This window comes from Gorilla gorilla, chromosome 2 (assembly GCF_029281585.2).
Source record: "Gorilla gorilla gorilla isolate KB3781 chromosome 2, NHGRI_mGorGor1-v2.1_pri, whole genome shotgun sequence".
Classification (NCBI taxonomy): domain Eukaryota; kingdom Metazoa; phylum Chordata; class Mammalia; order Primates; family Hominidae; genus Gorilla; species Gorilla gorilla.
Genome location: NC_086017.1, coordinates 150,730,406 through 150,874,584, shown reverse-complemented (window position 1 = coordinate 150,874,584; position 144,179 = coordinate 150,730,406). Strand labels below are relative to the sequence as shown.

The 144,179-nt window shown below is 42.0% G+C and overlaps 1 protein-coding gene and 1 long non-coding RNA gene across 9 annotated transcripts; one reads left to right on the top strand and one right to left on the bottom strand.

The window, feature by feature from the left end:
* The first annotated feature begins 23,017 nt into the window (after positions 1–23,017).
* NMNAT3 (nicotinamide nucleotide adenylyltransferase 3) lies at positions 23,018–141,302 on the top strand. 8 transcript variants are annotated; one of them, XM_055383453.2, is made up of 7 exons: positions 23,065–23,370; positions 73,536–73,684; positions 122,242–122,425; positions 127,782–127,864; positions 129,229–129,355; positions 136,983–137,097; positions 140,090–141,302. In XM_055383453.2, exons 2-7 carry the CDS (start codon positions 73,576–73,578, stop codon positions 140,102–140,104), a joined length of 633 nt encoding a protein of 210 aa, XP_055239428.1. In that variant the 5' UTR covers positions 23,065–23,370; positions 73,536–73,575; the 3' UTR covers positions 140,105–141,302. The 8 variants fall into 8 exon arrangements, with proteins under 8 accessions (XP_018879070.2, XP_055239428.1, XP_055239430.1 ...); XM_055383455.2 differs by lacking the exon at positions 136,983–137,097 and having other exon boundaries at positions 23,067–23,370; XM_019023529.4 differs by lacking the exons at positions 129,229–129,355; positions 136,983–137,097 and adding an exon at positions 118,041–118,322 and having other exon boundaries at positions 23,069–23,370.
* On the bottom strand, positions 117,599–118,080 carry LOC134758099 (uncharacterized). Its single transcript, XR_010132940.1, has 2 exons — positions 118,002–118,080; positions 117,599–117,894 (listed from the first exon to the last, which is right to left on the bottom strand). It is a non-coding gene; the product is annotated as an uncharacterized lncRNA (long non-coding RNA).
* Positions 141,303–144,179: the final 2,877 nt, after the last annotated feature.

Below are 144,179 nucleotides of genomic sequence, written 5' to 3'. Positions count from 1 at the left end.
AAGAAGTCTTGATTCCCACTAATTTTTAACAATTCTCTCTCTCTCCCTCTTCTCTCTCTTCTGAAAGTTTTTTGGATCTTTGCTTTATCTCTGGTACTCTGGCCTTGGTGTAGCACATTTTTCATGTGCTAAGCATGTGGCAGGCTCTTTCTATCTGAAACTCAAGTCCTTCAGTTCTGGGAAATATACTTTTATTATCTCTTTGATAATTTCCTCCCACCAATCTTCTGTTCTCTCTTTCTGAAGCTCCTATTAGTTAAGTTTAGGCCTCATATATTCAATCTGTAATTTATTTTCTTTCTTTCTTTTTTGTCATTTTGTTCCTTTTTCTGCTTTTTTATTCTCTGTTCTGGAATGATTCTACATGAGGGTGATAAGCCAGGTAGTCAGCATTCTTGTGGGGGCTGAGCAAAGGAGAGGCATTGGGCTCTCCCCAGTCAATTGTGGACTTTGAGTTGACCCCTGTGTTTTCAACACCATCCCCCAGAACCCCCTCTGTCCTGGGTTAATATCCTCAGTTCAGGCCTCACTGATAGAGTTTCTTTGGAGTCATCTCCCATGACCAGCCAAAGAAGAGGAGGACTTCAGTCTACCTGCTCCTTGTACAGACTTGCATTCTATCTGTCTGTCTGAGTCTTACCCTTGCCTCCCCACTCCTGGAATTTTGGCTCTGGGCGTGAAGCAGTTAAGTTCTCACTGCATCTCTGCTTCAGATAATGCATTCCAGCCATCTCCTTAACCTGCATCCCACCTTCCCCAAAGTATGGATCTATTACCCACTGTCATATTTGCTCCTATTCTCTTTGTCTTTGCAGATTTACATAATTTTTATTTCTTTTTTCTGCTATTTTATTGATCTATCAGGAGAGAGTAGAAATAAATGCATGTGTGCAAGTCACCCTGTTTAACTCAAAGTCTCTATTTTTATTTCTTCTTTTGTTTAAAAGAAATGCAATTTTATGCTGTCTCATACCAAACAGCTGTGATTGGATTTTAACAATTTAGAATGCCATTTTTTTCTTGACAGTTCTAACACATTTTCAAGAGCCTTAAAAAAATTCTCTTCTGGGAATTTCAAGAACCGATATATTCAACTCCCTCCCATCCTCAAACCCCCACCTCCCCAATAAAACCAGAAACCCAGATAATCCACTTAGGATTCAATCAACAAGGATTTGATGGGAATCAACTGCATTATTACTACATCATTAAATTGGTCACACAGGCCTCTGCAAGATCTACCTGTGGGGGTGAAAGTGAGGTTCTGAACCCTGCTGTGCTCACTTCTCTAACTGGACAATGCAGGGAGGAAGTGGGCCATCAGTCCTCAGAAAGATTTTGAAAGAGTGAAATGAGATGATAAATCTGAAAGCTCTTGGAAAATAAAAGGGCTATATAAATGCACAGTGTCATTACCAGACCTAGGGCAGCTCAGACAAATCCAGCCCTAACTCGTTGTAACATTATTGGGCAAGTACATTACAATAATCTATCGTGGAGATAGAAATATCCCTGGACATGACAAATGCTTGGAAGTGTCTATGAAGAAATGTAACATTCATTAAGGAAATTAAAGCCCAGGACATCCAAGGTTGACTCAGGAAGAGATCTTCCCCAACCCCCTCTTCCTCTGCCATGGGGATCACAGAGGACATGTATGAAGATACTGGCATTTCCAAATGGAGGGAGTCTGGGTCCCTGAGTCACCAGCAGAGGCCCTTGCTGAACCATATCAGACTTTATTTAAGTGAAAACAAAATCCTTGTTGAGCTAAGCTACTGGGATTTAAGACTTGTTTTGTTACCACAATATAGCCCAGCCTGCCCTAACTAAGAAGGGCTGCTGCCTACACACCGGTGATGAGGGAAGGAGAGGATCACTTGGATGCTAAGGGCCTTCCCTCATGCCTGGAGGTGGAGCTGAAACCAGAAAGATCTCTGTCTTAGTCTGTTTGTGTTTCTATAAAGGAATATCTGAGGCTAGATAATTTATGTATTTTTAAAAAGAAGTTTATTTGGCTCATGGTTCTGCAGACTGCACAAGAAGCATGGCACCAGCATCTGCTCCCAGCTAGGGACTAGAGCTACTTCCACTCATGTCAGAAGGGGAAGGGGACCAGGTGTGTCACATGGCAAGAGAGGAAACAAGAGAGTGGGGAAGAGTTGCCAGGATCTTTTCAACAATCGGATCTTGCAGGAACTAATACAGTTAGCACTCACACATTACCAAGAGGAGAATAGCACCAAGTTGGTTATGAGCTTTCTGCCCCCACAACCCAAACACCCCCGACCAGGCCCTACCTTCAACATTGGGGATCAAACTTCAACATAAGATTTGAAGGGGAAAAAATACTCAAACTATATCAGGCCCCCTGGATTAGGCTTCATTAAAAATTCTGGAGTAAATAAACAAGAAGTGGCAAGATTGGAAGCAATTCACCTCAAAGGACATTACTTCTTCAGGGGGCTGCCACCGGGTGCCATCTTCTGTTTCCTGATCTTCCCCCTGTGACAGGTCCCACAGCGCCATCTCACAGGCCTACTATGGAACCTATCTTCGTGGAGGGACTTTTCTGCCTCCGTTTCTTGGGGGAGGGGGAACCAACATTAGCCATGGCCTCCCTGACCAAAGAGACCCTGCCCCTGCCCAGAGGTGTGAGGTCTCCCTTTCATATCTTTCCTCCTTTCAAGGCTTTTTTTGGAAGACTCAGCCTTCAGCCTTCAGTTTCTGCCACAAGGACAGGTGCAGAAAGGGTGGCCTTGTCTTACCAACCTGCCTAATTTATGTTGAAACACAAATGATCCTCAGTCCTGACTAAAGTCATAGCTTTGAAAAACAGAAGTCCCTTGGACATCACATATTTCAGTAGATCTTAATCTTTTTTGAGTCACATAACCCTGTGAGGATCCAATGAAATCAGAAAAACACAAATATACACACTTTAACGAAACATTAAATGTGATTTTTTTCTGGTAGTGCCAGGATTATCACTAACCCCAACCTCGGGAGAAATGAGTCATCATGTATCCCACATTCTATGGTGAGCCCAAGGCAGTTAGAGCCAGACATTCACACCCCACCCCAAGGCTTGGATGAAATGGCAGAGCCAGGCCTGCCATCTCCAGCCATGGGCCACACTGTCCTTTACCAGTCTGTTTAACAAGGGTAAAGGGGACTCTCCCAAGGAGAAGGGATGTTGGTGGAGAAGAAGATCACACTCCTCTGCCAGAGTCAGATGCAGGAGGCTCCAGTAGATGAACTTACAGGGATTGAGGGAGCCTGCAAGAGGAGAGTGCTGGCATCACATACCCATAGGTGACTTGGCAAGCTTAGCACTCATAGGCCCTCTAATATGGATGCTGGATGGAGTGAAGGCTGGTAATGCATTTTGGGGAAAGTTTGATATGTGTTCCTTGTTATTTGGGGTATATGTCTATACAGAGGCTGAGGCCTGCTTCTCTCCTAGAAATTTCTGAAGGTAGGAGACTGGCAGCAGCCCACATCAGCAGTGTCATCAGGAACATGGTGTAGAGAGCCCCCACCACTATCACCAACATGTGTGACTCACACCTAGTACAAGAAAGGACCCTCTTCCATGTCATGGCCCCCAGAAAAGGAGTTATGAATTTAGACTATGGGATAGAATGAAGAGTCTTGGCTGTCTGTTTATGGGTAAGTCCCCAGTTAAGGGAAAGTTGAACACCGACCCCAAAGCCCACGTACATCATTGATGTGGGGATTGCCATATCAGCCACCAGCCAGAGTTAAGACTGCCCCAAAACTCAGGGAGGCCAGCAGCCCCTGCCTCCGTTCCACTAACCAGTTCTCAGATGTGATGAAAGACTTCTGCTGTCTCTTTTTCTTCTCTTTGCTCTCAACCTTGAAGGACCCAGACCAAAGGGATAAAGGGGAGCAGGTGTCTGAAAGACATATCCCAGACCCCCAACTCTGTGGTGCCAGGCAAGGGAACAAATTATAACTACCTTGCTCCTACAAGTTCCTAGAGTCATGGATAAAATCTTCACTGGAGGAGGAGAGGAGAGGAGAGGAGATCCAAATTGAGCTTCGGATTGAAACTTTGAACTGGACTCAATTTCTGATAACTGAAAGTGACAGAAAAGTGATGGATTCTGCCAAAGATGTTGCTAAGGACTGAAAAGAGTCAACATACATAGTTAAAGGCAATGATTAGAGAAAATGAAATCATCTCATGCTTATAACCCAACTGAATTAAGACTATTCAATAAATCACATATGCACCCAAAATTTGGCATCTGATTTCAATATGTTCATGTACCACCAAAGATTTTTTTAAATAATTATTTTATTTTTCATTCAACCCATCCATTTTGTAGATTAGTGTAACCAGAGTAGAGGTAGTTTACCCAAAGACACATAGCTAGTAGCCGAACTTAGAGCAATTCACACCCATTGACTTCTGCAGGGTCAGTGGAAGCACCTGTGCCTATCATTGTCCTTAATCATCCCACTGGGCCTGCAAGGGTAGTGCTTCAAATCCAAACCACTGAATAGTTTTTTCTGTCCCCAGATACTCTGAGGCAATCTGAAGGCAAGCCTGCATTAAAAAGAATACCATCTCTTAGCTGGTGCTTTGCATACATTTGAGACTTTGAGACCAAGAATACAGGATAGGAAGACAAGCTGCATGATGCACTGCTTTGCTTAGAGCCCTGTGATTTCAGGACACGCGCATGCATATTTATACATAAGTTAAATAAAGGCCAAAACAAATCAAAAATAAAAAGATTGTTGGATGGTCTGCCACTTTGGACAATTCACCTAGATTTATTCCCTCCATAATTGCTGACTACTGCATTTTAAGAGTTAATGGCCCCAAGGCCTAATTAAGGGAAGAAATGAAACAGAATCTGAATAATGAACAGATTCTCATGCCCACATATAAGAAAATATGTGTGTTTCCAAGTTTACCTTAAATACCACTGAATTGTTTTATTTTTAAAAATTATAAGCCAACCTTTCTTTCCTGTTAGAAATTGTGCAAACATGGCACATCTTCAGCATGCCTTGCTAACCACAGATTCTATTATGTGTTTAATAATTGACTATTCAATAGAGCATTGATGCATTTTTGTCTGGAACTAATTCACCTTTGTCTGTGCTTCAGCATGAATGTTCAGTGAATCACAGATAGGATCGTAGAAGCGCTTCAAGTGCTGGCTGCCTGACACAGATCCACATCCTTAGGATTATTCATGTCAGGCCTGGGTTCAGAAACGTTCTAGCATGCTAAAACCACCTGAAACTGTGATTTATGAAAGTCAGAGAGTGCAAGAATACACCTTTTCCCTTCTAATGAAAACTAACAAATCACAGTCTGCAGGACACTTAAACCAGCAAAGAAATTGTAGGCTACAAAATTAACAAAAATGAACACCCTTACAGCCTATTAAGGCCATGGAGCTACCCAGCTGGAAATCAGGCTGAAGTGTGTTGACGGGGAAGCAGGTATTAGCAAATGCATATGTCTTGACTTCTCCGTAGTAAAAGGAAAATCCCTATTCCCTCCTGAAGAGTTTTCACCTTGCCTTTATGGGTTTAGATTTATGGATTTGAGCAGCACCCCAAACAGCACAAATGGTGCATAATTTTATGATGAACTGGGCACACCTTCCTGCAGGGCACTCTCCTGGGAAGGATGAGCTCTGTGCCTGAGCTCAGAGGCTGAACAGGGTTGGTGTGACATGAGCACCACAGACCTTAAAGGGGGTGGGGAAGAACTTATTCCAAAGCTGTTCTTATCCATTGCAATTATCTTGGTTATTTTTATATCAGAAACAGAAGACTTGGCGTGGACCTTGGCAGGGACTCCCGGGTACTGGCTGGAGGAAAAGGGCCCTCCAGCAGAAAGCCTGGTTGCTTGGGTCTCTGCCCAGCCATGAAATAGTAGTATTCCAGAATGGGGGAAAAGGGAGTAATGAAGTCACAGGAGAAATATCTATTTTGGTCTTTTACAGAAGCTGGGGCATATGATTTGACAGCTAGTATATTGTTTCATTAAAATTTCCATGCACTTCAAAATTCCAGCTACAAAGTTAGATGTCTAGATCACCTTCTTGTTGTACCTTGAGTTAGTCAGTGGAATTTCCATTGCTTGGGGATGTGGGATCTATTATTTTGATTTAGTGGATGTCCTAAAGGAATGAATGACTAAATTCATGTGTTCCATTAAAGGACTCTACTCCTCTGTTAGATGCAGGAGAGAAAAAAAAAATGCCTGACTTTCTCTGCCATCATCATTGCTTTGACTAGTTTCATTTGGTTGACTTGAATGCAGACATGCAAATTAGCATGTGCCCAAGGAGCAGGGGCTGAGGATTGCCTGTGCTTTCTGAGGCAGCCAGAGGGTGTGATTTAAGCTGCAGTTATAATCGAATCTGCACCTGGGCCAAGATTGGAGAGGTTGGCCTGCTGATCAATTCTATTTTTCACCAATCAGCAAAGTTGTTAAAATACCCTCAAAACCACTGCCCAAGCCTCAAGACCTCTTGAATGAACAGGAGCTAGCTGCTGTTTTTAACTTTATTATCCTTCAGAATAGTCAAGCTGGAGAATTAACAGCCAATAGTTTTAGCTATATCAATAACTTAAACTTATATAGCAGTTACTAAAATATAGGCTTTGTTCTAAGTATATTCTAAGTATTAACTGATTTATTCACAATTATATTATATAAGGTAATTATCTCAAAATTACAGATATGGAAGCTGATGCACAAAGAGGTTAAGTACCTTGCTCAAATTCACACAGCCAGTGGTAGAGCTGGATTTGGAACACAGGCTATCTGGTGCCATAGTCTATGTACTAAATCACCATGCTACTTTCTTGCATAGAGTAGAAATGCAACATGCTGTTGAATCATTAATAATGTAAAAGGTTTTGACCTTTTTTGCCATTAATTCTTTCATTCAGTCTCTAGTGTGTACACAGCATTATGATAAACCATAAAGGAATAATGAAATATAAAGATGGAGCACAATCTTTCCTTCCACAATCCAAATAGAAAGATAAGGAGTGTGCAATGGTGAAGAGCAAAGGCTTGGGGCAGAGGGATTGCCAGCTGTGCCTCTTGGCAGCTGTGTCAACTTGGCAGTTTAACTTGCTTCTCAGAGCCTCAGTTTGACCATGTGTAAAACTGAGATATTAAGCTCTGGCTTGAGGCATTCCACTCCCTTGCAGGAAGGTTGTGTTCACGTAGGCCTACACTGAACGGTCACCGTTAGAAAGTACTTGAGGTGGGATGATGGATGGCCAAGGTCTGGGGCAGCAAACATGGCCTGGTATAGGTGATCAGCTGGAGATACTGTGCTAATGTTAAGTTTTTAAAGAAGGTGTAGCAGGGCCACCAAGTGTAACCTCACAGAGGACAAGGGACACCAGACACATGGACTGTGATGTGAATAGCACTACCTGGAGTTATGCAACATGGTGACCCTAGGATGGGAGAGAAAAGCATGCCTGGAAAGGCTGAGGAGGGAAGATGTACAGAAAGGAGAAACAGGGGCAGCTACTGAGGGAATTTTTTAAAGGAGTTATTTAGAAAAGTGTAATAAATGTGATGTAACTTCCCCTTCCATCTCTCTTTCTTTTTTTTTTTCTTTTTTTTTTTCTTTTTTTTAAGACAGGGTCTTCCTCTGTCACCCAGGCTGAAGTGCAGTGGCACAATCACAGCTCACCACAGCCTCAGTCTCCTGAGCTCATGCAATTCTCCCACCTCAGCCTCCTAGTAGCTGGGAACACAGGTGCATGTACCACATCTGGCTAATTTTTTAAAAAATTTTGGAGAGACAGGGTCTTGCCATGTTGCCCAGACTGGTCTTGAACTTCTAGGCTCAAGCAATCTTCCTCGCCTCATGGCTGAGGCGAGCGCCTCAACCATGTGCCACATGCACCACATTGGCTGATGGTAGTGACTGCCTTCAGGCTGCACAAACACAGAGAGCTCCCCTTAAACCTCACACACCAACAGAGAGGTTAGAACCTGGAGACCACTGGGACACTATGGGTTCTATGGCTCCAGCTACATTATGAACTTCAAAGGGTTTGGCAATAGATAATTCTCCCAGAGAGGAAAGGCTTACCAGCTAGTCATGAGCCTGCCTAGTGTACCATCCCACAGCTCTCCACTCCCCACATCTGGGAGAATCAGGTACTATTTGCTGAGTGCCCAGATGAGCCAGACACTGTCTTGGAGATTTTGGTGTCTGGGAAGATTACGTTAGAAACCAGTCTGCCTATTGCCCTCTAAATGTCCTCTTTCCATCTGTACCCAGAGAAAATGGTTGGTAACCTTGGCCAGATGTGTTGGGGCATGCTCTGTCTCTTCAGAGGGACCCCTTCTTACACTCTAGGTAGCATGATGGTGTAATTAAACCCTATGAGGTGGGAGTTAGAATGACCATTTGACATAGATAAGGAAACCGAGTCTCTCTACATGAGAAACTTGCTCACATTACCCAGCTGCTAAATGGAAGCATTGGGATTTGAGGCCACCAGACACATGATGGGCCTGTCTGACTCAATTCTTCTCCTGCAGCCTGGCTAGAATGCTGCCCTCCAGCCTCACCTTTCCCATGCTTGCTCTCCTGTACTGCCACCCCACCTCCACTCATGCCAAAGACTTGCATCCCCCATGTATCCCTGGGCCGTTTCCGAGGCTCTTCTAAGTCCCCCCTCCAACACTCCTAAAAGCTCAGCTGAGATGCCATTTCTTCTGGAACACTTCCCTGGACACCCCACCACCACCCCCAAGGCTGAGCTCCCATGAGCTCCCATAGTGCCTGTGCTTCCCTTTATCATGGCTAATCAGTGAGTGTCATTGTCCTTTACTTCTCTGTACCCCTTGAGACTAAGCCAGGTGAGATTCATTCTCTAGCTCAGTGCCTAGACCAGGACCTAGCTCATCAGGGACTCAATAACTATTTGTGGAAATGAAAGAAAGGAGGGATGAAAAGAGAAAAGAAAGAGAGGAAGTTAGGGAGGGAGAGGAGGAGGAAAGAAAGGGGGAGACCTGACCCCCAAGGAACATCATACACTCCCCTTCCTATCCTAGCTAGTCTGACTTTCCCCCACCACTACCACCTGACCCTCATATCTGACAAAGACAGTGACTTCTCTATCTCCAGATCAGGGCACAGATTCCCAGGCTGGGGCAGTAAATTGACACTGCAGTCAATTTTTAGTCTTCCTGAAGGGCACGATTTGTTGGCTGGTGATCTGCAGTGAATTTTTAATCACAGATCAGCTACTCCCCATCCCCTTGTCCCTGACAGGTCTTGGTACTGTGTGCTGATGGAACACAGACTCTGTTTGACTAAGGTCTGCAGTGGAACTAATCAGGAAGGGAGGATTGCTGCTTAAGCCTCTGCACTGGCTGCTGAAGCCTCATGCAAACATTTTCATATAGTAACTGTCCCCTCAGTGCGGGGGACAGTTCGGAGTTGAAAGCATTAAGAGGTGTAGGGATAATTTGCTCACACCAGGTTACAGAGGCCTCATGGCCACTACTACTAGGAGAGGCATGGAAGCTGGTGATACAAAGTCTGGTTGGGGGCAAATGTGGACCTAAGACTTCCCAAGTTATAAAGACTTTCCTGTTTGTGACCTCAATAAATCCTCACAACAGACACACAGGAGGTGATATCATAAAAGTTTTTTGTTTGCTTGTTTTTTTAGTGAATGCTTATAACATGCCAGGTACTTTACACAATTGCTTTACAAACGCTACCTCTTTTATGTCCATGGAATTTAAGAGATAGTTTCTCTTATTTCACAGATGGTATGTTAAGTTCCTTGCCTAAAGTCACACAAGATGTGTGATGAAAGTTCTGGAGCATAGATTCAGGTCTACCTCCTGACAAAGGCCATGCATTTGACCAGGCTGACAAGCAATATGCCCATTTCACAGATGAAAAATTAGTACATGGTAAATTCAAGACAGAATTTGAGCAAAGGTGCAGAGAAATGAGTGTAGGCTCTGAAATGAGACAGAATGAAATTGAAGTCTTGGCTCAGCTACTTAGAAGATATGTGGCCTTGGGCAACGTGCTGAGCCTCCGTTTCCTCAAGTGTAAAACAGGAATAACAGCAGCTGTCTTTCAAGATTGTTTGCTGCAAAACCTCTCAACATGCTGCCTCGAAAAAATCAAAATATTCTTACATTGCCCATCTTCTAGATTTCTGGAGCCATCAGTCTTTAGAAGCCAATGAGTCATTCTTGGCTCAGGTTCTCCCTATGTTAAATGTTCATTCATTAAAGGTCACAGGGTAAAAGAAATAATTACTGTTGCTGAGCTCTGACCACGTTTCAGGCACTGCACTAGGCACTTCATGTGCTTGACAGTGGCCTACAAAGTTGGGATTTTTATGCATTTTACAGGTGAGGAAACTGAGGCACAGAGAGGTGAGGTGATGGTCTCGGGTCTGGTCTGGAGCAGAGCCCAGGTTTTTGGTCCCAAATTCTTTGCTGCCCATCCCACTTGTGATTTTCCATAGCAGTCAGTCACCTCCCAGAAAACAGCCCTTCCTTATTCAGAGCACCTGCTCTTTCATCAGGAGGCAAGGCCAAGTCTCACCTGTACAAGTTTGGCCAATTTTAGACAGCACAGCTCTACTAGGCAAATAACTTAATTATTTGGCCTTTTATGTTTTACTTTTCACCAGAATACAATGCATTCATCATGTAGGTAAGAGTTTTTTCCATCTGTTTGCAAATAATATTATTTAGCCTTCTTTGTACTAAAGGGAATGTACTTAGGAGTAAAAAAGAAAGAGGAAAAAGAAAAAGAAAGGAGGAAATTACAGTGAATTATAGACCTAGGGGACATAATTACAGAAATACTGCAGGTTCTGCATTAGCTGAAAAATTGCAGCCATTTCATTGTGGGAGTAAAGCTATTTTCTTTTATTTTAAAGTGGATCCTTCACCTTCCAAAGGGCTAATTATGGTACTGCCTACATGTTGTGCTCATAGGTTCCAATTTCATCTTTTCATTAACCACAATGGCAAATAACTAAATTGTGCCTGCACTCTGGACGTATCTTCGTGATGGCTCTCCTAACTGACAGGAGGAACACAGCAATCACTTGTCGCATGACTCAGTCCATGTTTTCCATAATTGAGCCCACCGAAGACCTTGTCAGAGGACCCTCCTTCAGCTCAGCCAAAAAAAATTTATAAAACAATGCAGGTGGGCAGCAGGAACAGGGAGGTCTGGGGATGGGGAGGCAGAGGGAGGGCAATTCAACGGCTGTTAAAAGATAAAAGCCCTAAACTGATGTTTATGGAGAGTCTTTAATGACATGGAGAATGTTTGAAATATAATACTTAGAAGAAAAAGCAAGATATACAATGTGTGGACAGCATGATTTCAACTGTGTTACACATACATATATACACACACATATATTATGGCATTTTATATTTAATCTATATGTATCAATTAACAGATGTCCTTAATATCCCAATATAATAACTCAACCCCTAACCTCACAGAAAGGCAGAAATCCAAAGCATCCTCCTTGATATTTCAAGGACACCCTGAGAAAAGGAGATTTCCTTTTTCCAGGGGCAGCCTCTCTCCTCTTATTCCAGCCCCTCCTCTTGGCTCAGCTGTCAATCCCCTTGAGAGATCTCAGCACCAACCTTTTGTGCCCTGCTCTTCTCTCTAAGCCACTTAATCCCTCTCAGGACAAGGACCTGTCTCCTGCATTCCCCATGGCAGCAACAACATGAGGCTGTTTTGTGAAACAGCCTTTGTCCTAAAATGTTGAGGACAATAAGGTGGAGGCTGCAGCACATGGCAAGAAAACACTGGGAACCAAAAATCCGGCTTCTGTCTCTGAAGTTGATTGAACGTGATGGGCCCAGGCAAGATTTGCCTGGCACATCGTTCATAAGGAAGCAGGTTAGTTCTGGTGCTCAGAGTTTCCTGTTCTGCCGTGTGTGTGTGTGTGTGTGTGTGTGTGTTGTGTGTGTGTGTTGTGTGTATGTGTGTGTGTCTGTGTGTGAGTGCATGCATGCACATGAGCACATATGCACATTCCTGTTTATCTCTGCCATTGGAGTGTCCCTCTCTGTGTCCCTTCCTCTCCATCCCTCTCTGTCTTTATCTCTGCCAGCTCCCCTCTCTCTATATCCCTCACTTTCTCCGTTTGTGTAACTCTATTTTAGACAATCTCTTAGGCTTCCCAACATGTTCATATATTTTCTTTTCCAATTTCTAGGATCTCAACAATGGAACTTTCCTTCTGTGCTGTCAACAAAGGACTAAAAAACTTCTGTGTGATTTGATACAGACAATTTAGAAAACTTTTGTTTCAAAGTTTCCCATCCAGACTAGCCAAGGAGAGCAAGGGAGGGGAGCTAATAAGCCCATTAAGGTGTCTTCCCAAACAAATGTTTTCCTTGTCCTTCTGCCCAAATGCAGAAACAGCTGCAGCTTTAAAAAATAGCATACTTTTATCTTTTGAAGGAAATATGCAAAAGTTTTAGCACTGGTTGTCTTTGGGTGGCAAGAAATTGTTTAGTGTTATTTATTTCTTCCTATTTTTCTGAATTTTCCAAATTGTCCACAGCAAGCATGACTACTTTATCATAATAAAATCTCCAACGTATTATGCACCTGCTAGATCTCTGACTTAATCTTCACAATAGCCCTAATAGGGAGATATTAATATGCCCATTTAGAAGTTCAGAAAGGTTAGGCAATTTACTCAAGGTCACACAAGCAGAGGTGGAAATCAAACCAGACCTTAGGCCCTGAGCCACTAAATAATGCTGCTTGTGGAGATGCCCGTCCTCTACTTCATCTGCAGGTGCAGAGCCTTGCACATACATGAAAGCTCACAAGATCATCTGAATTTCCTCACCTGACTCCTCATTGTAAATGTAAGGGCTTCAGTACATTATGATTCAAAACATTAGCTTTCCCTGGGAGGGGATACTACTTTCTCACCCCACTGACATCAGACTTGGCCCTGTGACCTGTGTTGGCAGAGGGACTATACATGCTTAGCTTATTGAACCTAAAAGTGGCATATGACTTGCTTATAAAACATAGAGGAAAACGACATGTCACTTCTGCACAAAAGTGGTAGGAGCAAGCCATAGTTTTCCATGTCCCTTTCTTCCCTCTGCCATAAGGCAATGTCTCCAAGAAGATCAGTGTATAAATAGGGAGTGAGCAAAGTAACAGTTGGCCCATGATAGAAATGTGGCCTGGCAAGAAATAGACCTTCATTTTTCTAAGCCATTGAGATGTGGAGGTTGCTTGTTACCACAGTGTAACTTAACCTAAGGTGACTGACTCAATATATGTAAAAATTCAAATGTATAAGCAGTTACTAATACACTTCATACTTCCTCTTCTTGGAAGAAAAAAAATAGGAAAGTGTTGACCAAGCATTCGAGTGAAATTTCACTTGTCCTTTCTGAAAATGATCTTGGGAAAATTATCTCCTCCTCTAGGGTGTATTTCAGCAGCATGCTCTGTTGATGGGGCAGGCTGTCAGAATCAGTCCCAGTCATGGGCTCTGGAGCTGCCCAAGGAAAGGCAGGCCAATTAATGCATGGATCTAAGTCATTACAGGACCACATGGAAGGAAGCATTCAGCCTGCTCTTCTCCTCTCAAGGGCCACTGAGTTCTAACCAACTGCAGCCACAACTGGAGGCTTGAGGCTCAGGTGCCATCTGGGCAAAGCATGAAGCAATAAAGACTGACAGAAGGAATGCTTGGGGGGAATGCAGCCAATTACCACCTTTTGTTCTGAGATCCAGAGAGACACACAGCCTTCACAGGCAATCTGGGCTTTCCGTGCCATTAGCAAAGCTGCCTTCAAGAGAAGAATGGCAACTTAACCAAAAAACTTCGGGATGAGACTAGAAGAGTAGCTGTCATCACTAAGGAACATGCAGAAAAGAAAGCAGTGCTTTTGCCACTGAATGAAGCAGTCAAGTGATTTTTCAAGGAATCCCTGGGGGGTAGACATGATCATCTAGTCCCTAAATGACTCAACTTGTTGCTTTGTTGCCGAAGTGTCTTTATTCAATTTGTTCTTTTCTCATGATTCTTGCATTCTTTCATTCTTTCCTTCACTCATTCTATAATTCATCCATTCCCTCACTCGTCCAGCCAGTGAGTACCCTGAGCACAGCACTGGTCCAGACATCACAGTACAGAGAGTGCAGGCAAGTGCACAGGGCAGGGCCCGGTGGGTGGAGGAAGGAGACAGAGCCAGGGTTCGCAGCTCAGTCTTTGTTACTAGGTACAAGAACTCAGTGATGAAGCCTTCATGTCTGGCTATTATTTTAGATTCTGGAATATGGACAAAACCTGTTCCTCACTATAGATATCACCCTAAACTGCCCCACTGTGTTAGAAAGTTTGGCACAGAGCTGTGAAACATGTGCAGGGGACCTAGGGCACCCCATGGGCTCCTGTCAACAACTACTGGTTGGTAGAAGGCATGGCTGACAGGGAGATGTACTGCTCAAATCTGCCTTCAGAAAGGACTTGCTTCCCGGGTGTGAGGAGTGCAGTTTTCTGACAGTCATCAGCTGTTAGCTTCTCCAGGGTCTGCCTCAAGTTTTCAAGCCAAGGCCATTCTGTTCTTTGGCCAGCTAGTGACAAAGCGAAGTGAAGGCACAGAAGCCCAGCCATTCCTGCTCAATACAGGACTCCTCTCATGGGTCTGCATCATAGTCTGACATCTCTTCTGTGCAATGCTGCTTCTGCCTTTTTTCTTTTACAGGTGTTTGTCCTTGTAAACCCTTTGCACCTTTAACTCCATCTCAGCAGCTGCTTCCTGAAGAAACAAACAGGCACGGAACACAGGAGGAAAAGTGGGAAGAAGGAAAGAAGGAATGGGCTCCTCTCATGCCAGGAGCTCTGAAGTTTGAGAGTGGGTAATGTTTCTTGCCAGCTCCTTCTCCGAAGGCAGATCAAAGTTACGGGATCTAACTTTGCCTAAGAAGTCCTGTCATCTCTTTGTAAAGTTACCATCTGAGGCAGGACAGCACCAGTTAGGAGACACTAGGTTAGTAGGAAAGATCAGGATATGGCCCTGTGGCCCTACTAGACCAGTTGGGCAGACTGAATGTGGCCACACAATTCTGGCTGTGAGCATTAGAGACAAATATGAAAGGGCCAGTGAGACCATAGAGGACCATTGCAGATCAGGGCCTTGCTGAGGCAGTAAAGATCAACATGGTTTTGCCACAGGAACATAGAGTAGGGAAGGCTGCAAGGAGGAGCAGGTGATATTTGATGTGAGCTTTGATGGGCAAGCTCCCGGGGTACACAGTTACAAACCAGGACTCACAGCCTGCTCAGTACATGTGTATTTAGAAAGCTGAGCATGCATCAAGGTATCACGAAGACTTCTTTGGACACAGCAACAGAAACTGACTCTGGCTAATGTAAAAGAAAAGAAGATTTGCAGGAAGGCCACTGGGGAGCTGAAGAACCAGGCAGGGGAGCAGAGAGAAACCTGGAAGCTCTGGTGCCCTGTGTGGCAGGAGCTCTTTTTCAACAATTCCACCAGGGCACCACTGTGAAAATGGATGAACACCACCATTTTTAGTGTCAGAGTTTATTTGTTCATGATTCAATTTCTAAGGAGAGATACAGTGTTCTCCCATTAGCTTGGCAGGGTCTGATGTTTTGATTAACAGTCCTGACAAGAAAGTATGCACACTCCAAGAGAACCAGGAGAATGTGAGGTCATAGAGATAAGGGAGGAGAGGTTTCTATGAAGGCAATAGCCAATATCATCCAATGCGACCAACAGGTCCAGTAAAATGGGGACAAATATTTACCTATAGGAATTAGCAATCAGAAAAAGTGGTTTCAGTGTGGAGGTAAAAACAGAAGCTAGATGCTCTGGGTTGAAGATTAAAGACGAGGGAAAGTGCGGGAAGACCATTCCTTTGAGAAATCTGAATAAGAAGAGAAGGCAAGAGATTTGCTGTCAGAGATGTCATTAGATAAAGGGAAGAGTCTTTGAGGATACGGGAGACTTGGCCCTCATATAAGCTAAGAGAAGAGAGCACAGAAGAGGAGAACGTAAAGATACAGAAGAGAATGGCAATAACAGACAAGTCACAGAGGCCAGAGGAAGGGCCTAGGCAAGGACCTCCTTTGCACTCTGTCTTTGATGTAGTGTGCTCATTGCAGTTCAGAATATATTATACCTCACACTTTCTTGCTCTCTTGTTGCTTGAGTATGATTTTAATCTCTATGATGATTAATTTTATGTGTCAACTTGACTGGGCTAAGGGATGCCCAGATAGCTGGTAAAACATTATTTCTGGGTGCATATGTGAGGGTGTTTCTGGAAAAGACTATCATTTGAATCAGTAGACTGAATAAAGAAATCACCCTCGTGAATGTGGGTGAGTATCCTCTAATCTACTGAGGGCTGGAACAGACCAAAAATCCAGAGAAAGGGCAAATTATCTCTCTTCTTGAGCTGGGACATCCATCTTCTCCTGCCCTCAGACATCAGAGTTTCTGATTCTTGGACCTTTAGAAACTTACACTAGCATCTCTCCTGCCTGACCCAGTTTTCAAGCCTTCAGCTTCAAACCTGAAGTTACACCATCAGCTGCCCTGGTTTTCAGGTCTTTGGACTCAGACTGAATTACACCATGGGCTTTCCTGGCTCTCCAGCTTGCAGATGGCAGATGTGGGATTTCTTAGCCTCCATAATTATGTGAGCCAATTCCCTTAATAAATGTCCTCATCTATCTATCTATCTATCATCTATCTATCTATCCATCCTATTGGTTCTGTTTCCCTGAGGAACCCTGACTAATATAACCTCAATTCAACCATAAGCTCCTTGAAGGCAGGAACCATGTCTTTGTAAGCAGAACAGGAATGGTGCTGCATAGGAGATTGAGAGACCAGAATCCTAGGACTAATTTGTATTATCAGATTGTGCTAGGCTGAAAGTTACTGATAACTACAGTGGTGTGGCCAGATAGGTTTTTTAATTTTCTTATAAAATAAGAAGGCTGGAAGTAGGCAGTTCAGAGCTGGTACAGCAGCTCCACGGTGTATTTAACATGTCAGACTCCTATTCATTCATTCAGCCATCTTTAGTAGGTGGCTTTGGAGTTCACGCTGGGAGTTCACTTCTAAGATTCATAATGGCTCCTTGGCCTCTGGGCTTATACCCACATTCTAAGCCAAAAGGAAAAAGGAGGAGAGGGACAGAAATCTTGCAAAGCAAAATCTTCCTACTAATCCCAGGTGGACTCCTGTTTGCTTCTTGTGGCCATCTCTAGCTGCACAGGAGTCTACCGCTCTAAACTGAATTGGGGCTTCATTGTACTCTAGCTTCTCTGCATACCTGCCTTCCTCCTAACAGCATTCTTTGGGTTTCCTTTTGGGAAATTGCCCCTCTCCACTATGAGAGTCTTAGTAGGAGAGTAAATTCAGATGCTTTCCTTTCAACTTCTGCAGTTGAAGGAGTTTGCCAACACCTTTCCCAGGACAAGGAGGAGAGTGTATACTAATGTTGGCCAATCTGAGGGCCTCTCCCAAGACTTTGGCTAGTGTGCAAGTGAAACAAGGGCATAGAAAGTGTCTAGAGTTTAATCATCTATCTCTGCAGCAGCTTCCTGACCAGACCATTTCTACTAAGAGATTATTCCCAGGGTTTTCACTTTCTAGCTTTTCAGAGCTGCTTTCTCCCTATCCCTTTCGAAGCCTGGATCTCCAAACTTTCTGTAAGTTCTGAAGGCCCAATCCTGCCAATAAACTCCCATCTACTGGGTCACAGAGACTGTTTCAATTGCTTCTAACAAAAAAGTCCTGACTAATACTCCAAACCCACCACTGGTCAGGCGTGATCGCGAGAAAATCCTCTAACCTCTCTGGGTACTCTCTACTGATCACAAAAGGATGGGTTATTCCTAAAGTGTTTTCCATTATGACTGTGACCACCTCCAGAAGGCCCTCTTTGTACCAAGTAGGCCCAAATGGACATCAAAGCCTGGATTAGGGTTTTAGCAATAGGGGTAAAATATAAAAGCTCCATTAGGAACGGCAGCTGACAGCACTGGGATGCTGCTACTGGAGCACTCCTTGGACAATTAACCCAGGTAAGCACCAACCAAAACCCACTCCACTGCTTTTGGCACCAGAGTGCAATGTTTTCATTAGCAAACAGGCACTATTTAGTGTCTTCTTGCCATAATTATAAAGGTCCACTTATAATTCTGTGCTTTCAACTGTTCTTGATTATAAGACTTCTTAATTGTGCCACCATAAAACATGTTTTCAGGGGGAATCTGTTTTCCACTTTAAAGTCTCTCCTGCAGCAATGTATTTGCCTTACAAAACTTCAGAATAAAGGGTAGAGGCTTCTGTAAATTCATAGTCTGTACCTTCAAGGAAAAATTACTTTGTTAGAATAGCAAAGTGGCCCCAGTTTGGCCTTATTTTCTAGCAAAAACTCATTGCTTAGCTTCATTTAATAATCCATGGAACATTTCTATTAACTTCAGTGTGTGAATTGTGTGACTGCAGAATGGGTAAAAAAAAAAAAGTGAGAATCAGGAATACAAAATATGCAGAAAATGAAAATAAGTTAGATGTTAAATATTTGATCAAGGCCTTTATTTTCAGGTAACCAGTTGCCATCTTGGGGTCTCAAATGCCAACAGAAGCCACAGAATACTATTCTGAATTATTAAAGTGACTAGGAGAAACTTGTTTCTTTTTACTACTTTTAAATGAGTATGTAGCCTCTCAAGCTAACCTTTGCTTAAACATTTAACGTAGACATTGGGTGAAATATAAAAAAGCAAAAGTTCTCAGTCTAATACTCAACCTGTAATTATAAATCAGATTACATAATACAGCTCGGCCATTTCATTTTATTTTTCTGTGTTCCAACAATTTTTTTCAGTTTGAGAGGAACCTAACCTAGATTAGTTGAAAGTCTGCATTCTAGAATATTTTTATCTGTATGTGTACTGAATATATTTTTCATTTGCTCAATTCAATGCATTCATTCATTCAACAGATATTTATTGAATATCAGGTGCTAGGCACTGTTGTGGGTGTGAGGACATATCAGGGAACAAAATGTATAAAGATTCAGCCACTCTTGGGCCCTACACTTCTGCGAGGGAGACAGATAATGAGCAAAATATCCTCCAATGATAGGTAGTAAGTACTACAAAAGGGGTTGTATGGTAGTATTTTTGTTTGTTAAGTGGAGCTGTCTATTAGAAAGCTAATGAATTGGGAAAGTTACCCTAAGAGTGGGCGGTGTGTTATTTAGGTCAACGAGGACAGCAGCACCATGGTTCTAGGTGCAAATAGGCCCAGTGTGTCCAAGGAACAGCAACAGAGTCAAGGAAACCAGAGATGAGGATGGCTGACAGCTGGAGCACTTGTCAGGGCAGATCCTTGAGGGCCTTGCACACCAGGGGGAGGACTTGAGATTTTACCCTAATTGTGGTGGAAGCCACTGGAAACTTTTGAGCAGAGGGGTGTTATAAACTGATTCATGATTTAAAAGGATAATTTTAGCTCAATAGTAAGTGTAGCCATGAAGCCAAATTGACAAAGTGAAGGTTTTCTAGTGAGGACCTGCTTTGATGCTTGTATAAGAAAGATCTGGCATGAGCACTATCTGTTCACTGTTTGTAAGAAAACACCTGGCCGGGCACGGTGGCTCATGCCTGTAATCCCAGCACTTTAGGAGGCCAAGGCGGGTGGATCACCTGAGGTCAGGACCAGCCTGGCCAACATGGTGAAACCTTGTCTCTTCTAAAAATACAAACATTACCTAGGCGTGGTGGCGAGCGCTTGTAATCCCAGCTACTTGGGAAGCTGAGGCAGGAAAATCACTTGAACCTGAGAGGCGGAGGTTGCAGTGAGCCAAGATCACGCCACTGCCCTACAGCCTGGGCTACAAAAGTGAAATTTCATCTCAAAGAAAAGAAAAGAAAATGCCCATCTGCTGAAGTAGTTGCAGTGACTGAAAAGTTTGCCCTCTTTGGTCATTTGAAAAGGCCACCAGTCTCCCTTTTACATTTTACTTTTACCCACCCAAAGCTTGCTTTTCCTCAGCGACAGGTCAGAAGTCAAGGTTAGAATAGGTTCATCCAAATACAGAGGCTGCCCCAGTCTACGGCCTCATCACAATCCATCCACAAGCAAGCTTTCCAGAACAGCCTCAGATCCATCCCAGGACTGTGACTCTCAGCCATCTGCACATTGCTTACTGCCCAAAGAGTTCCTCCTGAAACTTCATCAGCACACCGTTAAGTGATAGAAGGAAACTGCAGAATAGTATTATATTATAGCCAGATCTCATTTTAGTAATGACATTTTTATGCCTAGAAATAATGTTTTAAATGTTCAAAAATATGAGCTCAGTGGTCACTTCCAGCTTTTTTCCCTGTAGAGACCTGTCTCCTGCAGCCTCGGGTGGGATGATTCCAAGGCATGCTCTTCACACAGTTTTCTAGGATTTTCCCCTAGGATTAAGCCCTAAACATCTATTATAGTAGCTGGCTTAATCTTTTATTGAGCTCCCCTTTTCTTCCCTGTATTGCTTCTTCATTACTCTGCTGGTGTTCCATGTACCTCTCAAATAACTACTTGCATTAATTCTTACCTCAGGATCTGGTTCTGAGGGACTCAAGCTGAGACATCCTCTATGTAAAATCTTCTTCCTTCCTGAGGTGGCATTAGGTGGCCACCTTCCTTGAGCCATAATGGCAGATAGGATCCAGGAGAAATGAAACTTACCAATAAAGGAGAGATCTGAAAATATTATTCCCATTATACCCATAATCCAGCAGTCTTTTTGTGAGCTTAAGCAAGTACAAGACTTGCATTTATGTATTCTTCCTTCTAAAAAATTAGGAGGTAGTTGCCTCTCCAAAATGGATGTCTCAGCCATTGCGTCTTCACCGCTTAGGTTAGGTAAAGCTTGGCTATTATATGAGGTTCTTACCTTCCAGCAAAAGGGGACGCTACTTTTTTAAAAAAATATTTTTATTTCCATAGGTTATTAGGGAACCGGTGGTATTTGGTTACATGAGTAAGTTCCTTAGTGGTGATTTGTAAGATTTTGGTGTATGCATCACCCGAGCAGTATACATTGAACCCAATTTGTAGTCTTTTATCTCTCACTCCCTTCCCATTCTTCCCCTCTGAGTCCCCAAAGTCCACTGTGTCGTTCTTATGTCTTTGCATCCTCATAGCATAGCTCCCACTTATGAGACTATACCATGTTTGGTTTTCCATTCCTGAGTTACTTCACTTAGAATAACACTCTCCAATCTCATCCAGTTGCTGTGAATGCCATTAATTCATTCCTTTTTTCTTGCCTAGGAAACCAGGCTTCCTCCTAGACCAAGCTTTAGTCTTCACTACCTCAGGCAAAGAAAGCTTCCCTTGCATGAGGAAGTCATTGCCCAGCCTCTTCTCTGCTCTCTGTGTGCAGTTTCTCCCTCCCTGGCCTAGGGCCCTGACTCAGAATGACTCTTCAGCCCACGATTTTAATCGAAGGCCTCTAATCAACCTGTGGTACTACATGCTACACAAGATTCTCAGAAATCCCTAAGCTTTCTCATGAGCCTCCCACCCTGCTGGGAAACAAGCTGACTTATCAATTAAAGAATATCCAAAGATGTTAAGCCACTTAATCCTCCCCAAAACTCAGTGCGGTAGGGGTTGTTACCTCCCATTATACGAAAGGAAAGTGAGGCTTGGGAAGTAAAGAGACTTGTCCAAGATCACCTTCTGGAGCCACATTTTACACCACAGGTAAGAGAAAAGGGATCCGAGAGGGCACGGACACTGTGTCTTCAGACTGAGTGGGGAAGTACCATTTACCTGGGTACTTATTGGGTGCAAGTTGCATGCCCCCGGTGCTAATACACAAGGGACAAATTTATGGGCCTCCTAAAACTGTGGACAGTGCACCCGTCCAGCCAACTTCATGGGTGCACCGTGAGGCTCTGGTGATGCGGACAGGCTTATAAAACACTCTCCATACTAAGATGAGGTTGTGTTCCTGTGTCTAGGAAACGCTGGAAATTAAGTGTACAGCAATCAAAAAACCTTGACATCATCCTTGATGTCTCTCTTTTTCGCACACTCAAATTCACTCCATTAGGAAACTGTATTGGCAGAATCTAGTGAATCTTGTCCTTCAAGGCCTCTCTCTGCAAGGCTCCCATGAGCCCTGGGGGCTTATGGAGAGTTCTGGGTGGGCAGAGGAAGCCAGACTGCATTAGGGAAGCAAATTTGGGACCTAAATTTCCTAAGAAGGTTTTAGGGGATAGGGACCCCAATCTCTAAGACCCCAGGATTCTGTTAAGATTTATTTTCTCATTCCAAATACATGTTCACTGGCAAGCCCTAATTCTGTCTTCTCTTTCTTAAGTATCCCTCCCTTCCTTCTCCCCACACAACTGTGTATGCTTCAGGCCCCAGAAATCCTTCCCTGCTTTGAGGTCTGGCGTTTACCAGGGCAGGGCTTGAGAATAGAGGTGTAAATTTGTCAGAAGGAAACAGGGGCCGCGCAGTAAGAGAGTAGATCCTCATACAACATGGCAGAAAGTCAATGGATAAATCAAGAAAATCTCTATGTAAGTTTCTTTTTTTTATTTTTTTATTTTTTTATTTTTATTTTTTTTTTTGCGACAAGCGGGTGACCACTAGAAGAAATTAACGGAGGAATTGTTAAAAAGAGCTGTGATGGGAGGGAGAAGTGGCCTGTTGCTTTCATTATAAGCAAATCTAGATAATTTTATTTCCTAATAAGTAAGTGGGCGTTACTTTCATGTATTTTTTTAAAAGAAAATTAAATAAAAATACAAAACAAACAGAATACAAAACAGGAAAATAAAAAAGCAAACACGCACGCAACACAAAAGAGCCTTGGCGGTTGGGAGCCAGCGGGCCGGGGCGGGGGCGGGGGCGGGGGCGGAGAGAGGGCGGGGCTTAGGGACCCTGGGCGGGGCCAGGGCCGGATCTCCTTAGGGCCCGCCCCAGCGAGGGGGCGGGGCGCAGATCTGTTTCCCTCAGACTCCATCTGCCCGGAGCCGCTAAGGGAGCGCAAGGTCAAGTTCGCCTTGGCCCCGCCTCCAGCTCAGGTACTAGGGGGTCTAGACCCGAGGCTGCCCGGGCCGGAGGCAGCCTTGAGTCCCGAGACCAAACGTCGTTTCCCTCTCGGACCTCGGGCGCCGGGCCGCGCGCTGACCGACAGCCCCTGCTAGGCCCAGCAGGTCCCCTAGTCCCCCGCAGTCCCCCGAGACTCGCCGAGCGCCGTTGCTGAGCCCTGCAAATAGCAGGTAAGCGCAGCGTGGGCCCCTCGTCAGCCCACTAGGACCTGGATCGCGGCTGAATGCCCGGGCCCACGTGACTCCTGGCCCCCAACTGAGTCCTGGGAGTCCCCGCTGGGGCGACAGGTGGCGGCGGAGTGCGGAGCCATCCGGGGTGGCGCGAACCGGGGGGACAGCTCCGCGCTGCCTCTGCGCGCCGGCGGTTCTCGCTGCAGCGTGTCAACCTAACCCCCAGCTCCCCTTTGGCTATGACCAGAGTCCCGGAGACGTGGGTTCGGATCCCACCTTTAGCACTAGTGCACTCAAAGGTTAAAAATATAAGCACAGTGTCTAACAAATACTTAACGTGTTCTACTCAGTATCCGCTGCTGGGCTAAGTGCTGGGGTTACAGTGGCAGGCCAAAAAATGTGGCGCCCTCCCCCGTGCAGCTCACAGTCCAGTGGGGGGAGACCGACAGCAAATGGATATCTATGCAAACAAGTGTGAACGTTAAAACTGTGGTCAGAGCTATGAAGATTGAAATTCTAGGGTGCTGGAGAGATTTTATCAGGGCCCCCAGCTACAAAGGCTGCTGGAACTAAAACTTTAGAGAATTCCCGGGCGGGGAACAACAGAGCAAACTCATTTTGTTGGGAGAGAATGTGGCTTGAGGAAAGGAGGGTTGGTGGGGCTGGCCTGCAGAGAGCTGGGGTGAAAGCAAGTTCCTTAACCTTAACTTTCTCCTCTGTAAAATGGAATTGTTCTACCCATTGAGGATGGAAACGGTGAATGTAAATGACTTAGCACTGCGTGATGGGTGCTGGATGTTACTCTGCACTAAACATCCAAGGCTTGATGTTGTTCTGGACTAAACACAGTGTGCCTGCCTCTCAGCAAAGTCACTTCCCCTCTCCTTGAGTCCTGTTTCTTCCTCTATCAAATAAGTGGTTCTGAGTAGAATCTCTCAAACAGCCTGTTCTCTAAAATGATGACTGGTTTAGTTGTTCATTCTTGAAACATTTAACTGGCACCCAATTTACCCTGGCTCTGAGGATTCAGAGAGAAATCAGACAGGGGCCCTGCCCTCCTGGAGCCCATGTCGGGTGGGCCAGGTGAAATAAAGTGACAGTTCCACCCTGGCACAACCCAGAGAAAGGGTTCTTACCCACTGGCCTTGCAGGGGAAAGCTTCTCTGTTTTTCTCAGAAAGCCACCCAGGAGCCCCTGAAGGTATGGTTCACACAGCTCCACTGAGCATCAGTTACTTCCTGAATTTCATTGGTGGTTCTCAGCTTTTGGTGTCACCTCCTAAAACTGGACAGAAGACTTCCCAGAAGCAGCAACTATGCTGGGACCTTGCTAAGGACGTGTCAGACCTTGAGACCCCATGGATTTGGGAGAGCATTTTAGGTTTCAGGAAACATCTGTCAGCTGCTCACTGTATTTTATTGGCTCAAATGATCCCAATTTCTTATTTGGCTCTGTTCACAACATTGTTGTAGACAAAGAAAGTGCTCCATGAAAACTAACTGAGAGGCCCAGAGAGTGGGGGAACCCAGATGAGGCAGGAGTCTGGCACCATTTGTGGTGAGTGGTAAAAAAGAACAGGTAAGATGTTAACAGAGGGTGTTGGAGGGAAGAGGAGAGAGAGCAGCCATTGTGCAGCCTCTCTTTTCCCCTCTCAGACCACTGCAGGATGCCAGCCCATGAGAAGGGAAGCTCCAGGCTTGGTGGTCACAGACCTGGCACTTCTCAGCTCTGTGACTGACCCTGGGCAGCTCACTCACCATGTGAGTCGTGAGGATTGTTCAGGCTTAGCAGGTGCTTAGCGTATCGTTGGCCCTGAAGAAATATTAACTCCCACCCTCTCCTTCTCCTGAATGAACTAAAATATACATAGTTGTAGTGTCTACCTCAGAAGGTTATTATGGGGATTTAATGAGGACCTAAATACATAGAGCAGTGCCTGACATGTGGGAGGATACTACTACTATAACTATTGATATCGTTCCTTAGTCTGGACAAAAATTGATGAAACAAGACAGGGCAGAGGCGGGAGAGGGATAGGAGTGGAGGCAGTATGAGGAATTGTGCAGGGTGATTAGTCAGGGGGTTAGATTATCTGTTGCAGTGGTTTTGCCATAAAGCAAGAGCCTGGCAGCAGAGAGGGGTGTTCTGCATGATAAAGGGCCTCCTGGGCAGCTGCACTGTCAGAAAGCCCCAGAAAGCCCCAGTGTCTTTGTAGACTCAGGCCAAAGAAAGTGTTGCAAAAGTTGGAGAAAACTAGGGTTGAAAAGGGTCTAAAATGGTCTTTTTGATGATGTGTCTGTAACTGATGGCTGAGTGGGGGTTCCCTGCAGGGGGCTGCCACTGCACCTTGCAGACCCTTGCCATCCATTTGAGCATGGTAACTGCCTGAGACTGTTCTGGCTCTTTGACCTGGGAGCTATGGAGTCTAATTTTGCAAACTTCGCACCCAGCAGAGTACCAGGCCAAAAAGGCATGCATCAGTAATGAACAAATAAATGAACATAAACCCAAGAGGCAGATTTTTCTTGGTATATGTGCACGTGTGTGTGTGTGTGTATGTTTAAAAGGAATACGAAGGTAAGGAAAGATGACTAATGTATTTAAGCATTTGCTGAGGGCCAAATATTTTCATGTATGTCGCAGCTTAGTGGTGAACACCATAGTCTTGTAGTCAGATAAAATTGCTCGTGTGACTTTCCCATGTATCACCAAAGTGCTCTAAACCTGTTTTTGCATCTGTAAAATGAGAATCACTGTAGCTAATTCATAGGGCTGTTAGGAGCATTAAGCAAGATAAGCATATGAAGCACTGACCTCAGTGTACAACATGTAGTATGGTAAGTGCCCTGTCAATAATGGCTGCCTTATTATTATATTTATTAATCTTCCCGATGATCTCCACAGTGGTAAGGAAACTGAAGGCCCTAGGCACAGAAGGGTGGCATGGATTCTGAACTGAGTCCCATCTGGAAGCAAAGGCACTCTGCAGACACTAACCAGACAGCTTGTGTGAAATGAAATCAACTTTATGTGCATTTCATTCATTACTTAAAGCACTTGACTAAGTGAAATTTTAAAAAGAAAAAAACCTGCAAAATTATAATTTATGTGCCTTTCAAGTTCAGGTATTTTATCATCTCGATAAATCTTCCATACATCTATGTTAAACCACTTTGAGCTGTCAAAGCTCTTAAATAAAGTGGCTCGTCCTCACCAGTGTCTGTCTTTGCTCGTTTATCATGGTTCCCCAGTAAAGATGGACAGATCCCATTTTGCGGGGCAGGCCTCAGGATGGCAGTTCCTGCCCCATTGGTTTAGCTGTGCAGTTCTGCATGATGGTATTTAACAAACCACAGTGGACTCATGATTCCTTCATCACTGTGTCTCCCACATACACATAGACCCATGTGCCACTCTAGGAATTAGGAATAGAAAGGCAATCTATTGCTAGAGAGAATCTGAGAAATCAGCTCCAGGGAAACCTAAGATTCTCTGTAATAGGTTTTGGATGGAAGTGCCTGGGATGAGGGTGACCATGCGTCTGGAAGTCAGCACTGTCTGCTCTTTCCACGCAGGAGTGCTATGTCTGGGCTGCCTTCCTGCCCAGTGAAGGCCTGGTCTTCATCCCTGTGCCTCTCTGCTGTCCCTGCCTCTGGCGAGAGCTGCCCCTAAATCCAGAATCCCTGGGGCAGCGGCAGAGGCACACTCTGTTGCAGGGAAGCCTTCCTGAATCCCTCCTCAGCCTTCCCATAGTACCAGTGGGTGCCTGTCGGCATGCCCTTCTCTGGCCACGCTGAATTACCTCCTCTGCTGGGCTGTGAGCACTTCCACAGCTTTGGACCAAGTGTTCCCTGTACTTAGCACCATGCCTGGCACGTTGTTTCTCTCTCTCTCTCTCTCTCTCTCTCTCTCTATTCCTTCCTTCCTTTCTTTCTTCTACACATACTTCAGGCAGTGTCCTGGGGATTCAAACAGTGAGTCAAAATGACACAGTCCTGACCCTCATGGAGTCCGCACACATCATGAGACAGATTTAACAATAGAATTAAGCACATAAACACACACATAGCAACACATTTTAAACTGGCTTAATTCTCCTGAAAGAGGAGGCTGGTGTGTCAGGGCCGCATGTGGAAGGGAGAAAGACAGAGAAATATAGTCAGTATCACTATAGACAGAGGGGCCCAAAGTGTTGGAGGGAGGCTTATGTTCCTTTCCTCATATACACCCTTGAAGACCGCTGGATGATATTTTTCTATAAATCCTGGTAAGCAGTGGTGTATGCTGCCAAGATCATCCTATTGAGAATGTATACTTTTAAAAACAACTGTGCTTCCGCTTCCAAATGGGAGAATAATGCTGTGATCCAATTCACTTACCCCTTTATAGTTTCCAGAGGTCCTCCTCGGATGTTGTCTGGTTGGGTGCTCCAGTTCTCAGCGTCATACATCTCATCTTGGGTAGCAGCAGCAAACAGGGATCCAGCTCACCTGAGGGTAAATCTAGTGGTGTGGGCACTGGAGCTTTTTCCCTTCTGAGTGACAGAGTCCACCTGAGAGCCTATTTGTTTCCTCCTTCTCTGATACTCTTGGGCACACCAGGCTGAGTCTCCAGCATAGATTTTATCATGTTGTGGCTAGTGGTCTGCTGTCTGAGAGGAAAGAAGGGCACTGCTGACTGCTGTTGTCCGGAAAGCTGGGCCCACCCATCTGTGTGCAGCTGTGGCACGGTGAGCTGGCAGTGATCCTACCCATGCAGAGCCATGCCATGCCAGCACAGTCCTTCGTGAGGAACCAGCAGTTCTCCAGAAGGGCACCATGCCTGCCTTCAAAACCCATTCATTTCCACTGAGAACAGGGAGAAAGTCATACTAAAGGCCTGTTCAAAATAAGATGTGATCCAGGAAACATTCTCTGTCCATACTTGAATATTATTAGAGAGTTACTTTGGCCAGAGCTGTTGACAAAATACATCTCCAATCCCTACCAGTCTCAGATGTAGACCTTATCACCAGAGATGAGCTGCCGTCTTCTCTGCAGCAAAGGAAGGATGCATCACTGCACAGAGATTGAAAAGGCCCCCATGCTACTCTTAGTCGGGTGAGTTTGCCTGCCTTGCACAGACTGGTGGGGAAGGGCTATATTTTCAAGGTACAGCTATAATAGGATTGTAATTGTGTGGCTCTTAGCCATGGAGAAAAGAAGTGGTTCTGGAAATCTCCCTTTCATAAAGGCTGACACGTTGACAGTATTTATGCCTCTTGAAAGTACATGTTAAGTGGTGGATATTTATGAAAAGGGTTTTGAGGAGTAAATGTGTCCATCAGTCAACCTGGAACTTTTTAGAGCTCCTAAGATGGTTTTAAATTAGAGCCAATCTTCTTCCTGCCTTCCCCCTTCCATCAGTACGCCCCCCTTTCTTTGCTTTCTCTTATAAAAATGAAGTGTCAAGGCAGGACACAGCCCAGGGATGAGGTTGGAACTGCCTTACAGAAGCAGAGTTAGCATATTAAAGGCAGGTGTGTAGGGGTTAGAGCCTTGATTCTGGTCCTTCCCCCTTGTCACAGTGTTCTGGAAAGAGGAGAGTACGGAGCAAGGCTGACAAGCATGGCTCAGCCTAATTGCATCCTAACCACTGCCATCAGCAGCCCTGCTATCAGCCAGGCTGCTCGCTGAAAGGTTTACAGCCGGAAAGGAAAAGAATGATGAAAACATGTGATGCAAACCAACCCTAATTTGGGCTCAATAAGTGGCAGGTGGGAGTGAATGAGTGTCAGTGTCAATGAGGGAATCACACCAGGTCAGGTCAAGAGAAACCTTTGGAAGGCTGGAAGTTTCTCTGTGAGCCAGTGATCATTAGAACAGAATGCCTGTTACATGAATTAGTGTGTAGGAGTCTAACTTGGAATTATTACTCACTTTCAAATCTTCATTTTAAAGATCAGTAATAGGTTTATTGCACAAACCTTATACTTAGTAACAAAGACTGCTTTGCTTTTAATTTCCCCATCTGGGCTTCTTCTATGTAACTTATATGGTGCCGTTGATCATTCTTGTCTTAATGTTTGTGTGTGTGTGTGTGTGTGAGAGAGAGAAAGGATACCACTGTCTGTTACTCATGTTGTGTTTTGTAAGTAATCAAAGGACCGTCGATGATAAAAGTATAGGAGCTGCCTGTTTCAGGTGTCACTGAAATGCTGCTACCTTTTGGCTTCTTCTGAAATTCTGCTTTAAGAAAATAATCTGAAAAGTAGAAAGAGCCACTGTATAAAAATGCTCTCTGCATCATTATTTGCCATGGTGAAAACTTGGAAGTGATCTGAATATACAGTATAGGAGGATAACAAATTATAGAACGACAGGCTGATGGAATATTATGTAGTACTTAAAAATATGAAGATTAGCCACATGGGAAACCTTAACAAGCTCTGGGAACAGAATGCGGTTACATTACAGACATATTTAGGAAAACAGTCTTCAAGGGAACCCTCTAAGGGGACAAGAGTTACATATGAAAAAGGGAATTATGGATAACCTTTTTCATATATCAAGCTTTCTATATTGTTTTATTATTCCTATAACTATTTTAAAATCTTAAAATCAGCCAAATTAAACAATGATCTTTCTTCAGTTTGTAATTTTAGGCCACTACCTTTGTGGCCTCATCCTGAATTAAATCATCCAATCAAAAAGAATGTTAAAGCCAGGTTTGGCTCCCTGTTTCCATCTTTCCAGTCCAGAGATACACTCTGGGTTCCTGGCTGAGTGGCCTGCAGATGTGCTCACCCTGTCCCTGTAGACTTGAATTCTCAGGGTTTTTAAGTTAAAGAAGGCCACTGCCTCTCCTGGTCCCCAGTACTGTGGGAGGAAGGAGGAATTTGGAATTGCAGCCTTCAGAGCCCTTATTGGTGACATTTCAGCAAACTCTCCCCACAACCCAACACACACAGTTACTAATTGCCTAGGGTAGCCCTGTATCATTCTGGCATCTTGTCTTGCAGGCATTGTATTCTAGTACCTCAGGAACTGGATATTATGTGTGTACTGCCAACTCTCACTGTGATGGCCTTATATCCGTGTATTCTTTGCTACCTAATGCTGGCCAAAGCCTAGTGCATTAAACTCATTCAATTGGCTAAACATTAGGAAATCATGTCACAAGACAAGGACTTGAGTCTGAGTAGTTTATTTGAAAGTGGACCCCAGGAAGCACTAGCAAAAAGTAGGGAAATGAGCCAGGGAAGTGTACCATCAAGCAGATGACCAGCAGGGGCAGCTGGGCTTTAATCCTGATGGGGCTCTCCAGAGCCAGCGCACAACCATCTCAGAGTTATCCCGTCATGGGGCTGGGAGCTGGGTATACACATACCATTTCTGTCAGTCATTGCTGAGACAAAGACATGGAGATGCTGTCAGTGGAAGTCAAGCTGGCTTGCTCTAAGACGATGAGGCCTGAGGCTCAGGGCATGGCACTGACAGTGTCTGCTGTACCGTTCTTCCCTTTAACACCATGAACATTATCAGCGTACTAAACTGAAGATAACCAAGTCCACAATTCCCTGCTAAATCAGACCCAGTTACACTACATTGAAGACTGCATTAAGTATAACCAACCCCAAAAGTTTGAGGAAAAAATCATGGATGGAAAACTTTAAATAAGAAAAACATTACCATATTTCTTCCTAGTAAATTGGAATAGACTACCAAAATTTGATTTTAGTGGCAGAATGCTAGTTTTCTGCAACTGTACAGTTTAAGACCCAACACTTTAAAGGAAGGCTTGAGTGTGTAAGGTTTATCTTTATTATGGCAATGTTTTTTCCTCTCTTGTAGCTTGATGATTCCTGTTATTTTTCTAGTAGATTAAGATGATATTAAAAGAAAACTTCATTAGGAGAAAATATTTAACTTTATTTGTGTTAATCCATAATTATATCTCCAGTGCCATGTTTTAATATTAATATTGGATTTACTTGCTGTACTCACTAATACAAGAAGATGGCAGAAAATTTCTGTAGTTATGGCTTTAGGTGCTATGATAAATATTTTGTAGTCATTGCCTTTATATAGAAACACTTCATCTCCAATTAAAGATTTAGTAGCTCTTCATCAAAATATCTATTCACAAACGAGGAATACTATATGGTTGTGCTGACATTTCAACTTAATTCACTCTATAGTTTTGTGGATCCCAAATCTTTTTTTTTTTTTTTTTCCTGAGACAGGGTCTCACTCTGTTGCCAGGCTGGAATGCAGTGGCATGATCTTGGCACTCACTTCAACCTCTGCCTCCCAGGTTCAAGCAATCCTCCCATCTCAGCCTCAGGAGTAGCTGGGACTACAGGCACGCACCACCACACCTGGCTAATTTTTTTTTGTACCTTGTAGAGATGGGGTTTCACCATATTGCTCAGGCTGGTTTTGAACTCCAAGGCTCAAGTGATCTGCCTGCCTTGGCCTCCCAAAGTGCTGAGATTACAGGCATGAGCCACTGCGCCCAGTGCCCCCGTCCATTTTATATGCTTTTCTCCGCCATGCATAGAAGAGGAATAGCAGCAGAAATTTGGGGCATAATGCAGATTCTAGAAACACTCTCTATGTCTTTATGAAGTCTATTGGAATATTTGTCACTAAAAATGAAGGCCATACTCCAAGAAATGATTTAAAATTGTAAATCACGTAGCAAGTTCAATAGGGTTTAGTGTTAAAATTCGTATGCTTTCAGTTCTGGGCATTTTAGATTTGTGTAGAAAGAATTCAAGATCTTAGTGTTTTAGATCAATAAAGTCATTTCCCTTTAAGTTATGGTCCAAGATGCATTCCATAAAGACTGAGATGACAAATACCTGGTGTTTATGTATTTTTCCATACCCTGTGCAGATGGCAGACATCATTGACTGATACCCAAGCCTGATTTCTCCTCAGCAAAGTTCTCTACGCAGCCAGCTGCTGCAGTTAATCAGAATTAGTTCCCTAGATGAAGTCTATGGACTCTCCATGCTCTTACATACCTTTGTACTTGTCCCTGCCATTTCTGGGAATGGTCAACAAAGGAAGTTTTCATAGTCTCCCTTCCAAAAAACATTTTTTAAAGATGAATTCAAGAGGCAGCTGGTTTGCTCACCTAGTGCCTTTTGAGCCACCTCTCTGTTATGCAGATGGTAGGTATTCTATTTGTCAATGACTGACTGTCTCCCTTCCTTTTGTCCTTCTATCATGTGCATTTTGATTTTCTTTCTTCATTTCCTCTAATGTTGCTAAGAAGATAAAACAGGAAGCCCCAAATTATTTGCTATTTTCTCTCTTATAAAGTTTGTTTGAAGTCATTTGTATTAATGGAAATGCATTGAGATTTTGATTTTCTTTTCCTCCCCTCAGGAAGACTGCTCTGCTGTAGGTCACCAGCGACCTTCGCATTACCAAATCTTACAGGCTTTCTCTGTCCATATTTTCAGTGCAACATGTGATACCTCAGACCATGCCCCACCTTTTGAACTGTTCTTTCTTGGACTTTCTTCTCTCTTCCATCATTCTTTCTTCTTTGACTTCTCTACCTGCTCCCTTTCCTCTGCTGGCATTTTTAGTGGGGCATCCCCAAGATTCTTCCCTTGGGTTCCTCTTGCCTGTACGTTACACCTGGATAATTTCATTCACACACCTGGTTTGTAACCATCACCTTTATATGGATACCTCCCATATCCTTATCTCTATCACATCCTTTCCCTATAACCCAGACATCTGTGTCCAGCAGCCTGTTGAATGCTTTCTCATGTGGCTCCTATAGGCCTCTAGAGTCAGCATGTTTTGTTTGTTCTAGACTATTTCCTTTTGCACAAGGCTGACTAAATACTTGCCCCTCTCAGATTGTTTCTGCCACCTCCTCGAAGTCATACATACACCATTATGGGCTTGTCAGAAAGCTTCTGTCTTGGAAAATCAAGTGTAAGACAAGAGCACAAACCAAGAACTGGGGCTTAAAATTTAGGAACTTGAAACGAAACTATAATTTTATTGTCTCTCACAATTCTGGGGGTTGACTGGGCTCAACCAGGCAGTTCTCACTCTGGGTCTCATTCAGAGGCAGTTAGAGGGGGGCTGAGGCTGGACCCACTCCAAAGGCTTCCTCAGTAAAGAGAAACCTAGAGAATGGGAGCAAATATTTGCAAACTGTCCATCTGACGAGGAATTAATAACAAGCCTATATGAAGAACTCAACTCAATAGCAAAAAAAAAGCCCAAATATTTTGATTTTTTTAAATGTGCAAATGATCTGAAAGACATTTCACAAAAGAAGACATGCAAATGGCCAACAGACACATGAAAAGTCTCCAACATGACTAACATCAGTGAAATGCAAATCAAAACCACAATGAGAGGTTATCTCACCCTATTTAAAATGACTATTATCAAAAAGACAAAAAACAACAAATGCTGGCAAGGATGAAGAAAAAGAGGAACACTACTACATCATTGATGGGAATGTATTAAATAACTTAGTACAACCATTATGAAGAGCAGTATGGAAGTTCCTCAGAAAACTAAAAGTAGATCAACCAAATGATCCAGCAATCCCACTGCTGGGTATGTACCCAAAAGAAAGGAAATCAGCATATTGAGGAGATATCTGCACTCACATGTTTATTGTGGTACTATTCATAATAGCCAAGACTTGGAATCAACCTAAATGTCCATCAGCATGCCAACCATTCTATCAATCAATAAAGAAAATGTGGTATTATATACATAATGATAAATTATTTGGCCATAAAAAAGAATGAAATTCTGTCATTTGCAGCAACATGGATGGAACTGGAGGACATTATGTTAAGTGAAATAAGCCAGGCACAGAAAGAAAATTATTGCATGTTCTCACTCATGTGGGAGCTAAAAGAGTTCATCTCATGAAGGTTGAGTAGAATGATCATAACCAGAGGGTAGCAAGGGTTGGGGAGGGGTGAGGCTGGTACAGTAAAGGGAGGTTGGTTAATGGGTACAAACATACAGTTAGGAGTAAGTTCTAGTGTTTGATAGCACAGTAGGGTGACAACAGTTAACAGTAATTTATTGTAGATTTTTAAATTGCATGAAGAGGAGATTTGGAATGTTCCCAACATAAAGATGATAAATATTTGAGGTTATGGATTTCTTCATCATTACACATTGTATGCATGTAGCAGAATATCACAAGTTACCCTATAAATATGTACAATTATTATGTATTAACACAAAACAAAATAATTTTTAAAAGGCTTTCTCACTCAGTGGCTGACAAGTGATGGTGGCTGGCAGCTGGGGCCTCCACTGGGATGCTGGAATGGCACATCAGGTGGCCTAGATTTCTGCACAGCATGGCACCTGGGTCCTAAGAACAGGTATCCCTGGAGGACCAGGTGGGAGCTGAGTCACCTCTTATGGTCTACCCTCAAAAGTCTCATAGTATCACTTTTGCCATATTTTCTGGCCTGCCTATCTTCAGGGGGACAGAATAGACCCACCTTTCTGTGGGAGGCATGTCACTGTCCCATTGTAAGAAGAGCATGTGGACAGCGCATGCTGTTGTGCATGGGTTGGAAAATACATCCTGCCACAGGTCTCCGACATGTCTGACTACTCCTCTGAGAACCACCTGGAATGCCACAGAAGCTTTCTGTTTTATTTATTAAATTTTTTGATAGGTAACATATTTACATGATTCAAAAGTTAAGAAAAATAAATATGAATATATTCAATGAAAATATTCCCTCTCATCTCATAGCTTCTACCTTTGCCTCCCCATAGACAATCACTGCTATATTTTTTAATGCTTTCAGAGTTTATAGATATTTTGATATTTCACTCTTTTTATACAAAACAATATTTCATACTTGCTGTTCTACATTTTGCTTTTTTTTTCACTTAAAATAATTCTGGAGATGACTTATCAGTACAAAGAGGTCTCTCTCTCTCTCTCTCTCCTGTTACAAATGAATAGTATTCTATTGTGGGCTTTACTTGAGATCACTAAATTAGTTTTCTGTGGGTAGGCACTGAGCAGTTTCCAATTTTTTACCGTTACAGGCAACACTGCAGTGAATAACATATGCCATCTTTCATGGGAGAGAATTAGGAAGCCTTCCTCAAGAGCTCAAGCCAGCATGGTCATCCTCTTCCCACAGTGCCTTATACCTCATTCCATCATGGCACTTACCATGTCTCCTTTCATCAGACCATGGCTCCTAGAGATTATGGACTGTGGCTACTGTAACTTATTTCCATACTGCCTAGCACAGGGCCCTCTGTGTCCACACTTTGCCGAAGAGGTCTGTGCCAAGGAGGAAGAAGGAGGGAGGGAGGCAAATGAGTACAGGTGTCTCAGGGGCCTGTGTTTCGCCTCCTCTTATTGCATCTGTAACTGCATTTCTTAGTGGCAGGTACCACTTAAGGCCTGTGTGGTTTCTTCCTCAATCTGTCACTGAAACTGGAATCTGGTTCTACCCCGTTTGGCCTGGCTTCGTGTACAGGGTGTATCCCAGAAGACTCCAGCCTGAAGCCTAGTTTCTGTAGAGTCTCCCAGGTCAGCCCAGAACTACTCCCTGACAGCTTGTCCTGTTCAAAAATAGCACCAGCAGGAGTTTATTATGGAGGAGGGTGCGGGTAGTGGTCATCACATAATAGTACTAAGATATCATTGAAAAATTGCTGTCCTGATAAAAATCCAGCAAAATAGAATTCTCCTTTGTCAAGGAAGTATTCTTAAATCTCAGACTCTTATTGTTTTTGCTAGGTTGTCAAGGAAGTATTCTTAAATCTCAGACTGTTATTGTTTTTGCTAGGAAATATATTCTTTAAGGAATATAAATTGTTTTTGTTAAATTAAGGAGGCAAAATTCTAATTTTCACAAGAAAGATTGACAGTTGTGCTCACTGCTTTAAAGAAGGCTTTCTGGGGGAGCTTATATTCAAGATTCTTTCTATTGTAAGGAAGAGAAACTTCACTGAAGCTAAATTAAGCAAAATTAGGAGTATGGCTAACATAATAGAAATGTTTTGGGGAATCAGCACAGCTGGGTCCAGGTTACCAAATAGATGATGGTGCTAGGAATCTCACCTTCTCCGTCTTTCAGCTCTTACTACCACTGAGTTGGCTTCATTCTTTAAGGTAGGGAAGATAGGAGTTCCAGACTTACATGGAGTTTATAGCCCCTTATCTCAAAAGATACTCTTTTTTTCCAGTATCCCTATTGAAAGAGGAACTGATTTGTTCTTCAGGAATCATAGCTCCTGGACCACTCATTTTTCACAGAAAGTTGAAGTTTTCTAGCCATCTTGATTGACAGACTTTTCAGAATCATGAGGAATCGTAGTCTAGCAGTTTTGAAAGCGAAGGTGTTGCAGGACCACACAATGGAGCTGCCTACCATGGATGGTGATTCAAAATTTGAATTTCAGACTGTGAAGAGTATCTAACTTGGGGATGCTAGACCTGAATTAAGAAAGGGTTCCTATGTTAATCTCTCTACTTTCATGTATGTTTGATATTTTCTATAATATAAAGTGCTTTAAAAAAGTGCATTAAAAAATGTTTAATGTCTTGGTTTGGGAACTCTCAACAAACAAGTCTTCACATTTCTATATGTTTACTGTCTGATTTTCTCAACTTCTGTTTTTCTTTTCATTGCACAAAGAGACCTTAATCCTTACTTCCCTCTAAGCTGGGAATTCGGGGGAAAAAACACAGTAGTTGACTTCAGATTTGTGTGGTGTGCTTGGAGGGCATTGGGGTGAAGATAGTCAGGTGCCCTTAAATCCATGTTTCCAAGCTTCCCAGAACAAAAGCCTCAGAAAATTCCAGCCAGGGAGAGAAGGAAGTCTGTGCTGTGACCATAAGTCTACATCTCCCCCTTTCACGGGCAGTACTTGAGCTGGGGTCAGTGTGGACAGATCAGTTGAGGGCTCAGTAGGGTCCTGATTTCAGGTCATGTGTATAGTTAGAGGGAGGCCCAGATGCTCAGAGGGTCATGAACTAGCTGCTGGAGGGACTCTTAGAGAGTGTTTAGACTGCCTTTTAATTTTACAGGTGAGGAAGCTAAGGCCAGAGGAGTTAAGTGGCCCAAATTCACACAGTGAAGTAGCAGGAGCAGAGCTAGGTTTGAGATCCCAGAATCTAACTTCGGAGTCTAGTACTACTTAATAGCTGTTTGACTTTGACTAAGCACCATTTCTTCTCTGAGCACCGTGAGACAGGCAGAATAATGGCCCTCCAAATGTCTACATCCTAATTCCCAGAACCTGTGAATGTGTTAGGTTCTGTGGCATGGGGGCATTAAGATTGCAGATGAAATTAAATTTTCATTTAATGAAAATGAAAAAAATTGCCGATTATCTGACCCTAAAATAAGGAGAATATCCTGGACCATCCAGTTGGACCCAATCTAATCACAAATATGCTTATCAGTGAAAGATGGAGGCAGGAGAGTCAGAGAGATGCAGCATGAGAAAAACTGGACTGCCCATTGCTGGCTTGGAAGCTGGAAGGGAGGCAGGAGCCACAGAATGTGGCAGCCTCTAGAAGCTGGGAAAGACAAGAATAGATTCTCCCCCAGAGCCTCCAGAAAGGAACACAGCCCTGCCGACACCTTAACTGTAGTCCCTTTTGGACTTCTGACTTCCAGAACTATAAGATAATAAATGTGTGTTGTTTTAAGCCACTAAGCTTGGAGTAGTTACAACAGCAATAGGAAACGAATACACCTGTAAAGGGGAATAGTCGTACCTCCCTCAAAAGCCTGGCATTTACAGTCAGGGAAATCGTGTCTGAAAATTGCCCAGAAAAGATCCTGGAACATAGTAGATGCTTCATGAAGAGTAATATTGATTGGGGGGTCATTAAAAGAGAGCAAAGGGAGAGTAGCTGATGGGCAGGTGTCTGAAGAACCAAAGTGTGTGCCTCTGTGGTAAGGCACAGGACTACTAAGAGGCCAATAGGAGACACCAGATGGCCCAATGGGTGGCCAAAGGCAACCTTGGAGAACCTCTCTGCTCCTAGAGTCAGCGAGGCCTTCCTCCTCCAATTCTTCAGTACTTCCATCTCCAGCAGCACCACTGTACATCAGAGGAAGCAGGAGCTAGGAGCCCACCTTGAGGACTTGGTAGGATGTGGGCCTCTCTTTGACCCCTGAGCTTCTGCCTGGCCATCACCCTAATGCTACTGCCTACTCTCATGGCCTTAAAGATTATTACTGCTACCCCCAGTGTTAGCAGCTGCACTTTTATGAGCTTACTATGGGCCAGGCACTCTGTGACACTGTCTCATTTAATCTTCATAACAGCCCTCTGAGGCAGGTCTTTCTCCCCCATATTACAGATGAGCAGATAGAAGCTCCAAGAGGTCAAGCTGTTTGACTGATGGGTCAAACAGCCCATCAGTGGCAGAACCAGGATTACAAATTAGGTTCATCTGACTCCAGATCCAGCCTCTTAGACAAAGCTGGTTACCAGGTAGGAGAAGAGAGACAACCGGCATTCACTGGCTACTGGAAGGAGGCCTGGGAGAGTTGTGTCTGGATATTGTGAACCTGTGGGAATGAGAGCCCCCATATCTCCAAGAGGAGGCCCCCGCTAGAGGAAGTGCTGCCTCCCATCCTGGTGCACTTGTGGGAATGATGGAGCCCTCAGATGGGACACACTTGCTTCTTGGGGATTTTGCGGGGACATTCACACCTACCATTCTGAGTCACCATGACTGTGTCTGTGTTTTATTTTTCCAAAAAAAAAAAACACTGATGTTGGATTAGATGATATCAAGGAATTTTTGTTAATTATTAATTTCAGGTGTGATCATATTGTGGAAAAGTAACACGGTGTCCTTATTTTAGAAAGTGCACTTTATTTTTGAAGCACTGAAAGGTAAAATATCATGGTGTTTATAATGTGCCTTCATATACTTAAGAGGGGAAAAGGTGAAGTAAATATAGAAGTATGTCAATAATTTGGGGGGGGCGACCTCTATGTGGCAGTTTATTATACTGTTATTGTTTCCAATTTTTCTTTTTGTTTTTAGAGACAGGGCCTCACTCTATTGCCCAGCTGAGTGCAGTGGCACAGTCATAGCTCACTATCACCTTGAACTCCTGGGATCAACCGATCCTCCCACCTGGACCTCCAAGTAGCTAAAACTACAGGCATACACCAACACACCTGGCTATGTTATTTAAAATTTCCTGTAGAGATAGGTCTTGCTGTGTTATGCAGACTGCTCTCAAACTCCTGGCTACAAGTGATCCTTGCACTTCAGCCTCCCAAAGTGCTGGGATTACAGGTATGAGCCACCACCTAGCCCTCTACTTTTCTATATGTTTGTAATTTTTCATAACAAAATTTTTTTTAAAGTCACTGAGTACAAGGATGTACTTAGTCTTAGGCTGAGCTAGACGCAGCCCTACACTAGGTGCCTTGCCCGTGGTAAGGCAAATCTTGGGAACAGGCTCCAAGAAAGCCTTACCACCAGACTTGATTCTGAGTTCGCCCTGTTGCACAGGTGCTTTTGTTGAGCTCTTTATAGTCAATCTGCAATCAAGTAAATAAGAAACAGTTGGCTGAGTCTTTTATGATACCTGATCATTGAAAGATTGCTTATGGTACGCGACTGTCCTTCCACAAACAGCTGGGCGGGTTTTCCTCCATGGTGTTCCTTTCTGGAGGCTCTGGGGGAGAATCTATTCTTGTCTTTCCCAGCTTCTAGAGGCTGCCACATTCTGTGGCTCCTGCCTCCCTTCCAGCTTCCAAGCCAGCAAGGACCAGTAAAGTAAATTCCTTTACTGTATTATGATACAAAAAAAGGACCATGGTGTTTTGTGAAATATCTCATGGTACATACTACTTAATAGGCATCACATATGTCACTTCAGATTTCCCGGCACGTTTTCTTTAGCAAATTCTAATCTTTTTGGTTTTACATGAAAGTTCATTTTTCAAACTTAGCATTGGAACAGATAATCAGATTTTTTGATCTCCCCTTAGCCTCCTCTTACTTTGTATTTTTCCTTATCAAAATAGCCAGCCGGTGAAGAGGAGCAGCCCTTGGAGTGTTTGTTGTTACCTTATCTTCTAACTGTAAGGTAACAGTATTTCCAAGGACTTTACCAAATGTGAAGAACTGTGTTGAGTATCTTTAACAGAGACATCACTGCTAATCAGGAGGCCAGGTTTTGCCCAAGTTCTGGTTTAGCTCTCTAAATACAATGTTATCCTTCAGATAAAACTCCATTTCTTTCCTATAAGCCTTTGAACATATGAACGCATAACAGGTGACCTTAGTAGTAATTTCATAAATTCTTGGTGAAATGAATTGTATAAGATCAATGTATCTGCAAACTCATCACATTTTCTTGAGCTGTGAGGGACTTTAAGATGAATCTGGTACAGCTCTGTTAGTGGAGGAAACATTCATTTTAACTGTGTAGTCAATTCTCAGTTAACAAGGGTAATGGAGTGGAAGGAGGTCACTGATAATCAAAAATCATAGTGAAAATAAAATTGTAGTGAACACTCAATTTTCTGAGGGCTGATTAACTGGTTTGTGGATTTAGGTTAATTCCCAGTGGACCATAGGATGTCATCCCTTTGGTCACTGGCCAGCAGCTGCTCACCGCTTGGCACCGATCCACCCTGTCTGTACTCAGGAGGAGAGAGGCTTCCCAGGAGCTGGACCAGGCAGACCTAGTTGACACTGGCTGGAGTGGTACCACAGTAGTGGAGACCTTAGTCTTGGGAGGCAGCAGTGGCCTTTTGGAATTGTCCCATCCACCTCTAAAGCAATGGGTCTCAAACTTCAAGAAACAGAACCACCAAGAGGGCTTGTTAAGACCCAAGTTGCTGGGCCCCAGCCCTGATTTCTGATTGCAAAGATCTGGAGTGGGATCTAAAAACGTGCATTTCTAGAAGCACCCAGATGATGCTGATACTGCTGGTCTTTGAAAATTACCACTTTCTAAAACGTTTCTCATCCTACGTTGCACGCTAGAATCACCTGGGGAGTTTTAAAGACTATCGATGACTGGAGGTACTTTGACCAATTACATGAAAGGCTTGGGTTGTGGGGCCCAGGCCAGGAGGATTTTTAAAGCTCCCCAGCTGGTTCTAATGTGCATCCAGGATTGACAACCATTGCTCAAGAATGTTTCCCACACCTCAAACACCTGCATGCAAGCCTCGTGAGGTTTTTCTTATCTTTACTCCCCCCTATATGTTTGTTTAATATTTTTCTTTAAATCAGTTTTTCTGTTATGTAAACAGATATATTTAGAAAGCAAACCATGTATCCCTTGCATGTAGGAAAACTAGTTTCACAGGCCATAAATGGGGCATAGTTGTAAAAACAAATATATTATCATTTGGCATTTTTAAGTTCTCACCTGAAGTCATCTTGCATTCCATCACACTTGGGGAGTCTCTACTCTAGAACTGTGCTTTTTGATCTTCTATCACAAAGGTGATAAAATGCACTATTTATGTTCTTCATACACTCTCGTGGGCCAGAGGGCTATGCTAACTTTGAGTACCTCTGATCTCCCCAGCAAGACAAACAGGTCCTAATGCTAGTGAGTGCAACTGTGTTACAGAATAGCCTCGATTCAGTGATAATCTTTATTTACAAAAAACGTGCTTCATCAGTAGGAGAACAGATAAACTGTGGTATAGCCAAATAATGGAACACCATTCAGCAATGAAAAGGAACAAGCTGCTGACACACAGAACAATGTGAGTGAACCTCAGAAATATTGTGCTGAGTAAAACGGACACAGAAGACCAGAAAGTGTGATTCTATTTATATTTAAAGTTCTAAAAGAGGTAAAATGTGTCTATGGTGGAAAAACTTAGAATAGTGGCTGCTTGAGGGAGGGGTGCAGGGGGATTGAGAGGGAAGGGACACAAGGGGACGTTCAGGGTGAGGGAGATGTTCTATATGTTGAGAGAGGTTGGAGTTACACGGTGCATGATTTGTTAAAATTTATTACATGATGCCCTCAAGATATGTGCATTTCATTGTAAGTTCAAAGAAATGAAAAAAATGCTAAACAAATACTGAATTCTGGTTAATAATATGCATGCTGAAGTGTATAGAAATAAGTATGCTGCTGTCTGCGACTTATTTTGAAAGGCATCAAAAACAGTAAGTGAGATTGCCAAATGGATAGAGGAGTAGGTATATGATAAAACAAACAGTAAAAAATTAATGGTAGAATCTAGGTGGTAAATATCCAGATGTTCACTTTAAAATTCTTTTGACTTTGCTGCATGTTTGAAAATCTTTCACAATAAAGTTTGGGAAGAAATTGCATACATTCAAAACAAACAAGTACTTCATCTGCATGTCTACACTCTTGAGTTTTTGCCACCCCAGAGGGTCTTGATAGGGGATGGCTCCTCACAGAAGTCAAATGGGCGGAAGGCTTGGAGCAATGAGCTGGGATCGCGAGGGCAGGGTCCTTAAGAGAAGCTGCTGCACTGGGAGACAGGACTCTGAGCCTAGACTCTTCAGTGCTGGGCCCCACTGCAGGGGGAGAATGCCAAGGGTACTTCCTTCCTTTCACTTGTGCTGTATCTTGGGGAGTCCCAGGGTGGGTTAGCTGGGCAGTGAGCTCTGGGAAAGGAGCGCTGCAGAAGCTAGGTTAGATGTGGCCTGCAAATACTACCTGAGCCTTACCACAGAGAGGGGTGCTTCCCAAGCTCCTTCAACCAGCAGAACCCCAAAACATGCTACCCCTGATATCCACTGGCTACCCTGAGACCAGAGAATGTTAAGGCTGGGGGTAGAGTGTGGTTGGGGTTCCTGGGGCATGCACTTACCATTTTGGGGATTGGGCAGGTCCAGTGGGCAAGAATGGCATTCTCAGGCCTGGTAGGAGGGAGCTCTTTAGGGAGCCCCAGAGCACACTCATGACATATCTCCACAGCATGCGCATTGCACCCCATGACACACTCCCACAGCACCACCACACCACACCCACCATGATACCCTCCACAGCAAAACCCCCAACAATGTACCCTCATGGCACATTCCCATGCTATATCCTCCAGACCATACCCCTATGATCCATCCCCCACAACATGACTTCCACAACACATCGTGCAGCATGGCTCTCCTGTCACCGACCCTCACCCAACCTTCATGGCACACTTCCCCATGAGACACCTATAGGCCTATCCTGCATCAAACCCCTCCATGGCAGACTCCCCACCACAGAAGACCCCACAGCAGCCTACCACGGCATATGCTTCTGTATGACAACCGCTGCAACACATACCAGCAACAGCCACAGCCCACACCCCACTGCACACCTCCTAAGATGCACCTCTGTTGAACCTTGAGTGGAGGCCCCATTGCCTTCGCTAGAGAAGAAAGAGTAATTTCTGACACCTGCGCACTAACCTGTTTTTCCTTCCTTTGCTTGGGCAAAGATCCTGAGATACACAGGAAGAAGAACAATTTACTCTTGAGGGAAGAAGTTATAATTGATGTCTAAAGGGTAGTTAATATGCTGATTACATTTATTTCCTACAAAAATGAGTGAGCCCATCTTGAATACCAAAGATCTTGTGGCTTGGATGGAGGGACCGAATGGGCTCAGTCAGGGCTCCTGTTAGTTTCTGCCCCTCTAAAGGCAGTGGGAAGTGAAATGGCCTGGCCGGCCCTTCACTACAGGAGCTTGAACTTGCCTGTATTTCCTAGTACCACATCTTGGGATGGAGCCCGGAGTTTCTGTGTCCCCATCAGAAAGAAGATGATAGCACTTCTCTGCAAATGTCTGCAGTATCTGCAAATATTAAAGATAAAAGTGTAGTTACAGGTACAGGATAGGTACTGCCAAAATATGAGTTAGTAGACCTAAAAATCACCTAGTAAATAGTATATTAACTTTTAGTTATTAGTGATTTGTTATGCTTGATTTATTATTGTCATCCATGAAGGTTCAAAATGTGAAAATAATAAGATTTGGAATTCCTGTTTTCTACCACAAATAGCATTTCGGTCTTTGTTTGTTTTTAGAGACAGGGTCTCACTCTGTCACCCAGACTGGAGTGCAGTGGCACAACCATGGCTCACTGCAACCTCAACCTTGTGGGCTCAAGAGATCCTCCCACTTCAGCCTCCCAACTAGCTGGGACTACAAGCATGCACCACTACATCCAGCTATTTTTAAAAAACAGTTTTGTAGATATGGGGGGGTCTTACTGTGTTGCCCAGGCTGGTCTCAAACTCCTAACCTCGAGCAATCTGCCTGCCTCAGCCTCCCAAAGTGCTGGCATTTTGAGTATTTAAGTAGCTGCTTGTTGTTTTTCCATATTTGACTGCCCCATTAAAATGAGTTCTGTGAGAGCAGAAAGTATATCCTCCATGCCTCTTTCCCCAGGACTGAGCAGTCACACATGGAAGATGTTAAGAATTTGGATGGTCATCACAATAACAAAACTGTTAAGCTCATTCAAGCTGCACTTTAGAAACGAAGCCACCAATAGGACCTTCAAAACCATGGTTGTGATCTCATTTACACGCTACTCTGTCAATTAATGCTACATGCCGATTAAATAAGACATTAAGCTGCCAATAGGTCTGCAACTCTGCATGATAGAATCCTTTTCACTTCAGCCAGTGACCTGAATTCATTGCATCCTATTCATTAATTACCAAGGTTTGTCCTCAACCCCATCCCCAGCCACCCCTAACCAGGGCAGAAAGGCAGCCAGACGGTCTTGTTCAGGAGAGATTGTGATGCAAGTTAGCATGGCTGGATTCCAGTCATATTACCAAACATTGTAGTTGCTTGGATGAATCTGAGTTAGTGACATTCTAATCTTTTAAAATTCCTGCTAGAAGCAGAAAAAGCAAGAGTTAGAGCCGAAGAGTGTGAGGGGATGGCCAGTCACATAAAGCAGCCCAGTTTTCAAGGAGCTACTCTTGGAAAACCCTCAAAAGCAGCAATTCTGCCACCAGCTCAGCTTACCTCTGGTTTGCTGCAATCCAGCCAGGTTTTAGGTAAATAATCACAATGAGCAAATGTACCCATCTGGAAGGCCTGGTCTAACACATCCCATAAGCTTACATTTTAGTTTTCAAACTCTTGCTATTATATTGCCATTGGCAAAAGATGCAGCAGTGCTTACTACTTCCCTCCTTCTGTGGCTCGGGCACTTTAGTAATTTAGAAATGCTTCTTCTTCTTCATCTAGAGAAGTAAAAATAATTGTAATAGAAAATGGGTAATTTGCAGCTACAATGCCAGGCTGATAATCAAAACCTTGTAAATGGAAACATGAGCATATGTTTATCACTTCTTGAAATTAGAATGCAATTGAAAGTAGCTGTGGCCTCAAAGAGAGGGCATTATGGAAGGGAAGGCAGACTTACTTGTTAGTTGGAGACCTGCCTGCTAATGAGGCTTTTAAGTTGCTGTTGTCTCAGGAGCAGTGAATAAAGGAAAGCATCCCTGAGAGCTGCTCAGCTTGTTCAGGGGACCCTCAGGTAATCACTTATAGATTGATCACTCTCTTGCATAAAACCATGCAGAGGCTTACCAGCCACCACCGTCCGGATCAAGTTTGACCTTGTCAACATAGAGCATAAGGCCCTTGGCAAGCTGGCGCAGGCCTCCCATGCACCTTAGCCACTCTGTTGACCCTGCTACTGCCTCAGCATGCTCCATGGCCTCTCACATTCCAAGGCCTTTGCAAATGCTGTTTTCTCTTCCCAACTCATTTACCTGCCTAACTCGTAGTCATCCTTCAAAACTCAAAACATCTGTTACTTCTTCTTAGCATCCCCCTCTTAACCTGACTGGGCCTAGGGCTCTCCTCTGCCCACCTAGGCTCCCTGTGTTTCCATTTGTGCCAGCTCTTACCACCCTGGGCTGTGACCGTCCTTAGCCTTTCTACCTCCCACCAGCACAGACAGGTGAGCATCTAAGCATGACTGTGGTGTGTCTTTGTCTCCCTTGTTCTGGCATACTGCCTGACTCATAGCTGCTGTTTGATGTTTGCTGAATGAAGGGATTATTAATGGCAGTCAAGGACTTTGGAACCATTTTAAAGTTTGTCTTTGAAAAGCACAGTTATGACATAGAGTCATTGATAACATAAATCCTATAATGCATTCCACAGCCAGTTGGGCTGCTTGGGTCCTCTGTGTCTGTGTTCATTTTTGTGATAGGCTTAGGGTGGATCATGAGTTAGGCCTGCCCATTTTTCACATCAAAGGCAAAATTGGCCCTAGAAACATAATAGTTTTGCCTCTGTACCATAATCAGGACAGCAATGTGTTTGCTGCTTTGCATCTTATTTTTGTGATATTGTTAGAAGTACTGAAGGGCACACAAATGCTTTCGGCATCTAAAGGAGGTCAGTTTTATTAATGAATCAGTTGTGAGCTCAGAAAGCAAGTTTTCTCACTTTTGCCCTTGCTCTGTAACCCAGCGTCTGGCTCTCTCTCTCCCTGGTGGGCCCACAGGCCTGCTAGTGAATGGGCATGTCTGCCAGTGGCTTAGTTTTTCATCACCATCCTTATTCTGAGTCAGTTCCAGGCTCATGGATCAGTAGGGACACACTGTTTACATTTAAATCAGACCTCTGGTTTGAAGTCGACTTTATTTTTATCTGCAGATTAATTGCCAGATGCTTAGCTTTTCAGCTAATCAGGTACCTCTCATGCTCCTATCCACAGGGAAGTAAAGGGGAGCCAAGTGCGAATCCTGCCTGAAGGATCCCATTCATAAGACATAGTGAGCATGATGGTTTTGGGAGCTGTCCCAGTGTAAAACTGTGTGTGTGCTCTGTACTCTACTAGCTCCTGGACACTGAGGGACAAGAGGGGGGAGCAGAAGCGCTGGTCAGAGGGCACTATTTGCCCTTGACCAGATCTCAGAGCTTGTCTTCAACCTGCTGACCTATGGAATGATGAGGCTAAACTAGAAAATGTCTCTGGTCCCTTCTACCTTGCTCTGAAATGCTGCCACGCCCCAGGTTCGAGTTACAATGTGTTGCTGACTGTGACTCAAGCAGTGAGTGAATGGAAGTAGGGGAAGAATGTCTAGGCAGCTAGGGTTTGCCTGAGGAGTTTCTGGGGCTGGAATAGGGTGGGGCTGTGGGGAAGCTCATTTATCCATTCAGCCAGCATTTCGTAAACCTGGCTTATGCCCCAGGTGGGACAGAGCTAGGCACAGAGACCTTGAAGGCAACAAACTGAGCCCTCTCAGGCACCCTCCTGACCCCACCACGTGGCTACTACGCTTAGCAGTCAGTTGTTTGTTTCCAAAAGTGTCACTGCCGGCTGTATTTGCTAATATAGTCAAATAACCTTATTAAATATTATATAAACTAATGAGCTATGAATATAAAAGGAAAGAGTAGGTTTTGCTGATAAATGATCTGTTTGATTGCTCAGAAAATAATGGCTTCAACTCACATAAGCATTTTATAACTTCTGATTTCCATTATTTATAAATAGAACAGTTTTTTTTTAATTATGGGGGTTTTAACAATATCACCTTTTGCATTATTCCATGGCACATTGAGAGGTGTAAGATATTTTGCATTTGAATTAAGAAACACACACACACCTTAGTCCCATGTTATTTACAGGATGACCTCTTAGGAGCCATTTAATCCAAACATAAGTAATTTTATAAAATGGAGTAGGCACAGAAAATGATAGAATAACACCAATACAGTGACATTTATGAAGCAATGACTCCATAAACTGCAGCTTATGGCACCACCAACACCCCCGCCCCCGCCGCCAATCTATCCTTTCCTTTAACATTTGAACTCCATTATTTCAATAAAATGAGAGTAAAATACTTATCATGAAACCCATTTTGTACTTTGAATCTTTTTAATCCTCTCTTAGGTGAATGTGCCTCTCACTGGTGAGGCGCGTACCTGCTTTCCTCTGGTCGCTTTTGCTTCTGGACTTCTAGAAGTACAGCCAAAACTGTTTGCTCTCACAGAGGCAGAGCTGCATTTGGTTCTGTGGTGATTCCCAGCTTCTCTCGAGGAAGAGAAGATGCGTGGTTTATTGGATCTCAATACCCTCTCCCAGGGGAAGAGGCTGCAGGACATCTGTTTGCTTTTGCTTTCAAAATTAAAGTGGATTTAATTTGGTTTTGAAAATTTTGCAATTTCACTTAAAAACATTGCTGTTGGGAACCAGGGAGTCAATGTAGTAAAGTCCTCACAAGGGCCTCTCTTTGGCCCACTGAGAAGTGCTGTTGCCCCCCATAGGCTGCTCTTGCTCATACCCAGGTCCTGAGGGGCCACGCTACACAGCTCAGCAGAGATACCTGGAACACCTGGCAGGGTGGGGTCGAATCTCAGCTCACTCCTCCTTGCTGTGCAATCTTGGGCAAACAAGTTCAGTTCTCTAAGTCCCAGTTTCCTCATCTGCAAAGGTGGAGTAATAGCATCTAATTGAAATATGTGTGCCCCTTAAATGGTTGGAAATATTAGTCAGTGCAAATGCTTATTCTTTAGCTTTCCTTGGATTGTTCACCCGGAGCCATTTAACCTCACTTCTGAGTCCCCTTACACACAGTGATGTTGATCATCTGGGTACCCACAAAATGTAAGGGGACATTACAGCCCCAGACTGCTGCAGGGCAGTGAAGCTGTGAATCTTCTGGAATGCCATGCCAGGCCTGGGCACTGGCTGGCTGAGGGTAGGACTCAGGGCACGATGGTCTTCCCCAGGCATGGCTTCCTCCCAGCATCACCTCCAGCCTAGCCTTTGGGGGCCTCTAGACAAGGGCCTAGAATTTTCTCTGGCAGGCCTGAAGCTGGGTGGAACAGTGAAGGCTGGACACAGATCAAGGAGTGGGCTCCAGATATGCTGCTCAGCGAGGAAGGGAGGACTTAGGTCCCCAGGCTGTCAGTTTCCCTCCTCCAGGGCAGGGAGCATGGAGCATTCAGAGGAACACTGACTTTGGAATAGCAGAGAAGGCAGGAAATGGTTGGAGCAGGAGCACTGAGTTACGGCTGGGAGAAGCTTTAATAGGCCATTAAGGGGGTGGGATAGGGTAGGGGAAGTAATTAAGGAGGCCATTTTGCACCCTTGCCCAGAGCCTGGGACCCTGAGACCAGGAGTCTAGGGATTCGCTCTGCCCTCAGACCTGCCAGCTCTGCACACAGCCTGAGCTGTACCACAGATGTGGGTCACCTTAATTCCAGCAGCTACCTTTGAGATACACCCTTTGGTTTTCAGGATTCTGGAATCTCATCATGTCTGATGGAGAGGCAGTTCAAAGTCATTGGCAGTGGGCCAGCAGTATTGTCTGCAGATAAAGCATAGCTTCTCTTCTCTTAGTATCACAGATGTTAGGCAGCCTTCCCCTCTCAGAATAACCTCTAGCTTTTGAATAATTTGGCATGAATATATATGGAATCATTGGTGGAGTTTTTAGTCTGTTATCTTTCCATTCAGATTAGTTAGAAATGTACCTTCTTGAGCTAAGGCCTAATACAGAAACTACTTTGCAAAAAAAAATGGAGACTTGGGAAACTTAAAATGAAAATCATATAATGGAAGCCATTATTTAGTCTCTAATCCATGAGTTTTTATGCTGTGCGGGTATTTATATATTATACTTTCTACCAAAGTTCTTCACACAAACAGGCCTGAGTGGGTCTCTTACTTCTTACCAATTCTTACAAAAATTATGGTTAACATGTCATGCCAACTCCATGCTCTTCTTATTTTCCAACACATTTTCCTTTTACAATAGAAATGTTCATATTGGGTTAAATTAGAAAGTTATTTTAAATAATCACTTCTGAGGTATCAAAGTAAGGAAGATTTTATTTTTTTTATTTTATAAATGATGTGGTTTTCTTTGATTACTTCTTGGATCCTACTGTTCAGAGAAAATCAGATATTCCTTTTTGTAAGAGAAGTTATGAATCTTCCCTGAAGAGTTTTAGAAAGAGAAATACTTCTCCCTTGTCATGATGTCAGCAACTTCTGCCTCGAGGAAGGGAAATGGAGTAGAGAATCGCTCCAGGTCCTTTTCAGCCTTAGATTTCTCTGAATTTCTCGCTTTCACAGAAGGGATCTCCCGCATCTTCCACATTTGTCCCAGAGTGACGATCTCATTAGGCCTAGGGATGAGGGTTATATGTCAGGATGCATTCCTCAGGTAAAACCTAAAAGTCTCCACAGCCAAAGAGCTTGGTTTATAAAGCACTGTCACAGTGTGATAGAAATCTCAGCCCTGAGTCCAGAGCTCTGACTCTAGCTCTGTTTTTAACTTACTGTATAACCTTGGATAAGCAACATCACCTCTCCAGTACTCAACTACAAGTGAGTTTCTTCAATTATAACACAGGGGGTTTAGACCACATGTTAACATTCTGCAAATGGGAGCACAAAACCAACAAGGTTAAATATTTTGGTTAAGCATAAGCCTTCTAGATAGAGCATTCCCTCTGCCTAAGGAAAAATCCAACTCCCAATCTGTGTATTTTTGTAACAGTATCTTTAAAACGCAGAAGATGAAAATCTTTCCTGAAATTTGTAATAAGGAGTCATAAAATGTCAAGACTTTTTATGATTTGTGGCCAATCTTGGAGAAATATGTCTTGAAAAAATAAACATTTCATATTATATGGAGAAGAGAGAGGAATTGGTTCCTTTCATTCAGCAAAAAGCAGTAATTGCAGTAAGAGCCATCGCTTAAGAAGTATTTGTAGAGACCTGTCACCTTTAAAGCACTGCCCCTGTGCAGTCTGTGTTTGAGACGGAAGTTACCCCATGCCCTTGCTTTTGTTTATCCAAAAGGCAAGTGGGCTCCTGGTTTCTTGCTGTCCAGAAATCACATCTTTGCTTTGGGGTCTTGAGACACACTCCCATTCATCTCTTCATTGCCCCTAAATTGAATGTTGTGAAGTCAATGCACGTTTCTCCTAGCTGTATTAATGCCTTTGGGGTGTGCAGTTTGTCAACCTGACTGCATTAATCCAAAACAGTGTTTCAAATTGGCAAGTAAGGTGGGACCCTTTTGATCAAAGAGTTCTCCTTTTGTATGTGATGAAGCATGGTTTGGGTGTGTTTTGGGGTGCACTCAGAGGAGTGAGGCTAGGGGTGTCGTTTTCAAAGGTATAGTGCCCCCCCTCCCTCGTGTGCAACTCACAAACACTAGGAGGGCTGCGTACAATAGCTAACCATGCAGGAACTGACTGCTCACTGGGGAGAAGCTGCCCTTCCAGGAGGTAAAACAACCTTTGGAAACATCATCATATAGAATTTTTCAGAAGGAAAGTGTTCAAAAGACAGATTCCCTTGGCTTTTGTGTGAAACTGAGTCAATGAATGGTGACTTTGCCCCACTCTTGTAGAAGAGACAAAAGACGCACTTGCCTTAGACTTTGGCTACTTACTGTGTGTCTTTTTTTTCTTTTTTTAAATAAAAACATGGAAGACCACCAGGGAGTTTGGTGTAAAAGCCAGTTTTTTTGTTTGTTTGTTTGTTTCTTTGTTTGTTTTCTTTGCTTGCCATCCTGCAACATTAGCTGGGTTACAGGAAACTTCCAGAAGCTACAGGCAATCTTTAAAGACCATCTGCTGCATAGCCCTTCACTGAGCACACAATTACTGAGGGTCGCCACTGTTTGCCAGACATCATTCAAAACAAGGTTCTCATAGTGTATCTTTATTGCATTTTCATCTTTTTTGATTCCTAAAATTACAAAAAAGAATACATGCTTAGGGAAAAAGTGCATTAGTATAAAGTAATACTAATAAAGCCCAAGTCTGTCCACTCTTCTTACCACCCCCTCAACAACCCTACTCCTTCCTTTGAAAGTAATGACTTCTTATTTGATGTGTACCCATCCAACAAATTCATAAACATATCTAGGTGTACATATATATAGTTTCTGTATATTATAACACAGATTGCTTTGTTTAAACCATGTGAGAAAATACTATAATATTGTCTGCAACTTACATTTTTTTACCAGTATTTACTCAACAATCTCCCACATCGGTATATGTAGAAGTACGTCACTCTTTTTGATAGCTGCATAGTATTACATGGAATGTAACCATTCTCTTGTTGGTAGACAGTGGGGTCTCTAATTTTTCACTATTGCAGATAAACCTTCAGAGGACAGTCTGATGACATATGTTTGCAGGTATCTGGCCATGTTTATTAATAATTAAACTATTGGTTTGAAGATATGTTTCCCCAACACATGTACATGCCTACACATCCCTATCGAAACTATGAGGTTAATTTATAGAAAGTTTCTTAAATCCTTGGTTCCCCTCTAATTACCTGCCCCTTCATACTTAATCTGTTCACATGTTTGCTTTAAGAACTAAGCATTTTTTTTCTCATGCCTTCAGCCTCCTGCTTCAGGAGGGTATGCTGCCCAGAACTGGGAGTTGGCTGCCTGCTTTTCTTAACCTATATATATCAGTCCATTTTCTCACTGCTATAAAGAATACCTGAGACTGGGTAATTTATAAAGAAAAGGGGTTTAATTGACTCACAGCTCCACATGACTGAGGAGGCCTCAGGAAACTTACAATCATGGCAGAAGGCAAAGGGGAAGCAAGGCACGTCTTACATGGCAGCAGGTGAGAGAGAACACAGAGGAAACGGCCACTTTTAAACGATCAGATCTTGTGAGAACTCTCCCACTATCACAAGGACAACGTGGGGAAAACCCCCCCAGGATCCACTCACCTCCCACCAGATCCCTCCCTCAACATGTGGTGATTACAATTCAAGATAAGATGTGGGTGGGGACCACAGCCAAATCATATCACTACACTTGCATTCAACCCTCTCCTATTCCACTTGCTGCAGGCAGGAAGTTGAATTCAGCCAAATATCATCAAAGAACCATAGAATCTGGGGGATAGCTTTTGTACAAACTGAAACTCTTCCTTCCAACGTGTCTGTGAGTGTATTAGTTTTCTGTGGCTGCTGTAACAAATTACCATAAACTTGGTAGTTTAAAACAAAGGAAATTTATTTTCTCACAATTTTGGAGGCCAAAAGTTCGAAATCAGTATCCCTGAGCCAAAACCAAGGCATCAGCAGGGCTGCATTCAGTTCAGAGGCTCAAGGGAGAAATTTGTTCCTTGCTGAGTCCAGGTTCTGGTGGCTGCCAGCATTCCTTGTCTTGTCACTGCACCCCTCCAAACTTCAAGGCCAGCATCTTCAAATTTCCTTCTTCCATCTTCAAATGGCCTGTGTGTCAAAACTCCCCTTACCTCCCTTTTATAAGGATACATGTGATTGCATTTAGCACTCCCCCTTCTCAAGATTCTTAGTCACATCTGCAATGACCCTTTTTCCAAGTAAAGTAACATTTACAGGTTCTAGGGATTAGGACCTGACATCTTTGGGGGACATTATTCAACCTAGTTTGATGGAGTTGTTGACCTCCTTTCCAATATATTTTACTGCTGGGGCACATTTGATATTTCCTTTGAACCATTTGGGAGAATGTATTTTTATTCATAAGGGAGGCAGAAATAGATGTTATTTTGCTCTGTACATTGAAAACTTAGCTAGAAAGGTGAAGTGCCAGAGTCAAGGTCAGACAGAAAATCTCCGGCTTACAAGCTTCTTAAATTGGAGACTGTGTGGCATGAATTGCATGCACAACTGTAATGAGTGAAATTACAAACATGCCTGTCTTCACTTTTCAATTTGGAAATATTTAGCTGTATGAAAGTTTATATGCCCTAGCTAGAAGGAAATTGAGAAGCTGTCTATTATACCTTCTTTCCTGCAGATCAAACCAAACCCGTGCCATACATTTTTTAAATCTTCCCAGATGTGCATACAGGTGTTCCACTCCTGTTCAAAATAAAGAATTGTGCTAGGCAATATTAAGGGCATAAGGCCAGGAGAAGTGCACACTGCTTAGGCATTTAGCAGCATTCAAATACAAGGATAAGGTTCGTGAGCGTACATTTAACTGACATTATGTCTCCTGCTTCAAACTCTTCAGTCCTCCCTGCAAAAAGCCTATTACAGTTTTGGACTTGGCCCTCCCCTTGCCATGTGAATGCTAATGTCTAATACCTCCATTTCCCAATTTCATAGCAGACCTGCATGCTCATAAATTAAACTGCATGCATTATCATGTGCATTCTAGGATTTAGTCCAAAATGGCCCAAACTGCTGCCTATTTCAGCAGAACTCCCTTTGGCCATTGCCTGTTAATATATTATAGAGACATTAGGACAGTGATTTGAGAGTGCAGACCAGGCAGGTAGAGAACATACTTCCCTGCAGAGAGGTCTGTGGGCAAACGGGAGTGGCTCAGGGGAATGATTGTAGGGAGATGTTGGTTGCCTCATTTCAGACAGAGGATGGGGCCTACGTGGACTGCCCCACCTGAAACAGGGGGAATGCATCTGCCACAGACTGTCTTATAAAAAACTATTGAATGTGAATGGCTAAAGTTTAAAAGATAACAAATCAATTGAAAGAAGTAAAATAAATCCCAGACCATGGCTAAGTTTTATCACTTTCTAAGCCAGTGATGGTGGTTTAAAAACATACCAAAATGTCCACCACAGAACCAGATTGTAAAGGAAACATAGTGGTGCTTGGCTTCTCAACATAACACTAAACACTGATACTTTTAAATCACAACCAAATCTGCACGTGGTTTTTTAAAACTCAAGTAGTACAGAAGAGCATTCAATGAAAAGTTGCAGCTCTGTCCCTACTGTCCCCCACCCCACCTACATCCCAAAGGCAAGTTGCTTTAGCCTTTTGAGTCTTTATTTTGGAAGTTAAAAGCAACTTTAAATTGTATGCCACTGAGTCCCATTATGAAAAAATAAAGATTTAACTTATTTATATTCTGTGCACCCTACCCTTCCTCTTTCCTCTCACTTTTGATGATTCTATTACAATGTTTATTCTTTAATTGGATACATTTTTACTTGAATAATACATTTTTGTCGCTTGAGTCACAAATGGCCAGTTTGCCTATCCAATATCTGTTTCCCCCTTCTTCCTTATTAAAACAAACCCAATTTTGTTGAGAGCAACAATGTGCCATCCAAAAAAACTATACTCCTCAGTTTTCCTTGTGGTAGTTTGCCTTGTTACAGTGTTCTGGCCAGTGAGATGTAAGCAGAAATTGTTGGGTAGGAAAACTCCTTATAAAGGGGACTGACTCAGCAGGTAGGTTCCCTTTACCCTTCTCCTCTCTTTCTTCTTCTTACCTGGAGCACAGGTATGATGGCTGGAGCTGCAACAGTGGTCATGGGACCATGAGATAATCTTGAGGGTAGCTGGAAGTCATGTTCTAAGAATAACAGAGAAAAAAATCTAAAGGGATCCTGGCAAATTGGTGACATCAGAGCTGCTGCCCTAACCCTAAACTGCCTATCTTCCTCAACTTCATTTTATGGGAGACAAGTTTAGGCCCTGTTTTGTCTAAGGCATTATTTTCCCCCACATTTGTTATTCACAACAAATCTGTGCCTCTCATTCATCAACTTTAATCAGTATCTAGACTCTCCACGAGGTGAGAGGAAACTATTGGTGCTTTTGCTCTCCTTCCCATCATTCTCCAACTACTGCTTCTGGTAGCTGTATTTTTTTTTTTTTTTTTTTTTGAGATGGAGTCTCACTCTGTCGCCCAGGCTGGAGTGCAGTGGCGTGATCTCAGCTCACTGCAAACTCTGCCTCCCAGGTTCAAGCGATTCTCCTGCCTCAGCCTCCTGAGTAGCTGGGATTACAGGCGTGTGCCACCACACACAGCTAATTTTTGTATTTTTAGTAGAGATGAGGTCTCACCATTTTGTTCAGGCGAGTCTCGAACTCCTGACCTCATGATCCATCCACCTCGGCCTCCCAAAGTGCTGGGATTACAGGTGTGAGCCACCATGCCCGGCCGCGAGCTGTATTCTTACATTGCCAATGATGATAACATTACCTTTCTATTCTGTGATTACAAGCCTTCTGTGTCTTTTCACTAGATTGACTCTAAAAGTTGAACACCATTAAATAGGATTTAGATTATTATGACCACATATGTGTTCACTCCTGGGTCAAGTGTCCCTGGATCACTCAAAGAGAAATTCCTAATATGGGAGTCAAATTAACTTTTTTCTCATATTCCATCAAGGAGTTAAAATTATGTCCCATTTTAATTTACATTATTTTTGGACCGTGTTATTTAAATAGCTTTTTGTCTTACTTGGATTTTTTGTTGTTTTTGTTGAGAGAGAGGTGCTTTCACTATATCCCCAGTTTACCAAACCTCTCCAGCATTCACCTTTTTTCTTAGAGCTCCACATTTTCACACTCTGCCCTCAGCTCTTACTCCTCAGCCTATACAACTATCATTCTAGGTTCACCTTTCTCCAGGGTTAAATTACCTCTACTTAGGTTGTTTTTCTTCCTTGTTTTGCTGGAACACATCCTCAAAGAACTTCTTAGAGCGACTGAGAGGTAAACTTTGGGTCCTTTCATATTTTAAAGTGTATTTATTCTATTCCTGTACTTAATTGATGGTCTAGATTTAAAGTTGTTTTCTCTCAGTATGCTGGTATTGTTCATTGTATTTTTGCATGCAGTGTTGCAAATAAGAGGTCAGATGCATGCCAGTCTTATTTGCATTCTTTTGTGAATTTTTTCCTATTCCCTAGAAATCTCAGAGGTCTTTTCCTTATTGTTAGTGTTCTTTTATTTCAGGCCAAATCTGTTATCAATTAGGTTCATGTTGGTTGCAGCTGTCACACCAACTAAAATTGACTTAATGATAAAAAGGGTATTTATTGGCTTACATAATTGAAATGCCCTAGATGGGATGAGATGGGATTGATGTTAGGAATATAGTTCTATCAGATCTCTGGTACTATTTACCTGTGATTCTCTTGGTATAGGCAACTGGGTAAATCTCAAGACAATCCTGATAGAACAGAAAACAAGGAATCAAGGCAGAGGTTGACAAGCAATGCAATGGCATTGAAGCCTGGCATCAGAGAAGGCTTAACAAGGAGACCTTTAATTTTAAATGTTTAATTGTGATAAAATACACATAATATAAAATTTACCATCTTCACCATTTTTAAGTGTGTAATAAATGCATTGATATTGTTGTGCAAGCAATCTTCAGAACTTACCTCGCAAAACTAAAAGTCTATACCTATTAAACAATAAGTGTTCCTTCCCCCTCTCCTCCCACCCCCGGCACCACCATTCTACTTTATCTTATTAATTTAACTGTTGTAGGTACCTCATATAAGTGGAATTATTCAATAGTTGTTCTTTTGTGACTGGCTTATTTTTACTTAGCATGATGTCCTTAAGATTCATCTATATGGTAGCATATGTCAGAATTGCCTTCCTTGTAAGGCTGAATAATATTTTATTATATACATGCAACATGTATTTTGTTTTTCCATTCATTTTGTTGATCCATTCTTCTGTTAATGGACACTTGGTTTCCTTCCACCTTCTGGCTACTGTGAATAATGCTGCTGTGAATATGGGTGTACAAATATCTGTTTGTATCACTGTTTTCAATTCTTTTGAGTATATACTTAGAAGTGGAATTCCTGGATCATATGGCAATTCTATTTTAATCTTTTAAGGAACCTCCATACTGTTTTCTACAGCAGCTGCAGCATTTTACATTCCCACCAACAATGCACGGGGGTTCCCATTTCTCCACATTCTTGCAACACTTGGTATTTTCTATTTTTCAGTTAACAGTCATTCTAACAGGACGTGGTTTCTCATTGTGATTTTGGATTTATTTCCCTAGTTATTAGGGATGTTGAGAATCTTTTCATGTGCTTGTTGGCCATTCATATGTTTTCTTTAAAGAAATGTCTACTCAAGTCCTTTGCCCACTTTTTAATTGGGTTGTTTGTTTTTGTTGTTGAGTAAAGAAGACCTTTTATGGACAGCCTTATATAGGCTGAGTGTTGGGGGGCAAAATTTAATAGACAGAAATGGATGGAAAGGACATTCTAGGCAGAGGGCCCAGCAGGATCAAAGGCATGGAGGTGTCAGAGTGCAGGGTACATTCAGGTTTTTTAAGTCACCAGGCTGTGTCAGACCATAAATTACAGGAGGGAAACAGCCAGCACTAATGCAGGAAAAGCAGGGCTTCCTCACCCTGTGAAGAGGGGGAGTCAGGACACCACAATGAAGGAAGCCCCACTGTGGAGCCATCAAGAATGTGGAGACCATTCTACCAGACGCAGGGCTGCCCTCATCAATGTCCCCATGGTGCCCATGGGACACTAGATGCAGTCCAGAGGGGTCTGTTAAGAGGTTCTGGAGGCAGCTTCCCCTGAGGTTAAGTTCTCAGGTCACAGTGCCAACCAAAAATAATGTTCATTCAAAAGTGTTTCTGAAAAGTTCCCAGGGCAGCGCCACAGTGGGGCTCAACATATCATCCTTTCCTAGGCCCCATACACCAAGGCCTCCTCAGGCACAGGTGCAGTCTCTCTTCAACTGCAACCCACATGAAGTTGCTTCCTTGATTTTAGAGACCACATTATGCAGAAGATACTTATCTTTGCACACTAGGATCACATTTGGCCCGTGAAAGTGTACACACCATTAGAGAAAGGCAAGACCCGAGGCCTCTTGAGGTGTATCTCTTTGGATGCTTTGGGCCACACGCCACTGAACACCTGATCAGCAGGCGCTTTAGCAATAAAGATATTTTAGCAGTTTATATAATAATAAGTCTGGAGAAAAGTAATACTGCACAAGGTTAATATAGTTCTCTAGGCCTTCCCTTTGTAGTCATAGGAGGGCTGTAGCAGCCCCAAGCATCATATCCCTACACCACAGTGTCCAGGGGAGGGAGGGAAAGAAGAGACAGAAAAGGGGCTTTCTCATCAGTGCTCTTTCATCATCTGGGAGAATATTTCCTGATCGCCAGGTACTTTCTTTTGCATCTCATTGGCCAGAACTAGATCACATGCCCATGCCTAACCAATCACTAGCAAAGAGCTTGAGACTTCCATGGTAGGTGTGGTGCTATGGTTCTTATGCCCCTTATCCCCTGAAGCAAAATAAAATTGGTGTTTGTTAGCCAGAAGAAAAGGGAATTGCTGTGCTGCAAGAAGGACCAGCAGATTCTCCTGGGCTATGTCACACTTGCTCTGGAACATCTGCTCATGGAAGACAGCATAAATCATTTCATGTCAGCCTACATTTTATTTTATATGTAAATTATTATTTTATTTATTGAGTCCAGCACATACAGGTGAATTCTTATGAGTTGGATGTCTATGGGCTGAAGCTTCACTGCCTTAATTTTGGGGTTGATACCTTCATATGTCTTCGTTGGGCTTTATCCCAACCTCTGAGAATGGAGTGTTCTTTAGTTCCTCTGGCCTAACTATATTCTAGCTCTGCCTGTTGACCTTGAGGCCCAGGGATATGACTGGTCCCCTGGGGCCAGGCCCTTGCTTTCCTATCCTCTGGACAGCCTCTCTGTTCCAACTATAGAAAATGCTGTGCTTGTGGCATGCACACTCATAGATCAACATGTATCACAATGGCCTAGAAAAAGAGCCATCAGCTAAGATGTAGCATAGCAGATCAATACGTTAGTTCTTTGGAAATCACAGAAGCAAATTAAGCTTTTGCTGATTTTTAAATTCATACACAGTAAGGAAAATCAGCAAGTCCTCATTTTGTGGGAGGGAGCCTGGTATGGGGTTAGCTGGAGGTTTGTGTATAACTTGCTGGCAAATGTGTCAAGCTTCTTGACACTTGTTAACCTATGCATAGGCTTTGGTGGGAACATGGACAGGACATGTTCTGCCAGTTGTAGTTGTGGATTCTGAAGCAATAACTGCAGGAAGAAACAAGACAGTTTGTCAGCTTAAGAATCATAGAGACTACGGTTGTTACTTATGAACTGCCTACCATTCTGGCCTAATTTCTAGCCAACACAATAGCGATTATGCATACCATTAAATATATGTTGGATGAACTCAGTTAAAAATTTTAATTAATCACAGCCTCAAATCTGACTCAGGCCTGCTCTGACTTCATAGATCACTGCCTAGATTTGCAGTTATCTGCTTATCACCATGGCAGTCTGCTCATAGCTCAGTAAAGAAGAGAAGCTGGGCTGCTTGGCTTATAATTTCTAGGAGGAAATTATATTACACGAAATTGGAGAGAATGGTTCTGGACTTGGTTATGTTGTACCCAGTGAAAGTATCAGGTGAACAGCTCTCCTTGGGCATCATGTCTCTTGCCTGCACCTCCCCACTGTGATTCATAGAGCCTCCACTGGCCTGTTCAGCCTTCATGGAGAGCCTGGCCAAGTTTCCACCCTTCCCAGATATTTCAGAATCCTGTTGTCATCCTATTACCTTGAGGAACTTGATAGTAATGGCAGCTTGTTTTCTTTTTGAGTGAATGAATGAACAAACAAGCTAAAACAAAGTGGCCTTTTTTATTAGGATTTTTAGATTACATTTTAGGGCTGGTCCTAAGAGGATGTGAGAACTTAGGGACAAGGCTGAGTAGCATAGGGGAGACAACTGTCACCCTATATTCCTCAGCAATTTTTCTTTCTCCTTTACCAGAATCTTCATTTCTTAAAACCAGAAAGCAGCCTGGCTGATCTCCTGAGTTTTCCCCCGATCAGGCTGCTTTTGCCCACTCAGGCACAGGGCAGACACTGGGACACGAGCCCCTTCTGTGTGACCTCCTTCTGTTGACTGGAATCCACCACCCATACTGATGGTCATGGTACCATTTCTACTGGCATGTTCCTAGGACCCTTATGCATGCACAGTTTCAGAAAACCTGTCCTGCTGGTGCATGGGACTACAGAGTCCCACCATGCACTGTCCCACCTCACTGGGAAGGGGTTCTCCTGATTCTGTTTCCATGTGAAGACAGCTGGACTGTGGCTATGTAGACAGTCACTTTTATCTGAGTTTCTTTCTGATGGAAATAAATTGTATTATGTATGGAAGGAGTGTGGTCAGGGCCTCATGACCTCTAGTATCTCCTCAGCATCTTTCTCTTCTCAATTGTCTGTCCCTCTGTGGTATTTCCTGGTTCACTAGGGGAAGTCCAGAATTGACTCTGCTGTCTGTAAAGAACCATAAAGGGTCTGAAATTTTACTCTACTTGCAAGCTAACAAGTTAACCTGCCACAGTTTCATGGATGCTGGCAGAAGACATGAGACTTCTCCCTCAGAGACAAAAGACTTTATTACTCATGGCAACAGCAGTAGCCAGATGTCAGCATTTTCTTGTGCCGTTTTCTGAGCTACAATTCCCACAGGAGGATGTGAAGATGGCCACATGATACCCATACTTGCAGTGGATTGTGTTATGGGAGAAGATCCCTGGGCTTCAGGAACCCAGATATTTTATCAGGGACAATAAACATGCCTGTCTTTTGCTCCAAAAGGGACATCATCTTCATTATACTGGACAGTAACTCTGCCTGCCTTTGTCCCAGCAGGAGACAATATCAGTCTTCCAAGGCTGCTGTTAGCTATTCAAATATCCGTGAAAGAAAGTCCAGAACAATCAGCAGCCAATGCCTTACTTGAAAGACATGCAGAAACATAAGCAACCCATGGAGAACTGCCTCCCAATGTTGTCTTTGTCTTGACCTCATCCATACATTCAATTTGATTATTCCACACACGTTTTACACCTACTCTGAGCAAGACCCTATGCTTGGAGTGTGGGATACAAAAATAGAACACATTTTTTGCCCTGAAGAAGCTCACTCTCCAGTAAGATAGATAGGTGATGAATAGAGAGTAAGGCAGGATGGGATGAGATGTAAGAGAGAAAGTTCTAAGGGGATGTGGAAGGCAGAGGAGAAGACCCAACTCAGCTTGGAAGGAATAGGCATTGACAGCTTTGTAGAGGAGGTAAAAGTCTAAATGATGTAGCCATTAGCCTGGCATAAATAGGTGAGAGTGAGTGAGCACTAAGGACAGGATGAAAGGCAGTTTGACAGAGCAGCCATAGGGAGGGGGTTAGAGGGTAAATAGCAAGGCTTGGGAGAAAAGGTCATGACCAGATTAGGGGCTCTGGATGACACCCTGAAGAATTTCAACATTATCCAGAGTGAAACTGGTGGGGAAGGGATTAAGCAGGGAATCAACATGTTGATGTGTGTGTTGACAGATCCCTTGGGCAGCTACGCAGAGGATGGATCAGAGGTGAGACTGGAAAAAAGACAGGCTAGGAGTGCATTCAGATCCAATTGAGAAATAATGAGTCCCAATCTAAGGCAGGGACTATGGAGTTTGAGAGAGGGATGAGCAATAAAGATATTACAGAGGTGGGACTGACAGACTCTCAAGTCAAGGGAGGGAGACGAGCCACATGGCTGCCAGTTTTGTGATTTGGGCACTAGAAGGGCCATGATGCTGTCCCCTGATGTCATTATGAACAATTGCTCCTGCATTTTCCTGATACACAGGGAAGCCCCCAGGGTAGCAGATGGCATAGGATGCTTTCCCAACACTAAATGTGGCATATTGCCCACTGTTAGACCGGAGTGGGGGCCTTGGGATGGACCCCAGGTTGGGTATGGGCAGAGGCAGGGAGAGAATAGAGGAATCAAATATTACCACTAAGGTGGGAATCAGGAATCAGGGTCCTTGGATGGGGCTCAGCCAAGGCAGCAGATACAATTTATGGGGTTAAAACAAAATTTAAGTTTGGAAGGGAACTGACACCCCAGATTAGGATGCAGAAATTCTGAAGAGGTAAAGCAAACTGGGCAAAGGAGAAGTACCAGATTTTGAAGGCAGTAATGGGGATGGGAGGGTGGACAAACCTGGGGCTCTGCTGTTTTGACTTGGGGAATATTTCTTCCACAGCTACCTGCTTCAGCCTAGATCCTGCCATGAAGTGGGCTGCTGCTCCCTGGCTCCCACTCTGATCTGCTTTTCACGCTTGCCTTGTCTCTCAATTAATAACGTAAATATCTCTTTTAGTCACCTTCCACTCTGCATTAGACCCAGTGGGATCCCTGCCCTCAGGGATTTACAGTGTGCTATGCAAGGAAAGAGTGGAGGCTACAAAATATAGACTAAAAATATTTGTCTATATATAGACAAATATACTATGTCACCTTTACAAGGTTAGAGAAGGGAGCTCTGACTTCCAGGTGGGCCTTGCAGGAAGCTCCACAGGAGAGTTGGCATGGAAGAGAACATTCTAGCACTAGGAAATGGCATAAACAGAGGCCCAAGAAGCAGGAACATGCAGAAGACACATTAGAGAATGGTAGGTGATCCCAGCTTGGCGATGATATGGAGTACCTGTAAGGAATAGAGAAGGTGGGTGGGAGACAAGTAGGAGAGGTAGAGTGAGGCCAAAATCTCCATTTTCCATATGGTTCACTAAGGCTGAGACTGACCAATTAAGTCATATAGTAAGCACAAGGCTATTTGCCAGATATTTCTGGCTTTCCACCTTCAGCACATAGAAACCAGTTGTACTTTCTAGCTCACTATAGTTGTGTGGGATCTATAGAGGTGACATGTGGCAATTTGGGACCAAGCATAAAGTTGCTGGTGAGGGACTTTCCAGAGCCTTCTTTTTCTCTACTATTGCTACTAACTGCATTCCATGTAGTGGCTGGTCTATCATCTTGAGTCATGGATTGAGGGACAAAGATGACACAGAGCAGAGCCCTCAACTGGTGTGGAATGGGTATGAATCATGAACATGAAATAAACCTTTATTGTTTTAAGCCACTAAGATTAAGGGTTGTTTGTTAGTGCAGCTTACCTGGCCTCTCCTGACTCATAGACTTAATCAAGGTAACTCGGTTAGAAAGTACTCGTTGGCTTTGATTCCATGTCTGTCTTGTCATCAAGCCAGTGTCAGGCAGACACGTCTGTGTACCTTTAGGGGCCCATAAGCAGGGTCAAGTCTAGAGCTGTAGATTTGGACATCACCTACACAAATGTAGTAGGACATGGAAAGAAAGTAATAGAGATTTAGTCTGTGGGCTTTGGGAGTGAGGCTTCTTGCCCTCGTGTTCTTTCTGTCCCACAGGTTTGTAGTCAATTCCACATGGCCTATTGATAAGTAGGACATCATTGCTGCCTGCAGGGTCTGGTGGTTCAGAGATGCTGGCTTGAGTTTGTTGACAGCTGCACACTCATAACATTGCTAAAAACTTCATAAACTCTGATGCCTGGAAATAGCCCAAGTGATTTGAGGTTTTGCTCACTTGTAAATGTTTGAGTATTGTGTCCACAAATTGCAAATTGAGTAACTCAATTTCGAGGCACAGCTGTTATTTGGAAAAGACCCATCTAGGAACGCAAGCTCCTTGCAAAATAATTGTGCTTCATTTTTGTCAAGTATCAGAAAATCATTAAACTGCCAAGCCATATGGCAAATGCCCACTAGAAGCAGAGTGCGACAACGAGCCATAATGAATCTGTTTTGGGGAGAAGTAGATAGGACAGCGTCTGGTTTTTGTGATCTACAGAAAAGATTCACTGCTGCACATTTCATCCATCCAGAATCCTGAGTAAGGATTTTTCCTCCCATGAAAAATTCATATAACAAATTTAGTTATGGTAGTTTTTTTTTCCTTAGGTGTATTTTTTCCCTTTCAAACAATGTCCATTTGAGTTTCTGCATATAAAATAGACTTAACTGGGACAATAGAAACTTCTAAAAGTTTACATACTTTTCCATTTTTATATACGAACCCAATAAACATTCATTAAATATTGGCATAGCAGTTAGAATTAGGTTTAGCTGTGTATAATAGAAAAATGGAAAATAATGGTGGCTTTGCAGATGGTTTCTACCCCAGGTAAAAGAAACCTGGAGGTAGGCAGCCCGGGGCTGGTATGACAGCTTCAGGGTCATCAAGTCCTGGTTTTCTCTTGACCTATTCTTTGTCAAACCTGGAGTAAGTCCTTGTCCTCAGGGTCTAATACAGCTGCCATGCTCCAGCTATCACATTCCAGGTAGCAAGAGTAGAGAAGAGAAGAAAGGTATGCCTTTCCCTTTTAAGGACAGTGCCTGACCTAACACTTCTATTCAAAGATCACTGGCCAGACCTTAGGCATATGGCCTCAGCCTACTGCCACAGACATTGGGAAAGGTAGCAATATGCCCAGCTGAAGACGCATTCTGTGACTAAAGAGGATGGGAGAATGGATATTGAGGAGTCGCCAGCAAACTTTATCCTACCAGAGGTCCTTGATACTTGTTCTTCCTGCTAGATTATAACCTTCTTGAGGACAGGAACAGATTTTATTTACTCCTCTATCTCCGAGGCACTAGCACAGTAGCTGGTAGGTTGTGTTTTTAATTTTCTGCTATTTGCATTCCTAACAGCAGACCCAAAACACTCCTCACCTTCTAACCCCCTCTTCTGCCTTCTTTGTCCATGTTGACAGATCAGCTATGATTTTAGGCATATTTATTTTTCATCAGAAAATTTTACTTCTACCAGAATGATATTAGACTGTCTGCTCGTGTGTTTTTCAATATTGACTCTGAATTCCAGGGACAAGAGATGCTTAGAGGAGGGTTGTTTTCTTGAAGCTAGACAAAAGACTACAGCATTGGTACTTGGGCTTGACCTTCCTCATCAGCACCCTTCAGTGGTGACATCTCCCAGGCTGAGCTGGCCTGAGCGAGCTGCCTAATAGGTAGAAGGATGCTGAATGTGTGTCCAAGGGCTGCCAGGTCTTGGGTAACTAGAAAAATGGGAGGTCTTTTTCAAACAAGGTAAAGAACCTCCTGGAAGCTGGTATAGGGAGTGACAAATTATGTTTTAAACACAATGAAAGACAAAGGAGCTAATATTTCTAGAGAACCCTCTATGGGCCAGGTACTGTGCTAGACAGGTCACCTCCAATAACCCTCACGAAAGTTCTAAGAGGTAGATATAATTATCTCCATTTTCTATGTGGCTCACTGAGCCTTAGGGAGGTTGATTGGACTCTTTACCAGAAAGCAAGCACAAACCCTTCCCTTCCAGGTGTGTTGAAAGAATTAGCATTGATTTGTGTGAAGTTTTTAGCACAGTGCCTAGCCTATTACTCAATAAACCCAGTAGTAGTTACTCAGACGTACTTTATTGCGGCAATTGAAACTAGTCCCAAATTATGAGTACGGCATTGCAAGAGATCTCATTCCACGCCTTGTGCTGCTTCAAATCTTTTGAAATTTCTCGAAACTAAAGAGTGGGCTGCCTGCTTTCCTGGGAGTCTCATAATTAGGATGAATGCTTAATTGACATGTTTGTTTCCTCCAAGGGGTGGCTGGCAGAGGATCCTTACACCGACAAGGAAGGTATGCTTTGCTTTTGTTTTTAGCAGCATTGTGTGCCCGTAGCAACAGCGGGTGAATCCAACAAAGTTAAAAAGAAAATGTACTGGAGTTCGCATGAAGGTTGATTGCCCTAGAGCGTGCCCTAGACACGCTCACACAGATGGAAATGATTTCACCGAGTCCTGAAAAATGTGGTCGTCAGCCCCACATACAAACCACGACTTGTGTTTTCTTTAAGATGAGGAGTCTGGTCAAGAGGTCTGTGTAATGAAAGATGTTTGTAGAATCCATTTCTATTCTGCCTGAAGCCATCTGCTTTATGTGTATAATAAACAGGGATGTTTTCAGCCACTTTCCCGGGCCTGGGCCCGTTACAAATGCTCACCGCAGGGAAAGGTAAATTGACTGCCTCCCAAGCGATGAGCATTAGCACATTACATCTGCAGTGACGGCACTTAACCTTCCCGGGTCGCCTTCCTTACTGTGCCTCCGCGACGGCCTGTGACAAATGGGCTGAGGGGTGCACGCTAGGTTAGAACTTAATACACATGGAGTATTGGCCAGCATCACATTACGTGGTGAGCCAAGTGAGATGTGAGCAGGCGGAAGAGGCCATATTCCAGGAAGATGGAGGCCGTCTGACCTTCTCCAGCCAGAAAGACCTGAGGGCAGCTGGGGCCGTCCTGAGACTTTCTGATGTACCCACTGTGCCTGAAACTTCCGGATGCACTTGAGTACTCTTTCTGAAACACAGACTGAGCAAGTCACATCCCTGTTTAAAGTCGTTCAGAGGCTTCCTCCTTGCCCATAGGATAAAATCTAAACTCCATAGGCACCCAGGGTCCCTCGTGATCCTTCCACTCTCTGCAGCTTCATCTTGAGCCACCCACACATCAGCTCCTGCCTACACGTGAGCCATACTGACATCTTTCAGCTTACCTCCCACCTTCAGCTGCTGTGTCTAGGCCTTCACAGCGCTGTGCCTTGTGCCTGACACAGTGTTCACTATCTTCCCCAGCATCTCAATTCCCTCTCCATTCTTGCTTTAGCTGGAAGGTCCCTTCTGACAGCCTGCCGCTAAAAAGATGGGTGTTTTAACTTCCTATGGCTGCTGTAACAAATCACTGCAGCCATAGGAAACTAATGTGTGGCTTAAAACAACACAAATTTGGCTGGGCACAGTGGCTCACGCCTGTAATCCCAGCACTTTGGGAGGCTGAGGCAGGCAGATCACCTGAGGTTGGGAGTTTAAGACCAGCCTGACCAACATGGAGAAACCCCGTCTCTACTAAAAATACAAAATTAGCAGGGCACAGTGGGACGTGCCTGTAATCCCAGTTACTCAGGAGGAAGAGGCAGGAGAATCACTTGAACCTGGGAGGCGGAGGCTGCGGTCAGCCGAGATCGTGCCATTGCACTCCAGCCTGGGCAACAAGAGCAAAACGCTATCTCAAAAAAAAAAAAAAAAAAAAATCAAACAAAAACACAAATGTATTCCCTTCAAGTTTTGTAGGTCAGAAGTTTAAAATGAAGGGGTCCGCGTTCCTTCTAGAGGTCCTGGGGACAGTCATTTCCTTGCCTTCTCCAGCAGCTCGAGGCTGTTTGCATTGCTTGGTTCATGGCCCCTTCCTAGCACCTCTCTCTTCTCTGACGACTGCTTCTTTCACACATCTTTCTCTGTTTAGCCCCGCTGCTGCCCTCTTTATGGGGGCCTTCATAATAAAACTGAGTAATCCAGGCTACCCTCCTCATTTCAAGATTCTTTATGTAATCACATCTGTAAAGTCCCTTTTGCCATGTAACATAACATATTCACAGGTTCCAAGGATTAGGACACGGTCATTTTCAGGAGCCAATTATTCAGCCTCTCGCAGTGAGGTGTTAAGCCCTGAGCCCTTACCCTGGGGGTTATTGCCTGTTGAATTGTCCCTCCCGTCGATGACTGGAAGCTCTTTGAGGGTGAGGGCTGCATCTGCATTGCCTCCTATTGCATCCTAATGTCCAGTAGAGGGCCTGGCAACTAGTAGATGCTTAATAAGTAGTTGTCCACTGAGTAGATGGCAGTCAGGGCAGTGCCAGAGACCGGGCTGTTGTAGAGAAACTGGACGGACTCTGAAAACCAGTGCAGTGAGCAATGTCTAGGCAGTAAAATCTGGAAGGAATTGTCTGGACTGTCTTGGCAAATGGACAGCCATCAACCTCCAGTTCTGTAGGGCAGAGGGATGACCTTGGTGTCAATGTGCAGGAGGCCAGCATATCCCTGTTGACAGGATCATGGTGGTAAAGAGGGCCCAACAGGCAAGGATGTCTTTTTTAAATTTCAGATTGAGTCGGGTGAAGTGGGGCTTTGGGGAGGGATCTTATGTGCCTTCAGGGAGCCAGAAAGTTCACTTTATATCTCTGGAAGGCTCATTCTATTGACTGGGACAGAACCAAAGAGAGGAGGTAGACATCTGACAAAAATACTTGGTCAGGGATAGACACTGACTCTGTTGTTCTTTCCACACACATTTCCTGAGTACCTATTGGTGCCAGGCACAGTGCTAGGAGTTGAAAGGACCAAGATGAATTTAAAAACCACTCTCTAATCACTTGAGCCCAGGAGTCTGAGGCTGCAGTGAGCTATGATTATGCCACTGCACTCCAAACTGGACAACAAAGTGGGACCCTGTCTCTTAAAAAAACAAATAAAAAATAAAAATAAAAAACCTCTAAGATATTATCTTCCACTTGGAGAAGAGCAACATGCATTAAAAAAATGACAGTTCTCTGGTGAAGAAACAAAAAGGTGATAAAATGTATAACAAGTACAGAGTTAGCATGGTGGTGGGGGCAGTAGGGGGGAGGTAAATATTCCAGGGAGAAAACCTTGAAGGCAGATCATCAGGATGGCGTTTCAGGTGGTCATGACTGCTTTTGCAGAAGCAGCATGTTGTGCTTGAGGAGTGGGATGAAATGCTGTTTAGATGACTATGGAGTGGGAGGCAGTAAGCTGGGGAGGGGGCGGGAGCCAAAGGTAGAACCTGTTTGCCTTGTCTCCAGTTTAATGATAAATTCCAACAAGCCTGTACACCACATTCTCAACTTGTTAAATCCTTCAGCTGCAATTATCACTCTCTGGCCTCCATTAAATGCTTATTGATGAGAAGCCTTTCCCAATAGCAAAAGTTTCCCTCACTTGCTCCGTCTCACTAGATATTATTAGATGATAAGGGCAGATGGGACACTTTTATAGCATGCATCTTGCCTTGTGTCTGATGAGATTTGCACTCAAATCAGAGCCAGTTTATTGTCCTGGTGGATCCCTGGAGTGATTCCATTTTAGCCCTATCACTGTATTTCCCTGGGTTTGGCTTGGGAGGGTACTTAGTTGAAGCAAATTTGAGTGTACACATGGTACAGGTGCACTGACCCTGTTACTGATCCTGGGAATGTGCACTCCTGTGTCCTTCAGCCTGCAATATGGCCCAGACATAGCACAGTCACCACTAGAACAGTGTGGCTCAGTATGCCCACAGCAAAAAAAGAAAGAGAGGCACTTATTAAAGGTCATTTATTCTCCTTCTCAGCATCACACTTCATTGCTGTTGATGCCACCATTCAAACAAGTTGTTCTAATTTATAGTTTCTGGAACTTTTGGAAAAATGGATGAGAGCCCCAGGTTACCTGAGATGCTACAGTTACATATTTTAATGGTTCTAACAATGTATATTTTGTCAAAATGAAACAGGATTTTGAAAGACTTCATAACAGTTGTAAAAAAACAGCCACCTTTTCAGATACAGTCGTCACGAGGCTGCTCTTGTGAATAGCTTGGCACACTTTGCAAATATCTCATTAAACAATCCAGCCTCCCTGGGAAAAAACTAGCAGCAGCTTGTTGACTGCTTTCTTCCCACACAGTTGGGGGTATTCCTGCTGCCTCAAAGGAAGTATGGAGAGACCACGGCCCGCCTAGGCTGAGAGCTTTTCATCTTCACACTGTAGCTCAGAGTACATGCCCTCCAGCCTGCCAGTGCCCTGTTTCAGTCTTCACTGATCCCTACTCTGGGCCAGGCTCTGTGCTTCGAGCTGAAATCCCAAGAAGGAGAAAACACCACTTCCCTTCCTAAAGGGTTTACTGTCCAGTGGATAGGAAAGACACATAAGCAGGCTTTTTCAATAAAATGTCGCATGTGGTTTATTAAAGGTAAGTCAGAGATGAGTTAACCTAAGCTAGATGTCAAAGAAGCCATCTCAGCAGCCTTCCACCCTCCCAACTCCCAGACACTTGTATCCCCAACTCTGTGGCAGCCACAGTGAATTAGTTAATCCAGTTTCCAATCCCCTTTCCCTTACTGTTCTCACTGGAGAGGCTGTCAAGCTAAATAGATGCCTTTTCTGGCCTCTGTTGTAGCTACAGTGGCCATGTAACCTAGTTCTGGCCAATGAGACAGAAGCAAAATCTACAGGAGGTTCTAAAAAAGCTCTTGTGTTCTTGATTAAGAGGAATAGCCAATCTAGTACAGCTTCTTGCTCCTCCTTCTTAACTTTATTGAGGTTATGATGTGACCATGAGACAGAAACTGAAAGAATTGTAGGTCATTGTTGAGCCCATGATTTCATGTCATTAGGTGCCTACTTCCAGACTTTTTGTCATGTTAGAAACAAATGAACCTCTCTTTGTTTAGATCACTGAGGTTAGGCTTCTGGTATTTGCAGCTAATATATAGGTACTGATATAGGTACCTAGCAGGTAATTGAAAAATAGTGATTGAAGTAATAAATAATGTGATCATATGAATTGGATCTTAACATATTGGGATGTGCCGGGGGGTTTTCTGGTTGGAGGAAACCAAAATAGCCTGTACAGAAGGTTGAAGCAGGAAGCCATGAAGATCTCACAAAGAAGTCCTAATAGGTAGTTCATTGTTGCTAGAATATAAAGTAGGAAACTGGATGAAAGCCTGGAGAAGGAGATAACATGGGCCAAGTTGAAACAGTTTCCTTTGATACAAGCAGGGTCCCAGGTTCCTGTGACTGAGCACTCTACATGTTGCCCCCAGAACTGCAGGATTACAGCTAAGACCATCACAGCAAGATGAATAATAAAGGCAGTAAATGCATTCCTCCCATTGGTTTCTGTATTATCTATTACTGCATAACCAATTACATCAAAATGTAGCAGCTTAAGATAACACATTTATTTATTATTTTTATTTATTATCTCACAGTTTCTGTGGGTCGTGAATTCAGACATAATTTAACTTATAAAGCCTATCTTATAAAGCTTCAGTCAGTGTTCACAGGGCTGCAATCACATCTGAAAACTTGACTGGGGAAAGATCACACCCACACTCATGCACATAGTTTTTGGCAGATCCAGTTCCTCACTGGCTGTTGGCCACCAGAGGTCTCTCTCACTCCCTGGGCCCATGGGCATCTCCACGGGGCAGCTCACAACCTGCCTGCTGGCTGCATCAGGGTGAGCAAGTGAGAAAGCAAAAGAGGTGAGCAAGAGGGAAGCCAGGGGCCTTTGGTAACCTTATCTCAGAAGTGGTAACCACTACTACTGTATTCTGTTTGTTGTAAGCAAGTTTCAGCCTATACTTAAGGGATGAGATTACCAGTGAATACTAGAAGGATCATTGGGAGCCATCTTAAACACTGCCTACCACAGACACACCGCCATCTCCTTTCTCCTCCTGCTCCATTAGGGTCAGCAGTAGCAGCACCTTTCTCACCATTGTCATCATCATCACCACAGCCACAGTGATTATTTATTAAATGCTTCTTACGTATCAGGCACTTTCCATGTGTAACTATCCTCACTATAACCTTGTAAGAGTAAGTAACGTTATCCCCATCTTGCAGGTTAGAAACCTGAGGCTCAGAGAGGGTCTGTGATTTGCCCTAGGCCTCACAGGCAGTGAGAGGTAGAACTAGGGGTCAACCAAGTCCCACCTCGAGGAGGCAGCATCTCAGAGGCAAGAGAGCCGTGTCTGCCAGCCTGACCTGGAGCCTGGGCTGTTTCCTTCTCACCTTTAACCTCAACAGGGTGAGACCAGAGGGTGGGCTGCACCCTCTCAAAATGCTTGGGCCCCAGATAAAGGACAATAGGTGAGATCAGAATACAGTCTGCACATTAGATAATAGTCCAGTAACAATGTTGGTTTCCTGATTTTAATCATCGTTCTGCAGTTATGTAACAAAGTGTCTTCATTCTGAGAAAACACATACTGAAGTATTTAGAAGTAAAGAGATTTTATGTCTATGACTTACTCTCAAACATTTCAGAAAAAATATTTATAAACAGGTATGTATGTGTGTGGAAAGAGAGTGATAAAGCAAGTGTGGTAAAATGTTAACACTGGGGAATCTGGATAAAGAGTATAAAACATTTTGTATAAATTTTGTAACTTTTTTTCAATAAGTCTGAAATTGTTTCAAAATAAAAAGTGTTTTAAAAGTGCTAATCTACTCTAGGACCTTGTGAGATCTATTAGGACTACCAGAGATGACACTACGGGGGTCTTCTAGCCCTCCTTCTGACCCCATGGTGATCTGTCAGAGCTCAAGGAGGATATAGAGGTTCAGAATAGAACATGGGTTCTGGGATCAGGCTGCCTGGGTTCCAGTCCTGGCCCAGTAGCTTCTAAGGTCCCTGAGCTGTATGAGTAACCACTCAGGGTTGTTAAAAAGGACTTGGCAAGAGAAGGATACACCTTGGCATAGCACTTGGCATACTTCATGGCCCATGGCCAACCCTCCTTAAATGTTGTTTTAATGGCCTCCTCAGTCATCTTACAAGTGAGAAGTAATGGTCTGTGTGTGGTTTAGAGAGACTGATCTGGATAATTGTCTCAGTGCTAACTCCCTGACATGAGCTTTTGTCCCCATAAAAGCAGGGTGGCCACTGCAACAGGTGTGGATGTGCCTGACAAGATGAAGTGCCGAATACCTGTGGTGCTCCTGGCCTGTGGCTCCTTTAACCCCATCACCAACATGCACCTGCGCATGTTTGAGGTGGCCAGAGATCACCTACACCAAACAGGTCAGTCAGGGGGCCCTGAGTCCAACAGAAGAACTGGTGGGTTAGGCTTCATGGGGCTTTTCTGGCTGCTGGCATCACTATTATTAAAACAGCTCAGTTTATTTATTCACAGCATAACTAGTGGCATATTTTTTTCATCATATTCAAAGGGTTGATGCTTATAGTCTTGTGACATATGGACAAGTCATACCCCTTGCCATAGAGCTGAACACATCTCAAGGTCTCCCCTCCCTGCCCACCTCACATTGGCAATGAACGACAACAGGCCCTCTGTAGAACCTGTGCCACAATCAGGGCATCCTTCCTGGTACTCCCAACATCTACCTACACAGCCTGATGAATAGGTAGCATGTGCCTTAGAAAGCTCCTGATACTCTTCAGAGGGTAAGAAAATGCTTGATAATGGGCATTTTGACATTTTCTCATTTTAAAGAATAGATCTTAGATTATTACAAATTAATAATCTTGTATATAGGGCATTTCTAATACAGATGGCATGACTTTGACAGGAATATTTAATCAGCTGGAAATATATAATCTGAGGATATTTCACCTGCTTGACTTTCTATTTCATTATTAAAGGAGTAAAGTGACATTTGTAATCTGCATGATTGTTTCTAAAGAATATAAATAATGTATCTGTTGCTATCAAGTATATATGAAATTATTTACTTGTATATTTATGAATGTATTATGTATTCATATATGTATTTTGTGTTTCTATATTGTTTGTAAAAAGTTTGCCTTTAAGGACATTGTTTTTATACCAGAATCCATCCCTATTTACTTTTAACATAGCAAAAAGTATTTGAGTAACATGGAAATTATTTCTTCAAAGAAATAATGCACAAGTATTGTTCATTTTAAAGGAAATGTCTTTATTTTAGAAACATATTTTTATTGAAAAAGTAAAAGTGATATCCTATTACTACCAGTAGGACTGTACTGGTAGTAATAGGATAAATTTTGAGGACAATTTGGTGTTCTGTGACAAAAGGTTTAAAGTCTCTACCCATACTCAGAACAAAGAGAAAAATGAACCAATGGAAACCAAACCAGATTTGATGCAGATATTAGAATTAGCAGACAAAGACTTGAAAACAATTATTATAATTATGTGCTATATGTTCAAGTTAAGTAGAGATATGGAAAATATAAAAGGACCCAAATCAGACATCTAGAATTAAATACTACAACCTGTTAGATGAAAAATACACTATAAAGAATAAAAAACAGATTAGACATTACAGAAGAAAAGATTAGTGAACTTGAAGATGTAATAATAGGAACTACCTAAAAATACAGGAAGAAACAATTTTAAAAAAGAAAGAATAACAATGAGGTACGGGAAAACTTGAAGCAGCTTAATATACTTGGAATTGGAATCCCAGAAAGGGAAAACAAAGGAAGAACTAGAAAAAATATTTGAAGAAATAATAACTGAAATTTCTCCAAATTTGATGAAAACCCACAGATCCAACTATCTGAACAAACTCCAAACACAAGAAACGTTAAGAAAACAACACTGAAAAATATAATAATCAAATCTCTCAAAACCAGTAATAGTCAAAAGCAACGACAGAACAAAAATAAAGATGACAGCAGACATCTTTACCAAAAGAGAATTTACTGAATTTACCAAAGGAGAATTTAGTGTAATAGCATTGTTAGAGAACTGAAAGAAAATACTGTCGACCTAGAATTCTATATCCATTCCATATCTGGCAAAAATATCTTTCAAAAACAAAAGCAAAGTAAAGGCATTTTCAGATATTCAAAAGCTGAAAGAACTCGCCACCAGCAAACCTGCACTACAAAAAATGCTAAATTCTTCAGGCAGAAGGAAAATAATACCAAACAGAAGCATGGACCAACACAGGAATACAGAGCACTGGAAATGGTAACCACATAGGGCAATTATATAAGATTTCTTATTGATTTTCTTTAAAAGGTAATTAACAGTTTAAATAAAAATAACAATACATTGTGGGATTTATAACCTATGTAGAAGTAAAATATATGATAACACTAGAATAAAGCTGAGGGGGTAAAAGGGAAGTATACATAAAGTGGTATAACATCACTTAAAGATAGACTGTAAGAAGTTAAAGGTATGTTTTAAACTCTAATGCAACTGCTAAAATGAAGCAGTTATAGTTAATAAGCATACAGAGGAAGTAAAATAGAATTGGAATATACTCAGTTAATTCAAAAGAAGAAAAAGAAGAAACAGGGAACAAAAAACAGATGAGACAAATAGAAAACAACATAAGAGATTTAAACCTAACTATATCAATAATCACATTAAATATAAGTAGCCTAACAACTTCTGCAAAGAGATAGACTGCCAGATTCAATAAAATAAGCAAGACCCAACTATAAATAAGAAGCATACTTTAAACATAGTAACCCAAATAGGTTAAAAGTAACAGAACAGAAAACTGTCCTATGCTAACACTAATTAAAAGAAAGCTGGAGTGGCTATAGTAATACAGAGAAAGTAGATTTCAGAGGAATGAATATTACGCGGGATAAATAAGGTCATTTCATAATCACAAAGGGGTTAATTCTTTAAGCAGAAGTAATACGCTTTTTGCACTTAGTAATATAACTTCAAAATACACAAGAAGCAAAAACTTATAGAATTGCAGGGAGAAATAGACAAACCCACATTTAGAGTCAGCTATTTTAATGCTCTTCTCAGTAATTAATAGAATAAGCACACAGAAAATTAATAGAAGACTTGAACAACACTATTAAACAATTCGACCTAATTGACATTTATAGACCACTGCATCCTACATCACAGAATACACATCCTTCCCAAGGGCACACAGAACATTTACCAAAATAAGCCATATTCTGAACCATAAAAGAAGTCTCCGCATGGTGCGGTGGCTCATGCCTGTAATCCCAACACTTTGGGAGGCCAAGGTGGGTGGATCACCTGAGGTCAGGAGTTTGAGACCAGCCTGGCCAACATGGTGAAACCCCGTCTCTACTAAGAATACAAAAATCAGCCAGGTGTGGTGGCACACACCTGTAATCCCAGCTACTCAGAAGGCTGAGGCAGTATAATCGGCTTGAATCCGAGAGGCAGAGGTTGCAGTGAGCCGAGATCGTGCCACTGCACTCCAGCCTGGGGAGTGCAGCGAGACTCTGTCTCAAAAAAAAAAAAAAAAAAGTCTCAATAAATGTAAAAGAACTGAAGTAATACAAAGTGTATTCTCTGACCACAGTGGAATTACATTAGAAATCAATAACAGAAAGATCTCCGGAAGATCCCCAAATATGGAAATAAAATAACATACTTCGAAAAACTCATGGGTCACAGAAGAAATCAAAATGGAAATTAGAAAACATTTTGAACTCAATGAAAGTGAAAACAATATATAAAAAATTTAGGATGCCACTGAAATAGTACTTAAGAAGAGTTTTATAGCATGAAATATTATATTAGAAAAAAAGGTCTCAAATCAATGATTTCAACTTCCACTTTAATAAACAAATGAACAGATGAAAAACAAAATAAGCAGAAGAAAACAAATAGAATAATTTGCCACACTATGACATTTTAGCAAATAACAGACCATATGTACGACAGTGGTCTGATAAGATTGTAATGGAGTTGAAAAATTCCTATTGACCAGTGACGTTATAGCATCGTGGCTCAAGGCATTACTTGTGTTTGTGATGACGCTGGTGTAAACAAACCTACTGCATGACTAATCATATAGAAGTCTAAAAAGTCTAGCATAGGCCGGGCACGGTGGTTCACACCTGTCCAGCACTTTGGGAGGCCAATGCAGGCGGATCAGGAGGTCAAGAGTTCAAGACCAGCCTGGCCAAGATGGTGAAATCCCATCTCTACTAAAAATACAAAAATTAGCCAGGCCTAGTGGCACACACCTGTAATCCCAGCTACTTGGGAGGCTCAGGCAGGGAATTGCTTGAACCTGGGAGGCGGAGGTTGCAGTGAGCTGAGATCGAGCTACTGCACTCCAGCCTGGGCGACACAGTGAGACTCTGTCTCAATCAATCAATCAATCGATCAATTAAGTCTAGCATATACAATTATATACAGTACATAATAATTGATAATGGTAATAAATGACTAAGTTACTGATTTATGTATTTACTATACTATACTTTTATCCTTATTTTAGAGTCTATTTCTTCTGTTTATTTAAAAAAAAAAGTTAACTGTAAAAGACCCTCAGGCAGCTCCTTCAGAAAGAACTCCAGAAGAAGGCATTGTTATCATAGATGACAGCTCCATGCATGCTTCTGCCCCTGCAGACCTTCTAGTGGGACAAGATGTGGAAGTAGAAGATGGTGATATTCATGATCCTGATCATGTGTAGGCCTTGGCTAATCTGTGTGTTTGTATCTTAATTTCTAACAAAATTTACAAAGTAAACATTTAAAAATAAAACTTACAGGATAAGGATATGAAGAAAAATATTTTTATACATCTGTACAATGTTTGTGTTTTAAGCTAAGTATAATTACAAAAGAATCCAAAAGTTTAAAAAGTTGTCAAGTTTATAAAGTAAGAAAGTTATAGTAAGCTAAAGTTAATTTATTATTGAAGAAAGAAAAATATTTTTAAAAATTTAGCGTAGTTTAAATAAACAGTGTTTATAAAGTCTATAGGAGTCTACAGTAATATTGTAGTCCTTCACATTTACTCACGCCTTGATTCACCCAGAGCAACTTCCAGGCCTGCAGGCTCCATTCATGGTAAGTGCCCTATAAAAGTATACTGTTTTTATATATATATATATATAATATATATAAAATATATTATATATATTATATATAAAATATATATAATATATATAAAATGTATATATGATATATATTATATATATTATATCATATATACATTTTATATATAATATATCTCATATATATCATATATATCATATATATATGATATATATACACACACACTTTTTATTTGAGACAGAGTCTCGCTCTGTCACCCAGGCTGGAGTGCAGTGCCATGATCTCAACTCACAGCAACCTCCACCTCCCATGTTCAAGCGATTCTCCTGTCTCAGTCTCCGGAGTAGCTGAGACTACAGGCATGCATCACCATGCCTGGCTGATTTTTTTGTATTTTTAGTAAAGATGGGGTTTCATCGTATTGTCAGGCTGGTCTTGAACTCCTGACCTTGTGGTCAGCCTGCCTCGGCCTCCCAAAGTGCTGGGATTAAAGGTGTGAGCCACCGTGCCTGGCGTGTTTATCTTTTATACCATGTTTTTTACTGTACCTTTTCTGTGTTTAGATATGTTTAGAACACTTCCCAAAAAAAATGTACAATCGGCCATGAGGTATATGAAAAACTGCTAAACATTACTAATCATCAGAGAAATGCAAATCAAAACCAACAAGAAATATCATCTTACCTGGTCAGAATGGCTATTATTAAAATAACAAAAAATAGCCAATGTTGGTGATGGTGCAGAGAAAAGGGAACTCTTGTAAACTATTGGTGAGAATGTAAACTAGAACAGCCATTATAAAAAACAGTATGGAAATATCTCAAAAAACTAAAAATATAATTACTATTTGATTCAGCAATCCCACTACAAGGTATCTACCCAAAGGAAAAGAAATCAATATATAAAAGGGATACCAGTACTCACATGTTTATTGCAGCACTATTCACAATAGCAAAGATATGGAATCAACCTAAGTGTCCATCAATGGATGAAGAGATAATGAAAATGTGGTATATATACATAATGGAATACTATTCTGCCACAAAAAAGAATGAAATCATGTCATTTACAGCAACATGGATGGAACTGGAGATCATTATCTTAAGTGAAATAAGCCAGACACAAAAAGATGAATCTCACTTATATGTGGAAGCTAAAAAATTTGAACACATGGAGGTGGAGAGTGGAAAGATAGTTAACAGAGACTGGGAAGGGTGAGTTAGGGAGGAAGCGGAAGGATGAAGAGAACTAGGTTAAAAGGTACAAACATGCAGTAAGACAGAAGGAAAAAATTCTGGCCAGGCATGGTGACTCATGCCTGTAATCCCAGCACTTTGGGAGGCCAAGGTGGGTGGATCACTTGAGGCCAGGAGTTGAAGACCAACCTGGCCAACATGGCAAAACCCTGTCTCTACTAAAAATACAAAAATTAGCTGGACATGGTGGTACACACCTGTAATCACAGCTACTCGGGAGGCAGAGGCATGAGAATCAGTTGAACCTGGGTGGCTTGCAGTGAGCCGAGATCATGTCACTGCACTTCAGTCCAGGCAACAGAGCAAAGCCCTGTCTCGACAAACAAAATAAAACAAAATAATAACCCAGCGAAAAACTGGGCCAAATATTTGAACAGACACTTCACCAAAGAAGACATATGGATGAAATATTAGTATATGGAAAGATGCTCAATAGCATTAGGGAAATGCAGATGAAGATCACGGTGAGATACCACTGCACCCCTATTGGAATGACTAAAATTAAAAATTGATTATACCAAGTATGGCTAAGGACCTGAAGCAATTGGAATTTTCATACACTGTTGGTGGGGACGTAAATAGTGGAATGGCTGTGGAAAATAACTTCGCAGTTTCTTAAAAGTTAAATATGGCCAATTGCATGGCTCATGCCTGTAATCTCAACACTTTGGGAGTCTGAGGTGAGAGGATGGCTTTGAGCCCAACCTGGGTGACATAGCAAGATCCTATCTCTACAAAAATTGGAAAAAAAAAATAGCCAAGCATTGCAGTACATGCCTGTGGTCCTAGCTACTCAGGATGCTGAGGCAAGAGGATTACATGAGTCTAAGAGTTCAAAACGATAGTGAGCTATGATTGCACCACTGCACAATGTCATAGATGACAGCTCCATGCGTATTTCTGCCCCTACAGACCTTCTAGTGGGACAAGATGTGGAGGTATAAGACGGTGATATCAGGACAACAGAGTGACATCCTGTCTCAAAAAAAAAAAAAGTTAAATGTGTGTTTACTATATTACTGTATGATTCAGCCATTCTATTTCTATTTACACAAGAGAAATGAAAGCAAATGCAAATACTTGTGCATGAATGTTCAGAGCAGCTTTAATTATAGTAGCCTCAAACTGGAAATAAGCCAAATATCCATCAACATGTGAATAGTTAAACAGATTGTGGCTTATGCATACAACAGAATAGTATTCAGCAATAAAAAGGAATGAACCAGCAGTAGACGTGAATTTTGAAATAATTATGCTAAGTGAAAAAAGTCAGACCAAAAAGAGTATATAGTATATGAATTCTGTTTACATAAAATTCTAGAAAATATAAATTAATCTACAGTAAGTGCAAAAAGAGAAGATAATGGTTATGTTCATTATCTTACTTGTGGTGTGTGTTTCAGGGGCATATACGTATGTCAAAACCTATCAAATATACCCTTTAAAGATATGCACTTTATTGTGTGTCAGTTATACCTCAGTGAAAAAGATCAAACTTTTTTTTAAAAAAAGACTCCACAAGGTTGCTTCAGTTATACATAAGATACAATACATTCTTTAGGGCAAAAGACACAACAAATAAATAGTAAGAGAAATTGGAAACTATAAAATTCCACAGAGATTTAGAAGATGTATAAACTAAATACCATATATGGACCTTATCTGAATCCTGATTCAGACAAATCAAATATCAAATGATATTCATGAGGGAGTTGGAGAAATTTGAAGACTGGCTGGATATTAGATGGTATTTAAAAATTATTGTTTAAATGTTTTCAGGCCAATAATGGTATTGCTGCTGTGTTAAAATAAAATGTGTCCTTATCTCTTAGGAAAAAATTTTGTACCCTTAGTCTAGCAGGGGGAGAAAGGATGTATTCCCTGTATAGCTGAAAATAGTGAGCAGAATAACGTTAAAGTTATTTTGGGGGTATATAACTTCCTCTTGGCTTGATAAAACATAGGCTTGACTGTTAGCCACTGAGTGCCTTTTCCTGCCGACCTTCACTCGTCAGAAAGGCCCCTGGCATCTTGGGTGTTGTCTTTGTTGTGAGATTTACCAGGGGGCAGGGCTTGTACTCTACTTTGTAGAATGTGCTGCTTCTCAGACAGGTCTACCTACACACTGTATTAAGACACTTGATGGACTTGCAGGCTCTCCTTTAGCCTCAGGAGAAGCTTCGGCATGGCCCAGTGAGGTTTCAGAGAGTACTCCTGGTCCCCAAAGGCCATGATAACCACAGCGTACATAGATAATTGATCACACTGGATACATTATATGTTTATATTATATATAATTTCTGTCATTTGGGATATTAGTAGGTAGAGGGGTTTTGGTCACATATGACCTCAATCACCCTCTTGCCTTTATTTTCAGTCCTCCCTCCCTGGAAAGTACTTGGTCATTTTTGAGAGTTCAGAATGGACTCTTCTATCTATGTTAGTGTTGTACATTGGGTTGCCACCTTTCAACATTCCACAGATATTTACTGCATCTTCCAAGCACTATTGCTGAAAATAGAGTTGGTTAAATTGCATCCCCTACCCAAAAGGATTACACAGCATAGGTGGTGAGAGACCTACCACATGGCAGCAGGTGATTGTGGCGCTAGGTGCAAAGGAAGGGCATCTTCCACCTGGAGTTAGGGAAAATTCCCTGGAGGAGGTTTAGCCAGGCATGGTTTAGGCAGCATATATGCACAGAAAGCAGCATGGGTAAAACCCGGCAGTGGAGGAGAATCACATTCCAGTGCACAGGAGAAACATAAGGCTGACAAGATGGGGAGGACTCAGGCATAGAGATGAGGCTGATAAAGAAGAGTGGACCCACTTGCCACCATGAGAGTATGTGGAGTGAATTTTCCTTCTCTGCACAGCCAGGCATCACCCACTGCTACCCACAGCCAGCTGATCTGTGCACCGAGCCATAACCCGAACCATCTTCTTTCCAAGGACGGATAATTTAAACAGTGCCTTTATTCTCCATCTGAATCAACTCATGATTAAGGCTGAATGAAAATTTGGTCCCAAGCTTTCTTTTTTCATTAAGAAAAGTAAATCTTTCTTCCGTGGGTGTATTTTCACTAAAACAATTCACAATTTTCATTCAATATTACTTGCATATAAATCAAATTAAGCTGAAACAGTTTGTTTAGTAACTTTAAATAGAAATTAATAGTGTCTTCCTGGTTTGCTGCAGTAGCACTAACTACTTTTTGGCCTTGCACTCTTTCCCCTTTCACAAGCATTCCTTCTTCAAACTACAATTGTCCTTCCTTTGTTGATTTCTTCCTTTTTCTCCTGAAATAACAACATAACCTTAAAAGCTGACAGAGACACTATAATATATCAAAACTTTTAACTATCTTTAGTCCTGTGATAACACACCTCTTTATGAGGAAAAAAGTGTGCATTATATAAAAAGGAACTTACGTCTGTAGATTTCATTGTTAATAATACACTGCCAAAGTCATCCGTGCTCAAGAGACAAAATGTTGAACCCAACTGTTTTTTTCACACTCCTTTACTTGAAAGAATGTTTGGGAATTAGATATGGGCTGGTACAATTGTGTGTTATCTGTGGATTTTCTCTACTTTACAGTGTGGTTCTTTAATCATGGGTACATCTTTGCCTTGTGTCACGTGCTATGCAAGTTGTCACAGAGAAGATTCTCAAATGCTTGATGGATGAATTTGTGTAGTGGATGTGGGTGGTTTTAAAAAGTTCATTTGGAATTTTTATTCCTATTTTGCTGATTTTTGACAGAAAATGATTCAGCACAACATATGACTAGTCAGTAGCTTTGGACATACCTAAAGCATTCATTGAATATTTAAGAATTTAAGCCTGCATTTCTCTTAAGATGTTGGATGTATTCCCAGTTGTAAATGCTTGTTTTCCCAACGTGTAAGTAAGTTTCCCAACAAACTTACTAATAGAGATTGAATTACATTTAAATTCTGTTTACTGTTATTGAGACAGTTTGTTACTTCTAATCAATATAACTTAATTATTGGCCTGTATTTCAGCAATAATCCACGTGTGTTTATTTTAAATCGAACTTTGTCAGTTAATACTTATTTAGTTAACAACTATTTAGCACTTGTTTATTTTCTGTATTTAACAAACACTTATGTCATCCTTACTGTTTGCCACATAGTGCTCTAAGTGCATTACATGAACTCATTTAATTTTCATAACAGCCCTACCAGGTGGGTATTGCTATTCTCCCTATTTTACAGATGAGGAAGCTGAGGCTAAGGCTCAGAGAGATTGAATAACTTGCCTGAGATCACACAGCCAGAAAGTACTAGAGCCAGTTTGCCTCAGAGTCCATGCTCATAACCACCATGCCATGCAGCCTCCATTCATTCACCTTATCTCTTATTGCGTGTCCACCTGTGTTGGGTGTTGTACTCGATACAAGGATACATGGGAGCAGAAGTAGCCTCTGTGGTTCTGGAATAGACAAACACTAACTGAATCCCACAGAGACAAAAATTACCAAGGCGACATATGCCACTCAGGGGATGCTCCCAGTGCCATCAGTGTGAACAGTGTGACATTCTAATGCAGACAGAGGGTCCAGAGAAGGTTTTTCTGAGAATGTTAAGGACTGAGCTGGAGGAGAATGATGAGGTACTTCTTAAGTTAAAGGTGAAGTTCGCTGGAGTCAGGGGATTCAGAAAAAGAACATTCTTGGCTTAAGAAAGTTCATATGCAAAGACTCTGTAGTGGAAGAGAATGTGGCCACTGAGGAATGACCAGGAGGCAGGGAGCAAAAGGACATGTTGCAGTAGGTAAAACAAGAGACACAGAAAGAGGCAAACCATGACAGCCTTGCAGGCCATTTGTGAAAAATGTGCTTTTTAATCCTAGAGCCATGAGAAGATGAGAATATATGCATCCACCCTGCAGCACATACGCACACACACACACAGGGAAGAGTGGATGAAGAGAAACCAGTTCAGAGGGAGTTGAAGCAATATTTTTGATGAGAGGGTGACAATGGCAATAAACAGAAGTTGACAGTGAAGGTGTAATTAGAAGGTAAAATTGAACTGGTAATGGATTGAATGTGAGGAAGAGAGAGTCCTGAAGGAGGGCCAGATCTGGGGAATAGACAAGTTTACCTTCACACTTGCTGAGTTTGAGAGACCTATGAGAATACAGGACTGGAGAGAGACATTTATGAGTGACCTGTAGGTGATAAATGAAGGTATCCTTAGGGGTAAATGAGATCACAGAGAGAGTGAGAGAGACCTGTAAGGAGAGACGAGCCCTGAGGAGCCCCAGGCTTTGACAGCCTTACAAAGGAGAATCAGCTTACAAAGAAGTTCAAGAAGACCCAAGAAATAGGAGGAACCAGAGTAGTTTCTGTCACAGAAGACAGAAAAGATGAAGGGTCCCCAGCATTAAGTGTTAAGAATTTAGTATTGGAGTTAGATGAAGACTGAAAAATCACATCTGTGCAGTTCAGCAATGTAGATGTCTGGGAGAATGGCTTTGTTGGTGATATCTGGGAGAATGGCTTTGTTGGTGATATCTAGGAGAATGGCTTTGTTGAAGCAGTGGTATTGACAACTGGATTGGCTATGCATTCAGGAGAGACTAGGAGAAGAGGAGATAGAGGTGGCTAGTAGCAACAGGCCTCTTGTGAATGGCAAGGACCCAGGTAAAGTGAGGTTAAATGTATAAGAACAAGGGGAGATTATTTGTCATAATAACAAGGGGAGACAATTGAGACAAGCAGCCCTGGGGGAGCATACATGCCCTGTCCGGAAGGGAGAGTAGCCACGCCTTCTAATTTCTCACAAGAAGCTAGAGATAGGAATTTTCATGTTTGAAAGATTGTTGATGGCTGCATTGCTTGCAACTGCAAAATATGGAAAACAAAATATTAAACTCTAAACAAATATTCTACTCTAATAAGTAGATTTCTTTTTCCTGATACACAGGGTAGCAATTCTGAAACAACTTTCTGTGTATACTAGCATTGAGCAATAAGTAAATATCTTATAGATAATGGAAGTCACGCATCTCACTGTTGGAGAAAGAAGCTACAAATGTGGACAGAGAGAAGTTACAAATGTCCTGTGATATGGGGTTGGAATTAAAGGTATCAGGGTGAACTCATGAATAGATAAGATAAAAAGGATAGATACAGTGGGTGGGTCGGTGGGTGGGTAGATGGATAAATGGATGGATGGGTGGGTGGACGGATGGATAGATAGATAGATAGATAGATAGATAGATAGATAGATAGATACATAGATACATAGATAGATAGATAGAAAATGTGTGTGGATATTTATATAGATACACATACAACTGTATCTTAGCCCTGTCTGCTGACAGAGCCTAGAAATAGTTATACCCCAGTAGCCATAATATAAACTAGCATCCTAATTTTGGTTTCTAAGTACCATTTTATACTAAAAGAGCTCCTTAGAAAAATGGTTGAATCTGGGGCTGGGGATGGAAAATACAAGATAAACTTGGAACATTTTGTGGTACCAAAAAGTAAGGCAGTGTTCAAAGAATGGCACACGTCAAAGGGACACTACAGCCAATGTAAGGTCTCCCACCAATGAAATCTGAGGACAACTTGAACATAAAAACAAATAATAAGGGATTATAACTCATTTAATACATTTACAGTCTATGAGTCTAAACTGATTTAAAACCAATAAATATATTGGTTAATTAAATGAACAAACAAATGCAAAAAAGGGGAAGGCTCTTTCTTACAGTAGAATGCCAATGCAGGAGGAATAGTGTAATCAGAAAACCACCATTTAGCAACCATCCAAATAATTGATTTATGCAAGAGTCACTAATGAATCTTAATACTAGCAGGTTGAAATAACAAGATATGTACACGGTCACAAAGTAACTCCTGACAATAGACTGATTAATTCCACAGGAAAAAATATCTTTACAGCTAAGAAATGTAGCAGATACAATCTTAACCAAGCGATCAAAGCTAACACCACCAGTATGGGACATAATGACCTCATGTATGTTTTGATATGATGCACTGAGGAGGGTCCACCCCCACTTCTGTGCTGGTTCTGCCAGAAGGGCGTACCCTGTACCTCCTCCTGAGGAAACATCAGACAAGCCTAAAGTGAGGGACATTCTGCAAAATAATTGGCCTATACAAAATGTCAGTGTCATGAAAGACAAACTAAAGAGCTATTCCAGAAGAAAGAAAGCTAAAGAGAACCCAGGTCTGTGGGCCCAAGGCCAGTGTCTCTCTCACTGCCTTGTGCTCAGAGAGGCAACAGTAGGTTTCTATGAGGCCTCCTCAATGGGCAAGTCCCAAACACAGATTTGGTGAGAGCAGAGAGTCTGCTAGACTAGCAGAAACTAGGGAAGTAGTCAGGGTTTGATCGTGGAGTCTGAAATGCCTGATAAGGAATGGGGACTTTAGGTGAAAGGGACCCATTGAAAGTCTTTTTTTTTTTTTTTAGTAAAATATCATAAATTTATACATACACATCTAAAGGCAAATTGATATTTTAAATTTCATCAGTCTTTACAGTTGCTATTCTAGCATCTCTTTTTATTATTATTTAAGATTTAGGGTACATGTGCACAACCTGCAGGTTAGTTACATATGTATACATTTGCCATGTTGGTGTGCTACATCCATTAACTCATCATTTACATTAGGTATATCTCCTAATGCTATCCCTCCCCCTTTCCCCCACCCCACAACAGGCCCCGGTGTGTGATGTTCCCCTTCCTGTGTCCATGTGTTCTCATTGTTCAATTCTCACCTATGAGTGAGAACATGCGGGTGTTTGGTTTTTTTGTCCTTGTGATACTTTGCTGAGAATGATGGTTTCCAGCTTCATCCATGTCCCTACAAAGGACATGAACTCATCATTTTTTATGGCTGCATAGTATTCCATGGTGTATATGTGCCACATTTTCTTAATCTAGTCTATCATTGTTGGACATTTGGGTTGGTTCCAAGTCTTTGCTACTGTGAATAGTGCCGCAATAAACATACGTGTGCATGTGTCTTTATAGCAGCATGATTTATAATCCTTTGGGTATATACCCAGTAATGGGATGGCTGGGTCAAATGGTATTTCTAGTTCTAGATCCCTGAGGAATCACCACACTGACTTCCACAATGGTTGAACTAGTTTACAGTCCCACCAACAGTGTAAAAGTGTACGTATTTCTCCACATCCTCTCCAGCACCTGTTGTTCCCTGACTTTTTAATGATTGCCATTCTAACTGGTGTGAGATGGTATCTCATTGTGGTTTTGATTTGCATTTCTCTGATGGCCAGTGATGATGAGCATTTTTTCATGTGTCTTTTGGCTGCATAAATATCTTCTTTTGAGAAGTGTCTGTTCATATCCTTCGCCCACTTTGTGATGGGGTTGTTTGATTTTTTCTTGTAAATTTGTTTGAGTTCATTGTAGATTCCGGATATTAGCCCTTTGTCAGATGAGTAGATTGCAAAAATTTTCTCCCATTCTGTAGGTTGCCCGTTCACTCTGATGGTAGTTTCTTTTGCTGTGCAGAAGCTCTTTAGTTTAATTAGATCCCATTTGTCAATTTTGGCTTTTGTTGCCATTGCTTTTGGCGTTTTAGACATGAAGTCCTTGCCCATGCCTATGTCCTGCATGGTATTGCCTAGGTTTTCTTCTAGGGTTTTTATGGTTTTAGATCTAACATTTAGGTCTTTAATCCATCTTGAATTGATATTTGTATAAGGTGTAAGGAAGAGATCCAGTTTCAGCTTTCTACATATGGCAAGCCAGTTTTCCCAGCACCATTTATTAAATAGGGAATCCTTTCCCCATTTCTTGTTTTTGTCAGGTTTGTCAAAGATCAGATAGTTGTAGATATGTGGCATTATTTCTGAGGGCTCTGTTCTGTTCCATTGCTCTATATCTCTGTTTTGGTACCAGTACCATGCTGTTTTGGAAAGTCTTTAACCAACTCGCTCACCATGTGCTTACTAGGCCATGGGAGGAGCCTTAGCAAGGAATCTTCAGACACCCTGTGGAAAAGCAACTGCTAGAATCTCTCAGCAACCTGATTCTCAGCCCAGATCCTCATCCAGTGATAGGACTTGCTGACTCTGAGCATTCGGGCCCACTTCACCAGAAGAGGGATGCATGCATTTGGACTACCTGCCTGCAACCTGGTCCAAATGCATACTGGAATGCATGCAGAATACAGGGAGAATACAACTCCATTTGCCTGCAGCCTGGTCCAGCATACATTTCCCACCTCATTGCCAAGGTGATCTTGTGACACCTTGTCAAATGCCTGGATAAGGTTCTGTATTCATGGCTGTTGCTTGCCTGCTCATCTGGAAACTCTACCGAGTAGGAAAATGACTTATTCTGAGTGAACTCTTGCTAGCCATGAGCAGTCCTCACTTTTTCGAAGCAATCAGAAACTATCAGTTTTAGACTTGGTTCCCTGATTTTGCTCTAGTTCACGTTCAGAGTCCCAAACTATGGTCTCCAGAATGTATCCTCTATGCTTTTTTTTTTTTTTTTTTTTTTTGAGACGGAGTTTTGACCTTGTTGCCCAAGCTGGAGTGCAATGGCACAGTCTCGGCTCACCGCAACCTCTGCCTTCCGGATTCAAGCAATCCTCCTGCCTCAGCCTCCCAAGTAGATGGGATTACAGGCATGCGCCACCACGCCTGGCTAATTTTGTATTTTTAGTAGAGACAGGGTTTCTGCATGTTGGTCAGGCTGGTCTCGAACTCCCGACCTCAGGTGATCCACCCACCTCAGCCCCACAAAGTGCTGGGATTACAGGTGTGAGCCACCACATCCAGCCCTCCTCTATTGTTTTTTTATGATCAACTCAACAGATACCCCCAGAAAGAAGAGTACTAGTTCTCTTGACTTGTGGAGCAGAAATGGGCACAGATGTGCTGTCAGCCAAATCTCTGTCCTGTCATGGGCAGGATACAGGAGGCCATGCCTGGCAGCCTGCCAACACAAAGACCCCTACCCAGCCCTGGCTCACTGCCCAGCTAAGCTTAGCTCTCACTTGGTTGCTCCTGGGTCTTGGGATTCTCTTCTCTATCTCTGCTTTCCCTTAGATGCCACAACCCACAAAAGAAAGAACTGCAGAATTTTGGTGAACTTCAGAGGGCGCATGCTCCCCTCCTTGTGACCATGGTGTCACAGAAAGAGATCACTAGCTTTGGAGTCAAATTTTGGTGTCAAACTCACTTGCTGTATGACCTTGAACAATTTACCCCATCCCTCTAGCTTGTGTTTCCTCAATTGTGAATTAGGAATAATATATCCTCATCATACAGGGTTATTTATTTTAAGGATTAAATATGATGATCTACGTAAACTGTCTAGCCCATGCAATATATCCAATATATGTTTGGTCTCTTTTCTTGCATCCTGAGTGGGCCCCAACTCAACACTTCCTTAAAGCATCTCCTATTCCTGTGGCCATGACCAGACAGGTTAACATAATACTCTTATAACTATGCATGGAAGAAAGAAAGCCTCAAGACAGTTTCTCCTGTTTTCTTTTAGACCTTTCTTGATTCTTTATGATGTTATTTCCTAACGATCCTGCCCCACGTGCTTGTGGCATCGCAGATTAAATTGCATCATAAAGATAACAACCCAGCCCAAAGCCTTGTCCTTTTCTTAACACCACTCCCCCACCCCCCATCCTCACCAACTTTGGACAACCTTGAGGAGAGGAAAGGTATTTTATGGCTCCCAGTTTTTCCTCTCAGTGACTTGCATTTTAAATTGAAGTATATTTATTGTAATATCATTTACACCAGCAATTTTCTGTGTTAAATAAAAATGTCTTATCAGTGTCCAATGTGATGTATATCACTTTTGCTACCTTGGTGATTTTAATTTGAATTCTCTATTACACAGTGAATATGGAGAGAATTAAATGCATATGATAAGGTCGTGCAGTACAATCTGAGATAAGGGGGAAATTAAGCTATGATAATTCTATTTAAGGCAGTGACAGCCCCAGTTCTGGGTCTTCTGGGCTTTAGGAGATACCACAAGAGCATGAGTAAATATTATATAAGCTCAGCATGTTGCTTTAATCTTGGGCTCACACGGATGTTTACTAATCAAATATAGTGATTTTAATATATATTCATGGACAATTCTCCAGCCTGGTCTGAAAAACTATTCATTTTCACATTTGTAACTTAAAAGATTTTTCTGGAGAAGATAGATTTAAGAATGTTGAATTACTCCAACAATTGTTTTGAACCAAGATAATTTTTTTTCATATCATGTGAGGCTTCAAGGATTTGAGGCTACACATGTTAGATTCCAAATTCTTTTAAAATGCTTTCCTGATTTAATAACAAACAGCATTTTCCTTCTTTTTAATGTGTCTATCTTGAGATGTGGTTTAAATGAAACAGATCTTGAAAGGGTCTCTGAGAAGGAAATTTTCATGGCATGTCCTCTAGCACCAGACTTGACTGCACCAGGTCAGGGGATAAACAGCACTTCGCAGATGAGTGTGCTTTATTTTGAGGCCCTCAGACACTTCATGAGACCCCTGTATTCTGGAATTCACTGCCTCACTACTGCTGATATACACAATGCTATGAAAAATGGGGAACCATTACTCATATATTTGCAAATTATGATACCTCTCACCTCTTCCCCTCTTTTCCCATCCTCTTCTCTTTTCCCCCAACCAAATAAAAAACTAAAACAAATACATATATTTGTTTTATTTTTTGCTTATTTAGTTTTACTGTCTTATTCCTTAATGTGTGCACCTGTAGTCCCAGCTACTCTGGAGGTTTAGGGAGGAGGATCGCTTGAGCCCAGGAGTTCTGGGCTGTAGTGCACTATGCTGATCCACTAAGTTCTGTATCAGTATGGTGACCTCCTGGGAGTGGGGGACCACCAGGTTGCCTAAGGAGGGGTGAACAGGTCCTGGTCAGAAACTGAGCAGGTGAAAACTCCTGGGCTGGTTAATAGTGGGATAGCACTTGTGAATAGCCACTGCACTTCAGCCTGGGCAACATAGCAAGATTTTGTCTCTTAAAAAAAAAACAAGTAAGTTGCAAACCACATATCCGACAAGGGACTAGTGTTTAGAATATCTAAAGAACTTTAAAAATTTAACAATTAAAACACAATCAGGAAATGAACAAAATACATGAAGAACCATTTCACGAAGAGGATACACAGATAGCGGATAAGCACACGAGAAAATATTTAACAACATTAACAATTAGGGAAATGCAACGTAAAACCCACAATAAGATATTACTACACACCTGCCAAAATGGCTAAGATAAAAAATGGCAACACCATCAAATTTTGGAAAGAATGCCGAGAAACTGCACCTCTTATAATTGCTGGAGGGAATTTAAAATGGCACAGCCACTCTGGAAAGCAGTTTGGCAGTTTCTTGTAAAACTAAACATGCAATTGCCATATGACCCAGCAGTTGCACTCACAGGCATTTATCCCAGAGAAATGAAAACTTGTGTTCACACAGAAACCTGTACACAAATGTTCATCACAGTTTCATTTACAATAGCCAGAAACTAGAAACCACCCAAATGTCCTTCAAGGGGCGAACAATTAAACTGTGATACATCCATACCATAGACTACTCCCCAGCAATAAAAGAAACAAATTATTCATGCAACAATTTGGATGATCTCCAGGGAATAATGCTGAGTGAAAAACACCAATCCTAAAAGGTTACATACTATGTGATTCAATATCTGTAACTTTCTTGAAATGATAAAATTGTGTAAGTAAGGAACATATCAGTGGTTAACAGCGATTAGAGATGGAGTTTGGGAGACAGGAGAGAAGTGGGTGTGGTTATAAAAGGGCAACACAAGGGTTCCTTATAGTGATGGAAGTGAAGCGTTCTGTGCCTTGACTGTGGCGATGATTACATGAAAACTACAGATGGGATGAAATTTCACAGAACTACCACACAATCAAAGGACTGTATGGAAAATGAGTGAATTTTGAGTAAGATCAGTGGATGACATCTATCTGAATATCCTGGTTGTGACATTGTGGTATAATATTGCAAGATGTTACCACTGGGGGTAACTAGGTAAGGGGTACACGGGATAATTCTGTATTATTTCTACAACTACATGTAAATCTACATTTATCTCAGTTTAAAAAAATACAAAAAAATAGAAACAACATAATTTGATTAATTAAATGTCAATTAAGCATGAAAGGGTGAAGTGCGGAAGTGACACTGTCCTTCACTGGACTTCTTCCAATGCCCGAGTTTTCAAATAGCCAATTCATCCTCAAAACAGTCCTGTGAAGTAGGTACAAGGAAACTTGAGGACTGGAGGGGTAATAAGTTTTGCAAGTGTTAGGTAAAGCCCCAGTCTCAAAGAATGCAAAGCCAGTGCCCTCATCCTTGGCAACTAGGGTGCCCCTTCTGAGCAGGCCATGCTGTCTCTGCTGCTGTCGCTGCTGCTATACCAGCCAGCCAAGCCCAACTCTTCACTTCCTGAGGAGGCAGCTCCAGGGTTAATATGCCAAGGCCAGTAACCATCTTTGTCTTCCAAATGGGAAGCAATGATCATTCAGAGTGGAGCACCAGCAGTTGGCTTCTTTGCTAAACAGACCATAAAGAGAAACCATGCAAAGAGCATTCAGAAAACCCAGGATGCCTCAGATAAAACAGAGAGAGGTAAAATTCCCAGCAGCACAAAGACATTAATTAAAGTGAATTGAATAGATGTGTCTGTATAAATATTCCTAAAGATGGGGTTGTCAAGACGAAGTTAGGCCTTGGGGAAATTTATGAGTTACTGATAATTACAGGGAAAATAAATTTTAAAAGGACAAAATCATTTAAGAATAGATTTTATAACTAATGAAATTGGTGGCTTACAAGGGGTAGATGGGAACAGAATAGAAAGAATGGGGAAATCGCAAAGGGGTAGAAGATAGGATGAGGGCAGAGAGATCCTTCTTTGAGTGTTCCTCTTTATATAGCTCTGACTATTGGAACAATGGGATCACATGCCAGAAAAACTAAATATACAATGAAAGCCAATCAGGATGCAAGGGGAACCCAAGATGAAATGCAAATAGTAACAAATGAGCCTGGCTCTATTACAAATGAATACATAGCCACACTGAGGGCAGTAGGAAAGAAAATAACCTCAGTAATATGGAAAGCAGCATTGTGATTGGATACTGCAAGGCTAAGGACAAGAAAAGGTGTACACAAGTCCTGTTCACTAGTTAGTAATTTGTTTTCCACAGGGGTGTGGATGAGCAATTTTGAAACTATTTTATGTAAGTACTAAGATTGAGCAAATGAGTAAATGATTGTAGATAATCGAGCCAGGTTTCTTAAGTTGAAGAAAGGAATTATGAATAAAGGAGAGGAGGCTAAAATAAACTCTTTGGTGTTGTACTGGAATTGGAGGTTTCAGTATGAACAGTTTTCAATATATATACAGATGGATAGTTTTAGAAATAAATGCAGAGTGGTGTGTGTACACATTTGAGGATAGATAGATATAGATAGTTGCAGATATAATTAATATAATTATATATTTATATAAAATTTTCTAGCTTTGCCTTCTAAGAGGGCCTAGAAACCATGAAACCCCAGTAGCAATGAGTACAGCTAGTCCCCTTGGTTTCTAAATGCCATTCTTCAATAAAAGAAACCAGGGCTCCTTGGAGAAATGGTTGATTCCAGGGCTGGGGCAGGGAGCTTACAAGATAAGCCTGAACATCTTGCAGTTCTGAAAGCAAGGAAATGCTTAAAAGATGGGAGAAAGTAAAAAAGCCACAGGAGCCGACTTAAAGGAGCTTTCATTGGGCAAATCAGGGATAATTTGAGGAACAAAATACATAATGATAATGGATTACACCCCACAGAATAAAATAAGTACCCATGAATCCATACTGACAAAAATAAATGATTAGATGAATACAGAAATGCAGGAGAAAGGTCAGTCCTTCCTTACAGTAGAATACTAATTAATATTGTCGAAAGAATGTCAGAAATAGAAAATCACTATTTTACAACTAATATAACAGTAATAATTGTTACAGAGCAGAATCATCAATGGATGCTAAAATTAGTAGGCAAAATATGATGGGAATCAGGATATTTACATAATCTCAAAGTGTTTTCTTACAGGACACATATTATTTACAGATACGCAGGGGGAAATAGTAACTTATGTGGAGAAATCTAGAATATACCACTCAACCAAGTATCAAAGTTAATATGACCAAAATGAAGACAAATCAACATCATGTACCCTCTGATGTAGGATGTATTGAGAAGAGCACAGCGTCAGTTCTGAGGTATTCTTGCCTAAGGTGAATAAGCTTAATCTAATCATGAGAAAAAACCAACCAAACTGAGGGATGTTCTACAAAATAACTGACCAGTGCTCTTCGTAAAAGCTCAGGTGCTGAAGACTGAGGAGCTGTCCTTGATTAGCAGAGACTGTAGATACAGGACAACTATGTGTAATGTGAGATCCTGGATTGAACTGTGGAACAATAGGGAAATAGAAATGATGTCTCTAGATCAGTGTTGAATTAATGTTAGTTTCCTGGTTCAGATCACTGTACCATAGTTATTTAAGTTATTAACATTAGCAGAAGCTGAATAAAGGATATATGGGAACTCTTTGTACTATCTTTAAAACACTCATAAGTCTAAAATTATTTTAAAATAAAATATGTAGAATTACAAAAGAAGACAATTATGTTGAAGTCATTATCTAGATATTTAAGTAAATTTGTTACAGAAAAAAAAATCACATGAAGCCAAAATAATAGTAATGTTATATGTGCATGGCTCTTTAAATTTTACAAAAAGAATTTTACATTGTTATTTAATTGCCAAAACAATCCCATGAGGTTGGCATTATTGCCCCCTCCCCCATTTTAGGGATGAAGAATTTAAGAGGTGCATAGTATGGTAAAAACAAGCACCAAAAACATAAAAAAAAAAACTTCAAAGCCAGGAAAATGGGCCTGCTTTCAAATCCAAGCACTACCATTTCCAGCCTGTGCCAAACCAATTAAGAAACTTTAGAGAAATTCTGGCAATTGGCTTTTGAGATTTTTGTGAGAATATAAACCCTGTAAACAGCACAGAGCCTGGCACATTCTGGGCACTTAAGAGAAAAGGAAGATGAGGATGAAGATGATGATGGTACTTTAGAGCTGAAAAGCATCTTTGAGTTCAGCCCAGAACTCCCCTGCTCCCAGCATAGAGTTGATCACCTCAAAAGCGGTTTTGGCCCCACTGTGGACATTGTGAAGTGGGTTTATACCCTCACAGATTAATTCTGTTTGAGGGAGCCCAACTTAAAAAAAAAATCTGTGCCTGTCCATATATGTAGAATATACATATGTTTGCATGTATTTGTATATTGAAAGAGTTAACAATAGGTGCATTCACAAACCAATAATTTCTAATATCAAGATGTCTAAGGAATGAATAAGGATGAGGAGGAAGGACTGGTGATCACCTGGTAGCACCCTTTGCGCCACCCTCAGACTCATCTCTGATCTGCCTCCAGTGGGTCTTGCTATCGGTGGATGTGCTTGAAAAACTTTGCAGCAATTCGAACCTGAGATATTTTTTCTTGAGACACACTAAGAACTTGAACACACCTGATAAGTTATGGGATAAGGATCAGGAGGGCTGGCATCGCCCCACCCAGTGCCCTGCATACTGCAGCTCCTCATTGCATACTTACTGGCATGAATTAATGAGGATTTTGCTGAGAGTGGTTGTTGCTCTGCCACCACATTTTGCACCACACTGCTTTGCACTTGTTGGTTTTTTGTGTCTTTTTTTCCCCCTTAGATTTCAGTGAACTTGCATTTCCTCTGGGACTAGGCTTAAAAATCAGCACATGAGATAAATTGCATATAATCAACAATATCCTTGAACATGCCTTAAATTACTTCATGCAAGATGATATATTTATACAACTGATGTACACACACTGCATCTGTGTGTAGACAATGTGCAGACAGTGTGTTAAAAATGTAGAGTGTTGGTTAAGATCATGGGCCCTGGAACCAGACTACCTGGGTTTAGATCTTAGTCTTACAATTAATTAGCTTTGTAAGCTTAGGCTAATTATTTAACCTCTTCATGCCACAGTTTGTTCATTAGGAAAATGAGAATGACAGTCACACTCCTTTCATACAGGAGTTAAAAGGATTAAAGAGAGTATATGTAAAGCCTTTGGCACAATTCCTGAGACTCATATATGCCACTCTTTATTATTATTGTACATTTATATATGTGCAATATATACAGCAATGCATACATAAAATGTAACTTTAAAATAGCTCAGTTACATAAACTTGAGCATATAGTTGAGTAAATTAAACACTTGTCTGCTGTAATCCCCTCCCACCAACCTGAACGTTCCTCAAAGCAGCAATAAAACTTAATTTTGTGCTGATTTTAAAGCCCCTCTAGTTGCTATGTGGCTCGCACCAGGGGCTGCTCCCTTACAACTAGCTGAAGCCCAGTGTCTACATTTATGAAGGCAGAAATGAATCTTCCAATGAGTTTAGCTGACATGCAGCCCTGTGTGACATCTTTGCCTCCTGTCATAGAGGTAATTGAGGGACCCCTGCCTTGGATCAGAAGTCTTATTTAAACTAGACCTTAGACCTCAGGATTCTGCTATGATACCATGTCTGGTTCCACTTGATGGCTATTGGGATGCCATAGTAACTAGGGGAACATATGTGCAATTATATCTAGTGACCAACCTTTGAATATGACCTAGAATAATGAAACTATGCTTTCTATCTCTTCTTCTTTCTTCATCTGGATGTGGAAAGGACAGTGGCGACAGTGGGTACAGTGGTGGTGGCTGCTTTAACAGCAGTAGTGGTGATGTTTGCACTAGTGGCAGTGGTGGTAGTACAGATCATGGCAGTAATGATGGCAGCAGCATTGGTTAGTTGGAGTGTGGTGGTAATGCTGTTAGTGATTATTGGCATAGCAATGAGGCATATTAGTGGCAGCGGTGGTAATATGGTGTTGGTCATAGTGACCGTGATGGCAGTTGTCTTGCTGAGCACGGTAGGATGGTAGTGGTGCTATTAATGTGATAGTGGTAGTGGGAATCATCGTGTTGGTTGATGCTGATCATGATTTGATGATGGTGGCACTGTTGGTGATGGTGAAGTAGATTGTGATTTCGGTAATTTAGGTCAGTGTTTTAACCTGAATTTCAGAAGCAGGAAGTTGATATTGGAGAAAATGCCCCCAAATATCTCATATACACCCCAAATTGTAAAATATTTTCCTAAGTCTGGGTAACATGGGCAAAGCATCCAAATGAAAGTAACCAATTCCCATGATATAATTTGCTGATAGAGCTGACTGAGTATTTCACAAAGTGTGGTCCTGTGAACACTCATCCAGCAGAGGGATCCATAAAAACTAAACAAGCATGGGAAGCCCAGGGACTTCTGTCCCCTTCTTGGAGAACTACTGTGCACATTAAGGGCTCTCAAAGGATCTGCAATCTGCAGTAAAAGTCTGTTTCACTTTGTTTGCCCTCGTGTTTCCCAAACATATTTGATCACTTAACCCTTTTTCTTTGGGGAAGGTAGGTGCCTATCAATCATTAGGTAGAACAGTTAGAGAAACAATATAAACAACACTTGAAATAAAAAGAAAAATAAAACTTGAAAAAAGTTTCCCCACAGGGACTAATTTTCAGGTGCTTAGTGAGAATGGGCAACTTTAGGTTATTTTAAATGTCTTGTATTGCAAAGTGGAAAAGATCATCTTAAATTTACATAATCAGAATTGTGTACAAGGAATCCATTAGACATGTAAATTAAGAGTATTATTAGAAACAAACCTCAAAAATGAAATTGCATTAACTACATCAAACATTTACAATCTAAGAAACCCATATCCTTTTATTCTATACTTATAAAATTAGTAATTTGACCATTATAGAAAAGTAGCCCTTGTTTACATTGGAGCCCAGTGCTAAGTTAATAAAATAACCTTGGATGACTGAAAGGAAGTGGTCTCTCTATAGCCAATGCCAATCTGTGGTTCTCCACTAGCACATAAGAATTGCCTGGGATGCTTGTGAATAATTAAAGTGCCTAAACCTCACTGCCAGTAAGCAGATTTGGTTACAATCTGGAATTTGCATTTTTGTCAATGACATCAATGCAGACTTCACTTTGAAAAATACCAGAAGGAACTGACATTAATATATTGTCTTCTATCCTGTTCATTCTACCCAATGTCAATTTTAGGAACAAATCTTGTTTCAAGCTTCCTGTTCAGTTTCAGTTTCAGGAGCAGCCCAGGCAAGGGAGGTTGACTGGTGGGCCAAGCAGGTCTCTTCCCTAATACAATGCTGTTAACCTCAAGGGCAGAGTCCACAGCTCCACCAGATGTGCTTAAAGAATTAAGAAAATGGCTTCCTGATTTCTACAGTGATTCCTTCCCATTTAGTGAGTAATCATTAGTCTTAACATGAATAATGCAAAAAAGGCAGCTAAGCAGTTTAAATTTTATCCATAAAATTAAGCCCTGTGTTTCACCACAGCATTTAACTCCATGACCTATTTTATTGAATCCCTCGCATATCTTGGACAGCTTCCTTGAGTGTAAATTACCATGAAGGTAAATTGAAAATGTATCAAGAAATGGGCAAGGATGTTAATGCAGAATCAAGGCATCATCGAGCTTCAGTTGTTATGAAGATTTTTTAAAGTATCTTTCCAATACAGTTAAAGTGAAAATAATTGATTTGATTAACAAGGCTTTACCTTTCTTAGGTTACCATCTGCCTTCAACATTGTAGGTGATTCAGTTTCAATGTCCCATTCTCCAGAAAACGTGTTCCAACCTGTTCAGAGCTTCTTTCGGGATCCTGACACTTCCCTCATGTGTTTCTGCCCAGCAGTGACTACCCATCTGGTGACTGTCCATCTCCCTTGGGACTTTATCCCCCACCCCCAACTCCATCCTGTGAGAGCAGGGCTCCCATCATATTTATTTCTGAATCCACATTGCTGGTACACTCTCTGGCTTGAAGTGTGTGCTAAACTGTCTGCTAAAGAATCAGTGTGTTCCCCTCTTGCCTTAAAAGCAGGAAAGGAAATGTTATTTGTAGTGGAAACAAGGAGGCAGGTAGGGGAAAATTCAGATTCTACTGATATTTCTAGTGTGCTCTCCAACCGTGTATCTGCCCCTGAACTATCCCTATATTAGTCATTTGAGTCTTACGCCATGCCTCCGAAGTGTGTGGTATTATTTATTCTTATTGCACAAGTGAAGGGAATAGGGTATAGAGAGGTTAAGCAATTTGCCCCAGGTCACACAGCTCATAAGTAGCAGAGGCTCATACTTAGGTCTGTCTCTGCATGCTGGACCTCAAATTCCTGTTACTGCAAAGCCTGGCTTGAAAGGACAGTTGAAGTAACAGATTGCCCAGGCTCAGTTATTTGTTAATAGAGGACAGAGCTGCTTTGCCTAGATTCCACACATGGAGGATGTCCAGTGCAGTGTTGAGCAGCTTGCCTTCAGCAGGAGCAGACTTTATGCCCAGCCAGAACTGCCTGATTACAACCTGTCCTCACTGCCTGCTCCCTGGCTGCCTTTCTTCCTATGTGAGGTTCCTGCCAGGTCTGAGGATCCCAAAGAGAAGGTAATGAGTTTTTGAGGGGCCATGAGACCCTAGCATTTGGGAGTTCTGGTGAGTGCTTTTTAAAACCCACCTACTGCGAAAAGATTCTGGTCAGTGGGCAGAGAGACACTGCTGGGTGTTAAATGATGGGAGACAGAGGCATGCAAAAAAGGAGATTCTAATGCTCCAAAAGCAGGCAGGACCCCAACGGAGCACCCCGTCCTCTGGAAGCTATGTAAGGGCTCAAACACACAGAAGGTGCTGCCAGCCAACCAGTGCCACATGTCTGAGACTCGGAGAGATGATTGCAGAGAAAGGAACAGGAAAAAGAAGAAACAAAAACATCCTTTCTGCCAGGTGTGGTGGCAGGCATCAATTTCAAAGGCCTCTTTGTGACTGGATTGAAGAAGCCAGGAGCAGGGAGAAGAATAGATTCAGGTGGCAGGCCTATAATCCCAGCACTTTGGGAAGCCAAGGTGGGTGGATCACCTGAGGTCAGGAGTTCGAGACCAGCCTGACCAATATGGTGCAATGCTGTCTCTCCTGAGAAATACAAAAAAAATAGCCAGCATGGTGGTGGGTGCCTGTAATCCCAGCTACTCGGAAGGCTGAGGCAGGAGAATCCCTTGAACCCAGGAGGCAGAGGTTGCAGTGAGCCAAGATTGCGCCATTGCACTCTAGCCAGTGCTACAAGAGCAAAACTCCGTCTCAAAAAAAAAAAAAAAAAAAAAAAAAAAAAAAATTCCTTTCTATCCAGGACCAAAGGGAAGTTTAAACCCTATGAAATATTGCTGCTTTGTTGTTTACTTTGCCAAATTCTTAAGAAGTTGCACACAAAGAAAGCAGGACATTTCGAAATAAAGAAAGAGAAACCTCATACTGACAAGCTCAGGCACTGAAAGATTCTGAAGACCAAAGTGGGCTTTATAGTGTGCAGGAAGAGTTTGCTGATTGAAAGGAAGACTCTTCACACACAAAGAAGTAAGAGAAATTGAAGCCAGACAGAAGAGCACATATTCCAAGGGCACTGAGGAGAGAGGGCAGATGATCACACTTCCAGTAATGGCCACCGTGGTCCCAGCTGGCCGACTGTGCTGCCAGAGGGCCAGGCTCCATTTTGGAGTAATGGGAAGACCTGGATCTATTCTTCTCCCTGCTCTTGGCTTCCTCAATCCAGTCACACAGAGGCCTTTGAAATTGATGGGCACTTCTGGCCAGCAGGACACAGGGTGGAGCAGTAAATAGGTGTTCTCAAATTTATTTGGATCACACAGTTGAAGAGCTCTCTGGAGAAACAAAAAAAGATGCAAAACATTAAATAAGCTTGAAGACTGATAAGGAAAATAAAGACAATGGTGCTAAAATGGCCTCAAAGTCTCAGTAGCCACAGCCAGATCATATTTTCCAAGCTTCACTTAGAGGCGAGGTTTAATCACAACAGTCTGTTTGTAAAGGCATGCATAACCATTTAGTTGAGATTCTGGTCTTTTTTATGTTTTTTCTTAACATGCTGCATTACCCCCAGCTTCTTTGTTACTTGATTCTTAACACCACTTGTGACAGTTGCTCCTGACCTCTTAGATTTTTGTCTTTCAAGGCCTTTGTTTCCCAGGGTGCACTTCAGCCAACACAACCAAGGGAAGAAGAAAATGGGCAAAAAGTGTGCATGAGGTGGTAGGGGCCAGACTGTGCTTGTGCCCACAGAAACACCAAGCTTCTCCCAGCAAAAGCCCCAGAACTGAAGTCTGCAAAAGGGAAGAGGCAAATTAGTAATCATTCTGTGCTACAGAGCAGCCACGTCTGAGCATTACCTAATGCTTTTCTCAATTGTTTTGACACATGTAGTTTTGTTTTAAATATGTATGGTAATTTTTAATAAAATGCTGATAAGTGTGCCAAGCCGTTCTCTGTGGTAATAATGAAGTCTTTACAGTTTGGAATGCTATTAAGTCTTTGCTTCACAGTTTGTGAGGCTGCTAGCATTTTAAGCAGCAATAACATTTTATTGAGGCCCAGTCTTGCTGAGGGGGATGGTCAGCTCTAGAAGGGGCAGTTTTTCCATCACACCTTAGAGTGACCTGGTTTGGGGCTACACATAGATGGAGGTGGAGCTACTTAGTGGTACCCTTCTTAGCCCTGCCTGGCTTAGCTACTACCTCTCCAAAATTCACTGTCCATCATCAGTACAGTGCAGTAGAAAAAAAAATATGGGCAAACCTGGGTTTGAATCTCAAGCCTACCATTTTCAGGTAGTATAACCATGGGAAAAATCACATAAACTTTTTGAATCTCCATTCCTGTTCCAGTTATCAGTATATAACAAACCACCCCAAACTTACTGGTGTAAATTGACCATTCTGTTATGCTCATAGATTCAGTGGATCAGGAATTTCACCAGAGCACAATTGGGTGGCTTGTCCCTGCTCCATGATACCTGGGGACTCAGCTGAGAAGTCTTGAAGACTGTGACCGAGTGGAGTCCCTGCAGTCATCCAGGGACTCTTCATTCATGTGTCTGGCAGTTGGTCCTGGGTGTTGGACATTGACTACAGCACATGCATGTGGCCACTCTGTGGGGTCTTTCTGAGTAGGCTAGTTTGGGCATTTTTTAGAACCCATTCATGGCAGCTGGGTTCTAAAACCAAGTGCCCCAAGACCATAAGATGTAAGTGCATGGCATTTTTATGACCTAACCTCAGAAGTCACAAAGTATCACTTCTGCCATTGAGTAAAGCAGTCACCAATACCTACCCCAGCCCCCTAGGAGGAACACAGACTTCACCTCTCAATGGAAGAGTGGCCAGGTTCTAGAAGAGCATGTAAACCAGGAGATGAGATGATCCTGTGGCCATGTTTTGAAAAGACCATCTGTCACAATTCTCTCCTCTAGTGAGCCTACCAGGCCAGAGAATGGAGGGAGTGATGATTGCCAAGCACAAGCTAAGTGCCATGAGCTGTTCATCTGTTATCTAATTCTAATTATTTAAGTCTTAAAATAGTATCCACACTTTTTTGTTTGTTTTCAGATAAGACATTATATTGGTCAGCTTCAGCTGCATAAAAACTACAAATTATCAATGGCATACAAGAATAAGCAGTTTATTTCTTGATCACAGATCTTGAGTCAGCTAAGACAGTTGTGTTCCTCCTCTCCTATTCTGATGTTTAAGAGAGTTAGGAGAGGAAGTGGCTGCCTTATGTATTCTTCTCATGTAGATAGCACAAGCAGAGGATTGCAAGCCCCACCAAGCAAGCAAGCTTTAAGTTTCTGTTTATGTCCCATCTGCTACTATCCCATTGGTCAAAGCAAGTCTCATAGCCAATTCCAAAGTCAAGGGGCAGGGAAATACATTCTGGCCTTTGTGAGGCTGTGGCAGAGATGCGGGTGTATAATACTATAATGGCAGAGTGAGGAATTGGGAGCAATAATTCAATCTACCATAGCCATTTTCTAGCACAAAGAAAATTGAATAAGGATATTGTGGCATTACAGCTAGTGTTTAACAATATAATCTTAGGTGCAAAATACCCATATAAAGTAGTAGGTTATCAAATTGCTAATAAAAGAATAATTCAACAAGATCAGGTAGCATTTATCCTAGGTATTCAAGGACAATATACCATAAAGATATCTATTAATATACCACATTACTAAGACAATATATTTTTATGAAACTTAAATCATCATCTCAATACACACTTAAGTCATTCAATAAAATCCAACACCTACTTGGGGATTTTTTTATGCTCTCAGTAAATTAGAACTGTGATCCTTCCTTAGCATGATGCATAATGGCATAACACTTCAAAAGCATCCCCACAGAAGCAAGGGAATAGAAAAGAATGCCTACTCACCACCATTATTTTCCAATGGTATCAGTCAAAAATAAGAAATATAGTTATAGAAAGGAGATTCAGTTTTCATTACTTGCAGGTGGTGTTACTGTGTCCTTAGAAAGTCCAGGAGAAGCATTTGAAAAACTATTAGAACTAATAAGTTCAGTAAGGTAGACCAGACTCAAAATAAACCAATCAAAGTATGGGATTTCCTATATAATGGTTGTAATGCAATGTAATGAAAATATATATATATATATATATACATGACAAAAATATAGTGGAAAAAAGATCCCATTCACAAGATGAACAGCCAAGGACATTTGTTACTAGGACTAACCTGAACCATATACGTGAAGGGCACCAAGGGCAGCAGGCAGCAGCTCGGCCTGCTCTGAGGCTGGACTAAATGGAAACATGACCAGCTCCTCACGAAAACAGCCATTTATTGATTGGCTTTCCGGTGAAAATGCCAATGGGTGGATATTTTTCTTTATTTGTTAACTTGAGAAAAGTATCCAGAGGTTCTCCCAGAAGACTAACCAGGTACTCAGAAAGCTTTCAGAGATATCAAAAGGTAATTGTTTTTGAAAGTGATTAAATGAGTGTGATACTGACTCCAGACAGCATAATGGAACATGACTCTATATAAAAAGATAATATAAGGTAAAAACAAAAAATAAGTGAGAGTCGAGGAGATTATTTAGTAAAAGAAAACAACATAGTCACTTAAGAATTTGGAAAGGAAAAAAAAGCAGTTTGATTTCCTACCACATATATTTCACTCAGTAAAATACTAAACATAAAACCTAAATGTGGAGAATTCCCTGTCAATGGCTGTTTCCTTTGACCTGCACCTACCTCCTGGAACTACACAGGCAGTATATTTCCAGGGGTAGAGAAAAAAATTATGGTAGGCCTAAATGTTGCCTTTATCCTTTTGCCGTGAGCAAAGTAATTAAACAGAACCTACCCAGGCTCTGACAGGGCCACCCAGCAGCCCATAAGGGACAGATAGACCTTTCTGGAAAAGGCTGACTCATCAGAGAAAAACCATAGGTCATATGAAAAGGGACTGCAGTTCCAAAGTAGGGACCAGGCGGCAGTTTCAGGGCAAGTGGCTCTCCATTTAAGAATATAAAATTTTTGTAGGTTGCCTGTTCACTCTGATGGTAGTTTATTTTGCTGTGCAGAAGCTCTTTAGTTTAATTAGATCCCATTTGTCAATTTTGGCTTTTGTTGCCATTGCTTTTGGTGTTTTAGACATGAAGTCCTTGCCCATGCCTATGCCCTGAATGGTAATGCCTAGGTTTTCTTCTAGGGTTTTTATGGTTTTAGCTCTAACGTTTAAGTCTTTAATCGATCTTGAATTGATATTTGCATAAGGTGTAAGGAAGGGATCCAGTTTCAGCTTTCTACATATGGCTAGCCAGTTTTCCCAGCACAATTTATTAAATAGGGAATCCTTTCCCCATTGCTTGTTTTTCTCACGTTTGTCAAAGATCAGATAGTTGTAGATATGCGGCGTTATTTCTGAGGGCTCTCTTCCGTTCCATTGATCTATATCTCTGTTTTGGTACCAGTACCATGCTGTTTTGGTTACTGTAGCCTTATAGTATAGTTTGAAGTCAGGTAGCATGATGCCTCCAGCTTTGTTCTTTTGGCTTAGGATTGACTTGGCAATGCGGGCTCTTTTTTGGTTCCATATGAACTTTAAAGTAGTTTTTCCAGTTCTGTGAAGAAAGTCATTGGTAGCTTGATGGAGATGGCATTGAATCTGTAAATTACCTTGGGCAGTATGGCCATTTTCACGATATTGATTCTTCCTACCCATGAGCATGGAATGTTCTTCCATTTGTTTGTATCCTCTTTTATTTCCTTGAGCAGTGGTTTGTAGTTCTCCTTGAAGAGGTCCTTCACGTCCCTTGTAAGTTGGATTCCTAGGTATTTTATTCTCTTTGAAGCAATTGCGAATGGGAATTCACTCATGATTTGGCTGTCTGTTTGTCTGTTGTTAGTGTATAAGAATGCTTGTTATTTTTGTACATTGATTTTGTATACTGAGACTTGCTGAAGTTGCTTATCAGCTTAAGGAGATTTTGGGCTGAAACAATGGGGTTTTCTAGATATACAATCATGTTGTCTGCAAACAGGGACAATTTGACTTCCTCTTTTCCTAATGGAATACCCTTTATTTCCTTCTCCTGCCTAATTGCCCTGGCCAGAACTTCCAACACTATGTTGAATAGGAGTGGTGAGAGAGGGCATCCCTGTCTTGTGCCGGTTTTCAAAGGAAATGCTTCCAGTTTTTGCCCATTCAGTATGATATTGGTTGTGGGTTTGTCATAGATAGCTCTTATTATTTTGAGATACGTCCCATCAATACCTAATTTATTGAGAGTTTTTAGCATGAAGGGTTGTTGAATTTTGTCAAAGGCCTTTTCTGCATCTATTGAGATAATCATGTGGTTTTTGTCTTTGGTTCTGTTTATATGCTGGATTACATTTATTGATTTGCGTATATTGAACCAGTCTTGCATCCCAGGGATGAAGCCCACTTGATCATGGTGGATAAGCTTTTTGATGTGCTGCTGGATTCAGTTTGCCAGTATTTTATTGAGGATTTTTGCATCAATGTTCATCAAGGATATTGGTCTAAAATTCTCTTTTTTTGTTGTGTCTCTGCCAGGCTTTGGTATCAGGATGATGCTGGCCTCATAAAATGAGTTAGGGAGGATTCCCTCTTTTTCTATTGATTGGAATAGTTTCAGAAGGAATGGTACCAGTTCCTCCTTGTACCTCTGGTAGAATTCGGCTGTGAATTCATCTGGTCCTGGACTCTTTTTGGTTGGTAAGCTATTGATTATTGCCACATTTTCAGAGCCTGTTATTGGTCTATTCAGAGATTCAACTTCTTCCTTGTTTAGTCTTGGGAGAGTGTATGTGTCGAGGAATTTATCCATTTCTTCTAGATTTTCTAGTTTATTTGCATAGAGTTGTTTGTAGTATTCTCTGATGGTAGTTTATATTTCTGTAGGATCGGTGGTGATATCTCCTTTATCATTTTTTATTGCGTCTATTTGATTCTTCTCTCTTTTCTTCTTTATTAGTCTTGCTAGTGGTCTATCAATTTTGTTGATCCTTTCAAAAAACCAGCTCCTGGATTCGTTAATTTTTTGAAGGGTTTTTTGTGTCTCTATTTCCTTCAGTTCTGCTCTGATTTTAGTTATTTCTTGCCTTCTGCTAGCTTTTGAATGTGTTTGCTCTTGCTTTTCTAGTTCTCTTAATTGTGATGTTAGGGTGTCAATTTTGGATCTTTCCTGCTTTCTCTTGTGGGCATTTAGTGCTATAAATTTCCCTCTATACACTGCTTTGAATGCGTCCCAGAGATTCTGGTATGTTGTGTCTTTGTTCTCATTGGTTTCAAAGAACATCTTTATTTCTGCCTCCATTTCATTATGTACCCAGTAGTCATTCAGGAGCAGGTTGTTCAGTTTCCATGTAGTTGAGCGGTTTTGAGTGAGATTCTTAATCCTGAGTTCTAGTTTGATTGCACTGTGGTCTGAGAGATAGTTCGTTATAATTTCTGTTATTTTACATTTGCTGAGGAGAGCTTTACTTCGAAGTATGTGGTCAACTTTGGAATAGGTGTGGTGTGGTGCTCAAGAAAATGTATATTCTGTTGATTTGGGGTAGAGACTTCTGTAGATGTCTATTAGGTCTGCTTGATGCAGAGCTGAGTTCAATTCCTGGGTATCCTTGTTAACTTTCTGTCTCATTGATCTGTCTAATGTTGACAGTGGGGTGTTAAAGTCTCCCATTATTATTGTGTGGGAGTCTAAGTCTCTTTGTAGGTCACTAAGGACTTGCTTTATGAATCTGGGTGCTCCTGTATTGGGTGCATATATATTTAGGATAGTTAGCTCTTCTTGTTGAATTGATCCCTTTACCATTATGGAATGGCCTTCTTTGTCTCTTTTGATCTTTGTTGGTTTAAAGTCTGTTTTATCAGAGACTAGGATTGCAACCCCCGCCTTTTTTTGTTTTCCATTTGCTTGGTAGATCTTCCTCCTTCCTTTTATTTTGAGCCTATGTGTGTCTCTGCACGTGAGATGGGTTTCCTGAATACAGCACACTGATGGGTCTTGACTCTTTATCCAATTTGCCAGTCTGTGTCTTTTAATTGGAGCATTTGGTCCATTTATATTTAAAGTTAATATTGTTATGTGTGAATTTGATCCTGTCATTATGATGTTAGCTGGTTATTTTGCTCGTTAGTTGATGCAGTTTCTTCCTAGCCTTGATGGTCTTTACATTTTGGCATGATTTTGCAGTGGCTGGTACCAGTTGTTCCTTTCCATGTTTAGTGCTTCCTTCAGGAGCTCTTTTACGGCAGGCCTGGTAGTGACAAAATCTCTCAGCATTTGCTTGTCTGTAAAGGATTTTATTTCTTCTTCACTTATGAAGCTTAGTTTGGCTGGATATGAAATTCTGGGTTGAAAATTCTTTTCTTTAAGAATGTTGAATATTGGTCTCCACTCTCTTCTGGCTTGTAGAGTTTCTGCCGAGAGATCTGCTGTTAGGCTGATGGGCTTCCCTTTGAGGGTAACCCGACCTTTCTCTCTGGCTGCCCTTAACATTTTTTCCTTCATTTCAACTTTGGTGAATCTGACAATTATGTGTCTTGGAGTTGCTCTTCTCGAGGAGTATCTTTGTGGCGTTCTCTGTATTTCCTGAATTTGAATGTTGGCCTGCCTTGCTAGATTGAGGAAGTTCTCCTGGATAATATCCTGCAGAGTGTTTTCCAACTTGGTTCCATTCTCCCTGTCACTTTCAGGTACACCAATCAGATGTAGATTTGGTCTTTTCACATAGTCCCATATTTCCTGAACGCTTTGCTCATTTCTTTTTATTGTTTTTTCTCTAAACTTCCCTTCTCACTTCATTTCATTCATTTCATCTTCCATCGCTGATACCTTTTTTTCCAGTTGATCGCATCAGCTCCTGAGGCTTCTGCATTCTTCACATAGTTCTCAAGCCTTGGTTTTCAGCTCCATCAGCTCCTTTAAGCACTTCTCTGTATTGGTTATTCTAGTTATACATTCTTCTAAATTTTTTTCAAAGTTTTCAACTTCTTTGCCTTTGGTTTGAATTTCCTCCCGTAGCTCGGAGTAATTTGATCATCTGAAGCCTTCTTCTCTCAGCTCGTCAAAGTCATTCTCCGTCCAGCTTTGTTCCGTTGCTGGTGAGGAACTGCGTTCCTTTGGAGGAGGAGAGGCACTCTGATTTTTAGAGTTTCCAGTTTTTCTGCTCTGTTTTTTCCCCATATTTGTGGTTTTATCTACTTTTGGTCTTTGATGATGGTGATGTACAGATGGGTTTTTGGTGTGGATGTCCTTTCTGTTTGTTAGTTTTCCTTCTAACAGACAGGACCCTCAGCTGCAGGTCTGTTGGAGTACCCGGCCATGTGAGGTGTCAGTCTGCCCCTGCTGGGGGGTGCCTCCCAGTTAGGCTGCTTAGGCGTCAGGGGTCAGGGACCCACTTGAGGAGGCAGTCTGCCCGTTCTCAGATCTCCAGCTGCGTGCTGGGAGAACCACTGCTCTCTTCAAAGCTGTCAGACAGGGACATTTAAGTCTGCAGAGGTTACTGCTGTCTTTTTGTTTGTCTGTGCCCTGCCCCCAGAGGTGGAGCCTACAGAGGCAGGCAGGCCTCCTTGAGCTGTGGTGGGCTCCACCCAGTTCGAGCTTCCCGGAGGCTTTGTTTACCTAAACAAGCCTGGGCAATGGTGGGCGCCCCTCCCCCAGCCTGGCTGCCGCCTTGCAGTTTGATCTCAGACTGCTGTGCTAGCAATCAGCAAGACTCTGTGGGCATAGGACCCTCCGAGCCATGTGCGGGATATAATCTCCTGGTGCGCCATTTTTTAAGCCCGTGGGAAAAGCGCAGTATTCGGGTGGGAGTGACCCGATTTTCCAGGTGCCGTCTGTCACCACTTTCTTTGACTAGGAAAGGGAACTCCCTGATCCCTTGCGCTTCCCGAGTGAGGCAATGCCTCGCCCTGCTTCGGCTCGCGCACAGTGCGCGCACCCACTGACCTGCGCCCACTGTCTGGCCCTCCCTAGTGAGATGAACCCGGTACCTCAGATGGAAATGCAGAAATCACCAGTCTTCTGCGTGGCTCATGCTGGGAGCTGTAGACCGGAGCTGTTCCTATTCGGCCGTCTTGGCTCCTCCCCTGAGTAAATTCTTTTTTTATATATTTTTAATCTATATCATTATGCAGCTATTAAAAGTGATGTTTTCAAGAGTGCTAATGACCAAGAAAAACCCTTATGATATAATCTAAATAAAGACAAATTAAAAGTGAATTTACGTGATTTGAAGAAAAGTATAAAAAAATACAAAATGAACTATAATATAAACCATATTAACATCTTAGATATGTTTTATTAACTTTTTATCCTTCACACTTTTCAGTAGACTATAATATTTCTACAGCATGCATTAATTTTTAAGCTTATTTTATATATCATATTTATAAATTTATTAGATAATAAAAGTTGTTACTCTAAGGCTTATAGTGTTATTTGTTCCATCCTCATTTCTGATTCCTGGTTCCCAGAGCAATCACTTATGACTCTTTCAGATGTTTTCTCTGGTAGTTGACTCCCCATTTCTAAATAACAAGCTTATACTGTTATATCTTGTTTTTTCAGATTTAGATAATATATCTTGGCTTCCTTCAGGAAAAATGAAGATTTCACTCTCTCACACCTCCACCCTCCCATTCACACCTCGCCTCCACCACATGCTCCCAAATTGATTAGCTCATAACTTTGGGTTTGATTCATATTATTGTTCACATTTATGTCTATGTAAATAGTGTCAAGAAAACCATCCAGTGCACTATGATTCCACTGCCTCCCATATAAACTTTGGGTTTTTTCCTAGAGTTAGTAATTGTTCATGTATTTGTTGCCTTAGTTTCTTATGCTTATCATTTATTCAGTCCCAATTTTACCAAAAGATCTCTAAAACTCTTCTTAGTACAGACAAATTCATCAGATGATCTGTCTGTTCCATTTTGTGTCTGCCCATATCCCTCCTGAAGCCCTCCAGGTCCTAGCTGGACATCCAGCTCTCTGTACCCACTATACTGTCATCCTGGGATTGCCTTTCACTGTCTCCCTGGGGATTCTCTGTGCCTGTTTCCTGCTTCAAAACCCCTGTTTCTTGGATCCCATGCCTTCTGCTTTGGGGTTTACTCTCTTATTTGGGTGGTGGAGTTCGTCTTCTGGCATCTTTGTGAGAAAGGGTATAGAGGAGGTAAATTTTCTGAGACCTAGCATGTATGAACACAACTTCATGCCATACTTCAGAGGGCAGTAAACTACAGCCCATGGGCCAAATATGATCCATAGCCTATTTTCATTCATGTTGTGAGCTATGGGATGGTTTGCTTACATTTTTTAAATGGCTTTTAAAATTATGCAACAAAGCTTGTATGTGGCCCATAAAAACTATATGTGGCCTGCAAAGTCTAAACTATTTACTGTCTGTCCCATAATGGAAAAAGCCTGCTGACACCTGTTCTAATTGATTGGTAGTTTGGCCAAATGTAGAATTAAGGTTGGAAATGATTTTCCTTTAACATTTTGAAGACTTCACTCCACTGTCTCCTGGATTCAAGACTTGCTGTTGAGAAATCCGATGCTATCCTGCTTTCCAGTTCTGTATGTTAAACCTCTGGTTTTCTCTTTTGAAACTTTCAGGACCTTCTCTTTAAACCTACTCATCTAAAATCTTATAATGTTTTGCCATTGTGTGAATCTTCTTTTATGCCAAATGTTGATTCTCAGAGGACCATTGATTCTGAAAATATATGTCCTTCTAGTCTGGGAAAATAGAATGTCTTATTTATTTGATAATTTCTTCTGTTTTCCTGTTCTCTTTCAGAAATTTCTATTAGTTCAGTGTGTACTTCCTATTATTAAGCCTCTAGTCTTTCCTTCTATTATACAATTCCTGCATACAATTCCTGCAAATCCTGCATACAATTTCTGCATTGCCTTTGTATCCTCCAAGTTCCTTTGCTCCTGGTGGCTGTTTTAGTCTCTGTCTTTCATGGTGAGCACCTTTCCAAAATTTGTCTCTTCCTAGACTGTCCACTCATGTTTGCAGATCAGGCCCTAAATGCAGGCTAGAAGCTCTGGATGTGAATGTAAAGCTGATAGACCTCATGGTTATATGGTCAGGCCCTAGGTTCAAGACCCCCAAATGTGTGTAGGTGTTGGTGTCTTTTCCTAGGTAGGTCTGTTCCCCAGAGAGACATTCTGGGAAACATACTTAATCCTTCTGTCTTAAAGATGTTACTTCCCCTCCCTCAGCTGTGCCTATATTTGAGAATAAAGGTTCTCTCTGGTCCAACCCAGGCAGAAAGCAGATATGCGCCCTTCTGCCACAATGGGAGGATAACGTAGGCGATTAGAGGCTGGGGTGGATCTAAGGACTCTTCATACGAACTCTCAACTGGCCCTCCTGTTTTCAGGCCCTCTGGCACCCCCACCTGGAGAGGTTCTTGGCTCCTCCGATTCCTGAGCCACTCTGGGCCTCTGCTACTGCGCAGCTTGCCTCTTACTGCCTTCCCTGCGTGCAGAAGACTCTGCTTGGTTTGTTATCAATTTTTATCAGCTCTCCAGTGTCCAAAATGTTTTGCATTTTCCCAACTATTGTCTCCTTTTGCACTCTCTTTGCCCTTATGATTTCATACTTTATTTATTCCTTTATTATCATTTTCTTAGTTTTCAGAGAGGGTAGAGATAAGCAAGGAATTCTGTCTGTAAGGATGGTGTATCTTCATTCTAACTAATGTGCTCGTCGTGTTACCCAGAACGAAAAGACAAGTTCATGTCCTTAAGGAGCGCTCAGTGTCATGGGAAAGGCACAGGCAGATGAATCATTTTCATACAGGTGCTGTAATGCAGATGTGTCTGAGCAGCAGAGGGTCACAGGAGAAGTATCTGCATCTAGTGGGGGAGGGGCTGAGAGGGTCACTGGGATTGTGACCTAGAGCAGTGGGGAAGGGAAAAGGCTTGGACTTATGACCATTTGGAGGGCAAGAAGGAGTTTTAGATCAAATTGTTATTTTTATTGACTCTCCTCTCCTGGGTGCTATAAAAAAGCATTGATTTCTCAATGCAGAGCCTGCCCTATCAAGATGAGCTAAACCATCACAGGTGACACCTGGGTATCCAACATGCCCAGCAGAGCTGCCTGGAGAGAGCCCTGTCCTTCCACCATTTTCTTCTATAAAACAGAAATTAATGTGAAGGCTAAATGTATGTAAATTGCTCAAGAAAGTCAGCACCCAGCAGGAGTTAGTCCTCCCAACCCCCATTTCTTTTAAACAGGAAGAGAAAAAGAAGGAGCATGTATGTCCCATGTATAACATGAGCTCAGATGCGCAGAAAGATAACTTACTTTGCTTTCTATAACATTCAACTTGATCTTAAGCCACCATTTCCATGAACTGTGAAAAAATATGCCACTTCAAGGGATTCCTGAAGTGCTAAACTTTTTAATTTTCAGCTTAGTCTTTTACAGGTTAGTTATTAATCAAGTGCATTTTTTCCTGCCTACCTCCCCAAGAGTGCATTAAGCATCCTGGATGGCTTAGCATCCTGGCTTCCAAAACAGGGCAGCTGCCCTCACTACTTTCTAGCCGAGGGATCTGTCCTTAATCTTAGGCACTGGCATCTATCCACTCTCGCTCCACTATTGAAGCCTCCTCAGCTTCTCTTGTCTCAGGCATTATATCCCTGTTGTCTGGACCTGTGCCTTGGCTCCCCCTGGTACTGTCCATGCCATAGTCCCTGGCTTTGGACTGTACTCTCTATACCCTGTATCTACTCGCTAGTAGCCCAGGCACCTGCTGACTGCTAATTCTCAGCCTCCTTCACTATTCGTCTCAAGGAGACTTAGAATTGCTGTGGATCTGTGCCATACCCTGCCAAAGCTGAAGGAGGCTGTTCTGAAGCTCTCTCTGCTATACACGCCACATGCCATTTCTATTCTGTCCGTGCCGTTGTGTATTGGCACAGGGCAATGCAAGGTGGTCTTCCAGAATTCCAGACGGGAAGCAAAATATAAACTCCACTGCTCTACCATTGCCAGATTTAACTGGGCATCTTAACTATGCCCTCCCAAACCCCAATACAAATTAGGTTTATCTCTGCAGGGTATGAGAGTATAGGGAGCAGGCCTAATGCCTGTCTAAACTGTCACCACAGACATTGTCTATCAGGCTTTTCTCTGCCCTTCTACCCATTCTTCCACCTCACCTCACCCTCAGGCCAAAAAGGGCCTTTTGTTTTCATTTTCACTTTCTTTTCTTTTTACTGCTCTGTGGGCTTTAGTGAAACTGTGCACTCTGATTCCCCGGGTTTTCTGGTTCTTGATTATTTTAAGAGTAACTTTTGGAACTTAAATAAACCTTTTCTCTCTCAATATAGCCTGGCTCTTTTAAATGAAAGCTTTAACGTTCACAAGCATTACCTCTGAAATGAGTTTCAAGAGCCAGTTGTGGGAGTCAAAAACTGAATATGACCTCCTTGCTCTCAGCTGGGTTCTGCCATCCCCTTGAAGGAGGGGGTACCTCAGCCCTCAGGAAGGAGAGCCTGGGCCTGCCAGGATTACCATGGATGGAAAATGCTTCCAGTTTCCAGGGGGGCAGCCTACACTCTTAGGATCAACTTTTCCATTAAAACAACAAAAAGTGGTGGGTAGCATGTTTTCCACACTTCACCCTTTTTAAACTTTTATTTTGGGTTCGAGGGTACATGTGAAGGTTTGTTATGTAGATAAACTCATGTCTCAGGGGTCTATTGCAGATTATTTCATCACCCAGGTATTAAGCTTGGTGCCCATTAGTTATTTTCTCTGCTTCTCTCACTCTCCACCCTCCACCCTCAAGTAGACCCCAGTGTGTATTGGTCCCTTCTTTGTGATCATGAGTTCTCATCATTAGCTTCCACTTAGAAGTGAGAACATGCGGTATTGGTTTTCTGTTCTGCTTCTCTTTAGCAAACTTCACTATTAAAGCTAAAAAGCTGAGAGATAAACACCTGGAACCAGAGAGGTTAGCAGGCTATGGGAGCACCAGAGCCACTGGTGCCCTGTTGAGCACTTGCCAGAACGGCTCACTTAAGCTTTGAATCAGCAGCCATGCAAGTCGGGAAGAACAGAATTCAGAGACTGGATCCCTTCCAAGCTGAGAGGCCTCAGAGTTGACTTCCCCTACATTCAGCTGAACCCACAAGGAGCTATACCCTCAGGGGTAAGGTAAACTAGATCTTAATTCACCTTTTCCCCCTAATCCTAGAGAACTCCTGAGAAGCCTTAGTGCTTTAGTGCTGAGACAAGCAAAAGAGGAAAAGTGAAAGAATAAAATATCCCTAGGAAGAAGCAGCCACACATGAGTCCTTGCTCAGATTTGAAACTCCCATCCTGGATTAGCCAAAAAAACTCAAGCCAGGAATTTGATTTCAGGTTATTCATGAGTTTTAATAATTCTAGGTGCCTGGCAAAAGCAAATATGAAGTGTCTCTGGAATATCTATCTTAGATCTGGAGGATCTTTCACAAATAACTGCTCAGGAGCATTCACTAGAAAACATTCAAAAATAACTAGGCACAAAAGAAAACAATATGACTAAGAACTATCAGAAAAAACAGACAACAGAAATAACCTGTACAGACTTTGAAACTGGCATTGTATGATACAGATTTTAAAAGCAGTATTTATATCTAAAGAAAAAAGAAACTATAGAAAGTCACCAGATTTGATGAAAAACTCATCAGAATTTCTAGAAATTATGACCAAAATAAACAAAATTAAAAGTTCATTGAAAGCCCATTAAATGTGTGCACACCAAAAACAGGATCCCAAAATACATGGAGTAGAAACTGATAGAGCTGAAAGGCAAAATAGACAAATTCGCAATTATAGGTAGAGATTTCAACACCCCACAATTGCCAATTACTACTGCTAGACAGAACTACTGGACAGAAAATCAGCAAGGATATAGAAATAAAGACACTCAACAACAGCATCAAATTGATGTGTAACAGAACTCTCCATCATCCAACAACAGCAGAATATATATTTTTTTCAAGCACCTATGGAATATTCACTAAGATAGGTCATATTCTGAGCTATAAAACAATCCTGAAAATGTATGAAACAAAAGTTGAAAGTACTAAAAAGAAAAACGGAAAATCCACAATCATAGTGAGAGATTTTAACATGCCTCTGTTTATAACTAATAAAAGAGGCAGACAAAAAAATCAGAACATAGATTTAAGCAAAACAATTAGTAATCTTGACTGAATGGACAGAACATTACATTTGACAGCCATAGAATATGCATTATTTTTAAGCACACGTAGGACATTTACCAAAACTCACCATATGCTAGGACATCAAATATCAACACATTTCACAAGATTGAATCAATATAGAGTATATTCTCTGACTGCAGTGCAACTAAGCTAGAAATCAATAACAAAAGATAACCAAAAATCACAATATGTTTGGTAATTAAGAAAAATACTTCTAAATAAGTCATGGATCAAAACAGACATCATAATGGAAATTAGAAAATGCTTTGAACTGAATGATCATGAAAACACTACATATCAAAATTTGTGGGATTGCTTAGAGGGCAATTTTATAGCCTGAACTGTATATAGTAGGAAATAAGGATGTGAGGGTGATCTGGCTGAGACATCTGTCACCCCATTGATTGCCAGAGTTGATTCGGCTGATCTGGCTGCCTAGACGGGTTCCCCTTCCTCCCTCACCGCTCCATGTGCATCCCTCCCAAAGCTGCGTGCTTGGCTGAAGAGGATGACCATCCCCGATAGAGGAGGACCGGTCTTCAGTCAAGGGTATACAAGTAGCTGCACTCCTCTGCTAGAACCTCCAAACAAGTTCTCAAGGAAAGAAGGCAGACTGCAAATTAATTAGTTAGGCATACATCACAAGAAGTTAGAAAAAGAATAGCAAAATAACACCAATAGAATAGAAGGATAGAATTATTTAAAATAAGACCAGAAATTAGTGAAACAGAAAGCAAACCTTCAGTAGAGAAAACCAATATGCCAGAAGTTGGTTCTTTGAAAAGAACCAACTAATGAAATGACAAGCCTCTAGCAATATTGCCCAAGGAAAAAGAAAGAAGTCACAACCAACATTAGGAATGAAAATGGGCATCACTGCAGATGGTACAGATAAAAGACATTAAACAGATAAAAGAATATCATACCGTCTGGTCCGTGCGCGATCACGGCCCGGCGCGTGGCTCGGGCTTGGGCAGAGCTGTAGACGCGTGGAGCTGTTCGAGGACTCGCAGTGCACATATGATATGTGTTTTAGAAATAGCTGTTAAACTTTTGTTTGAATGAAGAATGTCTCTCAATCCACCTATATTTCTCAAACGAAGTGAAGAAAATAATTCAAACTTTGTGGAAACAAAACAGTCACAAACTACTTCCATAGCTTCAGAAGATCCCCTTCAAAACTCATGTTTAGCATCTCAAGAAGTTCTTCAAAAAGCTCAGCAAAGTGGGAGATCAAAATGTCTCAAATGTGGTGGTTCCAGAATGTTCTACTGCTCTACATGTTACGTTCCAGTTGAAAATGTACCTATTGAACAGATTCCACTTGTGAAACTTCCATTGAAGATTGACATCATTAAACACCAAATGAAACAGATGGTAAAAGTACTGCTATACATGCAAAACTCTTAGCACCTGAATTTGCAAACATTTACACGTATTCTTGTATTCCAGAATATGAAGAAAAGGACCATGAAGTTGCACTTGTTTTTCCTGGACCTCAGTCTATCTCAATAAAAGATATTTCTTTTCATCTGCAAAAAAGGATTCAAAATAATGTTAGCAGCAAAAATGATGACCCTGACAAGTCATCTTTTAAACGCAAAAGAACTGAAGAACAAGCATTCTGTGATTTGAATGACAGCAAGTGCAAAGGCACAACACTGAAAAAAATTATATTTATAGATAGCACCTGGAATCAAACAAACAAAATATTCACTGATGAGCGACTTCAAGGTAAAAAAAAAAAAATACTTTTTTGGACTGCTCCTCCCTCAGACTTATTTTGAAAAAAACTTCAAACTTACAGATAATTTGAAAGAAGAGTTGCATTGAATACCTATATATTTTGCCACATTTACTTTATTTCTCTATTTCTCTTTATTATATATGTGAGCGTGTATTTATATATTATATATATTTTTTGTTGACCAATTGAAAGTAAGTTTCAGGCTTTGTAACACTTCACCCTTAAATATTAAGTGTACTTTTTTTTTTTTTTTTTTTTTTTTTTTTTTGTTGAGACAGTCCCACTCTGTTGCCCAGGCTGGAGTGCAATGGTGCAATCTTGACTCACTGCAACCTCCTCCTCCTGGGTTCAAGTGATCCACCCACCTCAGCCTCCCAAGTAGCTGGGATTACAGGTGCCCACCACCACACCTGCCTAAATTTTGTATTTTTAGCAGAGACGGGGATTCGCCACATTGGCCAAGCTGCTCTCAAATTCCTGACCTCAGGTGATCCTCCTGCCTTGGCCTCCCAAAATGCTGGGATTACAGGCATGAGCTATCATGTCCGGCCTAAGTGTACATTTTCTAAGAATAAGAATATTCTCTTATATTAATAAAGAATGACATCTCTTTTATAAACACCCCAATGGTGAACACATGTACTAAGAAGTTAGATCTTCTCTTTTGTTTTTTGCCTTACATGTGGGGTTTTTTTTCTTTTTTCTTTTTTTTTTTTTTTTTGAGAGGGAGTCTTGCTCTGTTGCCTAGGCTCACAGTGGCGTAATCTCGGCTCACTGCAACCTCTGCCTCCTGGGCTCAGGCGATTCTCCTGCCTCAGTCTTGCTAGCAGCTGGGATTACAGGCACACACCATTATGCCCAGCTAATTTTTTTGTATTTTCATAGAGACAGGTTTCACCATGTTGGCCAGGCTGGTTTCAAACTCCTGACCTCAGGTGATCCCCCCACCCCGGCTTCCCAAAGTGCTGGGATTACAGGCATGAGCCACCGCACCCAGCCTGCCTTACAGTTTTTAAAAATAATTTTATTGAGGAAGAATTAACATATAATAAACTACATATGTTTCAAGAGTATTAAAGTTTTCTCATATGTGTACAGCCGTGAGACCATCACTACAAGTTAGAAAATGAACCTATCCAACCCCTGCCAAAGTTTCTGCCTGACTTTTATGATCTTTCTCATCCAGCTTTCCCCACAGCACACTTCCACACTCTCCAACCCCATCTCTAATCAATGATCTATATCTACTCATTATAGATTAGGTACATTTTCTGGAATAGTATATAAATTGAATCATATAGTATGTACTCTTTTCCTTTTTTTGGTTTGGCTTTCTCACACAAAATAAATAACTTGACACTCATTTTTGTTGTAGCATGTATCCATAGGTCATACATTTATTGCCAAGTAGTATTTCGTTGTATGGATATGCTACAATTAGTGTTATCTGTTTATCTGTTGATGGACATTTACACTACTTGTTTCCCATTTTCTACTATTTCAAATAAAGTTGCTATGACACTTGTGTAAAAAAAAAAGATGTTCTCCTGTATAATAAATACAGTACCATTATCACTCCTAAGAAAATTAATGAAAATTACATAATATCATCTAATATACTGTCCATATTCAAATTTCCCTAATTGACCCAAAAATACCTTTTGTAGCTTCCCCCCATATAGCATTTAAACTCATCACAATTTGGTTATTCTGTATCTTTAGTCTCTTTTAATCTAGAGTAGTCCTGTTTTTGTTTTTCATGACTTAGACTTTTGTGAAGAGGACAGGTCAATTGTCTGAATGTTTCATTGTGATTAGTTCCAGTCTAAATATGTTGGCTAGGATACTTACAGGTAAGGATAAATCCAGAGTTGTCTATGTCTAGTTTATATCTATTGTTTGGGTATAATTATTAATAACATGTAATTTCACTCTCAGAAACGAACCTTTTAGCTGATAAATTGTATGGTTAACCAATTCATAGGTGAATTCATACTTTATTGTTGTATCAAATTAGGATGCACACAATGCAAATTGTTCTATTATTTGTGATAACTTTCATTGCTTGATTAAAGCGGTGATTGCCAAAAAAAAAAAAAAGAATATCACAACTAACTTTATGCCAGTAAATTTCAAATTTTAGATATGATGAATAAAATCCTGGAAAATGTAAGTTGCCAAAATCATAATGAACAAGTGAAATTCTGAATTATAATCATTAAGGAAATTAAATCAGTAGTCAAAAATTTGACTACTGAGTCTACTCCCTCTCAGGATGAGGCACTGGAGATATTTAGCACCTGCCTGAATTCGGGCTGCCAGGTGGCGAGTGTCTGTCTGTATGTGCAACACCACTGCTCTCTCTTATGTAGGAATGTACCAGGTCATCCAGGGTATCATCTCTCCTGTCAGTGACAACACAAATTAAACTCTAGCCTCACAAAACTTCACTGGTGAGTTCTACAAAACACTCAAAAAAAAATGTTATTTCAGGCTGGGCACGGTGGCTCATGGCTGTAATCCCAGCACTTTGGGAGGCCAAGATGGGTGGATCACTTGAGGTCAGGGGTTGGAGACCAGCCTAGCCAACATGGCAAAACCCTGTCTCTACTAAAAATTAAAAAATTGTTCGGGCATGGTGGCGCATGCCTGTAGTCTCAGCTACTCGGGAGGCTGAGGCAGGAGAATTGCTTGAACCCAGGAGGTGGAGGTTGCAGTGAGCTGAGATTGCACCACTGCACTCCAGCCTGGGTGACAGAGCAAGACTCTGTCTCAAAAAGAAAGTTATTTCAGTCCTAACACACAAGATCTCTTACAGCATAGAAAGAGAGAAATCTCCAACGCTTTTTATGAGGCTAGCACAACCTTGATACCAAAATCTGATTAGGACAGTGAGAGAAAGGAAAATTATAGACCTGTCTTACTACCTAAAAAATAAATTAGCAAAGTGAACCCACCAATACACAAGAAAGGTAATATATCTTGGCCAAATAGGGCTTATCTCAGGAATGCAGTGTTAGTTTAGGATTAGAAAATTAATCAATGCAATTTACCATATTAACTGAGTAAAGGAGAAAAAAATCACACAATCAAGAGTTGCAGAAAAATCATTTAATAAAATTCAACATTCATTTATGGCAGGCACTCTTAAACTAGGAATAACAGGGAATGTCTCAAAATAACATATTTGTCAAGATAGACTAGGCTAGCTGCAATAATAAATCCTCCAGTTTTAGGAGCTTAACACACAAAAATTTATCTCTCCCCAGATGAATCCCATGTGGTTTAGACGATCTACAGGGCAGTTATCATGGTTAGTGAGCACAGTCCATGTCTATTTCAAAGTACGCTTTCCCATTCCATCAGCAGCACATTCCTCCCAGGTCAGTGGTGGCCTGTGCGACTAGTCCATCTACAGCCAATACCCACCAACCCTGGTTCACGCTAAAATCCCATCCCTTTGTCCTTCATCCTCAAAATCCCCATTTGGGCTAAGAAACTATATATAATTTTCATCCTCACATAGAAGGCAAAAATAGTGCCCCTGTTAATTCCTATAGAAGGGGAAGTCATGCTGTTCCTCAACTGTATACTGATCCTAACTGTCCTCACTGCTGTATGGGACCCTTGCCTGAGCGCCACCCTCACAGCCTTTGTCTCAGCAGAGAAGCCTTTCTCTCAGTGCTACCCGGGTTGTAGAAGGCTCTAGAGGAGAAGCACATGTTCACTAAGGTAGTGCCTTTACCCTTGCCTAAGGGAGCTACCCTTTCTCCCCCATGAGAGAATGCCAGAGTCTACTACCACTCAAGATGAGGCACTGGAGACATTTAGCACCTGCCTGAATTCAGGCTGCCAGGTGGTGAGCATCTGTCTGTATGTGCAACACCACTGCTCTCTCTTACCTAGGAATGTACCAGGTCATCCAGGGTATCATCTCTCCTGTCAACGACACCTATGGGAAGAAAGACCTCGCAGCTTCTCATCACCGAGTGGCCATGGCCCGGCTGGCCCTGCAGACATCCGACTGGATCCGGGTGGACCCCTGGGAGAGTGAGCAGGCACAGTGGATGGAGACAGTGAAGGTGCTGAGGTAATGGTAGTCACTCTCCTGTGTGATGACCAGGGGCCACGGGAGATGTCTGCAGAGACTGCAGGGTAAAAGGTAGGGCAGATTGTGGGGCTGGGTTTCTGCCAGACCTTCTCAGCAAATATCCAAGAAGCAGTTGCTACTTAGCAGGAGAGAGATCAACAGATTCACATTCTCAGAGAGGTCCCTGAGCAGAAAAATTACAAAACACTGTACTTTCAAATGCACTTTGTGGAAACACCCAACCTTATTTCAGACGACGGTAGCACTGGGGTCTAGCGCCACCACTTAGTAGCTGTGTGACTTTGAGCAAGTGATCTGAAGCCTCTGAGACATATTTCTCACTTGCAAAATGGAGACAACAAAACCGAATGAGGATTTTTTATATGTAAATAACTTTCCTGACCCAGAACTACATAATAACATTTAGTAGGTGGGACCTTTTGTTATTTTTATCATTCTCTAAGTTGAAAACTACATCTATAGAATAAGCTGTCTTTTTTAATTGTACAATTCCTGGGTTCTGTAAACCCAGACTTTTATGTGAAATAGAAAAAAAGACTATAAATCTAGAAACAGTTACTCTGGATTATTTTTTCTTCTGGAATTTCTATTTGTATTCAGCATAAGTAATAAAACTGTTTAAAACCCCAAGCCAGCCCTGCATGTTAGGGCAGTGGGTCACTAGCTTGTGTCTGCAGACTTTAAGGGGGAATTGCCAGAGAAGCAGGAAGTCCCACCTCTCCTGGCTGTTGGGATTGTGAGTATGGCCTGCCTCATCACTAATGACAACCAGCTCTGCTGGAAGGGATTGCAAATTGCTGTGTCTTTTGTCTATTTAGAACCACTAGGATTGGCAGGAAATGGGAGGCACAAGGGACAAGGTGGAATGACTGACAGGCCTGTTCATAATGTGTTTTAGTTTTCATTTTTAACTTGTCTTCAAAATCACTTGGGAGAAAAAGATTTACCTTTTTAGTAGAGGTAATCATTTAGTTTTTATATCCTGGTTCTTATTACTTACCTTTTACTGTGGAAAGAACCAGCCAGAAGCATTCAGCAGTTACAGTGTTGCTTCAGAACCTGTTGCCAAATTAAAAGGAAAGCCATTATAAAATAATTGTTATGACACATGCTCTTCTTTATTTTTTTAATGACCCATTAGTATAAACAAAGACCCTTATATTGAAAATTATATAAGGAATAAATTGACACCTAGATCATCCTTTTAGAATGAGTCATGCAGTCATTTCTCATTTATCTAGGCTAAGAGAGGGGGAATAGAAGCAAGAGAATAGATCATCCAACAAGTAATTTAGCTTTAATATGTAGGCAGAAACAGACGCTTTCTCCTCCACCCAGTGAGAAGCACTGTAGCCTAGGACACAGGTTTTAGAGCAAAATTTACTAGCTGAATTACTTGATACAAGTGATTTAGCCTCCCTGAGTTTTAATTTCTCACCTAATAAAATGGAAATGACATCACCCACTTCACTAGGATTCCGTGTGAATTAAATGAGATGATGTAGGCAAAACACCTGGTTTATGGTAGGTACTTAATAATGTTAGCTACCTTCCCTGAATCCCTAATGCTGGCCCATAATTTGTCCTCGAGACAGATAAGCCATTCATGGATAAATAGGAGTTGACCATAGTACTATTTATGATTACTTGTGCTTCTGCTGCAAAATACAGGAGTGAACTAAGATTGTACTGAACGCATTCATTTTCTTTTTTTTTTTTTTTTTTTTGAGATAGCATCTCAAAAAAAGCTCCATGGTGATTCCAATACATGGCTAGCCCACCACTTCAGCTGCCAAGTTTATTAATTAAGCTCTGTTGCCCAGGCTGGAGTGCAGTGGCATGATCTTGGCTCACTGCAACCTCCATCTCCTGGGTTCAAGCAATTCTCCTGCCTCAGCCTCCCAAGTAGCTGGGATTACAGGCACACACCACCATGCCCAGCTAATTTTTTGTATTTTTAGTAGAGACGGGGGTTCACCATGTTGGCCAGGCTGGTCTCCAACTCCGACCTCAGGCGATCCACCTACCTCAGCCTCCCAAAGTGCTGGGATTACAGGCATGAGTCACCACACCAGGCCTCTTTTTAATTTTTTTAAATAACTCCTTTATTCCTGTGTTGCTCAGTGTTAGCTTGCACACTGGAATCACCCAGGGAGCTTTTAAAAGTACCCATGTCATTGGTCTGGGTTGGGGTATCAGGATTTTTAAAAGCTACCTGGTGATTCTAATATATGGCTAGCTCACAGCTTCAGCTGCCAAGTATATGAATTAAGCTTATGATCAGTACCAAGATGCATCCAAACCAGTGGTCTCAACTCTGGCTGCAGAAATCACTTAATAAGCTTTTTTAAATGCTCACCTCCTCCCACCCACCCCAGAGATTTTGATTTGTCAGGGGTGGGCTCTAAACATTGCTATTTTCATAAAGGTTCCCATATGTATTTTGTGCAACCAAAATTGAGAATCACTGTTACAGCCAACACAGTTTTATCAAATGCTGATTAAGATTTTTAAAATTATTATTTGGAGTAAGTTTCATCTCCAAAATGTACCAATTGCATTTGTGTTTGATTACTAACACTTTCTGAAAATTATCAAAATCCAGGTTTTTTAAGACTGAAAATCCAGTTATAATTGTAAAGTCAGGTGGTTTTAGAAGCATGGTAGAAATCCACCCCATCTTTTGCTCCATTTAGTGTCCTCTTGATAAAGTCCATAGTGAATCTGCATCATAGTGACATAGTAACAAACATCTCTATAACGTAAATTCACTGTAGAGCTTATTGAGGATTCCTTCTTTCCCTATAAGATAGTTTGTTTTTATTCTCATTTTTAAAATCTAGGTCAACTTCCATGCCTTTAGGACACTTGATAAGATATTTCACTCAACTTTTCCTTGTGTTGTGGGCAAGGCCTTAGTCACATGCTACTTAATGTAATCCATCATCATCATCATCATCATCACCCGTTCATGCACCCCTTTGCAGACATGATCTTGTGTTGTCCTCATTTTACAGATAAAGAAACTGAGGCTCAGAGAGTCTATGTTAATCACAGTCACACACAAATAAACAGGACGTGGAGCTCCCATCTGTGGAGCTCTGAAGCCATGCTTATGGCCATCTTCAAAACAGGGATCTGCAGGCTGGGAACATGATGTGGCTGGCTTTACACCTCCCACAGTTGCCCTCCAGTCTTTCCTGAAGACCAGTGGGACTGCTGAGGACACCAAGAACATGCCCCCAGGGTCAGTCCACAGGCCCAAGGTACCACTCAGGCAGGCAGCAAGAAGCAGTAATGGTCATGCCCCATAGAGGCACAGTGGAAGTCCCTGGCAAATGCATGTTGTATTGGAAGTAATTATTTCCACAACAAAATTCAGAGATCCAGCTAATATTCAAAGTAGGGTCAACCTGAACTAGGACCTTCAAGGTAAGTAAAATGAGAATCACCACCACCTTTTACTAATCACCCTCTGTGTGTGCCAAGCTCTTTCATGTATATCTAGTAAGCTCAGCAACTCCAAGAAGTAGGTGGGTTTAGCCCTATTTTATATATAAGGACATGGAGATTCAGAAAGGGTCGTAAAATACTTCAAGTCCTACAGTTAGAAAGTGGAGGTGAGACTCAATCTACTTCAGTCTGATGTGAGAGCCCATGCCAATCCAAGGGTGAATCCTCAGAAATAAAGTTTACCAAAATCAAAGCAGTAAAACGATAATGAAAACACTGAGTCCAGCCAGGCTCTAAGAAGACTCTGCTGAGTCTCTGAGATGATCTAGAAGGGCTTTGAACCAGGCTAAATGTATTTATTCATCCACTTCTTCCAACATTCCTGAATTCAGCAGACTTAAGGAGCATTTTCATGGGTGCGAGGAATATAAAGATGAATTCGGTGGGGTCCCTTTTCACAATCTGGTGGGAAGATAGACTAAGAGTAATGATAATAACAGCTAACACTTATTGGGCTCTTTCTGTGTATGGGCTGGTGCTAAGCGTTTCAATTAATCCTCACAACAGCTCTCTGGGGTAGGTTCTGCCGTTATCCCTCATTCTCTAGATGAGGAAACTAGAGACACCAAGACTCCAGAGCTACCAGTTAGAGCCAGAATTCCAACCCAGTCTAATTCTAGAACTTAACACTGAGCTGCCTCCCAATTATAATCAGCAGCAGGCCACTTCCCCAGCGTTTGGCAAGGTAGAAGCAATTTTTCATTCATGATCTTGTGATACTCAGTGTAGATAAGGCCAGCATTAACTTTCATGACCAATTTACAGATGAGGTCCACGTGGCTCTGAGAGTATCAATGCTACAGGGTGTCAGGGTCATTCAAGCAAAAAAGCCTGAACTTAAACCCACCCACTCTGGCTGAAAAGCATATGCTTTTCCCACCAGGCACTACTGCCCCCTAAATACAGTTCTAGTAAATGCATAATACAGGAAGTGGAAGTTGGAAGATCAAATTGATACAAGAAGGGGTGTATAATGGTTGCCTGTGTTTGACAAAAGCATATATAAGTATCTCATGATTTGCAGAAGATAGATTGCTAAAGAAGGCAGGCATGCCAAATTTGTGAAAGTCTAATCATATTTGAAATGCCCAGTGCACTTTGTGTGTATTAACCCCTTTAATCTTCATAACCACCCATCAGAGGTGGGCACTGTCATAATTCCTCACTGGCAGATGCAGCACCATCCACATAGAGACTTGAAATCACCCACCCAGGGTCACACAGCCAGCTGGTGGAGGAGCTGAGATTCAACCCAGGCCATCTGGCTGCAAGCCCTGGCTCTTGGCCATCACCCTATTGCCTTCTAAAGTACTAGTTTCTAATGAGAGCAGGCAGCTTTTCTGGGAGCTAGCTGTGGGCCATGCACTGTGCCAGTGCTTCATGTGCATGGCTCATTCACCTTCACAAGAGCCTAAAAGTAGGTGTTGTTATCCCTGCTTCTCAAATGAAAATGTGTCTTGAATTCAAGTCTGTCTGATTCTAATAGCCCATGTCCTTAACCCCTACTCAGCAGTGACTCCTTTTTTTTTTGAGAAATATTGAAGAAAATGTTAAAAGAATAGAAATGTACTAATTTCCCTGCCTTCACCCATGTCACATGGAAAGTAGTGGACTGTCTTGGACAGGACTCTCCATGAAGACCCACATGGCTTTCTGTCCCAGCTCCTGGCAATGCCTGCCACAGAGTAGGCCCTCAACAGATACTTGTGGAATGAGTGAACTAAAGTAGATAAAAGCAGGCTGAGACAAAATCTGAAAATCCCTGGGTGGCTTTGAGGGCTGGAGGACAGACATACCCTGAGCCCATATGTTTACAACACAGGCATCATCACAGCGAACTGCTCAGATCTCCACCCCAGATGGAAGGCCCAGACCATGGCAAGGCACTCTTCCCGACCCCTGCAGGTGGGTGCTGACCCTCTTGTCTGTAGGAGAATGAGATGTCAGGGATTCTGTGAGAACTGAAGGGGGTAGGGGTGGTCACAGCTGCAGAGGACTTGAGTCCAACCCTCTGGGCACAGATAAGGAATTTAAGGCCTGCCTGGTTGGGATGACACTTCTGAGGTTGAAGTTCAGATTAGACAATCTGCCACCACCCCCTGTAAATTGCTCTGCTAATTTGGGATTTTTTGCCCCAAAGAAGTTTACCTACCCTTGTGACTTGTTCTAATGACATAGATTATAGTCAGGGTCACACAGGGATAAACTGATGAGTGCTGCTGGGTTTCTTTTAAAAGCCTTAGCCTTTTTGAATGTAAAATATGCCATTATAAAACTTGAACAAAGAGACTAAGACTTTATTAATAGCAGAATTACTCAATGGTTCACTCAAAAGAGGAAACCTATTTTTAAGGGAATTTAAAGTTGGTTTGGATTATCCTTTTAATTTGTAAGCCTAGATGTGTAAGCCAGGAAGTGTTGTCATTTCCCGGTGTTTGATAAAACCTTGTTGGCTGTGATTTCACAGTATGAGCTGCCCTGGTGTCAGGGGCAAAATGCATAACACTCTCATGCAAATAAGCAGAAGCACCGTGCAGCAGTGGGCGTGCAGATTCCAGCAGGTCATCTGCAGAATTTCCTACAACAGGGTCTCCTGACTTTGGTTGGTGGAACACTGCTTCCAGAATAGAAGAGTTGAGGAATGCTGGGGTTTAGCACACCTAATGTGGTTTCTCTACTGAAGGACTTTTTAGAGCCTTTACTATGTCCATGTGCATTGTGATTCTACAAGAAAGAGAAATACCTTGCAGTCATTCTTACCACTTTTTTAAGTATGGAACTCTTTGTTTAATATCTGTTAGTATTTTTCAGAACTAGTGCTTCCTAGAGCAAGATTGGGAAACACTCTTCTAAAAAGACTTGGAAATGCTACCAGGCCCTAAAGGTGCCATGCAACAGTCCCCAAATGCTGGCCAGAGGATCCCTCAGAGCAGTATCCCCTGTGCGGCTTGTTAAAAGCACTAATTCCCAGGTGTCTTCCCTTCTGAGTGGGAGTAGAGCCCAGGAATCTGGATATTTAATAAGCACTCTGCGGATTTGCTTTACAGCCAGTCTGGGGGGCTGTGCATGAGAGTAAGAATCTAAGAAGGAGTTACAGTACCTCCTATATAATCATCTTATATAATGTTTATTGTATTCCTCTGGTCTTTCTGTCTGCCTGTCCTCTCCGTTACCTGCATGGGCTCCTTCCCACCCATCCCCGATAAGCACAGTGCCCAGTATTCATTATCAGCCTCTCCCTTCTTTCTGCATCATCTCTGGCTCAGCAGGCATTCTTAAAAGGATTCTACAGACACTTTTTGAGCACCTCACTGGAACAGACTCTGGGCTCAGGCTGAGAACAGAGACAGCCAGCCCCAGCCCCCACCTCAAGCTGGAGACAGGGTATGAATGGAGGTGAGTCCAGGCATGAATTAGGAAGGCTGCATGGAGGAGGGGGCACCTGCACTGAGACTTGCAGGTTGACTGGATTATTGAGGTTGGAGACATTTCTGGGCCAAGGGGCAGGCTAAGGAAAGCACAAGGGCAGGAGATAGCATAAGTGTGAGGCACTCCATGCCACTAGGGCAGACTGGAGCCTCCAGTGAGAGGCAGGGGCAGCCAGAGTGACTCAGGAGGGACAACACACTGAGGCTACCATCCTCTCACACTTCACCTCTCTGCATATGCTTCCAGAATCCCTGTCTCAGCTTTTTGCCTGTCCTCCCCTCCTTCCTCTTAATTCTTGGTTCCCCTATTGAAAACCTATCTGTCTGTGAGGCCCAGTTCAGAATTCACCTTCCCTGTGGAACCAGCCCCAGCTGCTCTCATTAATATGAACTCTCTCCCTCTGCCAAAGCCCACTTCAGGTTCTTTCCGGAATCATTTTTCTAGGGGCTACCAACTTAATCTGCTTGGCCCTATATTGTTGAGGGCCTCTTTCTCTCTGTTCAGACCCTAAATCCCACTCACTTGTTCTATTCTAAAGTAACTATTTAAAAAAAAAGGAAGTTTCCATGAAATGAAAACTATGTTTTGAAGATGGCCGAATAGGAACAGCTCTGGTCTACAGCTCCCAGCGAGAGCGATACAGAAGACGGGTGATTTCTGCATTTCCAACTGAGGTACCAGGTTCATCTCACCGGGGAGTGCCAGACAGTAGGTGCAGGACAGTGGATGCAGCGTACCGTGCACAAGCCAAAGCAGGGCGAGGCATCGCCTCACCCGGGAAGCACAAGGGGTCAGGGAATTCCCTTTCCTAGTCAAAGAAAGCGGTAACAGACGGCACCTGGAAAATCGGGTCACTCCCACCCTAATACTGCGCTTTTCCAATGGGCTTAAAAAACGGCACACCAGGAGATTATATCCCGCACATGGCTCGGAGGGTCCTACACCCACAGAGTCTCGCTCATTGCTAGCACAGCAGTCCGAGATCAAACTGCAAGGTGGCAGTGAGGCTGGGGGAGGGGTGCCCGCCATTGCCGAGTTAGTTGTTTGATTAGGTAAACAAAGCGTCCGGAAAGCTCCAACTGGGTGGAGCCCACCACAGCTCAAGGAGGCCTGCCTGCCTCTGTAGGCTCCACCTCTGGGGGCAGGGCACAGACAAACAAAAAGACAGCAGTAACCTCTGCAGACTTAAATGTCCCTCTCTGACAGCTTTGAAGAGAGTAGTGGTTCTCCCAGCACACAGCTTGAGATCTGAGAACGGGCAGACTGCCTCCTCAAGTAGATCCCTGACCCCCGAGTAGCCTAACTGGGAGGCATCCCCCAGTAGGGGCGGACTGACACATCACACGGCCGAGTACTCCTCTGAGACAAAACTTCCAGAGGAACAATCAGGCAGCAGCATCTGTGGTTCACCAATATCTGCTGTTCTGCAGCCACCACTGCTGATACCCAGGAAAACGGGGTCTGGAGTGGACCTCTAGCAAACTCCAACAGACCTGCAACTGAGGGTCCTGTCTGTTAGAAGGAAAACTAACAAACAGAAAGGACATCCACACCAAAAACCCATCTATACGTCACCATCATCAAAGACCAAAGGTAGATAAAACCACAAAGATGGGAAAAAAACAGAGCAGAAAAACTGGAAACTCTAAAAATCAGAGCGCCTCTCCTCCTCCAAAGGAACGCAGCTCCTCACCAGCAATGGAACAAAGTTGGACGGAGAATGACTTTGACGAGTTGAGAGAAGAAGGCTTCAGACGATCAAACTACTCCGAGCTAAGGAGGAAATTTGAACCAATGGCAAAGAAGTTAAAAGCTTTGAAAAAAAATTAGATGAATGGATAACTAGAATAACCAATGCACAGAAGTCCTTAAAGGACCTGATGGAGCTGAAAACTGAAAACCAAGGCACAAGAGCTACATGACGAATGTAGAAGCCTCAGGAGCCAATGCGATCAACTGGAAGAAAGGGTATCAGTGATGGAAGATGAAATGAATGAAATGAAATGATAAGAGAAGTTTAGAGGAAAAAGAGTAAAAAGAAATGAACAAAGCCTCCAAGAAATATGGGACTATGTGAAAAGACCAAATCTACGTCTGATTGGTGTACCTGAAAGTGACGGGGAGAATGGAACCAAGTTGGAAAACACTCTGCAGGACATTATCCAGGAGAACTTCCCCAATCTAGCAAGGCAGGCCAACATTCAAATTCAGGAAATACAGAGAATACCACAAAGATACTCCTCGAGAAGAGCAACTCCAAGACACATAATTGTCAGATTCACCAAAGTTGAAATGAAGGAAAAAATGTTAAGGGCAGCCAGAGAGAAAGGTCGGGTTACCCACAAAGGGAAGCCCATCAGACTAACAGCAGATCTCTCGGCAGAAACTCTACAAGCCAGAAGAGAGTGGAGACCAATATTCAACATTCTTAAAGAAAAGAATTTTCAACCCAGAATCTCATATCCAGCCAAACTAAGCTTCATAAGTGAAGAAGAAATAAAACCCTTTACAGACAAGCAAATGCTGAGAGATTTTGTCACCACCAGGCCTGACCTAAAAGAGCTCCTGAAGGAAGCACTAAACATGGAAAGGAACAACTGGTACCAGCCACTGCAAAAACATGCCAAATTGTAAAGACCATCAAGGCTAGGAAGAAACCGCATCAACTAACAAGCAAAATAACCAGCTAACATCATAATGACAGGATCAAATTCACACATAACAATATTAACTTTAAATGTAAATTGGCTAAATGCTCCAATTAAAAGACACAGACTGGTAAATTGGATAAAGAGTCAAGACCCATCAGTGTGCTGTATTCCGGAAACCCATCTCACATGCAGAGACACACATAGGCTCAAAATAAAGGGATGGAGGAACATCTACCAAGCAAATGGAACAAAAAAAGGCAGGGGTTGCAATCCTAGTATCTGATAAAACAGACTTTAAACCAGCAAAGATCAAAAGAGACAAAGAAGGCCATTACATCATGGTAAAGGGATCAATTCAACAAGAAGAGCTAACTATCCTAAATATATATGCACCTAATACAGGAGCACCCAGATTCATAAAGCAAGTCCTTAGTGACCTACAAAGAGACTTAGACTCCCACACAATAATAATGGGAGACTTTAACACCCACTGTCAACATTAGACAGATCAACGAGACAGAAAGTTAACAAGGATACCCAGGAATTGAACTCAGTTCTGCACCAAGCAGACTTAATAGACATCTACAGAACTCTCCACCTGAAATCAACAGAATATACATTCTTTTCAGCACCACACCACACCTACTCCAAAATTGACCACATAGTTGGAAGTAAAGCACTCCTCAGCAAATGTAAAAGAACAGAAATTATAACAAACTGTCTCTCAGACCACAGTGAAATCAAACTAGAACTCAGGATTAAGAAACTCACTCAAAACCGCTCACCTACATGGAAACGGAACAACCTGCTCCTGAATGACTACTGGGTACATAATGAAATGAAGGCAGAAATAAAGATGTTCTTTGAAACCAATGAGAACAAAGACACAACATACCAGAATCTCTGGGACACATTCAAAGCAGTGTGTAGAGGGAAATTTATAGCACTAAAGGCCACAAGACAAAGCAGGAAAGATCTAAAATTGACACCCTAACATCACAATTAAAAGAACTAGAAAAGCAAGAGCAAACACATTCAAAAGCTAGCAGAAGGCAAGAAATAACTAAAATCAGAGCAGAACTGAAGGAAATAGAGACACAAAAAAACCCTTCAAAAAACGTAATGAATCCAGGAGCTGGTTTTTTGAAAGGATCAACAAAATTGATAGACCACTAGTAAGACTAATAAAGAAGAAAAGAGAGAAGAATCAAATAGATGCAATAAAAAATGATAAAGGGGATATCACCACCGATCCCACAGAAATACAAACTACCATCAGAGAATACTATAAACACCTCTATGCAAATAAACTAGAAAATCCAGAAGAAATGGATAAATTCCTGGACACATACACCCTCCCAAGACTAAACCAGGAAGAAGTTGAATCTCTGAATAGACCAATAACAGGCTCTGAAATGGTGGCAATAATCAATAGCTTACCAACCAAAGAAAGTCCAGGACCAGATGGATTCACAGCCAAATTCTATCAGAGGTACAAAGAGGAGCTGGTACCATTCCTTCTGAAACTATTCCAATCAATAGAAAAAGAGGGAATCCTCCCTAACTCATTTTATGAGGCCAGCATCATCCTGATACCAAAGCCTGGCAGAGACACAATAAAAAAAGAGAATTTTAGACCAATATCCTTCATGAACATCGATGCAAAAATCCTCAATAAAATACTGGCAAACCGAATCCAGCAGCACATCAAAAAACTTATCCACCATGATCAAGTGGGCTTCATCCCTGGGATGCAAGGCTGGTTCAACATACGCAAATCAATAAATGTAATCCAGCATATAAACAGAACCAAATCTCAATAGATGCAGAAAAGGCCTTTGACAAAATTCAACAACCCTTCATGCTAAAAACTCTCAATAAATTAGGTATTGATGGGATGTATCTCAAAATCATAAGAGCTATCTATGACAAACCCACAGCCAATATCATACTGAATGGGCAAAAACTGGAAGCATTCCCTTTGAAAACGGGCACAAGACAGGGATGCCCTCTCTCACCACTCCTATTCAACATAGTGTTGGAAGTTCTGGTCAGGGCAATCAGGCAGGAGAAGGAAATAAAGGGTATTCAGTTAGGAAAAGAGGAAGTCAAATTGTCCCTGTTTGCAGATGACATGATTGTATATCTAGAAAACCCCATCGTCTCAGCCCAAAATCTCCTCAAGCTGATAAGCAACTTCAGCAAAGTCTCAGGATACAAAATCAATGTACAAAAATCACAAGCATTCTTATACACTAATAACAGACAAACAGCCAAATCGTGAGTGAACTCCCATTCACAATTGCTTCAAAGAGAATAAAATACCTAGGAATCCAACTTACAAGGGATGTGAAGGACCTCTTCAAGGAGAACTACAAACCACTGCTCAAGGAAATAAAAGAGGATACAAACAAATGGAAGAACATTCCATGCTCATGGGTAGGAAGAATCAATATCATGAAAATGGCCATACTGCCCAAGGTAATTTATAGATTCAATGCCATCCCCATCAAGCTACCAATGACTTTCTTCATAGAATTGGAAAAAACTACTTTAAAGTTCATATGGAACCAAAAAAGAGCCCGCATTGCCAAGTCAATCCTAAGCCAAAAGAACAAAGCTGGAGGCATCATGCTACCTGACTTCAAACTATACTACAAGGCTACAGTAACCAAAACAGCATGGTACTGGTACCAAAACAGAGATAAAGACCAATGGAACAGAACAGAGCCCTCAGAAATAATGCCACCTATCTACAACTATCTGATCTTTGACAAACCTGACAAAAACAAGCAATGGAGAAAGGATTCCCTATTTAATAAATGGTGCTGGGAAAACTGGCTAGCCATATGTAGAAAGCTGAAACTGCATCCCTTCCTTACACCTTATACAAAAATTAATTCAAGATTGATTAAAGACTTAAATGTTAGACCTAAAACCATAAAAACCCCAGAAGAAAACCTAGGCATTACCATTCAGGACATAGGCATGGGCAAGGACTTCATGTCTAAAACACCAAAAGCAATGGCAACAAAAGCCAAAATTGACAAATGGGATCTAATTAAACTAAAGAGCTTCTGCACAGCAAAAGAAACTACCATCAGAGTGAACAGGTAACCTACAGAATGGGAGAAAATTTTTGCAACCTACTCATCTGACAAAGGGCTAATATCCAGAATCTACAATGAACTCAAACAAATTTACAAGAAAAAAACAAACAACTCCATCAAAAAGTGGGCAAAGGATATGAACAGACACTTCTCAAAAGAAGACATTTATGCAGCCAAAAAACACATGAAAAAATGCTCATCATCACTGGCCATCAGAGAAATGCAGATCAAAACCACAATGAGATACCATCTCACACCAGTTAGAATGGCAATCATTAAAAAGTCAGGAAACAACAGGTGCTGGAGAGGATGTAAAGAAATAGGAACATTTTTACACTGTTGGTGGAACAGTAAACTAGTTCAACCATTGTGGAATTCAGTGTGGCGATTCCTCAGGGATCTAGAACTAGACATACCATTTGACCCAGCCATCCCATTACTGGGTATATACCCAAAGGATTATAAATCATGCTGCTATAAAGACATAGGCACACATATGTTTATAGCGGCACTATTCACAATAGCAAAGACTTGGAACCAACCTAAATGTCAAACAATGATAGACTGGATTAAGAAAATGTGGCACAAATACACCATGGAATACTATGCAGCCATAAAAAATGATGAGTTCATGTCCTTTGTAGGGACATGGATGAAACTGGAAACCATCATTCTCAGCAAACTATCACAAGGACAAAAAACCAAACACCGCATGTTCTCACTCATAGGTGGGAATTGAACAATGAGAACACATGGACACAGGAAGGGGAACATCACACAGTAGGGACTGTTGTGGGGTGGGGGGAGTGGGGAGGGATAGCATTAGGAGATATACCTAATGTAAATGACGAGTTAATGGGTGCAGCACACCAACATGGCATATGTATACATATGTAACAAACCTGCACGTTGTGCACATGCACCCTAAAACTTAAAGTACAATAATAATAAAATTTTTCAAAAAAGAAAACTATGTTTTTCAGTTTACCAAAATATATCAGGGACTTTAAAAATCTTTGCACTCTTTGCTTGATAAATTCCCATTCTAGGAATCTGGCTAAGGAAATAATTAGAGATTGGGACAAAGATTTATGCAGAAAGATGTTTATCACAACAGTTTTCACAATGGCAGGAAGTAAAAGCAATATCAATGTTTAAATATAAAGGAAAGTATACCTAAATTATACTGTATACATAGCATAAAGAAACTACATAAAAGGTTTTGATGATGTGGAGAAACACTTATGAAGGAAGTGAAAAAAAATCAGGATACAATACTGCATATAATCTTAAGTATATAAAAACATGACTATACTTCCCATCTGTTAGCATGTCTAAATAGAAAAGACTAAGGAAATACACTAAAAACTGATCGTGTTTCGTAGAAAGCAGAATTAATATTGTTGTTGTTATTTCTGCTTTAAATACTTACATATTTTCCATACATTCCATAATGAACACAGTTTGATGTTTGTAATTGGGGTAAAATGTAGAGCAATTAAAAACAGGAAGGTGGAATTTTTCTCAGCATAAGTTTGGCTTTTGATGAGATGGCATGTGTGTTACTAGTGACATATTTCTAAAGGACCATTTTGTGTGCTGCGTATTTTATTGGTGTGCTGTTATACTCTGGGGTTGCAAATTACATGATGAGCTCGGCAATTTCTGGCTGCCAGAGCCTTGCTTTGCCCATCACTTCTGTGATTTGCAGGCCTCCTCGGGCTCACCCAGAGTCATATGGATTGCTACATTCTGGGCTGCTTGGGTGTGACACTTTGGGATGGATGATGCCTTCAGTTCTTTAACAGCTGACTCTGTCTGTCTTTTGTGAAGGTGGCGCCCACCCATGGCTGATGGAACCAAGCACAGCTCAGCCACATTCAGAGGATTCCCTCTCCCAACAGAGCAGGCCCTTTATCTGTTTCCGTTTTATACTGAATGTTCCAAGGTGGGCTTGTATGGTAAATTTAGGTGCTGCCTGTCAGATGCTTCATCTCTCATGTCCTGTTTAGACCCAGAAGTCCCACATTTCTGAGTGTGTCTGTGAGGTACCATGACAGACATCACTGTTGGTGGCAGTGTTCACATGCTGCGCCAGACAGGAAATTTACATTGCATTCTCTCCATCACTCAATTCCCATAACTTCCAAAGAAAGCTTTACTATCCCCATTTTATGGCTGAAGAAACAGGCCCATAGGCCAGGTAATTTTCCTGAGGGTACCAGCAGATTTAAAGTTGAACCCAGAGCTGACTGACCTCAAGATTGGTGTTCTTTGATCTCACAGACTTAGGACAACCAAACTTTCAAAGATCCTAGTGGCACTTCCCTCACAGTCTATGTAAATTTCAGCTTTATCTACCTTTCAAAGCCCTTAGCTACTCAAAGGTAGAGCACACTGCCCCCAGAATGCCTATGGACATCCCATTTGTTTATGTATCTGTATCACTGTTAGGAGAAATCATATTGATTTCTTTATACTACACCCTGGAGTTACATACTTAGGACTTGGATAGAGTCACTCGGTCTAAAAATTTTGTAACAGTGTTGTAAATGGATTTGGAAAAGATGTGTGAATGCACTTGTGAGCCCTGAAGACAGGACTGCCAGGAATTAGAGGTCTGAGGCCCATGTTGCCCGAGAAGTGATCTATCACATGGCATTGTCGTCATGAAATAACAGGCACCACCAGCCTCACAGACATGCCTTTGATTTGGGGAGCAGGGGAGGTGTGGGCCCTTGTTCCTTCTAGGCAAGGCTCAAAGTGAATAATATTCCTCACTGTCATTGTTAATGAATCAAACGGTACCCAATGTTGAAACTGACATGCAGAAATTGTCCCCACAAAAAAATCTATTGGAAAAAGGAGGTGGTATCTTCTCTGTTCTCCGACCTGTAGGAAGAGAGGGGGTGTGTCCCAGGTCCCAGCAGATCCTGGAATGAAATGCACATCATAGTACCTCCCCCATAGGAAGACCACATAAAACTACCTAATTGTTTGAAAGACCAAACACTGTTCTCCTTTATACTACACTGGTTGGATAGATAAGAAATTGGAGTAAAACTTCACAGATGCAGAACCGTTCAAATATACATATGTGTTGTGAGCAATGGGGCCAGCCCAAATTAGGGAAAAGTGTGAGTTACTGGATAATTGTTAAATGCTGTTTTATTGGTTTAAAAAGGCCAGACACTGGGAGACAATTCATAAATGTTGAGTGGGTGTTTCTATGAATAGAGTGGTAGATAAATGAGTAAATGGATAAGTGAATGAATGAATAAATGAAGGGTAATATCCTCATTTTAAAGTTGAGATCACATGAGGTATTGAACGGCAGAACCAGAATTTGGGTGTAAGGTGTCTGGCTCTAGAGTCTTAGTTTGTAACCACTAAGAGTTCATACATGCATGAATGAAGGAATGTTTGAATATCGTTTACTAGACCAGTATTATGCCGCTAGAGCATTTGAAAAGTGTGTTTCTGTGATTGCATATGTTGCTTTAAATGAGTCTAGAGCTCATCATCTCATGGATGGAGAAACTGATACCCAGAGAAAGAAAGGTCTTGGCTCCGGCCACACAGCAGCCTGTGCCCAGTTGAGGCCAGGACTCAGACTTCTCCATGACACCTCCAGTCTCTCGCTTTCCATTCCACAGTTGCTCCAGTGCTTTTGTGTGAACTCATCTCTCTGGTCCACATTTGGATTCCTTCAAAGGTTCCACCTTAGAGGATCCTAAACTGACCATTTACACAAGTTTTTCTCCAGTATGGTAGCCCTGGAGCCTCTCTTTACTCAGACTTTGTGGTGACTGACAGGGGCCAGTACTCTGGGACCCAAGTCTTTGCCATTTACTGAAGCTGGGATCAGCTTCTGGCAGAATCAGAGACCCTGCAGCTTGTTTCTAGCATAGACTTGGATTTCCTTTGCTGATTAGCTCACCAAGAGGGACACGGATAGTGCCAGGAAAATCAGTCTGGGACTCTAGGAAGGGCTTCTCCAGTATAATGCAAGTACAGATTTCCACCAGCAGGCAGCAGCAGAACCCAGCAGTTACAAATGCCACACCTGGAGGATGGCTGCCTGGGTTTGACACCTGACTTATCTGCCTAACTGAGTGACCTCAGGCAAGTCACTTATCTCTCTCTGCCTCAGTTGCCTCCTCCATAAAATGGGCACAACAATACTCACCTCATAAATTGTTCTGGGGTACATACGGTATTATACACATAAAGAGCTTGGTAGTAGTGCCCATAGTAATCTCCCAATAAATGTTATGTATTATTTCATTATCACAATTAGCATTCTGTTAGAACACATTCCAAAGGATTATCCACATTAAGCATTGTTCTAGAGCTTTGTTTTATTGGAAACTTCAATGAAAAGGCCACCAGCTGGAGTCTTAGAGACCTTTTGTTTATCCAAAGAGGCTTTATAATTAATCTTTATAGTGAGATTTTTATATAAAAGTGCCAGGTACTAGTTCCTAGTAACACAAGGGCTGAAATGGATTTCAAATAAGGCAGTGACTTGTCCAAGGCCCACGGCTTGTTGGTCTCAGAGCTTTCAGAACCTTACCTTCTATCAGAAGACACAGTACTGGGTACAGCGCAGCCACCTTTAGAGCACTCTGCCTTGGTCCAAAGCAACCACAGACAGACTTCTGTTAGAACACTGAAAAGAAAAAAAATCGTATTCCTTGGCACTTTTCCAATATTAAACAAAAGGTGTATTGATTAAATCATTAGTTACAACTGTATTCCCTGAAATGGCTGCAGATTCATTTACATGCTTTTTCTTTTCAAGTCATGAACATGGAGACACTGAGTTCTCGATATATTCCAAGAAAAGCATTTTGTGAGACTTTCCAATAGAATATGATGTTGTCTTTCCTGGCAGTGACCTCTCTCTAACTTTACTGGGTCCATCCTTGTTTTTGCAGCTGTGCCTGAGCTGAAGCTTCTCTGCGGGGCAGACGTCTTGAAGACCTTCCAGACCCCCAACCTCTGGAAGGATGCGCACATCCAGGAAATAGTGGAGAAGTTTGGCTTGGTGTGCGTGGGCCGAGTAGGTCATGACCCAAAAGGTTACATCTCAGAATCTCCCATCCTACGGATGCACCAGCACAACATTCACCTGGCCAAGGAGCCTGTGCAGAATGAGATCAGTGCCACGTACATCAGGCGAGCCTTGGGCCAAGGGCAGAGCGTAAAGTACCTGATTCCCGATGCTGTCATCACCTACATCAAGGACCATGGCCTCTACACCAAGGGCAGTACCTGGAAAGGCAAAAGCACCCAGAGCGCTGAGGGCAAGACAAGCTAGGGAGGGGGGACTCAGCACCCACACCTCCTCCAACAAGCTCCTGCTGGGGAGAGGGCTGTTAAGGTTTCTGTTTTACTTTGGTTTTTGCTTCTCCATTTTTAATTTGCTTTATTTCTACAGTGATTCTACTTCTGAGGAGTCTTCTGTCCCAGGAAGAGATACCTTCTTTACAGGAGAGGAAAGGTCTAAATCACAAGGATAGACATTTATCAAAGAAGTTAAAATGGTGTGGCCGGTCATTAGGATTAGGCAGAATCTCTCAGAGCTGCTGGACAAGGAGGTCTACTTATTTTGTGTGGATGGTAATTATGGCATGCACGCTGAATGCAGTTCTGAGCATGGCAGTGGCCCCTGAGGGTCAGATCAGAATTACCCACAATGTGTTTTTTAACTAGGACCAGGTGCAGCATGCTAGTCTTGATTGGAAAGATTTGACAGGATGCTAATTACTGAACAGTGGGTTTTGTCAACGCCCTGGTTTCAGAATATGAACTGAGGAGTCAAACAGTTGGAAACAGCACATTGCTGATTTACACTGGATCTTGCCTTACAAACCATTGTCTGCCTGCCTAACCAGCCTTTCATAAAATTTAAACAAAACTCTTTCTACGTAGTGATCCTCAAGGAATATTTTTGATACAGCAAGTGTCAAACTTGCTATAGCATAAAAGCCAGGGCTCCTGATTTCCAGGTTTCTAAAAAGGAACTGAGGTAAAACAGATGCCTGACCATTTTAAAGGATCTTTTTTAATGTTTTATGACTGCCTGTCTGTTTGAATACTGGCAAAGGGATAAATAATAAATTGACATCAAAAAGTACTAATGAAAAATTTCTCTTTTTTCTTCCTTTGTTATATTATTAATGCCTGATGTACCAGCTGTTGCTCTTCTTTTTAGCTGCTTCATGAAATTTGCTACTGTTCCAATTGAACTGGCATGAATTTAAAAGTTTGTGTTTCCAGGTAGTAGGAACGGAGGAAGCAATTGCTTTTTGGTGCCACACAAATGGCCTTCTAAAAGAAACCACTGGGCCGATAGCTCTTTTCAGGTAGGTCTCTGAAATATTAGAACAGGGGCCTCATGTGCATGTAGGATTTGTCATTCCGTTACCAAATTAGGGAAAGGTTTTGATTGGCCTAATTATGTTTGGGTTTACTCATTATACTTGCTGACCACATGACTGAATGCATTCAGAATTTATGTCTCCATGGTTTTACTCTGGTTCATCCTTGCTACAGGTTTAGTCATGCAGAAAAACAAAGGGCCCGTTAGGAAGAATCTATTTTCTCCCCCCGCAAAACATCTCAGTGTTTGCATATGTGTCATGAAGTGAAGTAGGAAATCAGGATTTTCTGGATCCAGCAAGGTCAGGGTGGGGAGCAGATTTTGATCCCTGCAACCACTGAAGCTGCCAGCCATTCCTCACCCTAAATGAACTCTGCACTCCAAGAGGTCCCTAAGGACCCTGAGAATCCAGGGGGATAGGAACCAGACAGCCTTGTCCAAAAGCTGCCACAGCAAGCTGTGTGACTTTGACTAGCTCCCTTCCCCCACTGTGAGCCTCCAATTCCCTGCCTCTAAAATGGGAGGTTTAATCAGACACCTCTAAATTATCTTCTAGTTCTGGTTTTCTAAGACTCTGAGTGCCTCTGACTTCAGCCTACCCAGCCTTCTTTGGATCCAGCGCATGTCTAGCCAGACTGGAAGCTCCCCAGGGGCAGAAAATCTTTGTTTCCAGGGTCCCACAAAGGGCCCTAATTATATGGATCTCTAATTTCAAATCAATAATTTTTATTCTTATTTCTGGAAAAGGGCCTTCAAAATTATACAAGGTTTTGACTCTACAAAATGGATTTGCCATTTGCCGTGATGACAGTGTAGACAGAAGGGAAGCGACAATGTATTTGAGACCTGAAGGGTGAGTTCACAAGATCTGGGGATGGGTGGAGGCAGCTGGCTTTCAGGAAGAGGGAACATCACATGCAAAGGCCTTGAGGAAGAAGAGGCCAAAATGTGCCGCATGCTGAGCTGGATTCATCATCACTTCCTGGAGAAGGGGTACCTTATTGCATCATGCACTTGACAGCAGGTGTCTGAAGCCCCCATGCCCCTGTCCAGCCTTTCCATAGGCTCAGGGCACCAAGTCCAACCAGTCTGGAGGTGATGTCATCATCTCCCTGATCCATGTGTGCATCATGCAGCCCCTACCAGGCAAAACATCCATTTCTGAGCCTTTATGTTGTCTCTTTCTAAAACAGAACAACAAAACCTACTTCATTAAATACATATATAAATAAAACATTATATATCTTAATTTCTGTACTCTCACTTTATCTCATTGATTCATGTAGCCTCCTTTTTTTAGCATCAGAAGAGAAATATGTATCACTGCTGTGCTCCTGATTTATTGTGTTGACACTGACCTGCATACCTGATTCCACATTCCTTTCCGTTCCCTCGGGTCTTTTCTGCATCTGCTTTGCCAGGGTGTTGTGTTTATTTTGCAAGAACAGAAAAACAGTGGTTTGGGCTCCTGAGTAAATAGAATTTCCAGCCTTAAATAAAGGTTCTCCTGTGATAGCATGTACTGCCCAAATGAGAGGAGCTCTGTATCCTAGCCTGAGGAAAGGATTTTTCATTGATAATACTGTCTGTGTCACTTGGGACAGAATGATGTGAAATCCCATGTTAAACCAACAGCGCTCCAGATTTGCAAGGTACATTTGGTAATTGGGTTAGTACATGAATATGAATTTCTTTATCCCCATCCTCACACTTTCTAGGCTAACAGTATTTCTGCCCTCCCTTTCTGCAAGGATCTTCATGCATAGATTGTGTTCAGTTTCAGTCATGAAGTTATTTTCCTGGATCAAAAATTGGCATTATAGATATACATGTGTGACTAATAAACAATCTGTAATAATGCATCTAGGCACACGCCTCAGAGTATTTTAGTATTGTTGAAATAACCTCATAGAGGATTGTTCATGGCACCACAGACTGTGAGGACTAGAGGGAATCTTCAAATTCATCTCGTCCTACATTTCCAAATTATCAAATATGTCAATCCCACAAATGAATGGAGTTTCACTACTAGAAAGAAGAATAATAATGTGTTCTGTGCATGAGTTTGGGGAGGCCTCCTTTCTGTTCCCCTGTTGAAAATCTATAATGTGTGGAGTGCGTGCCCTCTCAGTCCTACCTTCTATACACCCCCTGTATGGAGCTGCTTTTCTCCATCCCTTCTGTTGCTTCTCCATCCAAATTGCCATTATCTCTCACTTGGATCACCCAACAGCTTCCTAACAGGATGCCCCAATCCAGTCCTGACCCCTCCAGTCCATTCTCCACATAGCAGTTAGGGCAGCTGTATGTGTGTGCAAATCTGGTCATATTACTTCCCTTCCCAAACTCCTTCTGAGGGACATTAAGAAAATGAAAAGATAAGCCACAGACTGGGGAAAAAATTGCAAAATGTATATCTAATAAACAATTTAAATTCAGGATATCTAAAGAACTCTGATGACAAAAATAAGAAGACTAACAACTCAATTAAAAAATGACCAAAAGATTTGACTAGACATGTGCGGGAGACGGGAACACAGCAGGCCTGATGTTGCTCTGTAGAAGGGTCTGCCTGTGGAGCTGGCCTTTGCCTGGCATCTGAGAACCTGGCTTTTGGAATGTTACCTATGTTTCCAGCTGAT

Coding starts and splice junctions, on each gene's coding strand:
- NMNAT3 (XM_019023529.4), top strand. CDS start 73,576: ATGAAGTGCCGAATACCTGTGGTGCTCCTGGCCTGTGGCTCCTTTAAC. Junction 122,426..127,781: donor GAGACAGTGAAGGTGCTGAG/GTAATGGTAGTC, acceptor TTTACAACACAG/GCATCATCACAGCGAACTGC. Junction 127,865..140,089: donor ACTCTTCCCGACCCCTGCAG/GTGGGTGCTGAC, acceptor TTGTTTTTGCAG/CTGTGCCTGAGCTGAAGCTT.